Source organism: Notolepis coatsorum (genome assembly GCF_963971535.1).
Source record: "Notolepis coatsorum genome assembly, chromosome: 9".
Lineage (NCBI taxonomy): Eukaryota > Metazoa > Chordata > Actinopteri > Aulopiformes > Paralepididae > Notolepis > Notolepis coatsorum.
This window is the reverse complement of record NC_140173.1, coordinates 117,277,332-117,415,570: the sequence shown is the minus strand read 5'-3', so window position 1 is coordinate 117,415,570 and position 138,239 is coordinate 117,277,332. Positions and strand designations below refer to the sequence as shown.

Here is a 138,239-nt window from a genome sequence, read left to right as displayed (position 1 = left end):
CCACGGAGCTCCTGTGCTGTGCTCTCTGCTCTGTAGTAAAGCCAGCGGCCCGCCTCCCAACACGGACAGTGACTGACAAGGGGCACTGGTTCCGCCTCATTAAAACAAACGCGCAAATAGCAATTAATCGCGCCCGTCAAAATCATTGCATTAATTTTAATTATCGCGGCAATTAATCGATTTATTGCTTATCGCGGCAGGCCTACTCATGTGTGATTGCAGTGGAAACACTATGAAACCAAACTAACAAAGGCAATGGAGGGTTGAGGGGGGGGGTCTACAGTCTGATGTCCAGATGTCAGTCTGTTGCCATGGGAACAGCTTTATGTTGCGGTGAATGAATCTCAAATGTGTTTTCTTCCTTCACACCATCAAGGAGGGTAAAATCAAGGAGGGGGCTGGGTAGTGTAGAGGTCTAAGCACTCACCTACCACCGCAGAGACCCGGGGTTCAATTCCCAGTGTCAGCAGTACCTCTGGCTTGGTCAGTCATCCCTACGAACACAGTTGGCAGTGTTCGCGGGTGGGAAGCCGGTGGGGTATGAGTCCTGGTTGTTGCAACAGTGACTCATACTGGTCGGTCAGGGCACCCGTTCAGCAGGGAGGGGATCTGGGGGAAATAGCGTGAACCTCTGCATGTGTTACATTCTGGTGACAGCTGGTGACTCCACAGGTATCGGAGGAGGCATGTGGTAGTCTACACCCTCCCCGGACTGAGAGTAGAATAGCGCAATGACCAGGAAGGTAATTGGCATAACGACTAAAAAATATATATTTAAATCGAGAATACGTCACTAGTCTGCCATTCTAAGGGGGGGGGGGGGGGGGGGGCAGATTGCGCTGGTAGAATGTTTGGGGAGCAAATTTAATGGAAATGCGGCCAAATTGTCAAAGTTAGCTTTATTATCGCTTCTCATATGTCAAGACGGCATGTGCAATACTGCATTGATATGACACAATATGTTGCTGTGACTCCTCCTCGATTTTGCCCTCCTTGCACGCCATCTCTCCTTCCTTCCTTCTTCCTCGTAAAGTATCCCTTATGGACCCCCAGCCAGTAGCAGTCTTTCTATCTGTACCTGTAGTCTAAACAGTGCCACCCCCCCACCCACACACACACACACACGTCTCTCTGTCTGCCTGTATATCTGCCTTTCTCTTAGATGGTTGCAGTCAGCCCAACCCATACCTATATATCTGTTAAATGGTTCCAATTATCCCCACCCTCACCAATTTGTCTGTTAGATGGTTACAACTGTTCCCCGCTTGCCCTTCCTTCTGCTCTCTGCCTCTCATTTCTCACACTTCTTGCTAGTTCTAACCTACCCGGCTATCTGTACTGTATCTCTCTGGAAGTGTTGTTGTAATAGACCCTATCCTCTCCTCGATCTTTCTGATAGCTGCTGCAACCGACCTTTAACCCTGTCTGTTGTAAACTGGTTTAAATCAACCCCATCATCCCCTAGCTATCCCTTCCCCACCACCTGTTTGATTACAACCTATCCCAGCCTGCCCATGCTATGGGTAACTCTTGTTCCAATGGACTCCTCTCACCCCTAGTAACTTCTCAGCTCGTTTCAACCTTTTCCTTCCTCCTCTCCTGATTGACAGCTATGTTGACAGCTCATCTCCACCATCTTGTTTTTCTGTTCTTGTGGCCAAAACAAAAACAAAACAAAACGAGGAAATGTAATAATCAATGTTTGGTAACTGTTTTTAGTGCTATGTTTTTTGGAGCGTTACGAGTATTTTCTAAGATGTTACAATGAAAGATTGTAGTGTACAAATTCACATTTATAAAGTATATATATAGATATATATATGAGAAATGTATGTTCTAATGCAATAAAGACTGAGAAAATATGAGTGATATCTGTGTTCTCATCTGTAGGTGAGAGAGAGAGAGAGAGATTTATCTCGTAAATATAAAGACTCCACTGTGTGGCTAAAATGGCAGCAGCTGTATATCTTTTATCTTTACTATAATTGTATTGCCTATATTTATGTCTTCTACTATTACCCTGCCCTCCCCTCCCCCATGCTGCTATGATGCCGGAGTTTCCCCAAGGGGATCAATAAAGGAATATCGAATCTTAACAGGCCTGGAGCCTCTATGCCTCCTGCTGCTTATAATCATTATAATAACAGGCTAATAATCATTATTATTGTTATTAGTGTCTTTTATTATTATTATCATCATAATATTATTATTAGAGAACACGATGACTTTTACAATGGAATGCTTATAGACTATTGGAATATAGATGCAATATCCTTTATCAAATCCACTATGCCTGTAAAGAGGCCCTGGTTGGCAGGCAACCATTCAGAGCATGAGACATGGTTTCAGTTATCTGTTCAGGATCACGGTGTACACACACAATACTCGTGTCATAGGAGGTGAGATGGTCGATGGCCTTTCGACCGAGACACTCAGGTGATTATAGGCACCTCCCCCTCATTCACATTCTCTTTCACACAAACACAACACACACTCATATACACACGCACACAATCACACTCACACATACATACTGTATACACACACAATACATACAGTTGTACATATACACAGTTACACACAGATACATATACACACAGGCACACTAACACATGCATATGCACACATAATACAGTCACATGCATATATACACACACACAACACAGTCACATACATTATATACACACAACACAGACACTCATAACAAACAGTCACACACATGAATACACACCTGCTGATTCTTCCTGAGCAACGTGAGAAGATCAGCCTCTTCCTGACAAAAAGAACACAGGCTGAAATCTCATTAGCTTGTGTGTGTGTGTGTGTGTGTGAGAGAGTGCGTTTGTGTGAGTGCACTGTGTGAAGTATCAAGATTGTTATAGTAGGCTACAATGGAATGCTTACTCTACTCACTCAGAATAAAACAATACTAAAGACAATAGTAATAACGGTACAATATATAATATATATATATACAAATAAACGAATGAATAGGCTACTGTGAAAATAAATATAGTATGCAGTTGCAAGTATACAGTATTGTCTACAGTGGCAGTATGGTGTGTACAGTCATCAGTATGGTATATTTGGGATGTGTTGTGCAAGGTACAAATTAATATAAGTTATGAATAAATTATGAGTTAGTGTTCAGTAGAAAAATGGCGTAGGGACCGCACTCGAGGAAAATCGTTGTTTTTATTTGTATGCACAAGTTGTATAACGCACAAAACGATTTCAGCCATCCGGCCTTCATCAGTGTGCCGGATGGCTTTTGTGCGTTATACAACTTGTGCATAAAAATAAAAACCGATTTTCCTCGAGTGCGGTCCCTACTCCATTTTTTTTGTAACTTAATTAATGTTGGACTACGCACCTGTCTGAGCGCAGTGGTTACCCTTTTTCTACTTAGTGTTCAGTAGACTCACAGAAACTGCTTGAAGCTGCTGGGCTTGGATTCGATGCAGTTCATGCCGAACAGTTCAGATTTACTTGGGTCTCAGTAGAGAACAGTTCAGATTTACTTGGGTCTCAGTAGAGAACAGTTCAGGGTGACTGAGGTCTCAGTGGAGAGAACAGTTCAGGGTGACTGAGGTCTCAGTAGAGAACAGTTCAGGGTGACTGAGGTCTCAGTGGAGAACAGTTCAGGGTGACTGAGGTCTCAGTGGAGAACAGTTCAGGGTGACTGAGGTCTCAGTGGAGAGAACAGTTCAGGGTGACTGAGGTCTCAGTGGAGAGAACAGTTCAGGGTGACTGAGGTCTCAGTAGAGAACAGTTCAGGATGACTGAGGTCTCAGTAGAGAACAGTTCAGGGTGACTGAGGTCTCAGTAGAGAACAGTTCAGGATGACTGAGGTCTCAGTAGAGAACAGTTCAGGGTGACTGAGGTCTCAGTGTAGAGAACAGTTCAGGGTGACTGAGGTCTCAGTAGAGAACAGTTCAGGGTGACTGAGGTCTCAGTGTAGAGAACAGTTCAGGGTGACTGAGGTCTCAGTAGAGAACAGTTCAGGGTGACTGAGGTCTCAGTGGAGAGAACAGTTCAGGGTGACTGAGGTCTCAGTAGAGAGAACAGTTCAGGGTGACTGAGGTCTCAGTAGAGAACAGTTCAGGGTGACTGAGGTCTCAGTGGAGAGAACAGTTCAGGGTGACTGAGGTCTCAGTGGAGAGAACAGTTCAGGGTGACTGAGGTCTCAGTGGAGAACAGTTCAGGGTGACTGAGGTCTCAGTGGAGAACAGTTCAGGGTGACTGAGGTCTCAGTGTAGAGAACAGTTCAGGGTGACTGAGGTCTCAGTAGAGAACAGTTCAGGGTGACTGAGGTCTCAGTGGAGAGAACAGTTCAGGGTGACTGAGGTCTCAGTAGAGAGAACAGTTCAGGGTGACTGAGGTCTCAGTGGAGAGAACAGTTCAGGGTGACTGAGGTCTCAGTGGAGAACAGTTCAGGGTGAGTGAGGTCTCAGTGTAGAGAACAGTTCAGGATGACTGAGGTCTCAGTAGAGAACAGTTCAGGGTGACTGAGGTCTCAGTGGAGAACAGTTCAGGGTGACTGAGGTCTCAGTGTAGAGAACAGTTCAGGATGACTGAGGTCTCAGTAGAGAACAGTTCAGGGTGACTGAGGTCTCAGTGGAGAACAGTTCAGGGTGACTGAGGTCTCAGTGGAGAGAACAGTTCAGGGTGACTGAGGTCTCAGTAGAGAACAGTTCAGGATGACTGAGGTCTCAGTAGAGAACAGTTCAGGGTGACTGAGGTCTCAGTAGAGAACAGTTCAGGATGACTGAGGTCTCAGTAGAGAACAGTTCAGGGTGACTGAGGTCTCAGTGTAGAGAACAGTTCAGGGTGACTGAGGTCTCAGTAGAGAACAGTTCAGGATGACTGAGGTCTCAGTAGAGAACAGTTCAGGGTGACTGAGGTCTCAGTGGAGAGAACAGTTCAGGGTGACTGAGGTCTCAGTGGAGAACAGTTCAGGGTGACTGAGGTCTCAGTGGAGAACAGTTCAGGGTGACTGAGGTCTCAGTGTAGAGAACAGTTCAGGGTGACTGAGGTCTCAGTAGAGAACAGTTCAGGGTGACTGAGGTCTCAGTGGAGAGAACAGTTCAGGGTGACTGAGGTCTCAGTAGAGAGAACAGTTCAGGGTGACTGAGGTCTCAGTGGAGAGAACAGTTCAGGGTGACTGAGGTCTCAGTGGAGAACAGTTCAGGGTGAGTGAGGTCTCAGTGTAGAGAACAGTTCAGGATGACTGAGGTCTCAGTAGAGAACAGTTCAGGGTGACTGAGGTCTCAGTGGAGAACAGTTCAGGGTGACTGAGGTCTCAGTGTAGAGAACAGTTCAGGATGACTGAGGTCTCAGTAGAGAACAGTTCAGGGTGACTGAGGTCTCAGTAGAGAACAGTTCAGGGTGACTGAGGTCTCAGTAGAGAACAGTTCAGGGTGACTGAGGTCTCGGTGGAGAGAACAGTTCAGGGTGACTGAGGTCTCAGTGGAGAACAGTTCAGGGTGACTGAGGTCTCAGTGGAGAGAACAGTTCAGGGTGACTGAGGTCTCAGTGGAGAACAGTTCAGGGTGACTGAGGTCTCAGTGAAGAGAACAGTTCAGGGTGACTGAGGTCTCAGTGGAGAGAACAGTTCAGGGTGACTGAGGTCTCAGTGAAGAGAACAGTTCAGGGTGACTGAGGTCTCGGTGGAGAGAACAGTTCAGGGTGACTGAGGTCTCGGTGGAGAGAACAGTTCAGGGTGACTGAGGTCTCAGTAGAGAACAGTTCAAGGTGACTGAGGTCTCGGTGGAGAGAACAGTTCAGGGTGACTGAGGTCTCAGTGGAGAGAACAGTTCAGGGTGACTGAGGTCTCAGTAGAGAGAACAGTTCAGGGTGACTGAGGTCTCAGTGGAGAGAACAGTTCAGGGTGACTGAGGTCTCAGTAGAGAGAACAGTTCAGGGTGACGGGTCTCAGTAGAGAACAGTTCAGGGTGACTGAGGTCTCAGTGGAGAGAACAGTTCAGGGTGACTGAGGTCTCAGTGAAGAGAACAGTTCAGGGTGACTGAGGTCTCAGTGAAGAGAACAGTTCAGGGTGACTGAGGTCTCAGTGAAGAGAACAGTTCAGGGTGACTGAGGTCTCAGTGAAGAGAACAGTTCAGGGTGACTGAGGTCTCAGTAGAGAACAGTTCAGGGTGAGTGAGGTCTCAGTGGAGAACAGTTCAGGGTGACTGAGGTCTCAGTGAAGAGAACAGTTCAGGGTGACTGAGGTCTCAGTGGAGAACAGTTCAGGGTGACTGAGGTCTCAGTAGAGAACAGTTCAGGGTGACTGAGGTCTCAGTAGAGAACAGTTCAGGGTGACTGAGGTCTCAGTGAAGAGAACAGTTCAGGGTGACTGAGGTCTCAGTGGAGAACAGTTCAGGGTGAGTGAGGTCTCAGTGTAGAGAACAGTTCAGGATGACTGAGGTCTCAGTAGAGAACAGTTCAGGGTGACTGAGGTCTCAGTGAAGAGAACAGTTCAGGGTGACTGAGGTCTCAGTGAAGAGAACAGTTCAGGGTGACTGAGGTCTCAGTGGAGAGAACAGTTCAGGGTGACTGAGGTCTCAGTAGAGAACAGTTCAGGGTGAGTGAGGTCTCAGTGGAGAACAGTTCAGGGTGACTGAGGTCTCAGTGAAGAGAACAGTTCAGGGTGACTGAGGTCTCAGTGGAGAACAGTTCAGGGTGACTGAGGTCTCAGTAGAGAACAGTTCAGGGTGACTGAGGTCTCAGTAGAGAACAGTTCAGGGTGACTGAGGTCTCAGTAGAGAACAGTTCAGGGTGACTGAGGTCTCAGTAGAGAGAACAGTTCAGGGTGACTGAGGTCTCAGTGAAGAGAACAGTTCAGGGTGACTGAGGTCTCAGTGAAGAGAACAGTTCAGGGTGACTGAGGTCTCAGTGAAGAGAACAGTTCAGGGTGACTGAGGTCTCAGTAGAGAGAACAGTTCAGGGTGACTGAGGTCTCAGTGAAGAGAACAGTTCAGGGTGACTGAGGTCTCAGTAGAGAACAGTTCAGGGTGACTGAGGTCTCAGTAGAGAACAGTTCAGGGTGACTGAGGTCTCAGTGAAGAGAACAGTTCAGGGTGACTGAGGTCTCAGTAGAGAACAGTTCAGGGTGACTGAGGTCTCAGTAGAGAACAGTTCAGGGTGACTGAGGTCTCAGTAGAGAACAGTTCAGGGTGACTGAGGTCTCAGTAGAGAACAGTTCAGGGTGACTGAGGTCTCAGTGGAGAACAGTTCATGGTGACTGAGGTCTCAGTGGAGAACAGTTCAGGGTGACTGAGGTCTCAGTGAGGAGAACAATTCATGCCAAGGGTGACTTGAATCTGGAATGTTGGATCAGGCCTTGCTCCAGAAGATCTCCTCAGTGGACGGAGGTACACCTCCAATGATCTTTTTTGCTGTCCTCACAACGCTCTGGGTGGCTGTCCTGTCCTGTGCAGTAGTGTTGCACTCATAACCACTCATGGACATGGGAAGCAGGAGGCGGACCGCGACTGGGTTTATCCTTTGAACAATCTTGAATGGACCAATGAAGCGCGGCGGCAGTTTTCGACACTCTACCCGCAAGGGGAGGTCCTGAGTGGAGAGAGCCACACCCTCTGACCAACTCGATATGATGGGGACCTACGCTGATGACGGGCCGCATACACCTTTTGTTGCGCGGATATTGTCTTCTCCAGGGTCTGATTGGTGCGCTCCGTTTGGCCATTGGTCTCAGGGTGAAACCCAGATGACAGACTGGCTGAAGCTCCCTGAGCAGAATGCCTTCCAGAAGCCCAAGAATTTGCGAAGCCCAAAGACCACTGCAACTGTTTGACCCAGGTTGGCTCGGACCACTCCAGTATGGCTGGGACCTTGCAAGGGTCCATCCTCACGCTGCCTCGAGACAGTGGACGGATGAAACACACATTTTTCGGCCATAACATAGAGTTCATACTCTAAACAATCTCTGTAGTACCTGTTTGACATGATGACCCACATGCTCCTGATAGCTCTTAGAAAATATCAGGATGTCATCCAGATATATACGTATACAAACATCTCATGCATATCCCTGAGAATGTCGTTTATGAGTGCCTGGAAGACCACAGGAGTTGGAAAGGCCAAAAGGCATGACAAGATATTCGTAGTGTCCTCTGGGGGTATTGAAGGCTGTCTTCAACTCATCCCCCTCCTGTATACGCACCAGGTTGTAGGCATTTCTAAGATCCAACTTAGTGAAGAAGAACGCCCCCTGCAGGTGTTCAAATACAGTGGACATGAGAGCGAGAGGGTAGCAGTTTTTAACAGTGATCTTATTCAGGCCCCTATAATCAATACAGGGTCTGAGCCCCCCGTCTTTGTTGTTCCCGGGAGGAGGTCAATGGCGCAATCATAGGCCCTATGGGGCAGGACAGAGGCCCTGTGATTGCTGATTGATGGTCAAAAACACTCTTCATCACCGCTATGAAAAGATTTTAATCGGCACAGGCCACCAGAGCCTGCCTATCCCACATGGCTGTAGTCTATGAGAGGCAGGGCCGGATTAACGACCGGGCCGTCCGGGCCGCGGCCCGTGGGCCTCTAGTGACGAGGGGCCTCAAAAAAAAAAAAAAAAATTTTTTTTTTTTTTTTTTAGCTTTAATTTTTTTTGGAGGCTCCTCGTCACTAGAGGCCTTTTGGAGGCCCCTCGTCACAAGAGGCCCCAAATTATTATAATTTTTTTTTTAACTTTTTTTTTTTTTTTTTTTGGAGGCCCCTCGTCACTAGAGGCCCCAAATTATTATTATAATTTTTTTTACTTTTATTTTATTTTTTTTGGAGGCCCCTCATCACTAGAAGTTGCCTTTGAGAACCAATGGTTCTCGAGCCGTAACGGCACATGGGGCAGGAGCCTATCTCCTGTTTCCGTAGCGTGAGGCAGCTTGATGTACAAGTACACCCCTTGGACATGACGCTAGTATGTCACAAGGACTTCCCCCCCCAAACCAACCCTTGATGCTGAGTGTCAAGCAGGGAGGCTATGGGTACCATTTTTAAATAGTCTTTGGTATGACTCGTCACTAGAGGCCCCAAATATTTGTTTATTTTCTTTTAACTTTTATTTAAAAATATTTTGGAGGCCCCTCGTCACTAGAGGCCCCACATTTTATTTAATTTTTTTTCTTATTTTGGAGATCGATGTCATACTGTGACACTGAAATGAAAACATATTTCATCAACTAAAATATTTCATCAACTAAAATATACAGTACGTCACACCCTGCCGTCTGCAAGTGGCTAATCTTGAGTATTTTTCCTCCTCTTCATAAGAGTTTGATGTTTTCCGTTTGAGGTAAAAACAGCAATAAAAAGTCAAAACTTGCATCTCCACATCCCAGCCCCGACGCCTGAATACTTTTACCAACGGATTTCCAGTTCCGCGTTCGCGTTCTGCGCTCTGATTGGCCACTGACGTTTCTGGTAGCGCCAATCGTGTGACGCCTCTTTCTTTCACCGGTTAAGCTTAGGCACTCTTTCGAAGTTGGTTAAGGTTAGAGTTTGTCTTAGAGCAGGGCAATAGAACACCAGCCCTGATTCCATACTCTAACCTTAACCAACTTCGAAAGAGTCGCCTAAGAAACATCAGTGGCCAATCAGATCGCAGAACGCGAACGCGCAACTGGAAATCCGTTGGTAAAAGTATAGACACAGCCCCGACACGAATAAGGCAGATTGGGATCATTATTCATGACAGACAGCAGAGATGCTGATAGCGGATATCATCGAGCTCCCCCTAGTAACTAGGGGGCGTTATTTCTAAACCTAGCCGCATTTCTGGCAGACGCTCTCTGATTGGCCACCGACATGTTTGCCCAATCGCGTGACGAGCTGTGTCTTTGCCCATTTCCGCGTCGAACAGCCTGCAAACTACCTGGCGTTCTATCGCCATGCTCTAAGACAAACTAACCTTAACCAACTTCGAAAGAGTGCCTAAGCTTAACCGTCGAAAGAACTTGCCGCCACGCTCTAAGACAAACTCTATCCTTAACCAACTTCGAAAGAGTGCCTAAGCTTAACCAGTGTAGAAACAGGCGTCGGCCAATCAGAGAGCGTCTTGCCAGAAATGCGGCTAGGTTTAGAAATAACGTGACTAGGGGCCTCCACTACACACTAGTAAAAAAAATTAAATAAAACTTAACAGATTGCAGAATGGGTACAGTACTTTCGTCTTGTTTACATCAGGGTCCCCCATTTTCAATTCATCATAACATATATGACATAGTACATGACATACAGATAGACAGTACTGCTACATCTATACATTTATGACATACCAGATTTGCAAATACAGTACTGTTTGTGATACGAAAAGAGTCCAGAAAAGAGAGTATATACATTTGACATAGAAACTGTACATTGGAGGAGGTTGGGTAGGTGGGGGGGACTGTACATTGGAGGTGGTTGGGTAGGAGGGGTGGGTGGGTGGGGGACACTGTACAACTGTATAAGCAAAACTGTACATTGGAATATTGACAACCATACTTGGTAATTTACTGTACATTGGAGGGGGTTGTGTTAGGACATTTACAGGGGCCAGTTTCGAATTGCAGTCTCCCGTAGGTGTTCTTTGAGAGTGTTTTTGAAAGTGGGTAGTGATTCACATTCCTTTGCAGCTTTGGGTAGGGGGCGTTCCACATTGATGTGGCATAATTGCGAAACGTGTTTAGTCCCTTGTTTGAGCCGAATCTGGGTTTAACATGATTTGTGGAGTTCCCTCTGGTGTTGTGATCGTGGTATTCACTGACCTTTGGGAAGTATTTTGACATGTACATGGGTACCTTGGTCGTGTAGTGTATCTTGTAGACCAGGCCCATTGCAAGTTGCTGTACTCTGTCGTCTACTCTAAGCCATCCTAGGTTGTCAAAGTGGGCTGGGGTGATCAAAGTCCTTTTAGCTTGGCCCTCAGAGCCCACCACTTCTAAATATTCTATATATTTTTTTAAGTGACATATAAAAACGCCACTGTGCGTGCGTGCACGTGTGTGTGTGTGTGGGGGGGCCTCCACAAGAATCTGGCCCAGGGGCCTCTGAAGTCTTAATCTGGCCTTGATGAGAGGGCTTCATTAGTGAGAAGATAAATGATATAGGCTACTCTGGCTCTCTCTGTGCTGAACATAGGGTTGTAATTCAAAAACCAGACTGCACTGGGTGATAAACCATCTACATGAAACAAGAGCCGCACGCAGAGCAAGCTGCTGGCCATTATGGACAATACCAACCACCCTCTCCACCACACCCTGGTGGGGCAGAGCAGCAGTCGTAGCGGACGGCTAATCTCCCTGCACTCACGGACTGAGCGGCATAGGAGTTCCTTTGTCCCCACAGCCATCAGACTGTACAACAGCGTAATATAGTGCGGGGGACCTTGACCTCTGACCCACACACCTGTTTTTACACCTGTTTTTACACCTGTTTTTATACACGGTTTTTCATACACCTGTTTTTTACACACTTGTTTTATACACCTGCTTTTATCTCATCACGCTCTTATTGATATTGATAGATATGATTTAATTTAATTTTTATCATGTGCTTATTTTTAATTCATGATGCAGACATAACGTGAAACAACTGAATGAGAACTGTCAATGTCTGTATACTGTGTGAGCTGCGAGATACCCTGAATTTCCCCAAGGGGATTAATAAAGTATCTATCTATCTATCTATCTATCTATCTATCTATCTATCTATCTATCTATCTATCTATCTATCTATCTATCTATCTATCTATCTATCTATCTATCTATCTATCTATCTATCTATCTATCTATCTATCTATCTATCTATCTATCTATCTATCTATCTATCTATCTATCTATCTATAATAATAATAGATCAAATTTATATAGCGCCTTTCATAGAACCCAAGGTCGCTTTACAATCAGGACAAAAAATAGGGCAAGGAAAGTAGGGGGGGAGGGGGAAAAGGGGATGAGGGAAAGTAGGGGATAATGGACCTAATTTAATCTAAAACTAACTGATGGGGAAAGCCTTGGTGAAGAGGTGTGTTTTTAGAGCGGATTTGAAGGTGTCCAGGGTTGGGGCGTTGCGGATTTCGGGGGGGAGAGAGTTCCAGAGGGTAGGGGATGCCACGCTGAAGGCTCTGTCCCCAAAAGTCCATATCTATCCATCTATCCATCTATCCATCTATCCATCTATCTACCTACCTACCTACCTACCTACCTACCTACCTACCTACCTACCTACCTACCTACCTACCTACATCTCCCTGGATGCCCATCATAAAGAATCGGTGTAGGCATCCTCAGCCTGGTAGGACTATGGAGCAGGGCCAAGGCCAAAGGTGCTTGTGGAACCGGAAGATCAGGTATGATTTAGATATGGGTGAGTATTTGTTTCAACATCTCAGCATGTGTGTTCTGTTGTTCTGTGATAGTGATAGTGCGAAGATAATGCTCATGAGAGTATAACATGGTTCCCTGTGCATTAATATGTAACAGGTAGGACCGTAGGACCCTGTGGCTTAGAGCAGACTGCTGTGGGAGGATTATGAGGGAGTGGGATCCCATGAGATTTCCCAAAGTCACACCAGGAACCACATGTGGCCGAATTCTGTGACAGAACTTGAGGCAGCAATAGTGTGCTTGCAGTGGGTTTATGTTTTTTGGCAAACATTCAAGATGTATATACACTCCTCATGTGGCTTTTATGATTTTTACCTAATTTACTGTTAACTATGTATTCTAGACTTAACTGTTGGTGGAGCAGAATCAATCAACAACCCATACGTCATACTTACCTGGTGATACAGCAGAACCTAGTGAGGTAGGAAGTTAAACACACTTTTAAGGTTTATGTATTTGTCTTTCCATGTGTCTTTTTAATAATGTTTGGTTGTTTAGAGTTACCTGGTGGTGATACATCAGGAACCTGATCCCTGATCAGCAGCACAGCCAGTTGAAATAGTTTGTTTTCTGTTATTCTCTGGTGCCTATAGGCAGATACAAGGTTGTGTGCAGACTACATTTTATTTTAGTTTTATTTCTTTCCTTTACCCCACCCCCCCCTCTCTTCCCCAGCCCAGTGTGTATTTAAGTGGGCAGCGTATGGTCCAGTGTGCTGTGTCTAGTTATGTGTGCACTGTGCAGTGCATGATTCAGGGTGAAATGTTCTATCATGTATAACTTGGTGTGCAGTGCCTAACCTAGCGTGTAGTGTGTTAACCAGTGTGGCCTGTAGAATTACCTCTCTTGTCATTGTCAGCCCTTTGTTGTATGTTTTTACAGTGCGTGTTAAATAAATTTTTATATTTTGTGATACAAACGCCTCCGTTCCTCTCCTTCCTTAATGGAAACCCTGTGTGGGGATTTAACCATGAACAGTTAAGCTGTAAAATAAGTCCTGGGCCTCTCCCTAAAGAGAGGGGCCTCTGCATGTGGTATGGTTAATCTGAGCTATTGCCATACAGGTCACAAATAGCACACCCCTGTGCTATTTGGGAATCAAGAGCAAGGGGCGTTTGCTGTGTCCATGGGCGGACTGGCAACAAAAAGCAGCCCCCATTTGTCCGAAAGAATGTATCAAGCTAATCAACGAATCATCAAATAACGAAACACAATCCGCTAATTTACCTTGTGTCAAGTTAATATGCAAAACAATGGGTCTTGTAAAAAAAAAAAAATTTACGTCTGTTTTGATAATGCGTTATTAGATCTAGAACCCGTTGCAATATGGTACCGTTATGCTATAAGGCCGATAGCGGCATTGTTTCACTAACATAGAAAGAAAGTGTTACAAAAGAAAGTGTTACAAAGTGAAGAATAAATTCAACCACATTGTCTATGTTTGGATTAATTAAACTGGAGTCCACATATCATATTGTATGTAACAACAAACGTTACATGACAGTCACATTGTAACTCCTCTCTGTTCGACAATAATGCAGACGCTCAGGTTGAGCTCAAGTGCATTTACTGGGCAACAACCTCTTCAAATCACAGAACAGACTGCCTTACAAAATGCTTTAAACAAATCTATTGTTACCAAAAAAGCATTACAATAACAGCATTGTGATCGTATAATATGAATTAGTTATACAATGATAGCTCTTCACACAAAAACACAGAATATATTTCAGTTCAGTTACAACAGCACAATCAAATACAAGGTAAAGCTTTTGGATTAAAGTTACAAATCACAACCCTTAATTAATCTGCAGAATATGCCCCCCAGTCAAGGCTAGATAAATATCCTTCCTATCCCACCATGCCTATAATCAGCGAAGATCAGCGAAGATGGAAGAAAACATAAAGCTAAAGCACACAGGTGTTAATTATAGATAATGGTTAATAGATAAAAAAATGTAATCTAATTAATCGCATTTTAATCGCATAACCATTTTAGGCCTGATATTTTATATTCTATAATCATATTTCAAATTGCATGTATCCGGATGGCAGAATTCAGTACTGTATACAAAACCTTCTGTTTAATCATCTTCCCTTTATTAATTTGCTTAGATTTTTCAGGTCTGGGCCTAAAAGAAAAGATGGTTTGTTTCCGGTTGCCGACCGACCCTGCCGATTTAGGTGCGACCCAATTTATTTTATGAGTTTTTTTTATTTTTATTTTTTATTTTTTACAATAAAGTTTCATAGAAATCTTAGTCAAACAAACCTTTAGTATTATGGATATTAAACATGCTGGCAGAGTACATGCATCCATGTTGTTGTGAACATTTTAATTAAATAAAGAAATTCCCTATCCATAGTCGCCGTGGGAAAGAATAAAATAAAATATCAAATAAAATAAATTCCCTACCTACCCTACTAACTTTCCATAGTCGCATTTCTGCAGGACGCTCTCTGATTGGCTGACGCCAGTTTCTACACTGGTTAGGCTTAGGCACTCTTTCGAAGTAGGTTAAGGTTAGAGTTTGTCTTAGAGCGTGACGGCAAGTTCTTTCGACGGTTAAGCTTAGGCACTCTTTCGAAGTTGGTTAACTCTTTCAGTGCCACTCACGAGATTTCTCGTGTTTTTTTTATAGGTGGTTGCTAGCCACTCACGAGATTTCTCAGATTTTTTTTTTGTTATTTTTTTTGCGATCTGAAAAATTATTGCCTCACCCGAGCCTACCCGAGTATAGCCGAGGGGCGCCGACGATCACTGTGGAAAAAAGCGCCCCCTGTCGTCTCCCAGATGACATAAGTGATTTTGGAATGGACTCAATGAAAATGAATGGGGAAAAAAATCCGGTACTCCACATTTTCCAGTTCACTGATCCAGCCGGGGTTACCAGAGTTCATTCTGCAGCCTCAGATCCCCGCGGATCATAGAGATCTACTGTGTCGCGTTGGATCCATACACGTATCGATTTTTTCGAATGGTGATCAGGAATTGGAATATACCAGTTGGATACCATCTGATGTCAGGTAAGGACTCTATGTTATCAGTGGTAGGATAATCGGAGTAAGTTTGATGAAGTTATAAGCTGTTTTGTGAAATGTCTTCTTTCGGTTTCACTGTAAAACTCCGTGAGGTAATCAACGGAGCGATTATCAGTGCGCGGCCGTAATGTGCTTGCGTGCACGTATAATATTGATCATCTAGCGTTTATTTGAAAACGATTCATAAAAAGGCCGACGAATATCAACGTTGTGGAATATTCCACTAAAAGACGATTTTCATAGAATGCTCCAGAATGAGCTGTTTTTTATATCAAAACGGGGGCTTTTCTAACTGCTCTGAAATGGAAACGACGCGATAAAAAAACAATGTCTCCACAGCACTGACTGGAAAATAGTCTTTGATAATGCGATGGGCAGATTAGACACATTCTATAATAATTTAAAACATAGATTAGGCGATATTAACGTTAACATTGGCGCCGATGGTGGCATTCAAGCGGTAAAACGGAAAACCAGGCGTGGCACTGAAAGAGTTAAGGTTAGAGTTTGTCTTAGAGCATGGCGCGATGTCACGCGATTGGGCAAACATGTCAGTGGCCAATCAGAGAGCGTCAGTCAGTGGCCAATCAGAGAGCGTCCTGCAGAAATGCGGTTACGGAAAGTATAGACGCACCTACCCATGGCCTTAACTGACAACCAACAGGAAACAAACAATATTTTCTTTTATGCCCTGGTCAATTTTAGCATGGTGTAACACAGTCAAAAGAATTAAAATAAAAAAAAGAATTTAATTGATATTCTCATTTGGTTCATTACAATTTACCATAGCTGTCAACATTGGGATTTGAAAAAACGGGAGAGCTCAGCTGCTCTCTGTGATTATGGGTAAATGCAACGTTAAAGCAGTGCCAATGTAAGACTGACGAATGAGTCTGACAATAATATAGTATAAAGTAGGGTATTATTTGGACTAAAGAATGGTTGTTGTCTCACCCTACTCGCATGTTGAGGGAGAGCACCATACATTATACACTGAGAAACCACGCAGAGCGTGAACTCTCCGGGAAGCCTATATTCGAATACCAACCGTTTTGTGCGTTTTGCGAATCTGATTGGCCACTGACATTTCTGGTCATGTGACATGTGCACCAATCGTGTGACGGCAAGTTCTTTCGACGGTTAAGCTTAGGCACTCTTTCGAAGTTGGTTAAGGTTAGAGTTTGTCTTAGAGCAGGGCGATAGAACGCCAGCCCTGATTCCAAACTCTAACCTTAACCAACTTCGAAAGAGTCGCCTAAGCTTAACCAGTGATAAACTAGGCGTTAGGTAGTTTGCAGGCTGTTCGACGCGGAAATGGGCAAAGACACGGCTCGTCACGCGATTGGGCGCACATGTCACATGACCAGAAACGTCAGTGGCCAATCAGATTAGCAAAACGCACAAAACGGTTGGTATTCGAATAGACGCCTCCGGGAACAACCCCACTTTGCCCGACAGTTTGTCGGCAACCGTCTTCCGGTCTCACTTCCTGTGCTAACGTTCTAATATACACCACCTGTCGTCACGGGGGGGAATTGCAGCCATTTTGTATAAATAAAAAAATACGGAAAAATATTTTAACAGGAGGACGGCGGGAGAGAAGGTTGAAATACGGGAGAATCCCTGGAAAAACGGGAGGGTTGACAGGTATGCAATTTACTCAAGCCTAACAGACGCAGTATATTTCTGACACTGGGAATACATTCCCTGAGATCCATAGATGTCCCTAGAATCAGATACCAAGAACATGCAAATGGACCATTTAAAAATGTTTATTCTACGTTCTTATGGAATGAATGAGATAAAAAAAATAAAAATAAACGATTATAAAAAAGAAATTAAATAATATTTTCTTTTAATAAATTTAGTACATTTTCATAACACGATACTTTGCTGTGTAATTAATTAATCTAATTAACGTGATAAACTGACAGCCCTAATATTTTTTAATCACTCACCCCACGCTACTAAGAAGGAATGACTCCTCTCTTTCAATAGCAAAATAGCTTCCCTCGCTTATCCGATCCAGTTAACGTTAGGGATGGGTACCATTCACATTTGAACTGATACGGTACCGGTACCTGTGAATTGATACTGGTACCCAACGGTACCCTTTTTTTGGTACTTTAGTCTCTAAAAATGTAATCTACCTACCTCAGTCGTGAACAAAAAAAATCAAAACTTCAAATAACTACACTTTCGACCGTTTTCGGCTTGCCATTGCCCTGACTGCTTTGTTGTTGAATCAAGTCAAATCCTAGGTAAGCGTATTGTAGAGGAGCCAAAGCTATATATTTAGGTTATTGTATTATATGAATGTTTATATGTTTATTTTTATAACCTTGCATTGAAAACGTTATTAGGAATATTGATTGGATTTAGATAAAGGCATTGAACCGTATTATTTGTCATAATAGAACCTTCTAGAACATTCGTGCAGTATGATGTCATAGTCAAACATTCTAGAACATTTGTGATGTCACAGTATGATGTCATAATGGACCATTCTAGAGCATTTGTGTATCTATATATATTCAACAATGGCCTAGCTATGGCACACCACTAGCGTAGTATAAGAACTGAGGAGGGCAGTAATACGCCTGCGGGAAATTCAAAAGAAGAAAGAAGAAGAAGAAGAAGAGCTCATCAAAAGAATTGCGGAGGGCAGTAATACGCCACGATGCGTCTACACCGCCGGAAATTCTAAAGAAGAAGAAGAAGAGCTCATTGTGCATCTTGAAACAGTGCTGAGTAGTACTGAACAGATAGACTAAACAACATAGATTGAAGCCTGCATATAGACCAGGGTGCCTTGCCTACCGTTTTGCTGTTTATTTTACGGCTTTCAGGTGTGGAGGAATTTTCATGTGTCAAGTCGGAGGTGATTTTGGAGACTGGGAAAATACAGTTTTCTTTGACGTGAATATTTAGGAAAATAGCTTTAGGATCACTTCTGTAAAGAAAGACTTCGCTGTGGAAGAGAAATAAACCATTTGGATATCTTTGTTTTACACCGGAGCGGCTGTGGACCTTTTTCTTTTTCTGAACATACTACTCACGAGTAAGCAACTTTAACCACTAGAGTGGAACGTCGGCCCTGATACGTATATTGTGCGTGTGAACGTTGACATGAAAAGAAAAAAGGTTAAAAGAAAATTAAAAAAGTGCAAAAAGAAAATGATATTTTTTTTCTTTTACAGTATCTCACGTGAATCGATACTCTGTAGTACCGACGTGTTTCGGTAAGTACCTTTAAAAGTACCGAATTCGGTACCCATCCCTAGTTTTCTTTTTCCCCCTCCTTTTTTTCCGATTTTTCTCCCATCCCACTGTTAGTCGTTATGCCAATTCCCAACCCCCTTCCTGGTCGTTGCGCACTTTCCCCTACTGTTGGTCCGAGAGGCTGGAGACTGTCACATGCTTTCCTCCGACGCATGTGCAGCCAGCCTGGCCGCGTGTAGCTTATTCCCAGCGGAAGAGTGCGTTGCGTGCTTCCGCGTTTCCCATGTGACCGCGGCAGCGCGAGAGAGCGGCAGTGCGGAAATAGGCTGTCTATTGCCATTCTCTAAGACAAACTCTAACCTTAACCAGCTCCTTAACAGCGCCTAAACTTAACCCTTCTAACCTTAACCAACTCCGAAACAATGCCTAACCTTAACCATAACCAACTCCGAAAGAATATTGCCATTCTCTAAGACAAACTCTAACCATAACCAGCTCCTTAACAGTGCCTAAACTTAACCCTTCTAACCTTAACCAACTCCGAAACAATGCCTAACCTTAACCATAACCAACTCCGAAACAATGCTTAAAGTTAACATGCCTAAACTTAACCGGCGATCCACAGCACGGCGGCATACCAGTTGAGCTAAGCGTCGAATGAAAAACATTGGGGATTACGGCTACATACTGCCGCAAGCTCTGCCGCTCCGCTCTGCGGCTGCCGCGCTGCCGCGGGGCGTGTCGCAACCAATCAGGGAAAACGCGGAAGCACTCGGCAGCACTCTTCCGCTGGGAATAAAGAATAGGCAGCCTGCCCGCGCAGATTCTCACTGGGAGAGTGTAGCGTGTGGGAGGCCGCCAGATTCTACCCTCGCTGAGCAGGAGCCCCAACCGAACTGTGGGGGTCGCTGTCCACAACGCCCAGGACCCACCCGCCAGCTTTTGTGATGTCACAGTATGATGTCATAATGGAACATAATGGAACATTCTAGAATATTCTAATACTGCCAATTGTATTAGTGTGAACGGCCAGCCAAGCTGGTGACAACGCCGGGAGCTGGATTCGAACATGCGAACCCAGCGTCTCCAGTGCTGGTGACGAGCGCAATCTCCGCTACGCCACCTGACCGCCCCACCCATCCCTAGTTAACGTTGTCCCTTTACTCCCTCTCGTCTGAACAATACACAATTGCTGTGTCGGCCTTCCATTTTCTTTTTTCAATTGTTGTTTAAATCGTAACTTTGTGAAATTGTTCCTTTATGAAACCATCCATAGTTTAGCTAATTAGAACGAAGGCTATGATGACGTTTAGCTTGGTCTGAAGCCAAATCTCATCTGCTTCCCTTGGCGAGGCAGAGGCATTGGTGGAGGTGTTTCCTGTTTCATAATAAAAGTTCTCGGACGCTATTGTCATAGGAGAAACGTACATATATGTTTTATTTTCCGCGTTTGATTAATAGAACTTTCTGGGCCACATAAACAGTAGTCCACCACACCTAACTCCTCCTGATGAGCAGATTGGCACCTTGCATGGTTGCCTCCACCGTGAAATAGTTGAATAGCAGCTTGCCGTATGTTCCCCTCCTTTCCAGGTGTTCCAGGACGCGTGTAGCTTAATCCCAGCGGAAGAGTGCAAGAGCGCTTCCGCATTCTTCGCCATACGCCAGTACGGTTATGCGCATTTCCTTTTCCTTCGCCCAGGTGCTCGCGCGCACGCATGCGCATGAGATCCCCGCTTGGTTCGACGCTTTGGTTCATATTAATCACATATTAACACGCTTTGGTTCATATTAATCACATATTAACGCTAACGCGCCATATTAGCACACATATATACACGCGATGGACGCAGCAGGCGATCATATTAATCATATATTAACACGCTTTGGTTCATATTAATCACATATTGACGCTAACGCGCCATATTAGCACACATATACACGCGATGGACGCAGCAGGCGATCACTGCTACTGTTATTCAGCCGCGCCGAGGTACATGATTGATTGAGTAGTTCATACAAGACATTATCCTCTAAGCCAAGCTGCACTTTAACATAGGCCTGGGTTGTTTTTATTTATGTTAGCGCTGCCACTCTGCAGTAAACAGACATCACTGATATAGAGTGTCTGGTCAGTAACATGGGTCTAGAACCCACCTCACCCCTGCCCACTTTGACAACCTAGGATGGCGTAGAGTAGACGACAGAGTACATTTTCCTTTTTGAAAATCATCTGACATGAAGGCGTAACACATTTTTGTTGTTAATATGATTTATATTACTGGTAGTTCATACACGACATTATCCTCTAAGCCAAGCTGCACTTTAACATAGGCCTGGGTTGTTTTTATTTCTGTTAGCGCTGCAGATATAACAAAGAGGTCTAGCTGAGTCAATGTTGGCGGTTTTGTTGAACATTTGTACGTCACAGGAGAGAAACCGTGTATTCAAAGAAAGCTATTAAAATAGTCTTTGAATCTAAATATACTTTCTTTGTAAAATTTGTCATAATGTAGCATTTGTGTGTGTAACGTACTGTAAAAAATAAATGTTTTTTCACAGGAAATTCACTATTATTTTACAGATTACTTTTGTTTTTCTACTTTAAGTGTAAATGCCATACAAATATAGTAAATTACCTTTTATCAAAATATTAACCATTAAATAAAGGTTGTAATTAGGGCTGTCAGTTTATCTGTATGTCATATATGTCCTGATGAATTGAAAATGGGGGACCCTGATGTAAACAAGACGAAAGTCTTTCTCTGGTCTGCATCCCCTTAACAATTGTGTGTATTGAGCCGTACTGTATTGTACCCATTCTGCAATCTGTTATTTTCATTCAATCAATTTCATTCAATCAATTTTATGAATGACCGAAAAAACAATGTTACAATCGCGCCGCGATAATATACATGTATTCCATAATATGTAAAGTACAGTTGACAGCTGCGTTGTGTTAACGTTACTTACAATGTACAGGCAAATAACATTATGGCGTTGCGAGTGAATCGCGTAGCGATAATATACATGTATTCCATAATATGTAAAGTACAGTTGACAGCTGCGTTGTGTTAACGTTACAATGTACAGGGAAATAACATGTGGTCCTCGTTTGGATAATATGTAAAGTACAGTTGACAGCGAGTGAATCGCGTCGCGATAATATACATGTATTCCATAATATGTAAAGTACAGTTGACAGCTGCGTTGTGTTAACCTTACAATGTACAGGGAAATAACATTATGTGGTCCTCGTTTGGATAATATGTAAAGTACAGTTGACAGCTGCGTTGTGTTACGTTGCAATGTACGCGGAAATGCTGCGTTGTGTTGCAATGTACTACATGTATTCCATTTCGGCGTCTGAGCGGGGGAAAGAAAATGCGCATTTGGAGGGCGTTACCGCGGCCAATCAGGGCAAAATGCGGAAGCGCTCTTGCACTCTTCCGCTGGGATTAAGCTACACGCTTCCAGGACAGTGTCAGTGCTACGGCATCGTCCACAGACCTGTTCTCCCTGCACGCAAACTGGAGCAGCGATGATTGATTGATCGATTGAAAACTTTATTAACAGATTGCAGAATGGGTACAATACAGTACAGCTCAATACACACAATTGTTAAGGGGATGCAGACCAGAGAAAGACTTTCATCTTGTTTACATCAGGGTCCCCCATTTTCAATTCATCAGGACATATATGACATACATGACATACTGATAGACATTACTGCTACATCTATACATTTATGACATACCAGATTTGCAAATACAGTACTGTTTGTGATACAAAAAGAGTCCAGAGAAGAGTATATACATTTGACGTAAAAACTACATTGGAGGAGGTTGGGTAGGTGGGGTTGGGGGGGGGGGGGGACACTGTACAACTGTACAAGCAAAACTGTACATTGGAATATTGACAAAAAAATGATGCTGTTTATTTGTGTCTTGACCAACTTCTCCAGGCACTTCATGGCTATGGGTGTTCCACTTCCCCTGCAGCCATAGATGTGTTTGCATTAGGCAACACTCCAAAGTTCATGAGAGTTTACCTGCAAGGGCTATTCCCTCTCTCTCTCTCTCTCTCTCTCTCTCTCTCTCTCGCTCTCGCTCTCTCGCTCTCGCTCTCGCTCTCTCTCTCTCGCTCTCGCTCTCTCTCTCTCTCTCTCTCTCTCTCTCTCTCTCTCTCTCTCTCTCTCTCTCTCTCTCTCTCTCTCTCTCTCTCTCTCTCTCTCTCTCTCTCTCTCTCTCTCTCTCTCTCTCTCTCTCTCTCTCTCTCTCTCTCTCTCTGGCAGACCACTCCAATAGTCAACTGACTTTTACTACTACTACTTCTTTAGCAAGACTAGATACAACTATTCATGCTACTATCATTAATGTACTACTGTTGCTACTACATAAAAAACGACTAAATACAACTACTACTGCAAATACTACAAGAGTGCTAAGAAATATACTCTCCATACAGCTGCTGCAGGGACCCTGAGGAGGGAAGGGTAAGTGCACTGCTTATTGTACTCTAAAGTCCTGATACCTGAAACCCATGAGGGGGGCAATACTGTGGTAACACTGGGTCATCATCCTGGTTAAAGTGTTCATATTCATGTCCTGAATGAACAGAATATTAGCGTGGAAACAACTTACAATGTACATCAGAGGAGCCTCTGAAACAAACAAGTGTAGATGCTACATAGATGTTTGGTCATGTTTGTAGACTGTATCCTGATTGAGGGCTAACAAAACAAAGCTTCCAGTAAAATGTCAGAAGAATTTATTTGGAATGGGTGCAATAAAACCAAATCTACAAACTAAGTCCTCAGTTGACCCGCCCACTGGGGCAATGGCTGCATGTGTCTGTGATAAGACTGAACCCACAATGGATAGCCAATCGTGACTCAAGTGTTATTTTGACATGTGCTTTCTCGTTCTCTCTGTCTAGGGAAGCTACAAAGCAGAACTTGAGGAGCTTTAGTCCATCTTTGTATTCAAGCGTGGCTGTGAAGATAGCGAGTGTGTGTGTTTGTGTTCAGTGATGGGTTTAAAGGCGTCCTTCCTGCCCCAGCTGATCTTTGGGTTTGTGTTCGTGGTCAGTGGATTGACTATCAACCTGATCCAGCTGGTCACTTGTCTGCTCTGGCCAATCAACAGACAGCTCTACAGACGCATCAACACCCGGCTGGCGTACTCCATCTGGAGCCGTGAGTACTGCCTCTGTGTGTTTGTGTATTTTGTTAATTTTTCTATGGGATGTGAGCATCTCACTGCAGGGCATGCTGGTATAGCCAGAGACAGTCTATAGGAGAGAGGGAGCACTGCAGGGGTTTTGAATGGAGAAACCAGTGACACAAAAATGGCAGCAACAACTAAACTACTTGCTACAAAACAAACATTCAGATTTTTTTTTGAATTGACTGCATTTTGAGGTAAAATTTGAGTTTGAAAGATGTTTTAAATAGTTAATTTTGTCTGCCAAATGGCTGGGAATCATGCAGTGATTGGGCTTTGTGTCAGAAACCACTGGATGGTGGTCTAAGTGGTAAAAAGGCATTTTTCTACCACCAAATTGCCCCTTTAGCCCTAATTAACCCTTATAAGTTAATGATAATTTACCAGTGACTGCAAATGTGAAAGAAAACGGTTTCTTAGATACGGATGACAACCCCTTCAAAGAGATAAGGGTCAGGTCGTGTTATTTGCTGCTGTCAAAATGACTCGTATGACCCTTATGAAATGGGGTTTCATAACCTATTGTGTATCAATTGGGGGGGGGGGGGGGGGTCCTTGACATGAAGGCGTTTGAGAACCACTTGTCTTGGTCAAACTCCTTTGGAAGAAGTCTCATTTCTTCATTATTACCCATTTGGCCAAATGAATGATACTTTCACCCACTTTCTCAACACGCCCACTAGTGCAATACGAATTCCATCTGATTTCATCATGTTGAATCTACTCCGGCTGTTTCAGTATGTGTGTATGACATTAATGGAGGGAGTGCAGGGCTGTACGCTAAGCTTTTTCACTAGGGGCACTTTTTTTTTAAATAACAATTTTACCATTATAGTGCAAAAAAATATGTTCCTCCTGCCTCATTACTGTGGTCCTTTTATTTAACATTTAAGTGCTTTTGTTTTCAGGTTTGTATCTTTTATAATGAACCAACTGAAGTATTACCACAGTTGCAAACATTTCTTCTTTCATTGATAACAGTGTATTAACAACCGTCTTTCTCAGGTCTGCATCCCCTTAACAATTGTATGTATTGAGCCGTACTGTATTGTACCCATTCTGCAATCTGTTAAATAAAGTTTTCATTCATTCATTCATTCATTCATTCATTCATTCATTCATTCATTCATTCATTCATTCATTCATTCATTCATTCATTCATTCATTCATTCATTCAGTGTTCATTAGGGATGGGTTAGGATCGTTAGGATTTTATCGATACTACTACTCTTATCGATTCGATACTGCTTAATGGTTTGGTACTTTATCGATACTCTTATCGGTTGTTTTTGATTATTTTGCAAGCATTTACATTTTTTTTATTAAGAACATAATCAACATTGCTTTATTATTATTTTCTATAACTATATTACTGCACATGGCACTTTTTGATCAATTAATACAAGCAGTCAGATAAATTTACTATTTTGGGACTTTCTATTTTATTTAGAAAGTTCTTAAATCAGAATGTCCCACCCAATACCCAGCTGTTAAAAACGGTTCAATACTCCATTTTATTAGTAGAGATACTTTTAGAACGATAGCCTGATGATATATTTTCCATGAGTTGAGTGGATGCATGACCGGGGGGGGGGGGGGGGGGCACTCTTTCCCCGCGGAACACAAGTTACTTAACGTTACACGGGTCGCGCTATGCATGCTTAGCTTGCTAACGATAGCAGTGTAACTTAATGTTACACACGTCGCGCTATGCATGCTTAGCTTGCTAACGTTAAGATAGGAGATAGCAGTGTAACTTAATGTTACACAGGTCGCGCTATGCATGCTTTTTTCGAACGTTTCGTTCTCTCCGCTATGATGAGCTCTGCTCTGCTTCAGCACGGACAGCACCTCTCAAGTACCCGCATGTGTGAGTGTCAGTCGCGCGAGTGTGTAAGTAACAGCCCCGCTCCTCGGGCAGACGGAGAGAGACCGAGGGAGGAGAGATATAGAAAACGGCCAACAAGATTAGTTCGCAATGTTTAAATTCCTCGAAAAAAAGGAGTGAAATACGAATGAAAGGGTTGAAATCAGTACTAGCAAGGGTGCCCCCCGTAGCACTGTAGGCTACAGCCCTGGAGTGTATGTATATGTGTATGTGTGTATGTAATGTATGTGTGTATCAGTTGAATACCTCTGCCAGGCTGTAGCTAATCATGTGTGCATCTTTGTGGTATATCTTGACATGTAATGGCTGGATTTCCACGTAGTTCATCCCCCCAAAAGGGGAAACCATGTTGATTTTCGTGATTCTAATCTAGACCATAGAATTATACAGTACATCCTCTAGCAAAAGTGTGTGCAAAGTCTGCCTGGCCGGTACACTGTCATTGTCCACCCTTTGAGTATAGGAAGAGGGCAATCAGTGGGAAAAATGAATAGGAGGTGACATCCACGTCATTCAGGTCATTGACAAATGTCATATGTGCGTACGTACCTACAATTGCCTGTGCAATAGCAATCAACTTCTTAAATATCAGGAATGTCAATTTCAATATTGTAAATAATATATGTTCTCATTTTGACGTCAAAACTAGCCAAACCGCTAGCCTAGCTTACCCTCATTTGTCTGTACATTGTCAAAAAGGTGAAATCATTCATGCATCCAAAATACAACAAATATCACTTTGATCCACTGAATGACATTACAAGTTTAAAATGTCATTATGTTTCTAAGACCTTAAATATTGCAATCAAATAAGCCTCCTGTACCTTTTACTAGTGAGACAATATTATAACTGACAATACCAATAAGTACTAATTACATGATTATACATAGTACTAATTAGTAATTACATTATACCCTTTTCTAAACTTCTGTTAACATCGTAAAAACCTGTACCCACACTCGTAAAGCCAGAGGCCCGTCTAAGCCTCTCACTTAAGTTTCAGTTCCCATTGTCTCAATTCTCCACCAAGTTCTCATTTCTGACAGCACAGGAACGGCATCTGCTAGGCTCAAAACATACTGGAAATGCAAGTTTACTCCCAGCAAACTGCCAAGACAATTTACCAATAGCAAGACTCAATTACTCAATTTCAAACTATTGAACCTGTCGCATGCCGTCATTTTCAGCAAGCTCTATTCACAGTCTGTAACCTGTAGGCTACTCTGCTTATTCCCTTTTATAAATAACCCAGAAAGAATATCTTCTCTTTTCTTCATTCAGTTTCTTATTAAATCCAATATCTGACACTGGTATAAGCAAATTATGACACCCTATTCTATTTTAGAGCTCTCATTTCTGTAGTTCACTGGCCAGTGCTGTAGGCCTACTAGGGAATTGGCTAACAAGCTATGACAAGAGTCACATAGGATTAAAGTGTGTTGTTACAAGTTAGATATCCTAAACCACTGTGTGCTTACTGATCACTATAGGCTAAAGGTTTTTAATAACTTAAACCAGATTCTGTGAATAACGTCACCCAGCATGGATTTCAAATGGCTAAAATGTGTAGCTGACAATGCAGCTGTGTTGGCTATTCATTTAGCTAAGTTAGGCTAAGCTTCAACAAGCTAATATAGCAGCTAGCGGTAGCTAGATATAGATGGTGTCAACACTATTGGTCATAGTCTGAAACTGCCTTATTGGCCCAATCCTGTTGTAAATATTTTGGAGAGATTTTGCACATGGATGTAGAGTCCAACTACAATATAACTTTCTCTTGGGCATTTCCTGTTTGTTAAACCACCCTATGGATTTATAGCTCCAATGTATGATAAAGTGGGTTGGTCTTCTCTGACAGAGAGGCGAAATAAACATTGGTATCTGTTTATCTTTTATTGCCGGGTATTACCACCTTATATATCATAATTAAGGCTGTCAAAGTTAATGCTTTATTAACGCACAATTCCTTTAACGCCACAATTTTTAAATTTTTGAGATGGAGAGAGAGAGAGAGAGAGAGACCGACCGACCGACCGAAGCCCTTGTCGGTGAATGTAACCTTCCTAACATTTTCTTCCCCTATTATTTCATGCAAACTTTATTCATTGTTTTAAATGATTATTTTCTTTTAAGTTATTTTGTGCATCACTCTGTTTTGAATTTGATGCAAATTTGCAATGCAGGAGGGTCATCCTTTTCTGTTAAATGGCTGCATAAAGAAAGCATTTGTTGACTCATGTTGATAAGAGTATTAAAACTTGAAAAAGATCAGTTTAACACTTTAACCGCCGAAAACCCCGCCATGCTCATTCCGCCGAGGACGCCGTAACTCGTCTTTGATGTCAATATTTAAAAAAATCTGTCATCGAAATCATATTTCCTTTCCGGCGCCCTGAGACAGTGCTGATCTCCTCTCAACTCTCTAGCGGTTCAAGAGCGCCATCTGGTGGCCGATCGGCAGATCGCCAACCGGATATTAACCTTTGAACCGGTAGTACTCATCCAAATGTGGTCCGGCCACTCTCTATAGCTCCCGCGACTCCATCTTGAAACACTGGATAATAGATCGCTCGCCCTAACTCAATAAACAACGTTATTTGGACGTATATACTATTATACAACCTGGAAATGGATCGGATATTTCTACATCCCATAATAGGAATATTTCAGTTCCACGCTCATCGTCCAGCGGCGCGAGGAAGCCACGGTAAGATTCAGCGTTATATTCTAACGTATTCTATACTAACTGATCTGATGAACATATGACCCACTCTGGATGAATCATCTAACGCTGCCCACGGAATTATAAACGATCCCCCGCCCATCCGGTCATCATCAGATGATGCATAGAAACGTCTAGAACGACGTCCAGTTGAAACTTTTTATCTCGCACAGATTCCTACCAAACTGTATTTCATCATCAATATAATGCATTTGGAGCTATAAATCAAGTTCTGGAGAAAGCTGCAGAAAACGATAAAAACATACTTATACTTTAGACCATATTTTAGTATGAATATGTGAATGAAAAAGTTTAACGTTGCTACACCCTGAACAATACATATAGGACATTGAATGGGCCATAATAATGGCAATGTAGCAATAGAATTTAAAAAGTTATAGCCCTGCAAAGAAGGGGAACTTCTCCATAGACAAATAGAGCTGGCGAGGGATGGTAAATTATGAATTTAACCCATGGCGATCAAAGTGTTAAGGTAGATTTAGAACAGATAAAAAATATGCGATTAATTGCGAGTTAACTATGGACAATCATGCGATTAATCAGATTAAATATTTTAACCGATTGACAGCCTTACCGTAATCATAATGTTGCTAGATTAGAACTATGGAAACGTTCTGACATGCTCCAATGTTGAGTTGGACATTGTTTTTGTTTTTTAATTCTGATTCTGCTTTTCAATTCTGGTTCGTAACGGTTCTTGATTCTTTACGGTGAAGGGTCAAAACCGGCCAAAATGTAATTATTTTTAATAAATTTGTATTTAAATCTTTTTTTTTTAAACCTTTACACAAGTCATATTCACAATTGACTTCATACATTTGAACCTGTAAATTATTGCATACAGTTTAATTTGATTAATGTTATTAATTATTCAATAATAAATCCATTCGTTTTAAGTTACTATAACTGCAATAAACGCAACATATAACATTATTGTTGATGTAGGTCAGGATGGTGTTACCTAAATGTTGTTGTTTCAACATCTAAGGGATGCCGCTTTTTCACCACATAAGCTGTGGCACTCCTATTTAGGCTGGCTACTAATGTTACCAGCAATCTATATGAAATAATACACTTGTGGGAATGCAGGAACGAAGAGACTGGTAGACGAGTGTTGAGTCAAATCGCTTTACTTTCCCAAGATAAAACAGGAGTACAGTAACGTAAGTTGCAATGAATGGTTACTGGTTACAGCCAACAGCTAATACAGGCAAAACTAGTTTACCAGAATCCACTGTTTCTCAACTCTGAACCCAGAGTCTTAAAGGAGCCGTAACTTTGCTCATAATGTTTGGTGTCTAGTGTCTACATGTCCCACGTGGGTCACCACACACACACACTACAGACGTTCATCTACAAAATAATACATTACAGTATCTACCCAGTACAATGTTGTATGTGAAAGCTACAGCAAGGTGGGTAGATTGGCCTTGGTGGAGGTCTGCACATTCTTCTAGTTCTGGCATGCATTGGTACAGAGCGGTAACAAGACAAAGGATCGTTTTACTTTCTCTAATCTCTCTGTTTCTCTCTCACTCTCTCTTGATATTATTTATATTGTAAACACTCTGGATCCTACACTGTGAATCGGTACGTGCAATAACGTCAATGTTACTCACTGTGCCTTGTATATATCTTAGACCTTTTTTTTTTTTTTTTAATAAACGTTTTTTTTTTAACTTGTTTTTTTAGCACTCGCTTGTATTTAAATTGTTCTTTTTTTTATGGTGTGATTTTGTGTGAAGGGGCGGACTAGCAAAGTAGGATTTTCATTGTATGGCAAACAATCTTGAATCTGAATCTCTCTCTCTCTCTCTCTCTCTCTCTCTCTCTCTCTCTCTCTCTCTCTCTCTCTCTCTCTCTCTCTCTCTCTCTCTCTCTCAGAGTTGGTGGTACTGTTGAAATGGTGGTCAGAGACGGAGTGTACTCTCTTTATGGACCAGAACTTCACGGCGGAGCAGTTGGGTAAAGAACACGCTATCTTCATCCTCAACCACAACTATGAGATTGACTTCCTATTTGGCTGGGCCATTGCTGAACACTACGGAGTGCTGGGGGTGAGAGAACTTTATACTGTGTGTGTGTGTGTGTGTATATATATATATATATATATATATACATATAGGAGAGGGAGGGAGAGAGAGGCGAAAGGGAGAATCGAGTGTGTGTGTGAATATAAGCAACTCTTCCAGCAACAAATGCAGCAAGCCTTCTCTACACTGCTTTCTCTTCTGTTGATATTAATAGAATCTCATCCTTTGTCTTTCCCCTCCTTTTTCCTTACAGCAAAAAGGAGCTCAAATTCCTTCTAGAAGGTCTAGAATACCAATGTAAATGGAAAAACATGGTCAAAGTTTTACGCTTTTAGTACTTTGGTGTGCTTTCCCATCTCCATTGTGAACTCTTAGCTTCTGGGTGACATCACTCGCCTTCAGATTCAGAGTTTATGCCGCAGATTGACCTGGATGTAACAATAAATTGGTATCGGGTGAAACACAATAACAACCTTTATTTACAGAAAAATCTATTCACACATAAAAACACTGGGGAATTTTTTTTCTTCCCCTGCTGGTGTGGGAGCCGCAGCCTCTCCCACCAGATGGAGGTGTCGAGGGCCCTCTAGCGAACAGGCAGTACAGGAACAAGGGGAAAGGCTACACTGACTAGGGGTGTAAAAAGTACCCAGAAATTATATTTAAGTGAAAGTATGGGTACCGTCTCAATATCTTACTCAAGTAAAAGTCAGAGTATCTGGCTAAAAACACACTTGAGTAAAAGTTAAAAAAAATCTACTTTTAAATGTACTTAAGTACTACAAAGTTAAAGTAAAAACTTTTTTTCTGACAGTCTATTCTTCTGATAGCAGGTGTTTAATCAAATATCCCCGCTTTCTAGTCTTGCACAAGGACCAATCAGCATGGGTATGGGCGGGTTCATTTTCCATTGATGGGGAATTGATTGGCTGTTTTTAAATAAAGGGCGGCAGCAGGATTAATAACATTAACGTTAGTTCGGCCAGAGAAACAAATATACTAATTAAAATAGTTGGACCTGCGAGATTTGTACTTTGTAGGTCTGCATTTGAAATGTAAGGAGTAAAAAGTATGTTTTTTTTCTCTGAAATGTAATTGAGTAAAAGTACAAGAATACAAACCTAATAATACTTGAGTAAAGTACAAATCCCCAAAAACAGTACTTAAGTATTGTATGCAATACTTCATATGCAATGCCTCTTGTCCAATCAAATTACTTGGTTGGAACTAACTGTTAATATCCAATAACACACAGTGAATAAGCCTGCTATACCCTTCCCCAATTAGTTGAAAAAGATAGAAAAAGACACGGTGTGCAATAATGATAATAACAAGCATGAAACACATTTGATATAGAATATTAACATATATATTAAGTTTAAATCTTTATTTTCATATTCAGGGTAGGGTGGATCACCTTTTTTTCTGGTATAAAAACATAAATGGCATTGCAATGTAATGATCAAGAGGTCTAACATTTATTTTATTTGGATCCATGTATTACGTAATTTTGTTTTGGCTAATTTATATTTAAATATTAAACAGCCATAAATTATCATTGAAATTCCATTTTTTTCTTTTTCTTTTTCTTTTTTCTAAATTAGTAAGGGCTCCAAAGCCAATGCTGGTTGAATTATACATATCCTCCCCTCATATTCTCAAATGCTTGCTCCAATTCTTAAGAAGAAATATGATAAAAAATATTACCATTATCACAATTTGTTGCCTTATGTCATTTGCCTATGTCATTTGGTGCTGTGGGATGTTCCTTGTTGCTGTGAGCTGTTCCTTGTTGCTGTGAGATGGTATTTGTTGCTGTGAGATGGTATTTGTTGCCGTGAGATGTTCCTTGTTGCTGTGAGATGTTCTTTGTTGCTGTGAGATGGTATTTGTTGCCGTGAGATGTTTCTTGTTGCTGTCGGATGTTCTTTGTTGCTGTGAGCTGTTCCTTGTTGCTGTGAGATGTTTCTTGTTGCTGTCGGATGTTCTTTGTTGCCGTGTGATGTTTCTGGTTGCTGTCGGATGTTATTTGATGCTGTCAAATGTTCTTTGTTGTCAACACTACCCAGAGTTTCAAGGTCCTGGCCAAGCATGATCTGATGATGGTGCCAGTGATTGGCTGGAGCGGGTACTTCCTGGAGGTGTTGTTCTGTAAGAGGAAGTGGGAGGAAGACAAGAAGGCTGTGTTGGGGGGGCTGAGTCAGCTGAAAGACTATCCTGAGAACATGTGGGTGAGTACTGGGGAAGGGAGTAGGGTTGTGTGTGTAGTGTACATGTGTGTATGTGTGTGTCTTTGTATGATTCATTCAATTGAAATGTTTTGTGTTTATGCATGAATGCACATTTAAAAATAATTGTCCAAAACTACACTCGGTAATGTTAACAAACAAACCAATTATTTATTGTGTGCTTTACTGTTGGCTAGAACATAACTTACTCTGGAGCACATTAAATACCAGCATAAATTACCAGGGCAATATACCCCAGTAAAAGTGAACCACTGTTACAGTTGCCAGGGTTAAACCTGAAGTTACCTCACTAAAACCCTATCATTTATTGTCTACATAGAATATAATAACATTATATTCTGACCAACAGACCCTCATCTGCAAATTAGTTTATACTGTTATAGTTATATATAACAGATATATATCACTGTTATATCATATTTTATTTTCAGTTTCTATTTTATTGCCTATATTTATTGTCTTTCTTCTATTACCCTGCCCATACCTGTACATGCCCTCCCCCTTCCCCGTGCTGCAATGACGGCTGAATTTCCCCAAGGGGATCAATAAAAGAATATCTTATTATCTTTTCTTATCTTAATCCAGCTTCCTACTAAACCTGAAGTTACCTCACTAACCCCATAATCTAGCTTCCTAGTATGTGTTATTAGCTGTGTGTCTGTGTCTAGGTGTTATTAGCTGTGTGTCTGTGTAGCAGTGAAATGTTGTTATGCTAGATTATAAACAGAAACATGTATTTTTCACATAAACTAGTGGAATAGTTGTGCAGAGAACTGCTATTTTGAAGGAGCAAATTGGGCAAGTTCGACTTTCCTATTGTTGGTGGTTGGCAGGTGGAGCACATGTGATGGAGAGAGATTTACTTTGAGGGAGAAGGCTGAGAAGCATACAAATACATGACCTGGTCGTATCCATGTCTTTTCTATACCACTAACACAACACAGAGTGAAACACACGCTACATCTATGTGTCTACATTTACATTTACACTCCCCACTCCTCCAGACCATAGCACCAGACATCCTCCCATTCCTAACTGCAACCATCAACTCCTCCCTCAACTCGGGGGTGGTCCCCACCTCCCTAAAACAAGCCAGAGTCACACCGCTCATAAAAAAATCAACCTTGAACCCCACCGTCATAGGCAACTATCGTCCTGTCTCTCTTCTCTCCTTCCTTTCTAAAACACTTGAACGTGCCTGTCTGTCTGACATCTCCGCCTGGATGACGTCCAACCACCTCAAACTGAACCTAAGCAAAACAGAATTGCTTCACCTGCCGGCCAAATCCTCCCCCCTGACCGACCTCTCCATCACAGTCGAAAATTCAACTGTGACCGCGTCCCCGACCGCCAAGAACCTTGGTATTGTCCTTGACGACCAGTTGAACTTCTCCGCTCACATCGCAGCAACAACCAGAACCTGCAGATTCCTCCTGAGCAACGTCAGAAGGATCCGCCACTTCCTGACAAAAGAAGCCACCCAACTCCTCGTCCAATCAACAGTCATCTCCCGCCTCGACTACGCAGTGGTTCCCAAAGTCGGGGTCGCGACCCAAAGGTGGGCCGCGAGCAGCCACGGGTGGGCCGCGAGATGATTAAAAAAAAAAAAAAAAAAAAAAAAAAAATTTAATTTTTTTATTTTAAATTTTTTTATTTAAATTGTTTTGGTCAGGCCACTGAACTTAGAAGCATGCCAGGACAGTGTTTCTAGTTGTATTCTAAAATTCTATTCTATTGTATTCTAAAATGTGACTATATGGTTTTATATTAACTTAATAAATAAACAAAAACGAAAAATCTACTTATTTCAACGAACATTTCAAACTAAATAACAGATTATGCACATAAAATGCTGAAAACAACCGAAGCAACAATAGTATTTTAATGAGGCTATTATTATTATCATTATTATTTTGCAACAAGTTAGCCCTCTCATAAATAGCACATATAAATGAATAACTAACTTGAACTAACTTAATAGGATTGAAGTGATATTTGGCTTAAAAAATCGGTCGCCTGGCAAAAAAAAAAAAAAAAAAAGCCAGACGATGTGCATTGGGCCGCGGCTCTCTGACGCCTTATTTTCTGGGCCCCGGCCTGAAAAGTTTGGGAACCCCTGGACTACTGCAACGCACTGCTTGCTGGCCTCCCGGCCACTGCCACCAAGCCTCTTCAACTCATTCAGAATGCAGCGGCCTGCCTGATCTCAAACCTACCGAAGTCAGCCCATGTCATCCCACTTCTCAGGGACCTGCACTGGCTCCCCATGGCCGCACGAATCCGCTTCAAGGCCCTCGACCTGGCATACCGTGCGGCAAAGGGAGCGGCTCCCACCTACCTCCGGTCAATGGTCTCTAACTACACACCCTCAAGACCCCTACGCTCTGCATCTTCTGGCCGCCTCAGACCCACTCCTATCCTAAAGAGAAGTCGCCTATTCTCGGTCCTTGCCCCACAATGGTGGAACGAAACCCGTCCAATCTTTCGCCGTCGACTAAAGACGCACTTCTTCAATCATTATTTGTAATGAAATTAATTATTATTATTTTTTTTTTTAATAACTCTAACCCTAACTAACCTTACTGTCATGCACTTGTCCTAATATACTAACCTACACTATGCACTCAACACTTTGATGAACATTGTTACTCAGCTGATAGAGTTGTACCCTTCCTGCTGTCTTGTTGTACAAAACTTGTAAGTCGCTTTGGATGAAAGCGTCAGCTAAATGACAAAATGTAAAGTCTAGGTGTTATTAGCTGTGTGTACAGTGTGTTATTAGCTGTGTACAGTATGTATTATTAACTGTGTATTGCAGTGGTGGCTGCTGACCAAATTTTTTGGTGAAGCACAAATTATTATATTATATGTTAAATTATATTTTTAAAACATCCCCCAATGTGTGTGGCAGTGGTGGCTGTGAGTTAAAAATATTGGGGAGGACGGGAGAGCTAAAAAAAATTTAATAAAGAATTACAGACACACAGTGTGGTTATGAAGACAGTTAAAGATAACAGGCACTAGTAATAAATACCTTGGAGTAACTTGACACACACGCCTCACTTACAAACATCACGAGAGAGGAGGAGGAGAGGGAGAGGAGAGGAGAGGAGGGGAGAGGAGGAGGAGGAGGGGAGGAGAGAGGGAGGGAGGAGAGAGAGGAAGAGGAGGAGGAGAGGAGATGTTGTACAGAACACATCACCAGATCAATCTCAGATGCACATCACTCAGCACTATATAGAACTGAACAACACACACACACACACACACACACACACACACACACACGCACAGAGGCCAGGCCACAGCGGACCAAAATAAATCGCTCGTTACCCACAGAAGGGCAGAAAGCATACCAATGCCGCACGCAGTAAAATACAGCCAATTAATTCATAATCAACACAGACCCGCCGCGCCCCACACAGCTACTAAATATAAAAAAAAAATAGAATTTCACTTACCATTGACGACGTTACAGGAAATAGTGTCCCTCGTAAATAGGCTCCCTCCCTTCTGATCACTTGTAAATTAAATCCATCCTTCGATATTTTCTGATGAAAAAGGTCTCCATTCGTCTTCCCCAGCCAGCCCACTCAGAGCGAGACTAAGTCGGCCCGTCTGACCTAGTAGTCCGATAACCTTGGTCGTGGGGGTCTATCTTGGTAGGTTTCAATGCAACTCCCGGTTCTCCCTGGCCACAGCTAAACACATGTTTCGCGAATCCTCCCCCAAACTCCTTATACTATCTCCGATTACTGGAGATCACTGGTGATGACATCATCACAGTCACGCTGCGGTCCTAATGTTGGCGCAAAGTTTATTTTAGCCTACTGTGTTGTTACAGCTGTACTGTATTGTACCCATTCTGCAATCTGTTAATAAAATGTTCAATCAATAAATCAATCAAACAGCCGGAGAACTTGATGACATCATCACAGTCACGGAGCTCTTCTCTGATTTGAGTGTCAGAACATTGAGGGCTGTCAATCATTCAATCCCCGTTCACGAGTGGCGTGCGCAAAAATGCACGGGCGGGGCTTAGATGACTCAAATAGCCTATTTTGATTGGATAATAATCAACTAAGATCAACCTGTGCACTATAAGTTGCACAATAGTGATTGACAGCTCGCCATTACTGCAGTTATGTGATGAGCAGGCCTGATCGCGTGAATATTTTAGGCAACCAACTTGTGTTTAGCGTTTCTCTGATTGGCCACTACGCCCATGTGACCGCGGCAGCGCGAGAGCTGCAGCGCGGAAATAGGCTGTCTATTGCCTCGCGCTGCAGCGCGGAAATAGGCTGTCTATTGCCATTCTCTAAGACAAACTCTAACCTTAACCAGCTCCTTAACAGCGCCTAAACTTAACCCTTCTAACCTTAACCAACTCCGAAACAATGCCTAACCTTAACCTTAAGAAACAATGCCTAACTTTAACCTTAACCAACTCCGAAAGAATATTGCCATTCTCTAAGACAAACTCTAAGCTTAACCAGCTCCTTAACAGCGCCTAAACGTAACCCTTCTAACCATAACCAACTCCGAAACAATGCCTAACCTTAACCTTAACCAACTCCGAAACAATGCTTAAAGTTAACATGCCTAAACTTAACCGGCGAAAGAATGCATGTTAAAAAAAAAAAAAAAAAAAAATTGGGAATCGAACTCGTCACCAACGGACCACAGGATCCACAGCAAGGCAGCGCTGCCAGTTGAGCTAGTTTTCGATGTTAACAAAGGGGGGATTACTGCTACATAATGCTGCCGCGACAGAGCTCCGCGTCGCCGCGTGGGCGTGGCTAGACGCAAGTTGGGCGTGGCTAGACACAAGTTGGTTGCCTTTAATATTTAGGCGGCCTGATCAGAGAGCTCAGAGCTGTCACTTGGCCATTTTTGAAGAAAGAAAAATTCACTGGCATTTCTTTTTACAGAGGCAAACATTTCTAATAAAGAAATAATAATAATAATAATAATAATAATAATAATAATAATAATAATAATAATAATAATAATAATAATAATAATAATAATAATAATTAAAAAAAATATATATATATGTAAATTAATAATAATTATGAGTGAATTTGTGCTTCACGTGTTGTCATTGAATAACCTCCTATTGGTGTTATTGGCTGTGTGTAGGTATTATTAGCTGTGTGTGGGTGTTATTAGCCATGTGGCTAGGTGTTACTAGCTGTGTGTGTCAGTGTTATTAGCTGTGTGTCTAGATCTTATTATCTGTGTGTATTTGTTATTAGCTGTGTGTCTGTGTGTCCAGGTGTTGCTCTTCTGTGAAGGAACCAGGTTTACACAGAAGAAACATCAGATCTCCATGGAGGTGGCCGACAGGTAGATATTATTGTTGTTGTTGTTACTATCATTACACTTATTATCACTTTTATATAGCTATTTTTATTATTGTTGTTGTTGTATGTAGTAAAGGTCTTCCCAGGCTGAAGTATCATCTGCTGCCCAGAACTAAAGGATTTACCACAACACTGAACTGTCTGAGAGGAACTGGTAGGAACACACACACACACACACACACACACACACACACACACACACACACACACACACACACACACACACACACACACACACACACACACACAGACACAGACACAGACACACACACACACACACACACACACACATTTTAAATGCTTTATTTACACATGGCCAAGAAGGCTAAATATCAGGACCATTACCTACAGTCATTGACACAATTATCAGGACGGTTAGCCTACAACCATAGCAAAGGCCTCAATATATGTCTCTCTCTCTCTCTCTCTCTCTCTCTCTCTCTCTCTCTCTCTCTCTCTCTCTCTCTCTCTCTCTCTCTCTCTCTCTCTCTCTCTCTCTTTTACTCTTTTTCTCTCTCTCTCTGTCTCTTAGTCTCAGCTGTATATGATGTAACATTGAACTTCAGGGACGGAGAGACACCCACTGTGCTTGACCTTGTCAAAGGACGGAAATACAAAGCTGATATGAGCTTCAGGTAATATTCATTATTACTGTACTATACTGTACTATGAATATAAATACAAAGCTGATATGAGCTTCAGGTAATATTCATTATTACTGTACTGTACTATACTATACTATAAATATAAATACAAAGCTGATATGAGCTTCAGGTAATATTCATTATTACTGTACTATACTGTACTATAAATATAAATACAAAGCTGATATGAGCTTCAGGTAACATTCATTATTAACATACTATACTATACTGTACTATAATAACTAAGTAAGTGGACAACATCAAGACACTAATGTGAGACATTGTGTGACAAGTGTATACAGAACAAATTGAGATCACCAGTGCTTCAACACACCGCCACTTTTTGCTGCTCAAGCCTCAAATGGTGTGGTGCAACCAGCTTGATCAGCCTTCTCGCGATACCAGACGTATTCCTAGAATTAATGAGTTGTGATTGTTTATTCACTCACAGAACACAGAATATCTTTTGAAACGATGGAATACAAATATGCAGCCACCTAGACAACCAAGAAACCAAGAATTTGTGATGCAGAAAGTCTGCATGCAAAAATAGAAAGCACACAGTTAAGACGGCAAAGAAGCTCATGGAAAATGTTTTGAAAACACCAAGACGGTACTGTTCACGGCCAGCAGGAACCACAACACATACAGTACATTTAGTAATTTAGCTGACACTTTTATCTGTATGACAAGTCAGCTGGAAGAGTACAACTATTTCAGCTGAGTAACAACCACAATTACGTACATTATCACTTTAATTGTGGAGAGATTATTTAAAATGAGGACTGAGGGGCGTACAGTTGCTCCAAAATGGTGTCCGTTCAGGTGGGCTTTAGCGATAATTTATTATGAATGAAGTTATAGGACGGAATGATGATGATTGCTATGGCTAGAATAACAAAGGTCCCTAAAGCCGGCCCTAAAGTAATTTATAAAAGAGTTTATAAAACATTCTGTGAAAATATGTTTCTTGAAGATATGAACAAGGTGCTATGGAATCTCTCTGGTTGGACTCTGAATTAAGAAGCTATATGAAGGAGACGGATGAGTTGAAGAAGGTGGCAACTAAATCTGGCAGCTTGGTGGGTTGGCAGGCTTACCAAGTTCACTCAGAAATAATGTGACTAAAATAAACAGACAAAAGAAGAAGAATTATTATCAGTTAAAGTTTGAAGAATCAAAGGGTGACAGTAAAAAATTATGGAAAACCCTGAATGAAGTTATAGGATAAAATAAAATGAGTAAGAGTCCTTTTTTTGAACCAAATGGTGAATTAAATTATTTTAATAACAATGTTACTAGTAAAGTAGAAATGATAAGAAGTCAAATGCTGCCAGTGAACGGTGAGCTGTCCAAATCATTAATTCCGAAAAACATAATGTATGATAATTCAGAAGCATAACCTTTTAGGAGACTAAAAAGCTTCTCTTAACTCATTACACCGGTTCCTGACAGGCAGCGACACGAGCGAGCGTGATTGCGAAAATGATTAAAATGTATTCGTTTCAATCAGACTATCCTGACCTACCGCGAGCGACAGCGAACTGAGCGGCGATGTCGCTCCCCCCTCAAATATTCGCTCGCTGTGTCTCTAGTTGAGCGATTACGCGGCCGAGTCCCGCCCCTAAACACTTTTTATTGGTCAAGAATCGCAGGCTGCTTTGCCCCCGTGTGCTTCCAGGTAACACACACACACACAGACACACTCGGACACGCGGCGCCTCATATCAGGACAGTGTCGCGCGCGATTTAGTCTCCAGTTCGCTCGCTCGCTGCCTGTCAGGAACCGGTGTTACACCCCTTCCTGACAGGCAGCGACGCGAGCGAGCGTGATTGCGAAAATTATTAAAATGTATTAGTTTCAAGCAGACTATCCTGACCTGCCGCGAGCGACAGCGAACTGAGCGGCGATGTCGTTCCCCCCTCAAATATTCGCTCGCTGTGTCTCTAGTTGAGCGATTACGCGGCCGAGTCCCGCCCCTAAACACTTTTTATTGGTCAAGAATGCTTCCAGGTAACACACACACACAGACACACTCGGACACGCGGCGCCTCATATCAGGACAGTGTCGCGTGTGATTTCGTCTCCAGTTCGCTCGCTCGCTCGCTGCCTGTCAGGAACCGGTGTTAGGCGCCAAAAACGAGTATACCCGTGTTTCGTCGCCAACGCTTGAGCCCCAAAAGAGTTTTCTCGTTTTTAGATCCTTTGATCTTTTCCCTTTGATCCCCATTCTAAACACTCACGCGGACCTCCCTGTATCTCCCTTGGACCGCTGCCTACGTTAAAATTGCAATGACGATCGAATCCCGCCAGGTGGCAGTATCGCCTAACTTTTGAACTGGGATAGTTTAGTGTGGGGCCACTTTAGTGTGGGGAGTGTCTGCAGGAACTCCTCCCCCCTCAGAGGGAATCAGGACAGAGCAATCGGTAGGAGATTTTATCGCCTCAAACCTATTCTTTCCCAAGAATTCTTTTTTTATGAGAAGTTAATGGTCGGAGCCATTCTGTTCGATTTCAGTGCGGCCTTTGACATAATTAATCATGAACTTGTACTTTCTAAACTATCAGCCTATGGTTTCAAAGAAACAGTGGTTACTTCTATGACCAGTTATCTATGCAACAAGAAACAGAGCGTTCTTTTTAATAATGGAACAATGTTAAAACTTTACAGTGTGGCATTCCACAGGGAAGCTTCCTCGGACCTCTACTGTACTCCATTTGTGAATGATATGCTGCATGTATTAAAAAATTTACATGCAACAATTTATGCGGATGGGATGACACAACAGTCTGGATAAACTGTTGAACAAGATGAGTTGATGCTAATTTCTGAATGGGTATTAGGAAATAAGCTACAATTAAATATAACTCTAAAACAAAAAGTCTGATAATAGGCATATACAACACTCTAAGGACCGATCAGAAGCTGAGCCTGTTGTTGCATGGAGTAGCTATTGAACAGAGGCCAAGTTGCTGGGTGTGACAATAGATCAAATGCTGTCATGGTCAACTCATATTAATAAAATGATTGCCAAAATGAGTAGCAGTATTTTTTGCATAAGAAGAGCAGCTCTCTTTCTCACAAAAACAACAATTAAACAAGCTATACAATCTCTTGTGCTATCCCGGATGGATTACTGCCCAGCAGTTTGGTCCAGCTCTTCTAACAGCTGCACGCCTGGCTCTACACTGCTCAATGAGGAGGTGTGTGGAGGGCATGCATGCTGCTCTGTCCTGGATGATGGTGAAGGAGAGATTGGCCTGCAGCCTGCTTTTATTCTTTAGAAATATTTGTATTTTAAAGAAACAGTCATGTTTATATGCACAACTGTACTTCTAAGGTTTCTCCCCTCCACATTGCCTGTGGTGCTTTTTTCCTATTGCTAGGTTTTTAGTGAGTTTTTCCTTACCTTCGCATTTATTTATTTAACATTTTATTTTAGATTTCATGGTGTTTTTTGTTTTGTTCTTGATTTATTGTGATGTTTCTTCTTGACTTGTTTAAAGAAGACATGTCCGGCCCATGGGGACATTAACGCAAATTACAAATAAATTAGATTTGATTTTGATTTGAACTGTTGTACACAAATGATAGGCACAGTCATGATACCAGGTAGGTGCTGAAATGTCGATTTACACTAACTCTGCCAAAAACAAACTCATTAAAAAGAACAGTCATTTATAGAGCTATAACATACTGGAACAGGCTTCCACAAAATCTCACAACATCAAGTAAATACAGATTTAAGAAGTACATCAAGGAAAATAATAAACTGATTCTATACAGATCTCTTTGTATACTGATTTGAATTTTATAATATGCACTTTGTAATGGTGAATTTTGTAATATTGTATCTTATAATACTGTGGATGTTAAGGATATTGTGATTTTTTTTATACAGTTTTGTAATGCTTTTTAGATATTTGTGTGCTGGATAATGTTTTTAATGTTATATTTGTATGTCTGGACCCCAGGAAGAGTAGTCTTTACCATGGTGAAGACTAATGGGGATCCAAAATAAACAATAAACAAACTGTATACAAACATACCGTGTTCAAGCCAATCAGCAATTCCAACTGAGTCGCGTGACTAAATTGCCCCCTACCTGCGTGAGCTGCTGCGCTAAAAAAGTATGACGGGGCTCTAAGAAACCATGACACTCTTTCAACTTTTACATATCTAGCTTTGGCATGGATAAATTGATTGTTTAGATTGCTAGCATTGCTAACAAATGGAAATATATTGTAGTCTGCGCCGTTGTTCTGACCAGCCCCTTGATGCGTGCGCACACGGAGTCTGACATACAGCATACAGGTCTATTGTTGTAATCAGGGGCGGACCTAGCACATTTGGCGCCCTAGGCGAGATCCACCACTGCGCCGCCCCCCCCCCCCCCCCCCCCCCCCAAAAAAGAAAGATTTTTTTTTCTTTTTTTTTGTAATTTTTTTTTTGTAAATTTTTTTTTTATGTCTTTTGCCTCTTCATAGTTCTCTAGCGTTAGTCTTTCTTTCCTCAACGCTCAATTCTATAAACACTTGACCGATACCCATCAATGCACAGCGCTCTAGCATGTTCTGACTGTGAACACCTGAAGCTGAGGCTCAGACCGACTGACCGTTTTAGATTTTTGGCTCATTTTCCCTTATGTTAGAATTTTTTTTATGTAAAAATAATGGTTGCAGATATAGAGGGGGGCGCCAAAACTGCAAAAAAAAAAACTGCAAAAAACCCTCTGGGTGGCGCTCTAGGCGACCGCCTATATCGCCTGTAGGAAGGTCCGCCCCTGGTTGTAATGTAGACAATGTAGATAGATAGATAGATCTATCCGGATATGAGCATCTGGCACCATCTAGTGGCAGCAGACGACACAAACTACAGTAGATATAATAATAATTCAGAAGTAGAAGAATGAATAATTCATTCATTCATTCATTCTGTTTATGTGTGTGTTTGTGCGTGCGCATGTACAGGAGGTTTCCTGTAGACCAGATTCCTGAGGATGAGAAGGAATGTGCTGCCTGGCTTCATCAGCTCTACAGAGAGAAGGTAGAGAGACATTCATCAAACACTAGTGGTCGACTGATATGGGTTTTTCAATGGCTGATGCCAATACACCACGCCACGCCAGGGTGGACAATGGCTGATATTGATTGATTGATTGAAAACTTTATTAACAGATTGCAGAATGGGTACAATACCGTACGGCTCAATACAAACAACTGCTAAGAGGATGCAGACCAGAAAAAGACTTTCGTCTTGTTTACATCAGGGTCCTCCATTTTCAATTCATCAATACATTTATGACATACAAGAGATACAAATATACGGTACTGTAAGAAAAAGAGATCATAAAAAAATATACATCCGAAGGGGAAGAAACTGTTTGAGAGCGGTTTTGAAGGAGGGTAGGGATTCACATTATTTTACGGCTATGGGTAGGGCGTTCCACATTATTGTGGCATAATTGCAAAAAGTGTTTAGTCCCTTGTTTGAGCCGAATCTGGGTTTAACAGGATTTGTGGAACTACCTCTGGTGTTGTGGTCGTGGAATTCACTGACCTTTGGGAAGTATTTCGACATGTAGTTTCAAGTTTCAAGTTTGTTTATTATATGTCACAACAGAATACTTTATATGAAATGCTTATTTCTGAAAGATTTGCTAATGTACATGGGTATCTTAGCGGTGTAGTGTATCTTGTAGACCAGGCCCATTGCAAGTTGCTGTACTCTGTCGTCTACTCTAAGCCATCCTAGGTTGTCAAGCATAGTCGTAGAACCCTTGAATGAGTGCTCCTGTTAGAGTCTTCACAGGCAAAACAGAGTCCATTCTCTTCGGATCAAATAACAAACTCAGCAAGACCAACAGCTTCTCTGTTACAGTGGGTGACAATATTGTCACAAGGAAAGATGAAATTACATACCTGGGTTCCATCCTAGAGGCAAATCTTTCCTGTGACAAAATTTCAACCAATGTAATAAAAAAAAGTCAACCAACGAACAAGATTCTTGTACCGGATCTCCTCTCTGGTAAACAGAATACCCTGGAGACTCTAACAGGAGCACTCATTCAAGGGTACTACGACTATGCCTGCACCAAAGCACCTCAAAAGCACTAAAAACAAGATTACAAACATCACAAAACAAACTGGTCAGACTACTGCTTAACCTCACTCCTAAAACCCACCTCACCCCTGCCCACTTTGACAAACTAGGATGGCTTAGAGTAGACGACAGAGTACAGCAACTTGCAATGGGCCTGGTTTACAAGATACACTACACCACTAAGGTACCCATGTACATGTCAAAATACTTCCCAAAGGTCAGTGAATACCACGACCACAACACCAGAGGGAACTTCACAAATCATGTTAAACCCAGATTCGCTCAAACAAGGGACTAAACACGTTTCGCAATTATGCCACATTGATTGATTGATTGATTGATTGATTGAACATTTTATTAACAGATTGCAGAATGGGTACAATACAGTACAGCTCAATACACACAATTGTTATCAAGAATCAAGAGGTTTATTTGTCACATACATACCAGGGCATACAGTGAAATGCGGGTGGTCTGGCCCGCATTGATTGTGCAAAATACAATAATAAAATAGAATAAAATAGGCACAGAAAAAATTAAATAGATAAGACACAAGATATGCATGGTAAAAAAAAAGACATGCTAGGTTCCTGAGAAACTGGTTCTTATATACACTACTATGCAATATACAATTTACAATGTTAACTCTTAATGTATCTAAACTATACAGTACCTCCTTCTTTTAAAGTGTTTCTAAAGATTCTATTTTTGGAAGTGACATTTTGTTTAGCGTGATTTTTAGCGGTTGCCGCATGAGTGGTGTGTGTGTGTGCGTGTCTGTCTGTCTGTCTGTCTGTCTGTCTGTCTGTCTGTCTGTCTGTCTGTCTGTCTGTGTGTCTGTCTGTGTGTGTTCATGTGTATTTGTGAGTGGAGAGTTCAGTGTTCTGATGGCCTGGGGGAAGAAGCTGAGCCGGAGCGTCTCTGTTCTCGCAGCGTGTGTACGTACTCGTAGGTGCTTGCCTGACCGCAGCAGCTTAAACAGGCTGTTGTTGGGGTGGTGAGGGTCTCTCATAATTCTGCAGGCTCTGGATTTGCACATCCTGTTATATAAGTCCTGCAGGGGTGGTAGTGCAATACCCGTAGTACGCTCAGCTGAGCGCACCACTCTCTGGAGTGCCTTCCTGTCCTGTGCCGTGCTGTTTCCAAACCAGGCAGTGATGTTTCCGGTCAGAATGCTCTCTACAGCCCCGGAGTAGAAGGAGTGGAGTATCTTCCCTGATACTCTGAACGTCCTTAGCTGTCTCAGGTGATAAGAGGCGCTGTTTCGCCTTTTTCACCACAGAATCTATGTGTGTAGAGTAGACCATGTCAGGTCCTCTGTGATGTGGCCTCCCAGGTACTTGAAACTGCTCACGCTGTCCACGATAGCCCCGTTTATCCACAACGGTGTGTGTGTCCCCTGCTGTATTCTCCTAAAATCCACGATCAGCTCTTTGGTTTTACCAATGTTCAGGAGTAGGCTGTTGTCCCGGCACCAGCGTGCCATTTCATCAACCTCCTCCCGATAGGCCTTCTCGTCATTGTTAGAGATCAGCCCCACCACCACCGTGTCGTCCGCAAACTTCACTATGGAGTTGGAGCTAAACCTGGCCACGCAGTCTTGTGTGTACAGTGAGTACAGCAGGGGGCTCAGAACGCAGCCCTGGGGGGACCCGGGGTGATTTTGCTGGAGGTATGACCCCCCACCCCGACCGCCTGGGGCCTGTCACTTAGAATGTCCAGGATCCAGGCGCTCATGGCGGAGCTCAGACCCAGATCGATCAGCTTGTCAACCAGTCTGGTGGGGACTATGGTGTTGAAAGCTGAACTATAGTCAATGACCAGAAATCTCACATAGCCCCCCTTCTGACTGTCAAGGTGAGATAGTGTGTTGTGCAGTACTTGGGAGACCGCATCGTCAGTGGACCTGTTTGCCCTGTATGCAAACTGCAGTGGGTCCATGTTACTAGGGAGGGAGGCACAGATGTAATCCTTTACCAGCCTCTCAAAGCATTTCATGACCACAGAGGTGAGTGCCACCGGTCTGTAGTCATTAAGGCTTGTTGGAGAGGAGTGTTTTGGCACCGGGATTATGTTGACATTTTGAAGCAGGCAGGGACCACGGACTCAGCCAGGGATATATTGAATATGGATGTAAATACTGGGGCCAGCTGGTTTGCACAGGACTTAAGTATTCGTCCTGTTATCCCATCTGGGCCAGCCGCTTTCCGAGTAAACATTAATCTCACGCTGTGTTCCGTCAATGAGAGAGTGCCCCCCCCCCCCCCCCCGTGGATGAGCCCCCCCTTCCCGTGGCAGCCGGCGCGTCAGTGACGTCATTATCCGGTGAGCTAACGTCGCCACTGCTTGCTCCAAACCTGGCGTAAAAGGAGTTTAGTTCATCTGCGAGAGAGGCATCGGCACTCACTATTGAAGGGAGGCTGACTTTATAATCAGTTATCGTTCGTACTCCCCGCCATAAGCCATCCATCTTGTTCGCATATCGCCGTTTAGCAGCCTGCACCTCCTTGCGTAGCATATAGGCTGCTACCTTATACTCTTCCATATTTCCCGATGCTCGGCCCGAGTTGTAAGCAGCGGTACGAGCATTCAGGGCCACTCGGATGGAATTGTCCACCCACGGTTTCTGGTTTGGGAAAACCCACACCTTCTTTGTGGGGACAATACCGTCAGCTAATGTTGCTATAAAGCTAACAACAACATCAGCATATTCACTGACGTCACTGGAGCTCGACTGTATCATCCTCCAGTCTACGCCCCCCAGTGCGTCCTGTAGCGTGGCCTCTGAGCTCTCGGACCACTGCTTCACCTCTCGCGACACAACAGCCTCTCGGGCTCGTTGTTTGTAGCTTGGTAAAAGAAATATGGTGTTGTGGTCTGATTTACCTAGCGGAGGTGCTGGTACTGCCTTATAGCCCTGTTTGAAAGGGGTGTAGCAGTGATCCAACGTGTCCCCCCCCTAGTTGTGCATTTGATATGTTGGAAAAAGTTTGGCATAACTTTTTTCAAGTTAGCCTTGTTGAAGTCCCCGGCTACGATCATAGCCGCATCCGGATGTTTGTTTTGGTGTTGATTCAAATAGTCCTGTAGGTCGGCCAGAGCTCTGGCGGTGTCGGCTTGCGGTGGAATGTAAACTGCAGTTGTTATGATGGCTGTGAATTCCCGGGGGAGATAGAACGGGCGACAAAAAGGGGGGACATGCATTGCTATTCCTTTCAATATTTGGGCAACTTTACACAATTCCTGTGAGTCTATGGAACACATCTGAAATTTCCCCCCCCAAAAAATGCATTGTTTTATATTTCTAATCAAGTACTCAAAAACAGCATTTTTCTAGTTCAAGATTTCAAGCTGTTCTGGCCTGGCTCCGCCCATAAGTGCTTTGAGTGACAGTCACCCACAGTCAGACAGAGGCAGACAGGCAGACAGAGAGAGATAGAGAGATTGAGGGGGATACTAATTAATTTCGCCGCAGGGGGCATAATCCCACGGGACAATGCATTGGTAACTTGTTTCAAATGACAATATATACCCCTGTGAATATTATTGCACGGATCGGAATACGGGCGTGCGCAAAGATATTTTGACAGTGATATGTGAGTGCTCCCGACTGCAAGAGAGAGAGAGGGAGAGAGAGATAGAGAAAGAGAGAGAGGGACACTGACACGCATTTCTCTCTCTCTCTCCCTCTATCTCTCTCTCTCCCTCTCGCTCGTTCTCTGCTGTCTGTCGGACTCTGCACCCTGTTTGAGGAAGTAATTCCACTCGCTCTGTTGAGCGAATTGTGGGCGGTGACTACAACCACAGAGCCAATCAGATCACAATCAGCTCAATCAGCTCCTTGCTACGTCGCATTGCGAGTCAAATCAGAACGGCTGAGTTGAGTGAGGGAGGATCTCGTGAACTCGAGACTAGACTGATGAGTCAATATGATAATTACAGACACAGACCACATTGATATAATCCCCCATTGCTAGGAAACAATGCTAAACACTGGAAAAGGCCATTTATAATGCATGGGACCTTTAAGGGGATACAGACAGGAGAAAGACTTTCGTCTTGTTTACATCAGGGTCCCCCATTTTCAATTCATCATAACAGATATGACATACATGACATACAGATAGACAGTACTGCTACATCTATACATTTATGACATACCAGATTTACAAATACAGTACTGTTTGTGATACAAAAATAGTCTAAAAAAATAGAGTATATACATTTGACGAAGAAACTGTACATTGGAGGGGGTTGGGTGGGTGGGGTGAGGGGTTGGGTAGGCGGGGTGGGGGGGGGGGGGGTAACTGTACATTGGATTATCGACGAAACCTTACTTGGTCCCAAGAAGATGGTCTCGTGTATTATTGGGTTAGGACATTTACTGTACATTGGAGGGGGTTCGGTTAGGACATTTACAGGGGCCATGCAGTTTCGAATTGCAGTCTCCTGTAGGTGCTCTTTGAGAGTGTTTTTGAAAGTGGGTAGTGATTCACATTCCTTTACAGCTGTGGGTAGGGCGTTCCACATTGATGTGGCATAATTGCGAAACGTGTTTAGTCCCTTGTTTGAGCCGAATCTGGGTTTAACATGATTTGTGGAGCTCCCTCTGGTGTTGTGGTCGTGGTATTCACTGACCTTTGGGAAGTATTTTGACATGTACATGGGTACCTTAGTCGTGTAGTGTATCTTGTAGACCAGGCCCATTGCAAGTTGCTGTACTCTGTCGTCTACTCTAAGCCATCCTAGGTTGTCAAAGTGGGCAGGGGTGAGGTGGGTTCTAGGAGTAAGGTCAAGCAGTAGTCTGACCAGTTTGTTTTGTGATGTTTGTAATTTTGTTTTTAGTGCCTTTGAGGTGCTTTGGTACCATGAGGTGCAAGCATAGTCGTAGTACCCTTGAATGAGTGCTCCTGCCAGAGTCTTCAGGGTATTCTTGTTTACCAGAGAGGAGATCCGGTACAAGAATAGAGTTTGTTGGTTGACTTTTTTTATTACATTGGATGCCATTTTGTCACAGGAAAGATTTTCCTCTAGGATGGAACCTAGGTACAGATACAGCCCTGAAAAATCAAGCCTCTACTGCTCCTCTACCACTAGTCCACCACTCCACTCCAAACTGATTTTGTGACTCCTATTGTTCTGGACCGGGCCAGATTTCACACCTCCACTGCCTCCCACAGGCTGGGGAGATTTTCATCTTAAATTTGTATTTGTCCCAAATGTCCCAGCCCCATCCGATTTCTTAGCTTTTTTCACTCTTTATTTATCATGCATTGCAACACTAATATATGGTCAGTACCCCAAGTCAGACTGCCCATATAAAAATTATCTTGGGGGTCTGAGGGCAGTAGCCCCCGACCCCCTCCCTGGGGAAGCACTTAAGTTAAGTACCATCCCTTTGTTTACGTTTAAACCCAGCCACCAGCGCCCGAAAATTAACACCCGAGTGCTAGTTCTAAAGTGGTAGAAGAGTGGCAGAAGCGCAGCAGTAGGGACCTGAATCTGAAGGGCTTCATCTGTATGAAATTTCATCTTTCCTTGTGACAATATTGTCACCCACTGTAACTGAGAAGCCGTCGGTCTTGCTGAGTTTGTTATTTGAACCGAAGAGAATGGACTCTGTTTTACCCAGGTGTAATGATAGTTTGTTATCAACGAGCCAGGTGCAGATTTTGCCTAGTTCAGAGCTGAGGGTTTTTTCAACCTGTAACTTGTTCTTGTCAGAGACCAGCAGGGCTGAGTCGTCCGCGAACAGGAACAAGTTGCAGTCACAAGCTGACGACATGTAATTTGCATAAATTAGGAACAGTAGCGGCCCTAGTATGCTTCCTTGTGGAACACCACAGCTCACTGGGAAGGGGGGGGTATAGGGTACCATTTACCTCCACCATCTGTTCTCTCCCCTCCAGGTAGGATTGCATCCAGCTCACTGATAGACTATCAAAACCAATTGATTTTAGCTTGTCAATCAAAATGGAGTGATTGACAGTGTCGAAGGCCTTTTGTAGGTCCAGCATGACCATGCCGCAGTATTTGCCCGCGTCCACCTCTTGTTTGATGTGGTCATTCAAATAGAGAAGGCATGTGTCAGTGGAGTGGGATGTTCTGAAGTCAGATTGGAATTCGTAGATTAGATTTTCTTCCGCAAGGTACTTTTCGACCTGTTCGTATACTATTTTTTCCATGACTTTCGATATGGAGGTAAGAATAGAAACAGGGCGGTAGTTGCCTGGGTCTAATTTGCTGCCCTTTTTGTGCAGGGGGGTTACTCTCGCAATTTTTAAGTCTTTGGGTACGTGTCCCTGTTTTATGGAGAGGTTTATTATGTGTGTGATGACTGGGGTGATGGCGGCTGCTGAGTCTCTGAGGAATTTGGAGGGGATATTGTCATGGCCAGTGGCCTTGTTTGGTTGGAGGGCGCTCAGTTTTTTGAGTACCTCAGCTGTTGTTACCATTTCTAGTTTGAAATCGTCTTTGCGGACCCCTAGGTTATTGTAGTAGGCTATGATGTGTTCTACCCCAAAATGCCCTGAGTGGGAGGGTAGTTTATTTACCAGTGTTGTGGCTATGTTTGTGAAGAAAATGTTTAAGTAATTGGCCACATCCAGCTTGTCTGTGATGAGCGTGTTGTCCGTCTTTATGTTTATGTTTGAAAATCTGGTTTTAAGTTTTTTACTGCAGCTCAGTTGATTATTGAGTCATTTTCAAAGTTGAAGTTGTCAATCAATGTGGAACTCCCTACCCACAGCTGTAAAGGAATGTGAATCACTACCCACCTTCAAAACCTCTCTCAAAGAGCACCTACGGGAGGCTGCAATTCTAAACTGGCCCCTGTAAATGTCCAAACCCAACCCCCTCCAATGTACAGTTCCCGCCCTCACCAACTCAACCCCCCCCCCCCCCCCCACCTACCCAACCTCCTCCAATGAACAGTTTCTTCCCCCTCAAATGTATATACTCTCAAATGTATATACTCTCTTTTTAGAAACTCTGTCTTCTTCTCTCTGCCAGGGTCTATATGACAGGCGTTGTACTCTTAAACAGTACTGTATATTTGTAGATCTGGTTTAGTTTAGTTTATTCGGATCCCCATTAGCCACTGCCACAGGCATATAAAACAATACAATACACCTCAATAACACATAAAATATTATATAATAAAATATCTAAGTTCACCAATCACACATACCCATCTACTCAATCATGTTTCAAGGCATATATGTTCACTTAAAGTACAACAATACATCTCAATACAACATACAAATATATTAAAAATCTAAGTTCACCAATCACACATACAGTACCCATCTTCTCAATCACCCACTATGTTTACTTAACTGACAGTACCATTCTTTCTTATATGATTTTTAAGGTGTTTTTTTAAATGTCTGTTTTTCTTCAACCCTAGTTAATGCAGTTGGTAAGGAATTCCATGCAGTCATGGCTCTATACATCACAGTCCTTTTCATTGCATTTGTTCTTGGCATCTTTACAGTACATCTTTCCATTGACACATGCATGGTATGTCATAAATGTCTGGTTGTAACAGTACTGTCTATCTGTATGTCATGTATGTCATATATGTTATGATGAATTGAAAATGGGGGACCCTGATGTAAAAAAGACAAGTCTTTCTCTGGTCTGCATCCCCTTAACAATTGTGTGTATTGTGCCGTACTGTATTGTACCCATTCTGCAATCTGTTAATAACATTTTCAATCAATGGTAGTTTCTGTTGAATCTAATAAAATACAGGGAGGTGGCTTCCCACTCTCCAGGGCCCTCATTCATCAACGTGTCTTACGCACAGATTTGTGCTTAACCTGTGCGTACGACCATTTCTAAGCAAAGAGTGGGATTCATCAATTTCAACTTGAACTTGACTCTGTGCTTATATTTACGCACAGCTCGGAGCACACTTAGCTGACGCCCAGTGGTAGAACATCGTTACTCCGGCATAAGCGCTCCTCAGTTCTGCATTAGTTTCAAGGCGGAAATAAGCTTCCGTGCATTAGTTTCAACACTGGCGTGTTCAACTTCTGTATGACCCGTAATTCATTATAGTTCATTGTAAAATAGCGACAGTAGTGTGTAATTATAGCGGGAACAAGAGGTTGGCTTGCTTGTTTGGCACGGGGGGCAGAAGCAGAACGCACCTCCAAACGCGATTAAATATTGTTTCAAATAAAAAGCGACATACTATTATTTTGTGTCATGTTTCCAAATAAGATTGGCCACAACGGAATGCTTTCTACTTCAATTTGTTGATTAGAATAGATTACCTCGCTCCGTTGAAACTTCACTGAGCTCAGCACACAGACATGATGGAATTCAAGTTCATGTATTGAAAGGCAGGCTACATCATACATGGCAGTGATATTCATTGTTCTTGTATATGCTCTCGTATTATTGTTTATATAGGCTACCCTTTATAAAGTCTCCCTGCTCACCCACAAATGCATCTACGGAAACGCCCCCCCTATACCTCAAAGAACTCATCACCCCTCACTCCTCCTCTCGACATCTCCGCTCTGGCCAGGCAAACCTCCTCCAGCGCCCAAGGACAAATCTATGCACTATGGGAGATCGGGCTTTTTGCTCCTCCGCTCCCAGTCTGTGGAATGCTCTCCCTGACTACCTGAGAGCACCACAGACTGTGGATGTTTTTAAGAAAGGCCTCAAAACCCACCTTTTTAGTAGAGCCTTCTGTTGACCTTTTATCAAATTATTTTTGCTCCACACATTTTATGTTCTTTTACCAATTTATTTTATCAGTTTTATTATTCTATGTTTCTCTGCTATTTTATGTTTTAGTCTTGCCTATTTTTATATTCTTTCTTTCCTTTATTCTCGCTAGCTTTTAAGTCCCTTAACTGTAGCGCTCTGAGAGTTGCCCCGCAACTGTAAAGCGCATTACAAATGAAATCTATTATTATTACCCAATACTGACATCAAAATAGAGTGTATGCTTCTAGAAATCATATGCAGCAGGTAGAGAATTGACGGAAAATCCGTCGCGATTTGGAATAAAATTGAGGAGAACTTTAATCCCTGGGTATTAATCAAACAAAACGGAAAAAGGCAGTCATATTCCAGCACAGTCTTTATTAGTGTTTGCGCTGCCCAGGCAGCAATGGTTAATAGATATCATATCCGACATCACCGTACGTGTAGACGTCTGTCAAGTTAGTTTACTGTATGCAGGCTTCGCAGGGCTGTGTGTTATATATGCGCAAGTTACTGTTGCATAATGTAGGCTATGGCTGCTATTATATGTAATTCATATAGGCTACCTAATAGTATATGATTTTTAGAGGCATCTATTTTGTTGTCGGTAATACCGACAACAAAATAGATGCCTCTAAAAATCATATTATAGCCAATCGAACACAACTAATAAAGGCATTCATATTACAGCACGGTTATAATGACACACAACCAACGCCAAACAGTGGTCAACGAACGGTCTTTATTAGTGTTTTGAGCTGTCCAGGCAGAATTGCAGCAATGGTCTTAGGGAGCCGTTGATATCTGACATCACCGTGTACAAGTTAGCCTTTTATTTATCCCATAACACGCGTTGTGTCTTCTTGGTTCGACAGCGCCTCAGTGAATAATCTCCCGTGGAGTTTCTCAGAGTTCCGCTCGGGTCAGTCCATTATTTCACATCCCAAGGGGGGTGTTTCATGACCATATATGGATAATCATGCACGAGCATTGACGGTAGAACAAAGTGGTATTTATCAACACGGGGGAGCATAGGACCTGTGTACGCACGGTTGATGAATCCCAATATTTCCGTGCGTACACTCATTCTAAATTCTGTGCTTACGTGTGGAAATAGAACATTTTCTACGTCCACGTTGATGAATGAGGGCCCTGGACATTTACACCAAGAGTTGCAGGGCCAAGGCTGAGAGAATAGCCAAAGACTCTAGTCACCCAAACGACTGCCTCTTTGCACTGCTGTGGTCAGGCAAGCGCTACCGGAGTCTCATGACCAGTACAGAGATTCAGAAGGAGCTTCTATCGCCAGGCCATCAAGATGCTTACTCTATGTAACATCAACCCATCCATCTACACTCATTGCACACACATCCACATGCATGCACTCACTTTAAACAAACACTCACCTTAACACTCACTTTAGACACTTTAACACATCATATTTATCTATTTATTAAAGAGATTTGCACTACATCCATACCTCATTTGCTAAAAGTTTTTTCTACCTCATTGTCTGCATTGTTACTTCATTGTACTTAGGTTGTACTTTAGTTTCCTAAAGTTTCCTCTTTTACTTTTTTTTGACTGTATGAAGCACATTCTCAGGGGCTCATACAGAAGCATTTCACTGTAATGTACATGTACTTTATACGTGACAAATAAAAGTGAACTTGAACAGTTTAATAATAACAAATGAGACACACAATTGCTGAACTTAAATAAACATTTATTTAGCACAATATATTATGCATTAAAAACACTTGAAACACAGAACATTGGAAAGATTTAATCAATTGTAGCAAATAAGGCTTCATCAGGCTTCCTTTGAATATTCCCAGACCTTATTAAGCATTTTTGTAGGCCTGCCTCCTGCCTGTGGGAGAGAGTAGGACTAAGTCATCAGCATACAGGAAAGATAAAATTTGTTTTATTATGAAAAATGGATTTTGCTATGGATTTGGCAGTCTGAAATGTTATTTAGTCACTGGGGGGAAATTACATGGGTATTGCACTTCTTGCCATTTGGCCAGGGTTGGAAGTCATAAGATTTACATGCATAAACAAACGGTTCCGAATTATTGCCCTTCAATTATCTGTGCATTTTGGAGACAGGAATACTGCCTACCCAATGTACTGCCCAATTTGTATGTTTGGATGTGGGCTAGCCAGGCAGGGAAGGGCATTTTTTGTTCAACGTACTCTCTTGAACTGGTTTGTTTCTAGCTTGTCTGAGACCTTGCGGTTAAGTTAACTTTATGGTTAGGGATAGGTTATGGATATGGGTAAGGTTACAGGCAGGATTACAGTTAATATTTGCTCGTAGGAAATCCAACAATTGTAAGAATTGCCTTGTCTGCTACACTTGGAAGGAAATTGATTTGATCGTATACTTTCCTTCCTACATCACCTTTAAGAATTTTGTATAATAAGCCCTCATGCCAAGTGGAGTTTAATTAAGCATTACATCACGCGCAGGAGTGGTTTGTGAACAATAAACCATGCCTAGGGGTGGTCGTTAGACCCCCCTAGGCATGGTTTATTGTTCACAAATCACGACTACAAGTGGTGTAATGCTTTTATACAACTGCCACATTCATCCAACCTTATTGCTATACAATAAACACACATTAATCGAAGATTTATTGAAAAAACCATCCGCCAGAAAAAGTAGTTCCCACAACTACAAAAAAGACAAGTTGCCTCCATGTGGAAGCAGCTTGAAGTGCATCCAACCAACTAACACATCCAACTGTGTGTTATTGGAATGATTGAGAGAAGTTGCCTCCATGTGGAAGCAGCTTGAAGTGCATCCAACCAACTAACACATCCAACTGTGTGTTATTGCATCCAACTGCCTTTCAACTAAGGCATCCAACCAACTAACACATCCAACTGCCTTTCAACTAAGACATCGAACCAACTAACACATCCAACTGCCTTTCAACTAAGACATCCAACCAACTAACACATCCAACTTTTCTTTAGTTTTTAATTATGAAGTTAGTGGTTATTGGAATGATTGATTGATTGATTGAAAATTGTATTACCAGATGCAGAATGGGTACAATACAGTACGGCTCAATACACACAATTGTTAAGGGGATGCAGACCTACTTTCTATAGAACTTCATTCTTAGATGCTTCTATAGAAAGTAGGTAAAACAAATTAAAAAGTTTTCTTTGCCCTATAGGAAAAAAAGGTTTTCTTCGCCCTATTTTTTTATTTATTTTTTTAAACCTACTGTAGAGGGCCTAAACTTAACCAGTTGGAAACCAAGCGTACAGTAATAAAATTAGCAATCAATCAATCAACTCAATAGGCCATGCTCACTTAGAACAGCGTAGCACCCAGCTCTCTCTCAGTCTGACTATCCCCCGCGTTGCAGACAGGTGTGTGTGTGTGTGTGTGTGCGTGTGTGTGCGTGCGTGGTGGGTGGAGACTGAGCCAGCGTCGGACAGTGTGAGAGTGAGGGCTGCAGTCAGAGAGAAGGAAAAAGAAATTGAAAAAAGAATTGCAAATTAATCAATCAATCGATTTTTCTTTTGTTACACAATGATTCAAGACTCATCAATTACATCATCCAACATTGTTTAAAGGACTAAGACATTCGCTGTGACAGAATCGCTTGATATTTAGTCGTTTAGTCGTTATCAACATATCCATTTGTTAAATTATTGTCCGGCATCTTGTGATCCGGCGGAGTGATGTGATGTGATTCAGTTGTGGGCGGGTCCTGGGCCAGCAGCGTGGAATTGTGAAGAATAAACACGTGTAAAATGACTGTTTCAGCCAATCAGAATCGAGAAATTTGCATGCCGTTGTATAATGCATTTTTAAAACATGCAAACATTTCCCCATTACTCTGTTCTCCTCTCTCTCTCTCTCTCTCTCTCTCTCTCTCTCTCTCTCTCTCTCTCTCTCTCTCTCTCTCTCTCTCTCTCTCTCTCTCTCTCTCTCTCTCTCTCTCTCTCTCTCTCTCTCTCTCTCTCTCTCTCTCTCTCTCTCTCTCTCTCTCTCTCTCTCTCTCTCTCTCTCTCTCTCTCTCTCTCTCTCTCTCTCTCTCTCTCTCTGCCTTCAGGATGAATTACAGGAGCAGTATTTTACAACAGGCCGTTTCCCTGGTATCCCTGTGACTCTACCTTCTCGCCTGTGGCCACTCCTCAATTTCCTGTTTTGGGCGGGGCTTCTGCTCTCTTTTCTCATCCGATTGGCTGTTGGAGTGGTAACCGGTGGAAACCCACTACTCATCCTTGGTCTCATCTTCATGTTCGTTCTCGGTATGAAAACACAGACACATTCAGCATTGTGTTATACTTATGAGTATATTTATGAGACGGGGTCAAAACAGTGAGACACAGGGTCAAAACGGTGAGACAAAACAAAAAAGGCGTGACAAATAAAAGTGAAGTACTGCCATGACTCCAGTGGAACGTTCTGTACATTATAACCACATTAGCTCTCTCACATTACCAAAAAGCTGACACGTTTATACAAAGCCAGTTACAATTGTATACAACACCACTTATACAACACCACTTGTACAACACCACTTACTTACATCCCGATCCTGAGCCAACCTCTCCAGCTGGCCCCAGGTGTGTCCCATCTTCTTGGCATCATCAAGGGACAACTGGGTGGTTTTTTTCCGGTGTCGCCTGTTCAGTGGCAGCTGGTGAAAATTATTCTAGTTGGGGCGGAACTATGTGTATAAGGGTTCCGCACTGACAATATTGTTGGTTGCTGTCGGAAAATCAGTCCCGGTTAGCAAGCAGACAGTTTTTTTTTCTTCATTAATATTTGTATTGGAAGAACTTTTTTCAAAACAACAACAACACATCAAATCAAATAAAATACAGAAAAATGAAGAGGGGAGAGGGAAGCAGAGAGGGAGAGGCAGAAGAAGAGAGGGGAGAGAGAGGTGGGGGGGGGGGGGGGGGCTCGATCATTTGGTGATGTGGGACTAGATAGAGTATGTCAGGAGTGGGTCCCATTTTTTCTGGAATGTACCCAGATTACCTCTGGTGGAATATCTGATTCTTTCCAATTTTAAATAGGACATCACTTCTCTCAGCCATTGGGTGCTAGAGGGTGGTTTAGTAGACTTCCATTGGAGAAGGAGATGGCGTCTCACTATCAAGGAGGTTAAAGCCAGAACCCCTAATTGTCTGGAAGTGAACCGTGCATAGTCTTCTGGAATACCAAAGATGGCAGTATGTGGAGAAATATTTACAGAGAATGTGAATATTTTGGACATCGTGTCAAAGTAATTTTTCCAGAGGTTAGTCAAGAGCAGGCATGTGTAAAACATGTGGGTTAAGTTACAGGGTGAGGTATTACATTTGTCACACCTATCCGTCACGGTAGGATATATTTGTGACAGTTTAGTTTTGTAGTAATGGATTCTAAATAGTACTTTGAATTGAATAAGAGTGAGTCATGCACAGGTTGAGCTTGAGTGTAGGCTATAGTGTAAGGCAGCGTCCCACCAGCTTTCGTCGAATGTCAGCCAGAGTTCGGCCTCCCAGGCCTCTTTGATTCTATTGTTGGGGGTGTCATCCATAGATAGAAGACCATCATATATCCTAGATATTTGTTTTTTTTTGGAATGGTGGATGAGCCTCTCCCATGTCTGCGTGGGGGGCAGTTGGGGAAAGCCCGGGAATAGAGATTGGGCACAGTGTCTGACTTTGAATTAACGGAAGAGATGGGAGGCGGGGAGATTAAACCTAGTCGATAGATCGGTAAAGCTACAGAAGATATCATTTTTATATAGATTTTTAAAGGATTTCAGTCCGAGGTTGACGGTTTGAATAGGTGGTTCCTCACTAACGGACTTGATTCTCCTTCTCTCTCTTTCAATGTATCTGTCTTTTCTACTCTCTGTATCTCTGTCTGTCTGTCTGTCTGTCTGTCTCTCTTGCCCTGTGTGTCTCTCTCTCTCTCTAGCCTCTATAGCTGTGAACAGGTTGATCGGTGTGTCAGAGGTGAAGAAGACAGGATCTACATACGGAGTGGAGAGCAAGAAACACACCTAGACACACACACACACACACACACACACACACACACACACACACACACACACACACACACACACACACACACACACACACACACACACACACACACACACACACACACACACACACACACACACACACACACACACACCACACACACATATAATGTCCAAAGTCTTTAGATGTGGATGAGAAACTGCCCATGATGATCTGAAGTTTTTGAGAGTGTGACAAAGCATCATCTGCATCCAGTACCAGTAGTATTGCATGTTAACTTTTCTCGTTTTGGTTTTAGCTTTCAGACTATTTTCAATGAATAAACCGCCATCAGAACGGGTAGTTAATGTTATACTACAGTAGACACACACACATATGTACACACACACACACAGTTTACAATTACAGGCACTTGATAAAGATAAAATTAATTCCTATCTGTTTTAAATTTGAACATAGTGTTAGTTCCCATCTGTTTTAAATGTGAACGTGATCAAAACCATCAGAGGTACAACTACTTTAAAATGTTCAAACCCATTCATTCAAAATCAAACCAACAGAGGGCATAATTTTCAGACATTTAACATGTCATGGCATATACTGTACCAGGCTTAATGGATGTTTGGCTTGTGATTAACATCACCCGTAAAAAACAAACCACAACACAAAGTAGATACAGTAGGGGTTGTTGGTATCATCAGCATGAAGCGCACTGGTCCATCTTACAGAGATCATCCTGGGTGGCAATCCTGATGGATGCTACCTCAGGGGTGTAAAGTACTTGAGTAATTGTACTTAGTTACAATACTTAAGTACTGTTTTGGGGGATTTGTACTTTACTCTAGTATTATTAGGTTTGTATACTTTGTACTTTTACTCCATTACATTTCAGAGAAAAAAAACATACTTTTTACTCCTTACATTTAAAATGCAGACCTACAACGTACAAAGTACAAATCTCACAGGTCCAACCCTTTTAATTATTATATTTTAATTGTTTATCTGGCCGAACTAACGCTAACGGTATTAAACAGCCAATCAAATCCCCATCAATGGAAAATGAACCCGCCCATACCCATGCTGATTGGTCCTTGTGCAACACTAGAAAGCGGGGATATTTGATTAAACACCTGCTATCAGAAGAATAGACAGTCAGATCCGCATTATGCTGTGGTTAATATTGTGATATTATTTAGGGTACTCCAGTATTCTGTGGTTAATATTGTGATATTATTCAGGGTACTCCAGTATTCTGTCTTTAATATTGTGATATTATTCAGGGTACTCCAGTATTCTGTCTTTAATATTGTGATATTATTCAGGGTACTCCAGTATTCTGCCTTTAATATTGTGATATTATTCAGGATAATCCAGTATGTTGTGGTTAATATTGTGATATTATTCAGGATACACTATTCTGTTTTTAATATTGTGATATTATTCACGCTGTGATGTGAATGCCGTCCATGTTAGTTTACCTTCAATGGAGAAGTGCATTAAATAATTTGAATGTAAAAAAGTGTCCACTGTTCTTTCATTTCAGCATTGTCTATCGCAGAACACATTCCATTGTGGGCAGAGTGTATGCTTGGTTTCATTACAGCCTTGCCTAAACACCAGCTGATGATTTCACTAATTGGCTCACCTCTTCAACTACCGTAACTCACCTGGTGCAATGTATAGTTAAAATGAAAACTTGGCCCACGATGGAAGTACATTTAAAAGTAGGACTTTTTTACTTTTACTCAAGTGTGTTTTTAGCCAGATACTTTGACTTTTACTTGAGTCCGATTTTGAGACGGTACCCATACGTTCACTTAAGTATACTTCTGGGTACTTTTTACACCCCAGCTGTATGGACGTTGTTGATGATATCTGTATGGATGTTATTGATGCTATCTGTATGACCTTGTTGATGCTATCTGTATGACCTTGTTGATGCTATCTGACCTTGTTGATGCTATCTGTATGACCTTGTTGATGCTATCTGACCTTGTTGATGCTATCTGTATGGACGTCGTTGACGCTATGTGTATGGACGTCGTTGACGCTATCTGTATGGACGTCGTTGAAAGCACCATCTGCATCAACGTTGTTGACTCTACCTCTATGGACGTTGTTGATGCTACCTGTATGGACGTTGTTGATGCTATCTGTATGGACACCTATATTCTTGTTAACACCTATACACCAGACCGGCAAATCTGGGTACTTTGCACCCACTTTTGGTGGAAAACACAGACACCATTCTTATTGATCACTATTGTATTGACTGTATAAAAACTGTGGCAGTACGCTTACAATGTTTGAAATGGTTCTTCTGTTAGTGCATCATGGAAAGTCAAGCAATTACTTTCCATCATTGAGCATTCACCCTATTGTGAAAAGTTGAGTTTGATATTTTTTCAGGCAAGCTCCTTCTATCTTCCCTTATTGTATTTCCCCATTCAGCTGCAGGTGATTTCTCCAAATTGGTAATGATTATTTCTGGGACATGATAGTCTTCGACCCTCTGCACAAAAAGGGCAGTAAATTAGACCCAGGCAACTACCGCCCTGTTTCTATTCTTACCTCCATCTCGAAAGTCATGGAAAAAATTGTCTACGAACAGGTTGAAAAGCGGAAAAAAATCGAATCTACGAATTCCAATATGGCTTCAGAACATCCCACTCCACTGACACATGCCTTCTCTATTTGAACAACCACATCAAACAAGAGGAGGACGCGGGCAAATACTGCGGCATGGTCATGCTGGACCTACAAAAGGCCTTCGACACTGTCAATCACACCATTCTGATTGACAAGCTAAAAGCAATTGGTTTTGATAGTCTATCAGTGAGCTGGATACAATCCTACCTGGAGGGGAGAGAACAGATGGTGGAGGTAAACGGTACCCTAGCCCCCCCCCCTCCCAGTGAGCTGTGGTGTTCCACAAGGAAGCATACTAGGACCGCTACTGTTCCTAATTTATGCAAATGACATGTCGTCAGCTTGTGACTGCAACTTGTTCCTGTTTGCGGACGACTCAGCCCTGCTGGTCTCTGACAAGAAAAAACCCTCAGCTCGGAACTAGGCAAAATCTGCATATGGCTCGCCGATAACAAACTATCATTACACATGGGCAAAACAGAGTCCATTCTCTTCGGTTCAAATAACAAACTCAGCAAGACCGACGGCTTCTCAGTTACAGTGGGTGACAATATTGTCACAAGGAAAGATGAAATTATCTACCTGGGTTCCATCCTAGAGGCTAATCTTTCCTGTGACAAAATGGCATCCAATGTAATAAAAAAAGTCAACCAACGAACTAGATTCTTGTACCGGATCTCCTCTCTGGTAAACAAGAATACCCTGAAGACTCTGGCAGGAGCACTCATTCAAGGGTACTACGACTATGCTTGCACCTCATGGTACCAAAGCACCTCAAAGGCACTAAAAACCAAATTACAAACATCTCAAAACAAACTAGTCAGACTACTGCTTGACCTGACTCCTAGAATCCACCTCACCCCTGCACACTTTGACAACCTAGGATGGCTTAGAGTAGACGACAGAGTACAACAACTTGCAATGGGCCTGGTCTACAAGATACACTACACGACCAAGGTACCCATGTACATGTCAAAATACTTCCCAAAGGTCAGTGAATACCACGCTCACAACACCAGAGGGAGCTCCACAAATCATGTTAAACCCAGATTCGGCTCAAACAAGGGACTAAACACGTTTCGCAATTATGCCACATCAATGTGGAACGCCCTACCCAAAGCTGTAAAGGAATGTGAATCACTACCCACTTTCAAAAACACTCTCAAAGAACACTTACGGGAGACTGCAATTCGAAACTGGCCCCTACAAATGTCCTAACCCAGTTGTACAGTAAATGACCAAGTATGGCTTTGTCAGTATTCCAATGTACAGTGTCCCCCCTACCCAACCCCCCCCCCCCCCCCCCCCACCTCCAATGTACAGCCCCCCCCACGCAACCCCACCCCACCTACCCAACCTCCTCCAATGTACAGTTTCTACGTCAAATGTATATACACTCTTTTCTGGACACTTTTTGTATCACAAACAGTACTGTATTTGCAAATCTGGTATGTCATAAATGTATAGATGTAGCAGTACTGTCTATCTGTATGCCGTGTGTGTCATATTATGATGAATTGAAAATGGGGGACCCTGATGTAAACAAGACGAAAGTCTTTCTCTGGTCTGCATCCCCTTAACAATTGTATGTATTGAGCTGTACTGTACTGTACCCATTCTGCAATCTGTTAATAAACTTTTCAATCAATCAATCAATCAATGGCAAGGAGGGAGGGTGGCTGTTGCGGCCGGTGCTACGTTTAGTTTTAAGGTCACGGGGGTGGGGGAGTGAAGGGGGGTTATGTATTTGAGCTTCTCCAGGCACTTTATGGATATGGGTGTTGCACTTTGTGCGTGTGTGTTTGCATGAGGCAACGTTCCAAAGTTCACATTCAAGTTTACCTGCAGGAACTACGTGGCAACGAGTTCAAGAGTTCCTCTCTCTCTCTGTCAGGCAGAGAGGCAGACCGCTCCAGTAGTCAGTTAAATTACTTTTATTACTACTACTACTACTACTATTATTACTACTACTTCTTGGGTACGACTAGATACAGCGATTCATATTACTATCATTAATGTACTACTACATAACAACTACTACTGCAAGTACTAGCAGAGATATACTCTCCATACAGCTGCTGCAGGGACCCTGAGGAGGGAAGGGTAAGTGCACTGCTTATTGTACTCTAAAGTCCTGATACCTGAAAGCCCATGAGGGGGGCAATACTGTGGTAACACTGGGTCATCATCCTGGTTAAAGGGTTCATATTCATGTCCTGAATGAACAGAATATTAGCGTGGAAACAACTTATACATCAGAGAAACCTTTGAAACGAGTAGATGCTACATACATGTTTGATCATGTAGACTATTCTGATTGAGGGCAAACAAGTAAATAAGCTTTTTGTATTTTATTATTTTTTAAACAAACACATAAACAAACATGACAACACATGATAAGATATACAAGTATTAGTTGACAGTGCACATCCAATGAAATCACCATTTAGTTAATTGTCTTATACAGGATATACCCTTAATACCTGTTATCTAAAAACCTACACACGTATGCTCTAGCTCGTACCCCCCCCTCCCGGACCCCCCATTGGATAATCCATCCAGTATCCCTCGCTCCTAACCAGACACTACCATTATATGCTAGCTTTTATTTTCTCCACCACTTCTAACTACAATGTCATTTTGGATTCATTGAGACCCGAAATTCTTGCTGTAGATATTTCTTGATAGATCACATCGAGATATGTAATAATCCAGACCTTTCGGCAAATTTTTTCCAGTTGGAACCATCGTGATGCTATCGGCTTTTTAGCCACTGTGATACCCGATAAAACCAATCTCTTTAGCTGTGGATGTACTGCACACTCAAAAACATCATTCAGCAGTAATACAGAGGGGTGTACAGGTATATTCCAGGTTAAGAGATTTGATAATTGCTGGGTCACCTCTTTCCAGAATATCTTAACTGGTGGGCAGTCCCAGTACATGTGCATAAATGTCCCCTCGTCCCCATTTGTACATAAGGAGCATTTAATTATTTACAAGTAAATAAGCTTGCAGTAAAATGTCTGAGAAGAATTTATTTGGAATGAGTGAAATAAAACCAAATCTCCAAACTTTTCCCCAAATGATTTATTTAAGACCAATCCCATTCCCAGTAGGAGGAAGTCCTCTGTTGACCTGCCAACTGGGGCAATGGCTGTGTGTGCAGCCTTGAAATGTAAATAAAGTACTAATCGACCACAGAAAAAAGGTTATAGTTATGGCAATTTTTTTATTATGATGTATTTACAAAAATGTACAATGTGTACGTATTGTAAAATGTAAACTTTTAACGTTTTCAGAAAACATTTGAGCTCCCTTGCTGTGGAACGAACCCAGGGTGCTCGCATGGGAGGCAAGTGCCTTACCTCAAGACTACAGAGACACACTTTTCTGACAGCCTCGCTCCAATACCCTGCTTCGCTTTGATGACCAAGATACTTTAATGCCACACAACGATGGTTGGTGGTAATTGTTTGCGGTACAGATTGTTAGGCACTGGTTACATCAACATGAAACATCAGACATCAAACATCAAAACGCCCACCTCCCAATCCCCACAATAAATACATAGATACATAGATACATACAGGACAGTCACGGTAACAGTGTCAGTCAGTGACAGATGCTTGCCTGTCTGTGCAAAGGGGGGCGGGCCAGGGTGTTCAGTGTTCGGACTGCTGTGGGGAAAAAACTGTTTGTGAAGCGTGTGTGTCTGGTTAGAATGGACCTGTAGCGACCTGAGGGCATGTGCTGGAATAAGTGTGTGCTGGGTGAGAGGGATCGTTGACTATTTTACCAGAGCGGGTGACTGTGCGTGAGGTGTAGACCCTAGTCCGAGTCCGTGTCCAAGTCATCAAGGTTGAGTCCACTCCACAAATGTCTGGTGAGGTTGTCCCGGTCTTCTCTTCAATAGTTTGTTTACATATTGAAAATCTAGCAGTGCTCTTGCTGGAATTTGATGTAAAGTCTGTTCTCTTTAGGCGTACTGACCATGAGGGTATCGACGTGAATCCGCATGTAGGTGGAACACACATGTCTGCCCTTGCACAAAATTAAATAATGTTACGGTATTAATATGGCCATCAATATCTTATGCCAAATGATCAGGGCCTATTACAAAAAAATACAAAATAAATAACTATTTATGAATTACCAAGTCCGAATGCAGTCAATAATCGAGTCCAAGTCATCAGTGGTCAAGTCTAAGTTGAGTCACGAGTCCTGAAAAAAGGAGTTTGGTTGCCTCTTTTGTCAGGAAGGGGTGGATCCTTCTGACGTTGCAGAGGAGAGAGACCACTGTGGCAGACTGGGACCAGTCAGGCAGGTAGAAATCAACCATTAGCACTAAGGGGGTGCCATCTTCTGGGAAGGAGCTTAAAAGCTCATCTGAAAAGTGTTTGAAGGGACATGGAGGCGATAGAGAATAACAATGGTAAGATTGAATGGACTAGAGACAGATACTGCAAGAGAGGTTAGGGTGAGATATATTATATTGAAATTCTTTTATTGGGAAAACCACTTGAGATACAGTATCTCGTTTTCGAGAGGGTCCCACATTTTGTGCAATGTAACTCATGACATACAACAACAACAAAAATTAAATAAATACAGGACATACAAAAACACAACAGAACAAGTACACATTGTAAGAGGATATGTCTCATTATAAGAGGATAAGAGGATATGTCTCAATCTCCATCATAAGAGGCCCACTCCCTCTCAGGTAGTGATACTGTATTAAGCTTGTAGTCCATGAAGGAGGTCAGAATACTGGAGGGTTGTGGTACAGTATGTGAGTGAAGGTGTATGCTGTAGTGTAGATAAAGCTGCAGGCGTCCTCCAGAGTTATCCAGGTCTTGGTAAGAGCAAGAAGCTGGAGGTTTTTATTGTGGGCGTGAGCAGTTATGAAGTCAGCTTTCCTGATTGGCAGTTCCATAAGCCTCCACAAACCGTGACAGGTATTTGTGGCCTTAGGCGGGTAGCAGAAGTTGACAGGGTTGCTTCCAAACTGGTGTGGACGGCCTGAAGGAGGAGAGGGTGAGAAGAAGAAAGGTGAGGTTCTCTGGTGAAGAGAGGAGGAGGAAAGGCAGAGTAGAAAAAAGAGAAGAAAAAGGAAAAGTTCAGGTAAAGAGTAATTAATTTGATCAATAATGGTCTAATTAGTACTCTGTTGATTGATGTCTTTGCTGCCGCTCACCCAGAATGCACTTATCTCGAGCTCTAATTACTAATGTCAGACACCTGTGGATAACATGTGGCCTGGGTCTGCCAGTTAATCACTGAATTAGCAGAACAAACCAGATGGCAGTTTAAAACACGCCCCAGTTACAGCCTAATTTAAAAACAGATTTACTCAAGTTGTACTCGCTGTTTCAGGAGCCAGATGACTATCACTCCAACTGCTTGTTATGTACATTACTGTATGTACCTTTTTTCCCTGTGGTTGATTAGTACTTTATTTACGTTTTCTGATGAGACCTGTTGCAGGTGTGTGATAATAAATCACTAGGACAGCGCTCCAATTCAACTCTTTACATTACTTTACATGAAAATGATTACCCTTAATCATAGAATAACACTGTATACAATTATGACAAGGAAAATTACCACTAGGGATCCGAGACAGAAAGTGAGTAGGCTCTTAGGCAAATCTGACCTAGATAATCACGTAAGTTGGAAGACCTCTTGTAAAAGTGTCTAGGCAGAGTTTGAAATGAACTTGCAATTTGAGGTTCACTTCCCAATGTGTGTCTACTCGCTACTTATTTGACTGACTTGGATATAGGACTATACAGTATGTCACCAATGCAAAACCCTGTGCAGAGGTCTAAAACTAGGTTTGAGTAAATCAGACCTCTGAACTTGCCGTACCTTTATTGAGATGGTTATCCAATAATACACTTTAAGGATCTTTAGCTTGTGACTCAAAACATTGATCAGAATTACAAAAGCCTAATCCTCAGTAGTTGACTATACAGCAGACTTCTTCTTAATGCTGGTGAATGGTAACTGCTGAACTGTAGAAAAGTATTTCTATCAGTTAAGTCTTTATATATTTCAGTATATAAAGAGGTTTCCTCTTTTTTCACCAAAACATCCAAAAAGGAAATGTGTTCCAGATCATAACTCAAGGTGAATTTGATGGATTCCTTTCTTTTACGTCTTCAGCCTTACCACTCCAAATAAAAAAATAAATCATCTATATATCTCCAATAACTTTTAATGAACTTAGATTTGAATAAATCAAACTTGATCACCCTCCCCCCCCCCCCCCCCCCGATGAGCCCGGTGTTGAAGATGGTATTGATCCTGAAACCTAGAATAATTATTTTACTCTTCTACTTAATTGGTTAAAGATAACAAACTCCAGTTATTTCATTCATTAATTTGTCCAAAGCCTCTAGACCATCTTTGTGAGGTATACTGGGGCATCCAATGTACAGTTTCTACGTCAAATGTATATACTCCCTTTTCTTGACTCCTTCTGTATCACAAACAGTACTGTATTTGCAAATCTGGTATGTCATAAATGTATAGATGTAGCAGTACTGACTATCTGTATGTCATGTATGTCATATATGTCCTGATGAATTGAAAATGGGGGACCCTGATGTAAACAAGACTAAAGTCTTTCTCTGGTCTGCATCCCCTTAACAATTGTGTGTATTGAGCTGTACTGTATTGTAACCATTCTGCAATCTGTTAATAAAGTTTTCAATCAATCAATCATCCATTGTACATATGAATGAATAAATGAATGAATGGATGATGGATAGAAGGTCATTAGAGTCCACATGACAATCTGAGAGTCAACATGCTGAGAGAGCGGCTCTGTGAGAGATCCGTTTCCAGACACGATCGGTCGGCCTGGAGGTGTGATGAGATGGAACCCACAATGAAATGGAGCCAATTGTGTCAAAGTGTTATTTGTACATGTGCTTTCTCTCTTTCTCTCTCTAGGGAAGCTACAGTTCATCTTTGTATTCGAGCGTGACTGCTGGGGCCAGCTGTGAAGATAGCGTGTGTTTGTGTCCAGTGATGGGTTTAAAGGCGTCCTTCCTGCCCCAGCTGGTGTTGGGGTATGTGTTTGTGATCAGTGGATTGGCCATCAACCTGATCCAGCTGGTCACATGTCTGCTATGGCCAATCAACAAGCAGCTCTACAGACGCATCAACACCCGACTGGCTTACTCCCTCTGGAGCCGTGAGTACTGACTGTGTGTGTGTGTATATTGGAGGTAGGGGGTGGGTGTCTATTACCCGCTTTCAATTAATTTACCATGGGATGTGAGCATTTCACTGGAGGGGAGTTTTGAATGGAGAAACCAGTCATATTGAATATGTGTGTGTGTAAATGGTAAATGGCTGCATGTATATATCGCTTTTATCCTAATCGCTTTACAATTTGTTCCTCACATTTCACACGTTCACACACCGACGGCGGAGGCAACCATGCAAGGTGCTAACCTGCTCATCGGGAGCAATTAGGGGTTAAGTGTCTTGCTCAAGGACACATCAGCACGCTGCCCAGGAGGAGCGGGAATCAAACCGGGAACCTCCGGATTACCAGACTGCTCTACCTTCCGAGCCACTGTCGTGTGTGAATCTTTGCTCAGACAGGAGCTGCCTCACTGTGTGTGTGTGTGTGTGTGTGTGGGTGGGTGGGTGGGTGGGTGGGTGAGTGGGTGGGTGGGTCGGTCGGTCGAATACCAGGCTGTAATCATGTCTGCGTCTTTCTTTGCATGTTTGCAACATGTAATGGCTGGATTTCCATGACATTTTCAGGGCACAATTCATCAATTGAGTGCAAAGTCCGCCTTGCTGGTACACTATGTCATTTCCCCCCCTTGAGTATAGGAAGATAGCAATCAGTAGGAAAAATGAATAGGAGGTGACGTCAACGTCATTCAGGTCATTGACAAATGTCATATGTGCGCACTTCCAATTGCCTGTGCAATCAACCGCTTAAATATCAGGAATGTAAGTTTCAATATTGTAAATAAAATATAATATACATAACTTGTGTTGTTACAAGTTGGATAACTTAAACCACTGTGTTCTTACTGATTACTATAGGCTAAAGGTGTTTACTAATTTAAACACCCCCTAGTGTGGATTTCAAGATGGCTAAAATGTATAGCTGACAATGCCGCTGTGTTGATTATTCATTTAGCTAAGTTAGGCTAAGCTTCAACAAGCTAATATAGCAGCTATATCGTTAGCTGGGTTTAGATGGTGTCAACCATAGATATATATAAAGACTAGATGGCGCAAGGCGGAGTCTCCTGCGTAGTTCACCGGTGGCCATCTTGCTACAGTTAACGTTAGGTTATAACTATAACCAAGTTCTGTTAGTAATGGTGACGCTCGGCGTCACTCACGCACTGTACCTCGCTTGTGCACGCGCACTGAATAAAATTCCACAATGTACCTTTATCCCAATATTCGTCTGACCACACCCCTCATCAGCTTACCTTCATAAGCAGGTGTGTGGCCACCTACTCGCCTCCTTCCCAAGCTTTCACCACAAGGTGAGATCAAGGGCTGCAGCGGCGTCGGACGCCGAGCGTCACCATTACTAACAGAACTTGGTTATAGTTATAACCTAACGTTCTTTATCGTAACGGCTCTCGCTCGGCGTCACTCATGCACAAGGGAGGCCGAGCGAGAGCCATCGGCCGACAAATATACCCCGCTGAGGCCCCCCACAACCATCAGATCAGGGAGGACCGAGCCCCCCCGACCCCCCCTAATGGAGGGCACCCCCCCCTATTGGGGGATCACGGGAGGGCGACGGACCCGACCGTGCGAAGAGGCACTCAAGCAACTCAACGCACAGGGTGAGCAGACCGTGGCCTGACCCCACGACTACCCACACGCACAACCCGCATGCCACCCGGGAACGAACGGAAGGAACGACCTCGTTACTGCCCCCAGAAATCACGGGGTCAAGAGCAAACCCAACCCCGTGGCAAGGCCGTAGCAGCGGAGCGCGAAGGAAGACCCAGACCCACCAAAGGGACTGGACCCCCTGGAAAACGGGGGCCCGGAGAAGTCCATGATGCCAGCATCAAGACTCCACCAGGTGGTCACCTAGTGACCCCGCCCCCCACATCGCCAGCGTATTCGGACAAAGGCCCCTCACAAGAGCGGGCCCTGTCCCCCCAATAGCACACCGCCTGGCACACTGACCCTGCAGGACAGGCAGTCAGCATGGCCGTAAGAACCAAAGGCTTACCACGGAAGCAGGCAGCGCACCGGGGAAACCAGGCAACAGGCTGTAACCCGAGCCTGGAGTACTGTGGACGAGACAGGCGCCAGAGGGGTCAGCTGAAACAGCCGCCCCGGCGGAAGGGGCGTATGCTGGCGTTGTTGACCACCATGACAAAGCCTCCCTCAATGAGGCAGCGAAGGCTGACACGATTGGCAGACGTCATGAACGTGCAGGGGCACACTCAACCGGGCAACCCAGGAGTTGACACTGCACCAACACACCAGAGAACCAACCACCCAGTCATTACCCTATGCGGTGGTTGGTCCCATAACCCCTCAAGAAAAAACTCAAACGTACCTGCGGGCACTACCGCAGTACAAGTGTTTTAGTTTCCAACAGGGTTATCCCAGGCCTACGGGTCGACGAAACATTACTTCGGACCGGGCCCGGCGATACGGGGAGCACAGGGTCCCCCGAGGAGGTCAAAGACCACCCCAACAGGCCCCTCTTCGCCATGCGTAAGAGAAGAGCGAAAATAATGGAGAACCAGCCCCAAGCACCCCGTACTTGGTATTCCCAGGAGGTCTCCCAACCAAGTACTAACCAAGACCAACCTGCGTAGCGGCCGAGATCTGACGAGATCGGGCGTGTACAGGTTGGCACGGCCGTAAGCCATTACGACAGTGCAGAGTACAACGTACCCAACAAGGGTCTCCATAGCGCCTAACCCTGTGACACCCGGACCGACCTGGCATTTCTCCCCCTGGAAAAAGCCCAAGTCCCTCAGGGTACCAGAACAGCAGATCTGCATCCCCAGCGGACAACGGGTTCAACTGATCCGGACCAGCGTGACCAGAACCAGTCTCGTGCCCTAACCACGCCGACATGCCAACTCCAGGAGAAGGGGCAGATATGCGTGTTGACCTTAAACATGAAAAGAAGGCGCCACCCAGCCGTTCGGTGCAAACCGCGCCCGGTGGCCCACCCCAGGGCGTGAGACCCTTCTACATATGTTCAGATCCATTCCGTCATCATCCCCCTGATATGAACGAGAATCCGTCGACAACCAACATAGGTCGTCGGAAGAGCAAAAAAAAACCCATCCCAGTTGCTTTATAAAAACGCTGTTTTAACCCCAAGCAACCAAGGCGCGCCTGATCTTCAACAGAACACCCCGAGCTAGCACTATGCGTGCGTCGGGACACAACCACATCAATGAACAGGCTATTTAGACCTGTCATTGAATCCCCAAGGCGCTCAGGGGAACGACAAGAGGGGTGTGATGCCTCCTAACTCCAACTCTTTTTAATAAAAAAGAAGGAAGCACCAACAGCATGAATCCCAGTCTACACAGCCGGGGGTAATTTTTTTTACATTTTTACATCCCACCACCCTCCCATAGGGAGGAGACGGAAATCCCCAGAGAGACTTCCCACGCGAGCTGTACAGATTGAAAAGAACATATTGCAACCTTGAGCCATGTAAAATTTTGGTTTTAGGGCTCTCCGGGGAGGAGGCACTGAACCCATACACACTCAATCGAATTGAATCGAATACACACACAATAGAGTAGGACTCCTTTTTTTTTTTTTTTAGCGTTTATCGCTTTTCTGGTCAAGCATGACCGACAAACAGGTTGAAATGGGATGTAGAGCAGGGGAAGACATTCTGAGAAATGACGGCGGGTCCGGGAATCGAACTTGTGTCCCCCAGATCCGTGACGAGCACGGTTTTCCCCGACGCAGAAATAGCGCCGAGATATGCGGTGAGCTACGGGAGCTCCCCGAGTAGGACTCCTTTTTGAGGTTCCACTCACCTTGACAATCTGAGGAGGAGGCTCTGCACTCTGAGGAGGCTCCCTCACATGGAAGGAGAGTCCTAACTCACAGAAGGCCCGAATAGGAGCTTCGTGAGGAGGAGCCCTGACCACCCCCCGAAACAGATCCATCATATGGACCCGAACAGCTCACGGAAGTCCTACCAACAGAGACGCGCACAGTGACGTACTCTATGGCGGGGGAATTTCTGCGGTGCACACGCCCAATATTCCAGGGTGTGGGACCAGGAAACTCCCCCCCCCCCCCCCCCCCCTAACCCTAACCCTAACCCTAACCCTAACCCTAACCCCCCCCCCCCTCTTACCCTGTAACGTGCCGAACAGCAACGTGACAGGAACCTTGAAGGACAGGAGGTTTTAACCCCTGCCCATCAAAGAAGGGGAGAAAAGGATTACCAGTTCACCCCTTTACAACCCCACACCCATGATACGATGTAATGACAAAAAAGAGTATGACGCAGTCATAGTCAGCTCCATCAAGCGTCTAACAGCTTCACACAGCGCATGTGCTAACCTGCTATCTGATTTTTACTAAGGAAAAAACACAGAATAGAGAGGGCCCTCTCAAGAGCCCCGGTACCAGACTTACACATGTGCTTCTGTGGCCAATCCAACCCAGTTGTAAGTCACACGACACACAACCCATTATCACCTACAAAAAATGGCAAAAACACTCTACAGAGGAACGCCGTTTTTCATAATGAGAGAATACATAATTCTCGATTAGTATCGGCCACAGGCCTTGCCAAGCACACACGAAAAGTGACCAAACAATCTTTTCTTTTAGGAAAATACAGTTCCTCAAGCAGTTTTAGCACAACCCCAGCAATCAAGCTAAGGGTTACATCGTATCCCACCACACAGTGACACAATATATTGTAACAACATGTCTGAGAGGAGGGTGAGGAAGTCCCCAGGGAACCGGGGGGAAAACACCCCTCCTACTTTACCCTTAATACGGCCAGTTGAACAGGTAAACCTGTTTAATATGTGAACACACTGTTCATTGTCATTACAGGCTGAGAAAAGAATTCATTCTTCACTCATATGTCACTAAGCATAGCTTTATAGGTTAGTTTAACCCCCTTAGTTGTGAGTACACGGTACATAAACACACATGATGTTTCTCAACACAACAAACCAGATCATTTTCACATCTGTAACAAACAACCCGATTTGCATGGAGAAGCTAAATACCAGTGACAAGACAATTCACACATAACTCGCATCGTATCCTAAATGTAGTGCACATCGTTATTTACAAAACATTTAGAAGGGAAAGAAGGAAGAAGTGTTCAAGGTCTGGTCAAGACCCTTCCTACCGTGAGCGCAGATCAAGCGAAACTGCAGTCTCTAACAAGGCACCCATAGTAACACAGCATCCCTGTGTTGTCGACATGGGCAGCGTCGCCGCTCCATCCTGCCGCTACGGTTCCCCTTGTTGACGCAGTCCTCGCCGGCCGGCCTCAGGGTAGGTTCGACTAACATCCTCTGTCAAAGATGACGTCGTAGTCAGAGTGTTTAAAGCATGTTATAGTCTCAGAACGTTCAACAGTGTAGCATTAAGCTAACGGCCACTCTCGGCCGATAGCAGCAACCTAGCCTAGTGACACAACAGGCTAGCGCCTGCAGCTAACAGCTGACTGGCTAACAGGTAGGCCACAACTAGCACGCAAGCTAAGCAGCTATCACCAGCTATCACGATATAACGAGCCACACTCAGACAGGCCGCCGTTCTGAAACCCTCCTCACCTTTTAAGAGAGAAAAGAGAAACGAGATGTTAACACAGTTTTACAACAGTGATTTTACCATCCGGTGGAGCCAGCACAAGTCCCATCTGGGCTTTAGCCGACTTGAACATGGATTTTCCGATAACGATCATCCATGCCCACATTTCCTCGTTTAGGGTATACTCTCATTTGCATATGAAAGACGGGGCCTATAGGGTGACAGAGAAGTACCCACGCGTCCAGAGATCCTGGGATCACCAGTTCTACTGGTCGTGGCCCACTAGTTGCTATAATGGGCTTCAAACCAAGATCCTCCGCCGTCGCCTAAAAGGCTGAACAACAGAGTAGGCAAAGCCAGAGCAGCCTTCATCATTCTGAAGAACATCTGGTCCTCCAAGGACATCGCCATGACAACCAAAGTACAGCTCTTCAATTCAAATGTAAATCCGTCCTTCTCTAGTCTCTACGGTTCAGAGATTTGGAGAATGACGAAAATAACATTGCAGAAGATACAGACCTTTATAAACAGCTCTCTGAAACGCATCTTTGGGATCAGGTGGCCAAACTAAATCAAGAAGGAGGAACTATGGCTGAGAGGAAGACGGGGAACAGTAGAGAAGCAGATCCTGAGACGAAAGTGGAGATGGATAGGCCACACTTTGAGGAAACCGGCAACCAGTACTACAGCCAGGCCCTGACATGGAATCCCCAGGGGAAGCGGAAGAGAGGGCGGCCTAAGAACACCTGGAGGCGGGAGACTGAGGCTCAAGAGACCTCTCATAGACCTCATGGGTGACATATTTCCGTCTGCTTCCGTCTCCAAGATCTGCTGCAGCTATATGAATATGAATGGACTATCAATAGATTGCTCCTAGCTTTGTCTGTGGCCTTATAATATACATTTATCTCTCTGATAAATAACTATTTAAATCACATTGTAAAAACATGCCATCAAGGTGACAAAAAAGGGTTTGTAATATTTAAAGTGAGTTGAATTTTGGAAGAATAAAATCAGTAGCCTACTGCTCCTTCTAGTGGAATATGAATGATTGTCACGGAAGCGATTGAAGTAATTTGATAGATATTTCGGCCCGGTATTTTGAACTATCTTGTGTGTAAGACCTAATTTGATGTGAATTATCCTTTTATTGACCGGATGCCAGTTTAGTTGCCTAAAGAAAGTTGGCCCTAGGTGAGTGCATGGAGGTAGCTTAACACATTCAGTGCCAGCTATTAGCCGGGACCTGCTGTAGCAATGCCATCGCGTTAACCTGTTAAGCTGTAGCCCTATTTTCAGAAATTTCGCCTATTTTCAGAGATTTCGCCTAAAGGTACATGCCTAAGTAAATGGAAGATTGCTCCACTTCTACAAGGTCAATTTGCATGTTCTTGGTATCTAGGAACATCTAGGAAACCTGGCGGTATGTATTCCCAGTGTCAGAAATATTGTGTCTGTTACTAGGCTTGAGTAAATTTTAATGAAAAAAAGGAGAATATAAATGATATTCTTTTGCATCTGTGCCGGTGAATAACACTGTTACAATTGTGAGCAAACCGAGCTTGCTCACTGAGCTCATTCACCGCCTTATTGAGATCAAGTGTACAAAAAATCTAAGCAAATGAATAAAGGGAAGATGATTAAACAGAAGGATTTGTAGATACAGTAATAAATGATAATCGTTTTTAATTATAAATTCATATTTGACCTTGAACTTGATCTTGACCTTATTATGGCCAAATCATACATCTATGGATAGGGAAAAGGAAGGCTCTTCTTTCCAATAGCAGGGTTAAATCTGGATTTAGTCATTTCCTCACGGTTTTACGATAAAAGAGATATATAATTAGAATTTTTCCGATAAATTCTTATTTTCTTTTTTTGTGATAAAATCTTTTTTTATTTTTACTTTTTTACATGGAACGGGACACATCACAATACAACAATAACAATAATACACAAAAAGACATCACAAAACGGCAACCTATTACACACAAAAAAAGGAAGACAATAATGGAGACATACTGTACAGTCACTATCCCCATCCCTCGAGGACCCCTCGGAGAAACATCATTCAATAAAAATACAGAAGGCAGAACAGGTATGGTCAGAGAGAAAATATCTGATAGCTGGGAGGTAACATTTTCCCAAAAGAGCTCAACAGGAGGACATTCCCAGTACATATGCATAAATGTTCCTGTGGCACCGTTTGGACATAAGGTACATCGAGAGTCAGGTCCGAGACCCATTAGATTCAATCGTCTAGGGGTCAAATAAGTCCTATGAACAAAATGTTGATGAATCTGTTGGTGATCTGGGTTGCGTGAGGACAGCGGGACATTTTCCCAGACTGCATCCCAATCAAAATTTACATCCAACTCCAGGACATCCTTTCTCCAAATCGTATCCAGGGGGAGGTCCTTATACAAGGACGTAAGTAAATGGCGATAAAAGTCAGAAACGAAGCCTCTCGATGTCTCTTTGTCATAAAATAATTTGTGAAAACGGTGACGCTCTAGTGGAACATCCCATGGAACGCCATGAGCCCTCAGAGCTGCTCTTATTTGTAAATAAAATAAAAAGGAGGTTCCGGGGAGATCATATCCGTTGGATAGATCTTGTAAAGAATGGAGACCAGAGTTATCGAAGATATCCCCCAACGTGTGGATGCCTTTCTTTTCCCATCTAGGGTACCTATAGGTTGTTGTCCAATAAGGAGTCAATTGTTATTAAATGGAGGGGAATTCATGTGTCATTTATGGCGGTTAGTATACGCTTTCTGGGTGTCACGCCAGGTCTGGATCACATGTGTGATAAGAGGGCCAAATCGTAATTTGCATTGCTTAATTGCAATGTTGGTATACACAATATCCTGAAGTCTATGTGGGGACACCATCTTCTCGTCCAATGGTCGCCAAGACACGGCTGCTTGAGCGTCAAACCAAGTGATCAGAGGTCTCCGAGAGAAAGCTTGAAAATAATATTTAAAGTCTGGAAATGCTAAGCCTCCATCGAGTTTACTTCTTTGGGCAGTTGATCTGTTCAAGCGCACGCATTTATTGTTCCAAACGAATTTATACGAGGCAGAGTGCAATTAAATTTTTTTTCTTTTTAGATCCTCTCTTTCTCAGATTTTTCTCAGTTTTTCTCCCCGTCCCAATTTAGTCGCTGTGCCAATTCCCCCCCTCCCCTACCTGGTTGTTGTGCGCATGTTCTCCTACCGGTCGGTACAAGGGAACCCTGAAGTCATCCGCACGCTTCCTCCGACACGTGCGGCGACAGCCAGTGACTCTTTTTTCACCTGGCAGCGAGGACTCTCATTGGTGAAGTGTAACGCGTGGGAGGTCACGCTGCCTTCATCAAGTCCTGCCTCTGCTGAGCAGGCGCCCAGACCGCGTGAATATTTTAGGCAACCAACTTGTGTTTAGCGTTTCTCTGATTGGCCAATACGCCCATGTGACCACGGCAGCGCGAGAGAGCGGCAGCGCGGAAATAGGCTGTCTATTGCCTCGCGCTGCAGCGCGGAAATAGGCTGTCTATTGCCATTCTCTAAGACAAACTCTAACCTTAACCAGCTCCTTAACGGCGCCTAAACTTAACCCTTCTAACCTTAAGCAACTCCGAAACAATGCCTAACCTTAACCAACTCCGAAACAATGCCTAAACTTAACCGGCGAAATGAATGCACGTTAAAAAATATTGCCATTCTCTAAGACAAACTCTAACCTTAACCAGCTCCTTAACAGCGCCTAAACTTAACCCTTCTAACCTTAAGCAACTCCGAAACAATGCCTAACCTTAACCAACTCCGAAACAATGCCTAAACGTAACCGGCGAAATGAATGCACGTTAAAAAAAAAAAAAAAAAAAATTGAAGGGAATCGAACTAGCCAGCAACGAGCCGTAGGATCCACAGCCATGCAGCGTTGCCAATTGAGCTAGTTCTGGATAGTGAATAAGGGGCGGTTACTGGCATATAATGCTGCCGCGACGGAGTTCGTCGCCGCGGGGGCGTGGCTAGACGCAAGTTGGCCGTGGTTAGACACAAGTTGGTTGCCTTTAATATTTAGGCGCCCAGACCTGACCTGTAGACAATGCCAGTTTCCCACCCACGACTTGCCCTCCCCCTAACCCAGCCAAACGAGTTAGTATGACTATCAGCCCAAGCCTCAAGCAATGCTGACTCCGGGAATCGAGACCGCAGTCTCTTGCATTGGTGACGAGCGCAATCTCTGCTACGCCACCTGACCGCCCCTAGCAGAGTGCAATTTCTGCCAGTAACCAACAGGAGGAGGCAACGGGAGCATTGAGCTGATAACATTTATTCTGGGTAAAATATTCATTTTAATTATTGACGCACAGGCCTGTAATGGATTTTTTTATTTGGACCATCTGTTGAAGTCATTCGTAATCCTGTCACTCAAGCTGGAGTAATTATACCTTACCGTCTGGCTAATAGTGGGGAATATTTCAATCCCGAGACATTTAAAGTGCTCCACCATAAGTATGTTTGCAGGTAGGATGGTAGCCTTCGCAGGCTCATTAAGTGGAAGAAAAGCAGATTTTGGCCAGTTGATCTTAAAGCCGTCCGGCTACCAAACTCATCTATCACGTTGAGAAGATGAGGCAGAGAGACGGAGGGATTCTGCATAAACAGGAGTACATCATCTGCGTATAAGCTGATATGGTGATGTGTGCCCTGAATTGAAACAGGAGATATCATTTGGGATTGTCTTATGTATTGAGCTAGACTCAGAGGTTCGAGGGATAAGGCAAAAAGACCGGGACTAAGAGGGCAACCCTGTCTAGAAGAGCGCGAGACAGAAAGAGTGGCGAGCAGATCTTTCCCGTTAAGATAAGATAAGATATTCCTTTATTGATCCCCTTGGGGAAATTCAGGCATCATAGCAGCATGGGGGAAGGGGGGGGGGGGGGGGGGGTACAGGCAGTAAAAAACAACACAGGCAGTGTAAACAATTAGGTCAGTTTGGTCAATATAATTTACTATCTAACTAGCTGAAGAAAATATTCACATTATTCACAGTGTCACATAAGGTGCAGTATGCATAAGGTAGTGTTATAATTTACTATCTACTGAGTATACATTATTCACAGTATCACAGTATCCACTGAAATATACATTATTCACAGTATCACAGTATCCACATAAGGTGCAGTAAGCCTAAGGTAGTGTAGGTTGTCCTCCTTGGGTTCCTATAAGTCCCAGGTCAATGTCTGGTAGCAGTCGCTGCCCCCTGTTGTGGAGCCTGGAGGCTGCTAGTCGCTGCCCACTGTTGTGGAGCCTGATGGCAGCTGGTATGAAGGACTGTCCGAGGCGGTTAGTTGAGTGTCGGGGGGGAATGAGTCTGTGGCTGAACGAGCTTCTCATCTTGACTAGCTCGTCGTAGAGGGTGGTAGGTGTTCTCCATGATGGCAGCCAGCTTCCTTATCATCCCCCTCTCTGCCATCACCTCAAGTCTAGGTAGCTCGACTCCCACCACGGAGCTAGCCTTCCTCACCAGCTTGTTGAGCTTGTTGGTGTCCCTTGAGTTGATGTAACCTCCCCAGCATGCCACAGCATAGAAGAGGATGCTGGCCACTACAGACTGGTAAAAAGACTGCAACAGTCTGTTGCACACATTGAAGGACCTGAGTCTCCTCAGGAAGAACAGCCTGCTCTGTCCCTTCCTGTAGAGGGCCTCTGTGTTATCCGACCAGTCCAGTTTATTGTTCAGGTGTACCCCAAGGAACTTATGAGTCCACCATCTCCACATCCACCCCTCGGATGGAGATGGGAATCGGGGGGGGCCTCTTCTTGCCCCTCCGGAAGTCCACCACCAGCTCCTTGGTCTTACTGGTGTTGAGTTGGAGGTGGTTGCTGTCGCTCCACCCCACGAAGCTCTCCACCAAGGCTCTGTACTCCTCCTCATCATCGTCAGTGATGTAGCTTACGATGGAGGAGTCGTCTGAGAACTTCTGCAGGTGGCACCCGCTTGAGTTGCGGCAGAAGTCTGAGGTGTAGAGGGTGAAGAGGAAGGGTGACAGCACAGTTCCTTGGGGGGCGCCGGTGTTGCTCACCAGTACGTCAGACTGACTGTCCTTTAGTCTGACGTACTGCGGCCTCTCAGTGAGGTAGTCCTTGATCCAGGCCACCAAGCCGTGCTCCAGCTGCATCGCGGAGAGCTTCTCCGCTAGCAGTGACGGCTGGATGGTGTTGAAGGCGCTGGAGAAATCAAAGAACATAATCCTCACTGAGCTACGCGGCTTCATCATGGCCGAAGGCCCTGTGTAGAGAACTTTGATCATATGAATGAAACCCTCACCCAACCCCATCCTTCTAAGAACTTCCCACAAGTAAGACCACTCCAATCTGTCAAATGCCTTCATTGCGTCCAAGGACATGACCGCTGTAGGAACTGCAACATCCTTGCTGGCATCAATCACGTGCAGTAACCGTCTGATGTTATCAGATGTCATATGTTTTTGGAGTTGGGTGGCTAGAACCTTGGCATATAGCTTAAAATCGGCTCTGAGGATACTTAGGGGCCTGTAGCTGCCACATTCGGTGGGGTCCTTATCCTGCTTGAGAAAAACAGATATAAGCGCCATATTGACGTCTCTGGAGAAATTGCCCTCTTTGATTAAGTGTAAAATCATCGAGAGTAATAAGGGACCAAGTACATCCCAGAATGCAAGATAGAGTTCCGGTGGAATGCCGTCCCATCCGGGAGCCTTGCCCCGTTGCATATCCGCAATCGCTTCTCTAAGTTCAACCAGCGTGATAGGTGCAGCTAACAGCTTAGCACTATCTTCCGAGATCTGTGGTAGGTTGATTTGATCAAGAAAATCCTCCAGCTTGGTATGATCAAAGACCACCTCTGACTTGTACAGGTTGGAATAAAAAGAGCGAAATGTACAGTACCATTAATCTTTTTGGGGTTGGTGGTTACCTCCCCCTGTTGGTTCTTAATGGAAGGGATATCCGCAAATTGCTCACTGGCACGTATCTTCATAGCTAGTAGGTGACTAGGCCTGGAGCCGTGAAAGTAGTAGTGCTGTCTTGTTCTGTGCATCTGAAATTCAGATTGTTGTCTTAAAACAACTTCACTCAACTGAGAGAAAAAATCTATGCAGAGTTCAATGCGAAGTTCAAAGTGCAGACGATAACAACAACAGGTGCATTAAAACATAGCTCGTCTGAGTTGAACTTGAGAAAAGGCAACATGCGTACCCATCATTGAGAAAACACAGAGGATACAAACCTTGAGCGTAATCATTCAGCCGGAGCAAAAAAGTCATGGTAGACATGTGGCATTGGTAATGTTAGCTAGGAAAGCTGGACAACCAGCATGCCTTGAGCTTAGCTTAATCAGGCTCAAGGCCTGTTATCCTGATTCACGTAGATAGCTCTGCCAAGAGAGGGCCACCCCCCTCGACTGGCAGATACGTTAGCACAGTGCTTCTCAAACTTTTTCTGTCAGGCCCCCCTTTGGCGGACCAAAATATTTTGGGCCCCCCCCCCTCCCCTCGCCCCAACTAAATAGTCATGAAATGGGCCATGTTTAAATGTATTGAAATAACACCAATATCGTGACCTTTCAAATTGGCCCTATATTTTGTTTTCAGAGCTGTCATGGATGAAAAGCCAGCTTCACATAGATACTGTATGTGGTGCTGAATGGTATCAACACCTTAACTGCTGCATCATGAGATACTTGGTGGGCCATGAGATGAGATACTTGGTACTCAGCACCACACTCTGAAACTAGCTCTCTAGGTGGTATCAGATGAGATTTCAAAGAGTTCTTCCAAGAGTTTGGATGGAGATGTGTCAGGAAGCTTTGTCTCAATGTTGTCTGTAAAGTTTTTTTTTATCCAGAGTAACTTGGTGATCCTTTTCTGTGTTTTATTAAATAATGATTTTCAGATTTTGAGAAATGGTATTTTCATGGAGAACAGTGCAGCTGCAACAGATAGCACTTTAGTGATAATTTTCTGTAATCCAAAAAAAAAAAAAAAAAAAAAAGTAATACATCTCAAGGCCCCCCCTGTCATGCCTCTGCGCCCCCCCTGGGGGGCGCGCCCCCCACTTTGAGAAACACTGCGTTAGCACATAGCTTGTTTGAGTGAAACCTGTAAAGCACAGTTCGTCCAAGTGCAAACTTGAAAAAAGACAATATGCATAACTGTTACAAAGGGTCAGATTAAACCAAATATATATATTTATTGCTTGATATCCCTTGTATAATATTTGTATATCGTTTGATATCCCTTGTATATTATTTGTATATATACACGGAATATCCCTTTACCTGGGTACAAACCAGAGTAATATTCGCTCTCCTATTGGACAGCGACCCCTAGGCGCCAACAGCCAAGCCCCCAACGGCAAGTTCAAAGGCAACTCCGGGCATGTCTCAACATGTCCAGAGTCTGCGCAGTAATACGAGACAGAACTGAGGTTGGCACTAGATAATTCACCTTACGTATAAATACGGCGCAGGTGTACACAGCAGCACTTGTTCAGTTCAAACCTTGATGCCTTCACCACGAGACAACGTGCAGTGAAGTGAGCCACTTTGCCTCTAAATAGAGCCTTGAGAACCGCGTGCGAATAGATTGCTAAAGTGTCCGAGTTTAACGCAGTAACGTTGAGTTCGACTTAATCTAATGTGAAGTAATAGTCGATCATTTATAGTGTATCGTGCGGCTACAGTTCTTCAGTGACCAGCATTACCACCGGTTCGTCGTGTATATAGCTAGTGCACTTATCCAGGCTGGGCGGCCTAAACTCATGCCCCCACCCGAGGAGTCCTAGACGAGAACCGTTGGATATGTACACCGGAGAACCTACACCGGCGACTGCAGAACCATTTCTGGTTGGATTATATTGCTTTGGGACCGTGACCGCTGGAGCAGAGAACCGTCGATCCCACTGTCGTTTGGGATCTACCCCCCGTGAGGATCATCACTCGAGCCCGCCTCTAGGAAGAGGCTGGCTAGCTGTCTTCCATGCTGTCGAGCATACTGGATTATAGCTGTTGCTTTGTCTGCTGATCAAGGGAGTACATGCACTGGCTCCTGTATCTGGAGCCTCGTTATTCCTCGTTGACCCAGACTTTGTACCCGAACATTCCTCTACCCCTGCCGGCCTTACACCCGGAGGGAACCCCCCAGTGTCTCCAGCTGGTACCAGTGTGCCCTATGTAATTGCTATACCACAGGTGGCGTCAGTTTAGACCCATCCTAGTATTCATACTATTCTCATTGACTTACGCTCTTGACTGACTTTACGCATGTTCTTCGCCATACAAGCGCGAGCCTAATTCTCAATCTGTAACCTAACGTTGCTTAATAATAATAAATACCCTCCAAATAGAACTTTATGTGTCAATGCCGTATTCTTGTGTGGGTGTTCACCATATATATTCATGTACTGTATGGCCAGTAATTAAAGTACATAACTAGTAGTGGTTTAATATATCATACTCTTTAATACAGTCAGGGAATTGTACCCCTCAGTTACAATAACAGTCAATGCGAAGTCCAGTGCGAAGTTCAATGCTCAGACAATAAAAAGATCAATGCGTTAAAAAGCACAAGTCGTCTGAATTATACTTGAAAATAGTCAATGTGCATACCCATTTCTGGAAATATACAGCGTAGATAAACCATGAGTGTTACCGTTCTGATGGGTCGAAAGGCCGTGGTAGGCGAGTGGAACGTTAGTTAGCTGAGAGAGTCTGAAAGTTAGCATAGCTCGCGCTTAGCATAGCTCGCGCTTAGCATAGCTCGCGCTTAGCATACCAAGGCTCCGAGGTCTGTCACTCCCCGATGCCCGTAGCCTGCTCCGCCAGGGCCGGCTCACCATCCTCGGATGGGGGGGACGTCGTGTCGCGTCGAAGGAACCTCTCCGCCTCGGACAGCGACGTGAATAGATGGTTGCAGGAGACGGCTCCGCGGCCGATCTTGATCTTCAGAGTCGCAGGGTATATTACGTAGACTTCTATGCCCTTCTCCCGAGCAATTCCCATAGCCTTAGAGAAGGCCCTGCGACGTCTGGCGGTATGGTCACTGAAATCCGCGGCGAATCTGAGGGTATAATTACCCACTTTTGGAGGGTGTTTCCTGGCCTCTTGTAGAATAGCCTGACGTGTAGGGAACCGCAGGCAGCAAAAAATTAAAGCGTGTGAACGTTCGCCCTTCTCCAGGGGGCCGTTCCTGAATATTCTATGCGCCCGGCCCGCTCAATCTCCGGTTTAGGGACGGCCGGAAACCATTGTGGAATCATCTTTTCGAGATAATGAATCGGCGCATCGTCTTCAATGTCCTCGGGCAAGCCGTAAATTCTAACATTGCACCTTCTATTCCGGTCCTCTAGGTCAGTGGTTCCCAAAGTCGGGAGGGCTGCGAGATGATTTCCAAAAATATATATTTTTTTTTTGTCAGGCCACTGAACTTAGAAGCAGGCCAGGACAGTGTTTCTAGTTGTATTCTAAAATTCTATTCTATTGTATTCTAAAATGTGACTATATGGTTTTATATTAACTTTTTTTTTTATCCACTTTTTCTCCCATTTTCTATATTTTCTCCCATCCCAATTTCGTATCATCCAAATCAACCCTCCCCTGTTACGAACGCTGTTTCTTGCCTCCCACAAGCCGGCTGCAATGTGGACTAAGTCATACATAGCACAAGTCCCCTCCGGTACTTGAGGTAACAGCAGTCGCATCTTTTCACCTGCGCAGCTCGATCTCTCAGTGTGCGAGGAGTAACGCGTGGGAGGCTCACGCTGCCCCCGACACTTCCTGATTCTACTGCGCAGGCGCACCAACCGACCTGTAGGAGTCGCTGTCCACAACGCCCGATCCCCACCCATCAGTTTCCCACCCCCTAATACGGCCAATGTGTATTAGTACGGACGACCAGCTAAACTGAAAGCAAATGTGGAGCGCTGGGCTCGAACAGGCGAGCCCAGCGTCTCCATATTTCATGGCGAGCGCCTTGCCCACTACGCCACGTAAAAAATCGGTCACATAAAAAAAAAAAAAAAAAAAAAAAAAAAAAGCCTGACGATGTGCATTGGGCCGCGGCTCTCTGACACCTTATTTTCTGGGTCCCGGCTCTAGGTCAGGGGTTCCCAAACTTTTCAGGCCGGGACCCAGAAAATAAGGCGTCAGAGAGCCGCGGCCCAATGCACATCGTCAGGCTTTTTTTTTTTTTTTTTTTTTTGCCAGGCGACCGATTTTTTAAGCCAAATATCACTTCAATCCTATTAAGTTAGTTCAAGTTAGTTATTCATTTATATGTGCTATTTATGAGAGGGCTAACTTGTTGCAAAATAATAATGATAATAATAATAGCCTCATTAAAATACTATTGTTGCTTCGGTTGTTTTCAGCGTTTTATTTGCATAATCTGTTATTTAGTTTGAAATGTTCGTTGAAATAAGTTGATTTTTCGTTTTTGTTTATTTATTAAGTTAATATAATAAATAGTCACATTTTAGAATACAATAGAATAGAATTTTAGAATACAACTAGAAACACTGTCCTGGCCTGCTTCTAAGTTCAGTGGCCTGACAATTATTATTATTTTTTTTTAAATCATCTCGCGGTACTCCCGAGGCTGCTCGCGCCCCACCTTTGGGTCGCGACCCCGACTTTGGGAACCACTGCTCTAGGTCAGCGATCTTACTTTTGTAAAAAAGGAATTTATCTTCAATCGCAGAGATCTCTGTGGAGTTGGTTTCAGCTACGACCGCAACCTCTGCCATCCCTTCTTCCACCTTAGAGAGCCGCATGGTCGCGCTAGCTACCTCCTCCTGGAGCGAGTCCAATCTGTTGGTTAGCTGGAGCATCGAGCTCAGCACGGAACAAAGACCTGATACATTCAACGTCCACCTCATTTAATGTCCCCTTCTTGTTCGATATTTGTTTCGCCATCTCTGCGATGTATCATGTGAAAGTATGTCGTACAATTAACGTCATAATCAATATAAAAGTGAAGTGGTCACAGAGCTCGGAAAAGCTACACCGCCATCCGATCTGAGTGTAAACCGGAAACCTCCATAAATTCAAATTTTCTGTAAATCTTACAAAACATCGGTAAAAATGAAAATATACACTTTGACTGCTGTTTTGATAGGATTATTGTCTTTACTCTTGGCAAAAAATAAATAAATAAATAAATCTTAACATCCTCATGAGGACGATTCGTGACGCGCCACTTTGCTGACCTCTAGCGGCTCGGGTGTGCATTTCTTTTAATACAATATATAAATAGAATTATAGCCCTATTTGTTGCCTGTCAATTGCCCTTTCAGGTGACAAAATCCGTTCAGCAGTTCTCGAGTTACATGCCGATATGTGAGGCGTGCGCCAAAGTCATTTGGCGATCTCGAAAAATGTTGGACAGGGTTATAGCCAATGAGTGTGGCTTTCCAATGATACCCCATGATATGATAATTGGGGATCTAATACGGTCTCTATTGATCGATTTATGATAAAGAAAAACAGGGTCCCCCAATTGGGGGACCTACAGGCTTAACTTAAAAGATAGGAGAGCGTCACCTTGTTTGTAGAGCTAAATCTATATTCTATATTATGGCCATGGATACAATACATTTGACAGTGACTTTCTTCCGGTCAAGATGCAAAAAAGAGATAATTTGTCCATGCATACATTCGCGCGTTATCCCGTGGTGAATATAAGTATAATTTCAGAGTGGTTTCATTTAATTCGTATTGAACACTAAAATCGCTTATCAGCCCGATCGGTATAAAAGCATTGCATGATCAAGCAAAAATTTACGTCAGATAGTCCTTACCTGTGATCGGGAGTATTCCAAAAATAATATTCCAATTGTTTGATCGCCATCTGGTACATCCGATGTCCATTTGGTCCACGGCATAACCCACCACCACATATGGATCGGGGATATTTGACGCGCTTCAATGGAACCGGGAGAACCGCTCGACTGGCCCGACCCAGAAAACTGTGCCCGGTGACATTTGACCATTGCACAGGCCAAGATATAAGGTTTCAAAGGGTGCTTGATACCGCAGTCTAGCTGGATGCGGCCGGTATTGCACTTTGGCGATCTCAGACTCATTCCCTATGGTAAGACCAAGGTTCCTGGATGAATAATGAATAGAAATATCGAAAAAAAGGAAAAACGATCCAAAAACGACTTTTTACGTTTTTTGGCACTCAACCGTTGGCGCCCAATAACGACTTGTTAAGGACTACTCCTCTCATTAATACATTTTGAGCTGTCTGAAGTTTGTTTTTCAGGACCTGTGGAGTGCCACTAAACCAAGAGGTGGCAGCATAGTCCAAATGACTTTGAACTAATGCGCCCGCTAGCATTTCAAGTGAGTTAGGAAGTCTAGTATCCAGTTGTAGACGGAGGGTTTGATGTCGAAGTCCTTGGTTTCCACAAGGTCACCAAGTTTGGAGATGAGTTTGGAGGGGATGGTGGTGTTGAATACTGAGCTGAATTGAATTGCTCCAGGTGGTAGAGGGCGGAATGTAGTGCTGAGGAGATCAGCGTCCTCTGTGCTCCTGTTTCTCACTCTCTCTCTCTCTCTCTTTCTCCCAGAGTTGGTGATGGTATTGGAGTGGTGGTCGGAGACAGAGTGTACTCTCTTTGTGGACCAGAGCCTCACGGCGGAGCAATTGGGTAAAGAACATGCTATCGTCATCCTCAACCACAGCTATGAGATCGACTTCCTGTGTGGCTGGACCATGGCTGAACGCTATGGAGTGCTGGGGGTGAGAGATATATTTACCATTTATATATATTGGAAAGAGAGAGGGAGACATAGATAAAGGGAGAGAGATGTGTGCGTGTGTGAGAGAGCAACTCTTCCAGCAACAAACGCAGCAAGCCTTCTCTACACTGCTTCCTCTTCTGTTGATCTAACTCAGTGGTTCCCAAACTTTTTTGGCCCTGCACCCCCTGTCACCTCCCGACCTAGCTGACGCACCCCCCAATGGGTTTCTGTTAGAAAAAATTGTTGCTGGTCTCCGAGCACAGATTTTTTTTTTATCTCTTCCCACGGTGACTATGGATAGGGAATTTCTTTATTTAATTAAAATGTTCACGACAACATGGATGCATGTACTTTGCCAGCATGTTTAATATCCATAATACTAAAGGTTTGACTAAGATTTTTATGAAATTGTATTGTGTAGAAAAAAAGAAAAAAAAGAGGGCGCTCGTGCACCACGAGGGGTGCGCGCACCACAGTTTGGGAACCACTGATCTAACTGAATCTCATCCTCCGTCTTTCCCCTGCTCCTTCCTTACAGCAAAGGTGCTAAAAATCCTCCTAGAAGGCCTAGAATCCCAATGTAGATGGAAAAACATGGTAGAAGTCTTCGCTTTTAGTACTTTGGTTGTGAACTCTTAGCTTCTGGTTGCCTTCAGATTCAAATCCAGAGTTTATTGACCTGGGCATAACAATAACTTGGGTATCAAGTGAAACACAATAACAAACTTTATTTACAGAAAGTTCAATTCACACATGAAAACACAAGAACTGGGGAAATGTCCTTTTTCCTGCTGGTGGGAGCCGCAGCCTCTCCTACCAGGTTGGAGGTGTCGAGGGCCCTCTAGCGAACGGGCAGTACAGGAACAAGGAGAAAGGCTAACCCTACCAGCTACACTGACTACTACATTAATGCCTAGATGGCGGGGCTTAGTATTCACTGTTAATAAAAAATAACAGTGCCCTTCGCACGAGGTGGAAACATACATAAACACTGTCTACTTAACATGCCAAAAAAGGCCAGTCTGGTAGGCTACATGGTAAACAAAGGCTCACAAGAGCTAAGCTAATGCTACATCGGCAAGTCGGGTCTCGGCAGTCAGAAATTTTACTATTAACTCATTTGATTTCTATCTTCAGACAGATGGATGTATCTAAAAGATAGATTTATATCTTCAATACTTCAGTTTGCTTGCAGAAAGGTTATTTATTTTCACATTCAGGGTATAGGTTGGACAACAATCAGCAACTTTCTTTTTCATAATTTTCATCATAAATGACAATGATAATTTTTTTAGCTGTGAGATGTTATTTGTTGTTGTTATATTTTTTAGTTGTTGCTGTGAAATGGTATTTGTTACTGTGAGATGTTGCTGTGAGATGTTACCATATTTGTTGCTATTTGTTGCTGTGAGATGGTATTTGTTGCTGTAAGATGGTATTTGTTGCTGTGAGATGGTATTTGTTGCTGTGAGATGGTATTTGTTGCTGTGAGATGGTATTTGTTGCTGTGAGATGGTATTTGTTGCTGTGAGATGTTCCTTGTTCCTGTGAGATGTTCTATGTTGCCATGAGATGTTCCATGTTCCTTGTTGCTGAGATGTTATCTGTTGCTGTGAGATGTTCCTTGTTGCTGTGAAATGTTAGTTGTTGCTGTGAGGCGTTATTTATTTCTGCAGTCCCTGTGGTCTCTGTTGCAGTTTCTCTGTCTAACTTTCCATTTCGCCTTTTTGTCCAACACTACCCAGAGTTCCAAGGTCCTGGCCAAGCATGAGCTGCTGAAGGTGCCTCTGATTGGCTGGACCTGGTACTTCCTGGAGATCGTGTTCTGTAAGAGGAAGTGGGAGGAAGACAAGAAGGCTGTGACAGGGGGGCTGAGTCAGCTGAAAGACTATCCTGAGAACATGTGGGTGAGTACTGGGGAAGGAAGTAGGGTATTCAATTGAATAGATTTTTCTTTATGCATGGCTGCAAATTTAAAATCATTGTCCAAATCTACTCATAGTAATGTTAACAAACCAATAATTTATTGTGTGCACATTTATTTTTGTGTTTACATCTCTTTTTTTAAATACATTTATTTATTCGTCATCAAGGTACAATGAAATACAATACACATTGAATGGCAAATTTTGTATTTTCGCTAAATATGTAAGCTATTCCATCTCTCCAGGTCTAATTTAAGCTTGGCCATTATCTCATTCAGAGCCACGCCCATATGACCAAATTAGGTCTAGTGTGCACACACTGAAGTCAATGGGAGGACAGGGATATTTGCGAATGCTTAAACTATATCTTAAATTAGGGCGGCTAGGTGGTGTAGTGGGCAAGGCACTCGCCACCAATGTGGAGACGCTGGGTTCGCGTGTTCGAATCCAGCTCTCCACATTGTTTTCAGTTTAGCTGGTCGTCCGCAGTAATACACATTGGCCGTATTACGGGGAGGGAAACTGAAGGGTGGGGATCGGGCGTTGTGGACAGCGACTCCTACAGGTCGGTCGGCGCAGTAGAATCAGGAAGTGTCGGGGGCAGCGTGAGCCTCCCACGCGTTACTCCTCGCCACTGAGAGATCGAGCTGCACAGGTGAAAAGATGCGACTGCTGTTACCTCAAGTACCGGAGGGGACTTGTGCTATGTATGACTTAGTCCACATTGCAGCCGGCTTGTGGGAGGCAAGAAACAGCGTTTGTGACAGGGGAGGGTTGAATTGGATGATACGAAATTGGGATGGGAGAAAAATATAGAAAAAATTGGAGAAAAAGTGGATAAAAAAAAACTATATCTTAAATTATGGCTATGGGTTTAATCCAGAGAAAGACACTATAATAGCCCTTTAGTGGAATACACAAAACACATTGTAATTTTTTGGCTGATTTATGAATTGTTTTCAAATAAACGCTAGATTATCGATAGTATATGTGTGCTCATGTACGAAGAGAAGCGGGTCTGAAAAATCGCTTCTCCCTACTTTGGTCGGCGTGAACCACACACACACACACACACACACACACACACACACACACACACACACACACACACACTCCGATGGCGGAGAAAGGAACATCTGATTAACCCAAGACTGGTAAAATAGAGTCCTTATCTCACATAAGTTGTTCTGCAAAAAGATTAATCCAATTCCTGATCGCCATTCCAAATATTGATCGCGTTTATTGATCCAACGTTATAGTCCAAAACACATAATCGACGCTGCTCCCAGCCTCCCCAGTGAATGTGGTAACACGATTAAAACCAGACTATACTCGTGATTGGGACGGAACGCATGGCGAGTTAACCCGACTATACTCGTGGTTGGCACGGAATGGGTTAACACTAGAACAGCCGACAAGGGGTCAAATGACCCCTAGGCATTTTCAATAAATGTATCCTCATCACTCGGTCGAGCTCCAGTTCTGTCACTCAATGACTTTTCCTAAAAGTACCCGTATCTGGCACAGTTTCTGAAATTTCAAAATTACTTCAGGAAAATGTAATTAGAACGTTATTTTGCGTTATTTTTAAACGTAGCCGCATTTTGCGGAGACGCTCTCTGATTGGCTAGCCGCGTACAGCGAAGCCCCTCTCTGATTGGTTGAGCGAAGCCCCCTCTATTTCTGTTGAGCGGCCATCTTTATTGTGATTTTCTGGCTTCAATTCCTCTTTCTACCAGCAGATGTCGCCTAGGTGCAGTTGTCCTCTCCCTGTCACTCTCTCTCCCCCTCTCCCTCTCCCTCCCTTCCTTTTTTTAGTCACATTAGCAGCTGATTCCATTAGCAGCTGATGATGGTGATACAATAGCAAGCAAAGTAGTAGTAGTAGTTTATTCAGTCATCATCTCACAATACAATATACACCATCATTTAACAATATTTGATTTTACAGTGACTGAATGAATGAATGAATGAAAAGTTTATTTTTGAACATGTAATTCTCCATTTCCTCCAAAAAAATCATGGTATCTTGTTCCGTCAAACCAAACAATCATAACAACAAATTAAAAAAATACATAAAAAAAAGGAATTATAAACAAAAGGTCAAGAGCAATGTGTTTGGTTAGCAGACATGTCCAAAAAAGGAGTAGGCCTACAGTGGATTTTACAGTGACTGAAAAGGTACAGACTGAAGCATAATGCTTATATATGCCTGTCCTATATTCTTAACAAAAATTAAGACTCAAACGGTATTCTAAAAGAAAATAGCAAAAAACTGTATTATTCACCCTTGTAGTTTTCAAAAATAGCTTTACAAACCATTTTCTTAAAAACCAAAAGTGAATTACTCATTCTTAACTGTACTGTGTTATTAGCTGTGTCTAGGTGTTATTAGCTGTGTGTAGGTGTTATTAGCTGTGTGTAGGTGTTATTAGCTGTGTGTCTAGGTGTTATTACCTGTGTGTAGGTGTTATTAGCTGTGTGTAGAGGTGTTATTAGCTGTGTGTAGGTGTTATTAACTGTGTGTCCTCCAGGTGTTATTAGCTGTGTGTAGAGGTGTTATTAGCTGTGTGTAGGTGTTATTATCTGTGTGTAGGTGTGCTGTGTATCTAGGTGTTATTAGCTGTGTCTAGGTGTTATTAGCTGTGGGTCTAGGTGTTATTAGCTGTGGGTCTAGGTGTTATTAGCTGTGTGTCTAGGTGTTATTAGCTGTGTGTCTAGGTGTTATTAGCTGTGTGTAGGTGTTATTATCTGTGTGTCCAGGTGTTATTAGCTGTGTGTCTAGGTGTTATTAGCTGTGTCTTGGTGTTTTTATCTGTGTGTCCAGGTGTTATTAGCTGTGTGTCTAGGTGTTATTAGCTGTGTGTCTAGGTGTTATTAGCTGTGTGTCTAGGTGTTATTAGCTGTGTGTCCAGGTGTTATTAGCTGTGTGTCCAGGTGTTATTAGCTGTGTGTCTAGGTGTTATTAGCTGTGTGTCTAGGCGTTATTAGCTGTGTGTCCAGGTGTTATTAGCTGTGTGTCTAGGTGTTATTAGCTGTGTGTCTAGGTGTTATTAGCTGTGTGTCCAGGTGTTATTAGCTGTGTCTAGGTGTTATTAGCTGTGTCTAGGTGTTATTAGCTGTGTGTCTAGGTGTTATTAGCTGTGTGTCTAGGACGGTGTTATTAGCTGTGTGTCCAGGTGTTATTAGCTGTGTGTCTAGGTGTTATTAGCTGTGTGTCTAGGTGTTATTAGCTGTGTGTAGGTGTTATTAGCTGTGTGTAGGTGTTATTAGCTGTGTCTAGGTGTTATTAGCTGTGTGTCTAGGTGTTATTAGCTGTGTGTCTAGGTGTTATTAGCTGTGTCTAGGTGTTATTAGCTGTGTGTCCAGGTGTTATTAGCTGTGTGTCTAGGTGTTATTAGCTGTGTGTCCAGGTGTTATTAGCTGTGTGTCTAGGTGTTATTAGCTGTGTCTAGGTGTTATTAGCTGTGTGTCCAGGTGTTATTAGCTGTGTGTCTAGGTGTTATTAGCTGTGTGTCTAGGTGTTATTAGCTGTGTGTACGTGTTATTAGCTGTGTGTAGGTGTTATTAGCTGTGTGTCTAGGTGTTATTAGCTGTGTGTACGTGTTATTAGCTGTGTGTAGGTGTTATTAGCTGTGGGTCTAGGTGTTATTAGCTGTGTGTACGTGTTATTAGCTGTGTGTCTAGGTGTTATTAGCTGTGTGTACGTGTTATTAGCTGTGTGTCTAGGTGTTATTAGCTGTGTCCAGGTGTTATTAGCTGTGTGTCCAGGTGTAATTAGCTGTGTGTTGGTGTTATTAGCTGTGTGTCCAGGTGTTATTAGCTGTGTGTACGTGTTATTAGCTGTGTGTACGTGTTATTAGCTGTGTGTAGGTGTTATTAGCTGTGGGTCTAGGTGTTATTAGCTGTGTGTACGTGTTATTAGCTGTGTGTCTAGGTGTTATTAGCTGTGTGTCTAGGTGTTATTAGCTGTGTGTCCAGGTGTTATTAGCTGTGTGTACGTGTTATTAGCTGTGTGTCTAGGTGTTATTAGCTGTGTGTCTAGGTGTTATTAGCTGTGTGTACGTGTTATTAGCTGTGTGTACGTGTTATTAGCTGTGTGTAGGTGTTATTAGCTGTGTGTACGTGTTATTAGCTGTGTGTAGGTGTTATTAGCTCTGTGTTTGTGTGTCCAGGTGTTGCTATACTGTGAAGGAACCAGGTTTACAGAGAAGAAACATGAGATTTCAATGGAGGTGGCTGACAGGTAGATATTATTATTGATATTGTTATTATTATTGTTGTTGTTGTTACTATCATTATTATAACTATTAGTTTGTTTGTTTTTTATTATTGTTGTTATATGTAGTAAAGGTCTTCCCAGGCTGAAGTATCACCTGCTGCCCAGAACTAAAGGATTTACCACCACACTGAACTGTCTGAGAGGAACTGGTAGGAACACACACACACACACACACGCACACTTTCTCTCTCTCTCTCTCTCTCTCTCTCTACATTACATTTACATTTACATTTAGTCATTTAGCTGACGCTTTTATCCAAAGCGACTTACAAGTTCTGTACGACAAGTCATCAGGAAGGGTACAACTCTATCAGCTGAGTAACAATGTTCATCAAAGTTTTGCGTGCTACAGTGTAAGTTAGTTTATTAGGACAAGTGCATGACAGTAAGGTTAGAGTTCTTTTTTATTTATTTTTTTATTTTTATTTTTATATTATTATTTCAGATAATGGTTGAAGAAGTGCGTCTAGTCGACGGCAGAAGATTGGACGAGTTTCGGCTGTCCTAACTGGGGTGGGTAGTTCATTCCACCATTGTGGGGCAAGGACTGAGAATAGGCGGCTTCTCTTTGATGACCCTCCCGGGGCTTGGATAGGAGTAGGTCTGCGGCGGCCAGAAGATGCAGAGCGTAGGGGTCTTGAGGGTGTGTAGTTAGAGACCATTGACCGGAGGTAGGCGGGAGCGGTTCCCTTTGCCGCACGGTATGCTAGGTCGAGGGCCTTGAAGCGGATACGTGCAGCAATGGGGAGCCAGTGCAGGTCCCTAAGAAGTGGGGTGACATGGGCCGACTTCGGTAGGTTTGAGATCAGGCGGGCCGCTGCGTTCTGAATGAGTTGAAGAGGCTTGGTGGCAGTGGCCGGGAGGCCAGCGAGCAGTGCGTTGCAGTAGTCGAGGCGGGAGATGACTATTGATTGGACGAGGAGTTGGGTGGCTTCTTTTGTCAGGAAGGGGCGGATCCTTCTGACATTGCTCAGGAGGAATCTGCAGGTTCTGGTTGTCGCTGCGATGTGAGCAGAGAAGTTCAACTGATCGTCGAGGACAACACCAAGGTTCTTGGCGGTCGGGGACGCGGCCACAGCTGCATTCTCAACTGTGATGGAAAGGTCGGTCAGGGGGGAGGATTTGGCCGGCAGGTGGAGCAATTCTGTTTAGCTTAGGTTCAGTTTGAGGTGGTTTGTCGTCATCCAGGCGGAGATGTCGGACAGGCAGGCCGAGATCCGCTCAGAGACGTGGATATCTGAGGGAGGGAAGGAGAGGAAGAGTTGAGTATCATCGGCATAACAATGATGCGAGAAGCCATGGGACGTGATAATGTTACCCAGTGATTTAGTGTAGAGGGAGAAGAGAAGGGGTCCTAGGACCAAGCCCTGGGGGACACCCGTCCGCAGGGGGGGGGGGGGTGGCCGACAGGGTCCCTCTCCATGACACTTGGTAGGAGCGGTCATTGAGGTATGATGTCAGCCATGTCAGCGCAGAGCCAGCCACTCCCATTCCTGCGAGGGCCGTGAGGAGGATCTGATGGTTGACTGTGTCGAAGGCTGCAGATAGATCTAGGAGAATCAGGACAGAGGAGAGGCCTTTCGCTTTTGCTAAGTGAAGTGCCTCTGTGACCGCAATGAGGGCCGTTTCTGTGGAGTGGCCAGTCCGGAAGCCAGACTGATTAGGGTCTAGGAGGTCATTCTGTAAGAGATGAGCAGTAAGTTGGTTGGATACAGCACGTTCAAGTGTTTTAGAAAGGAAGGAGAGAAGAGAGACAAGATGATAGTTGCCTATGACGGAGGGGTTCAGGGTTGGTTTTTTTATGAGGGGCGTGACTCTGGCTTGTTTTAGGGAGGTGGGGACCACCCCCGAGTTGAGTGAGGAGTTGATGGTTGCAGTTAGGAATGGGAGGATGTCCGGTGCTATGGTCTGGAGGAGTGGGGAGGGTAGCTGGTCCAGCTGGCATGTAGTCGGACGGTTCGACGTTACCAGTGTCAGGGTCTCTGCTTCTGTAATGGGAGAGAAAGATGACAGTGTGAAGGATGAGGTTCTCGATTCAGTATTTGGAATGGGTGGGGGTTGGGAGAAGGCGCTGCGGATGTTCTCCACTTTTTCCTCAAAGAAGATTGCGAAGTCTTCACTCTCTCTCCCCTCTCGCTCTCACTCTCACTCTCGCTCTCGTTCTCACTCTCACTCTCGCTCGCTCTCTCTCTCTCTCTTTTTTTTTAATGCTTTATTTACACATGGCCATGAATGAGGATATATATCAGGATCATTACCGACAGCCATTGACAGAACTATCAGGATGGTTAGCCTGAGCTAAAAAATAAAGTTATTTTTAAATTTATTTTTATTTTTTATAAATATTCTATAACTAAATCCTCAATTTGAATAAAGTGATTAATCTGATTAAATTAGTCTTTTCTTTTTGAATTAAATCAACTTTCTATATAACATAACTACCGTATATATAACGGAGTATAATAATCAGTTTTAATACTATAATATTAGTGTAGCCTAATATTTATCTCCAACTGTGAAGAAAAACTCCATTGGTTTAAACAGAATGAATAGACACATAAAAAGAATATATATATAAAAAATTATAATAAATAAATAAATACATTTATTTATTCGAATGTGATTTAGAATTCGAATGCCAACGTAACGAACGAAGGTCCGAACGTTTGGGCTCAGCCCTAAGCCAAGGCCTCAATATATTTTTCTCTCTCTTTTTCCCTCTCGCTCTCCTTCTCTCTCTGTCTCTTAGTCTCAGCTGTATATGATGTAACATTGAACTTCAGGGACGGAGAGACACCCACTCTGTTGGACCTTCTCAAAGGACGGAAATACAAAGCTGATATGAGCTTGAGGTAATATTCATTATTACTGTACTATAGTATATAGCAGTGTTTCCCAAACTCTGGGTTTGGGTCGCGGACCCGTTTTTATTGGGTCGCCAATTAAAAGTGCCATAAATTAAATATTATACCCCTTCTAGCATGTCAGGTCAGTCGAATTTTTAAATAAGTCAGTACAGGGAGGGAGGTAGTGTGACCTTCCACAAGTTACACTCTCCAAGTGAGAGTCTGCGCTGCCAGGCTGGCTGCCGGCTGGCTGCACATGTGTCGGAGGAAAGCATGTGATAGTCTCCGGCCTCCCGGACCAACAGTAGGGGGGGGGGGGGGGGTGCACAAGAACCAGGAAGGGGGTTGGGAATTGGCATAACGACTAACAGTGGGATGGGAGAAAAAATCGGAAAAAAGGAGGGGGGTAAGTCGGTACAAATTAATCAGAATGTTGCTCAATGTTGGCGTTTAAGGTTGAGGGACGGAGGGAGGGGGCAAGAAATGGAGAGTTGAAAAAGGGGTGAGAAATAGAAAGGAGAGTAGAACATGTTTGTTTTTAAAAGTGTTACAAAATTGTATGTACATATGTTATGAGGTGGTGAGCAACTTAACATTACACTCTGATTATTGCTGTGATGTACTTTTATAATTAAATAAATACATTTCATATACATTTGAAATTCATGGTTTGTTGTGTTCTTTATCAGTAGTTTATAAATGTATGTTTAAAAAAAATATATATATATTATCTTTTCCCCCCTTCTTTTTCCGTTTTTTCTCCCATCCCAATGTTAGTTGTCAACTTGTCATGCCAATTCCCAATCCCCTTCCTGGTCGTTGCGCACTCTACCCCCTACCGTCGATCCGGGAGGGCGGAGACTATCACATGCTTCCTCCGACACATGTGTACCCAGCCCACTGCTTCTTTTCACCTGGCAGCGCAGACTCTCACTGGGAGAGTGTAACGTGTGGAAGGTCACACTACCTCTCCTAGATCCTTCCCTTGCTGTGCAGGCGCCCTGACCGAACTGTAGGAGTCGCTGTTTACAACGACCAGGACCCACCCTCGCCGGGTTTCCCACTCGCTAACACTGCCAATTGTGTTAGTATGGACGGTCGGCCAACCCGGAAGCACCACAGCTGGATTCGATCCCACTGTCTCTGTGGTGGTAGACAGACGCTTAGTCCGCTGCCCTACCCGGCCGCCCTATAAATGTATGTTATGGCAATTCATGATGTATTTTTGTAAGTTTGGGTCCCGGGGAAACACCACATTTCTCTTTTGGGTCTCGAGCTGAAAAGGTTTGGGAACCCCTGGTATATAGTATACTATATTGATTTCAGAGCCTGTGAGGCTGATCTGGTGAGCATCTGGCACCATCTAGTGGCAGCAGACAACACAAACTACAGTACCGTATAATACTGGCGTATGTATGTGTGTGTCTGTGTGTGCACGTGTACAGGAGGTTTCCTGCAGACCAGATTCCTGGGGATGAGAAGGAATGTGCTGCCTGGCTTCATCAGCTCTACAGAGAGAAGGTAGAGAGACATTCACTATACACTAGTGGTCGACTGATATGGGTTAGAGGCCGACATCCTCTGCTACCATGTTAAGCTGCAAATAAGACAACCGTTATCTTTCATTCATGTTTATTTCACGCTCCATAGCGTAGTGGCCACAGCCTTCCTCCAGTCCAAAACCAGTGACGCGCAACAACAGCGCCCATTCCCTTTATCCAGATTACCGTAATGGCCGCAGTAGAAGTGAACTTAACAGGTATGGCTGTAAGCTCGAAGCACTCAAGAGGCTACACCCACAGCGGGAGCAGGCAGCGCACCGGGGAGACGACCCCCAAAAGAGATCGATCCCTCAATCCAGGCAACAGGCCACTCGACCTGAGCCTGGAGCACTGCGGACTAGACAGGCGCCAAAGGGGTCTGCTGAAACAGCACCCCGGCGGAAGGGGCGTATGCTGGCATTGTTGTGCACCATGTCACAGCCTCCACAAAAATCCCTCGACTCTCTAGAGGGGCCGAGGCAGAGAAGGCTGACATGATTGGCAGACGTCATGAAAAGTGCGGGGGCACACTCACAGGTAGACTGGGCCAAACCCGGCCTACCCCGAGAGTTGACTCCGCTACCAACACACCAGGGAACCAACCACCCCCTTGGTTCTAACATGAGGTGGTTGTTCCTATAACCCCTCAAGAAAAAAACTCAAACACAACTGCGGGTATACACTGGCTATACCGCAGTACAAGTGTTTCAGTTTTCAAAAAGGGGTTAACCCAGGCCAACGGGTCGACGAAAATAATGTTGGACGGACCGGGACGTACACAGGGATGGCAGAGGAGTTCTATAAGAATCACCTCAACAGCCTCCTCCCAGCCCTGCCTAAGCAGGAGAAGAGAGGGGCGAAAAATAATGGAGAAGCGCAGCGCAGTGGCGGCTGGTGAATTCTTCTCCAGGGGGGGCGCTATACCAAACATTTTGCAAACATGTACCGAGGCACGCATTGGCGAAACCACATACTGAGTAGCCTACTGTGCACATCAGAGCTTCGGCGAAACCACAAGGTACGAATATTTAAGTAGGTAGAGTACAACTATCACCATTGCCATCAGTGTTGGGCAAGTTACTTTAAAAAAGTAACTAGTTACAGTTACTAGTTACTTCTTCCAAAAAGTAACTAAATTACTTACTCAGTTACAAATTATAAAAGTAACTAGTTACTTCAGAAAGTAACTATTGCGTTACTTTCAAGATTTTTTTTTACATAAACAACATACACAAATCTAAACTATTTTAATGTTGCTGTGGGACAAAGTGAGACTAGCCTCCAATCAAATGCCATGTAGGCTATGTAGATATTATAATTACTATGTTTATATAGTGGATCATACAAATACAAACAGAATAGATGTTTTGGAACTTTTGATATGTATTGCCCCTCAACAGGCCACAACTGGGCAACATTAAATTATGCTTGTTAAGCACGTTCAAGTTCTTTAATAGTTGTCATACAGAAGTACAGAATACTTTCATACAAAATGCTTCTTACTGTTACGCTCCAGAGACTGTGCTAGACAAGATAGTATCAAATAACATAATAACATAATATAGCATGAATTTAGAAGAAGAAAATGAGGTCACAGTGTTCGGTATAGACATATGTACAATGTTCTGAGTTACCATATAATATACAATACACAATACTATGCAGTGTACTAATGTACAGTACTATCTAGTGCAAAGCAGAAATGGGATGAGGTACAATTTTAGGTACAGTTTACAGTAAGGTGTACGAGTTGTAGTGCAATCCTTCATCCATAAATATAAAGTGTGGGGAGTGGGTGCTACAGTGTGTTTGTTTAAAGTGGGTGTGTGCTATAAAGTGTGTGGAGTGGGTGCTACAGTGTGTTTGTTTAAAGTGAGTGTGTGCGTGTGGATGTGTGTGCTATGTGCGTTTGGTGGTTGTTGTTGTGTAGTGTTCATTCATTGTTCGTTTAGCAGCCTGATGGCCTGGGGATAGAAGCTACTTCTGAGTCTTTCTGTGCTCGCCTTGAGACTCCTGTATCGCTTGCCTGACCGCAGCAGTTCGAAGAGGCAGTTGTTCGGGTGACTGGAGTCTTTAATGATTCTCTTAGCCTTGCCCTTGCAACGCTTGTAGTAAATGTTCTGGAGGGTGGGGAGCCCCCCTCCAATTGTGCGTTCGGCTGAACGTGTCACTCTTTGTAGTCTGCTTTGGTCTTTTGCAGTGCTATTCCCAAACCAGGAGGTGATGTTGCCGGTCAAGATGCTCTCTATTGTACATGAGTAGAAGTTCTTAAGGATCTTCTGGCTGACTTGGAACTTCCTTAGGCGCCTGAGGAAGTAGAGGCGTTGTCGTGCCTTCTTCACCACACTGTTAATGTGTGTGGTCCATGTCAAGTCCTCGGATATGTAGGCTCCGAGGTACTTGAAGCTGTTGACTCTCTCAACCGGTGCCCCGTCGATGCTGAGGGGGCTGTAGTCCTTGACCCCCGACCTCCTGAAGTCCACAATCATCTCCTTTGTTTTGCTGACGTTCAGGGAGAGGCTGTTTTCCTGGCACCATCCCGCCAGGACCTTGACCTCTTCCAGGTAGGCCCTCTCGTCGTTGGCAGAGATCAGGCCCACCACCACTGTGTCGTCAGCAAATTTGACGATTGTATTGCTACTCCGCTGAGCCACACTATACCACTATACCAAAAATAAATAACAAATATATACTGATTGATTGAACATTTTAATTAACAGATTTCAGAATGGGTACAATACAGTACGGCTCAATACACACAATTGTTAACTCTTTCAGTGCCACTCACGAGATTTCTCTGGTTTTTTTATAGGTGGTTGCATGCCACTCACGAGATTTCTCGGAATTATTATTATTATTATTTTTTTGCGATCTGAAAATTATTGCATCACCCGAGCCTACCCGAGTATAGCCGAGCTGCGCCGGCGATCACTGTGGAAAAAAGCGCCCCCCGGTCGTCTCCCAGATGACATAAGTGATTTTGGAATGGACTCAATGAAAATGAATGGGGAAAAAAATCCGGTACTCCACATTTTCCAGTTCACTAATCCAGCCGGGGTTACCACAGTTCATTCTGGAGCCTCAGATCCCCGCGGATCATGGAGATCTACAGTGTCGCGTTGGATCCATACACGTATCGATTTTTTCGAATGGTGATCAGGAATTGGAATATACCAGTTGGATACCATCTGATGTCAGGTAAGGACTCTATGTTATCAGTGGTAGGATAATCGGAGTAAGTTTGATGAAGTTATAAGCTGTTTTGTGAAATGTCTTCTTTCGGTTTCACTGTAAAAGTCTGTGAGGAAATCAACGGAGCGATTATCAGTGCGCGGCCATAATGTGCTTGCGTGCACGTATAATATTGATCATCTAGCGTTTATTTGAAAACGATTCATAAAAAGGCAGACGAATATCAACGTTGTGGAATATTCCACTAAAAGACGATTTTCATAGAATGCTCCAGAATGAGCTGTTTTTTATATCAAAACGGGGGCTTTTCTAACTGCTCTGAAACGGAAACGACGCGATAAAAAAACAATCTGCCTTCACAGCACTGACTGGAAAATAGTCTTTGATAATGCGATGGGCAGATTAGACACATAGCCATAATTTAAAACATAGATTAGGCGATATTAACGTTAACATTGGCGCCGATGGTGGCATTCAAGCGGTAAAACGGAAAACCAGGCGTGGCACTGAAAGAGTTAAGGGAAAGCAGACCAGAGAAAGAGTTTCGTCTTGTTTACATCAGGGTCCCCCATTTTCAATTCATGACATTTATGACGAAAGTCTTTCTCTGGTCTGCATCCCCTTAACAATTGTATGTATTGAGCTGTACTGTACTGTACCCATTCTGCAATCTGTTAATAAACTTTTCAATCAATCAATCAATGACATACACAACATACAGATATAAGAATTGTAGTAACTTCCTAGCTTAATCTTCGTACTCTGCGCTGTGTTTTAACCTTATAAAGCTCTTTGAAGTACTACTTAGCTACAAATGCAGATAACCATGTATGTGATGGTTTTCTGCTCGTACACCTTCAGAGAACACGGCGCGGCGGTTGAAGAAATCGAGTTCTGAGCAGTTTGAAAAGGAATCCGTGTTTAATAAAAAGGATTTCAATCAATACAAATCAAAGATTTGAAAGAACAATTGCAATAAAACCTGATGGAAGACCTCACTATGCCGAGGTTCACCAGACTTTAGGCTAAATATTCAATATCTATGTCTCGTCTCGGCTTCTTCAGATGGTAGATTTTCGCGGCCGTCTCTCTGCTGCTGAGTCTGTTGTGGAGAAAAAGGGTGTGTGTTCTTTGTCGCTTCCTGGGTCTCTGTTCGGGTCGGTTGTTGTGCCTCTACTAGCACGGAGTCTGCTAATATCAAATTTAGGCTCCGCCTCTAATGTTACGGCAAGCGGGCGTTTTCCAACCTCTCCTCGAGTGTTCCTATTGGAGGACACTTACTCTCAACTATCATTGGCTAACTCCTTATCGTGACGTTTTACATCGAATTGCGTCACGATGTGGTTTCAACTGGTCTTTTCTTTTGATCTTATGATGGTTATCTGCTCTTTTGTTTTCAGCAGAGACAAACTGGCATCGCCCATGACAGTTCCATTGTTGGACCAGATGGCCTAGGGCCCTGGGTTGTAAAATCACCCATGTTATTGACTTTCCCAGGAAGGATCAAACGAGACACTATCTCTCACTCAATAAGCGTCTGCTTGCTTCAACCCCCCTCCACAGAGATTTGAGGAAGCCCGAAGCAACAGCTGCATTACTAAGTCAGAGGTGTCTCGTTTCTTGTACTTTAGGAGGGGGGGGGAGAAAAGTGTATGTATTGTACCTCTGTGTTTTCGCCATTCTGTGCTTCATGATATACAGTACAATAACCACCAGTTTGGCTGGAATTCTACTACAGAATCTAATCGAATCATCTAAACTAATCTAATCATTACATTTAAGACATGCATGACATACAGAGATATATATATATCTGAGCACCTGAAGCCTGTGCTATTAAACCAGGAAGTACAGCACTGTTGATAAGGCTGTCAGCACTGCAGTAGAGCCACTCAGTGCCCTGCGCTGCAAAGAGTGAACACAAAACGCTCATGGACCCGCGGTCTCATGTTGACATTGTGTTGTTCGTTGGATTCGTTTTTGAGCTCAAAACGTACACTACACGGACCGCGGTCTCATGCTGACTGATCAGTGATCGCTTGTCTTGTCGCGCTGTGTGTCAGACTCTGGATGCTTTAGACACCCGCCCACCTCCACCTCTGATTGGCTTACCATGACATTGTATTCAACCTCAACCAATCGTCAGCATGTATGCTTGGCTCGCGCACTGTCCACTAAACAAGGAAGAACATATTATTGCCTCTCGGCGCAGAGATATGTCTGATGAAAGAAACAGGTTCATTCATAGTAACGCGCCGCATTTTTTTGTAGTAACGGTAACGACGTTATTAAGATTGGAAGAGTAATCCTCGTTACTGAAAAAACGAACGCCGTTAGTAACGAAGTTACTTATAGTGCCGTTATTCCCATCGCTGATTGCCATCAATCAATTTGATTGATTGATTGATTGAAAAGTTTATTAACAGATTGCAGAATGGGTACAGTACAGTACAGCTCAATACATACAATTGTTAAGGGGATGCAGACCAGAGAAAGACTTTCGACTTGTTTACATCAGGGTCCCCCATTTTCAATTCATCATAACATATATGACATACATGACATACAGATAGACAGTACTGCTACATCTATACATTTATGACATATCAGATTTGCAAATACAGTACTGTTTGTACTGTATTTGTACAAACAATATATGATCACAGTCAATGCAGCCACGTCTCTCTCTTTCTCTCTCTCTCTCTCTCTCTCTCTCTCTCTCGCCCGTATTCAGATCCGTCTAATAATAATCACAGATGTATATCTTGTCATTTTAAACAAGTTACCATTATATTGTCCCGGGTGATTATGCCCCCCCGCGGTGAAATAAATTAGTATCCCCCTCTTTCTCTCTCTCTCTCACACACACACACACACACACACAGCATGACGTGGAATCCCAGCTATCGTTACAAGACTTACTTACCATCACAAGAGTTGAATGGGGTGAGATATTCAGCTGTCCAGTCCACAACAAGCCATAATCCACTTTTTTTTAAATCCACTCAAAAAGAAACTCCAGTAAACAGTCCATACCGTTAGCTGGTAGCTGGTAGCTGCATCCAGCTAGCCATATAGCTTCTTGTTAGCCACCACAAGTACCAGCAGCTAGAAAACGACAGAGTATATCCTCCTTCTGTCTGTTGATTGTTTCTGAACTGAGGAGATATCAGGCTGATGAGGTAGAAACTCTTTCACTCCAGTGTTCATCTCTCAAAAGTAGGGATGTCCGATATTATCGGCCGACCGATATTATCGGCCGATATCGGCAGTAAAATGTGATATCGGAAAATATCGGTATCGGTTTAAAAACAAAAAAAAACAATAACAATATTTGTTATATATATATCCAGTGAAATTATTAGTTACCTGAAATTATTCAGTTTTTTGGATGGGGAAACCCTGCATATATCGGTATCGGTTGATATTGGTATCGGAAATTAAGAGTTGGACAATATCGGAATATCGGTATCGGTAAAAAAGTCAATATCGAGCATCCCTACTCAAAAGGTATTGTTTTGAGGGATTTACCTGCATTCGAGGTTGTAATGTCGTGCCTTCATGCTCCATGGTAGCTACTAGTAAGCAAACTCTCCGGACTGGGGGAGTGACAACACAGCAGGAAGGACCCTGCTTGCTTGGAGGAGCGCTAGAAAACGCGCTCCGATTCCATCATATTACATCATATTTGAACGCACTGATAGGCGAAATGTATTTGCTAGACCTATTTAATTGGCTGCGATGATACAGCGATGATACCAGTGCACGCCCACTGTGTGCACGATACGTCTCGCCCAGCTTCAGAGGTAGTCTACTCTCATATCAGACAGTGACGTCATGTGAATCACAAAACAATGATTTATATTTGATATATTAACGTTATTGTGCATTTGAAACACAAACATACTTAAAATAAGTAAATATTTTTTTTTGATCCACTTTTTCTCCCATTTTCTATATTTTTCTCCCATCCCAATTTTCGTATCATCCAATTCTTCCCTCCCCTGTCACGAACGCTGTTTCTTGCCTCCCACAAGCCGGCTGCAATGTGGACTAAGTCATACATAGCACAAGTCCCCTCCGGTACTTGAGGTAACAGAAGTTGCATCTTTTCACCTGCGCAGCTCGATCTCTCAGTGGCGAGGAGTAACGCGTGGGAGGCTCATGCTGCCCCCGACACTTCCTGATTCTACTGCGCAGGCGCACCAACCGACCTGTAGGAGTCGCTGTCCACAACGCCCGATCCCCACCCATCAGTTTCCCACCCCCTAATACGGCCAATGTGTATTAGTATGAACGACCAGCTAAACTGAAAGCAATGTGGAGCGCTGGGCTCGAACAGTCGAGCCCAGCGTCTCTGCATTCGTGGCGAGCGCCTTGCCCACTACGCCACGTAGCCGCCCTAAAATAAGTAAATATTATTCATTTTAAACATGTTTCTTTTATTTTTAGGGGTCTAAAATAAAAATAAAACATTTTCTCCTTCTCCTGCTCTGTTTACCAGGGGGGGCGGCAGCCCTAGCGCCCCCTATGGGCGGCCGCCACTGGCGCAGCGCAAGGTACAACACAACATGGACCAAGCAACAGTGAGGGGTAACACGTAGTAACACAATCACGAATATCTCCATAACGTCAAACCCTGCAACGCCCGGGCCGACCCGGCATTTTTCCCCCCGAAAAAAGCACAAGTCCCTCAGGGTCCCAGAACAGCAGATCTGCGCCCCGGCGGACAACGGGTTAACTGACCTGGACCGGCGTGACCAGAATCAGTCCCGTGCCCTAATCACGTCGCCATCCCCAATCCCAGGAGGGGGGTAGGTACGCGTGTTGATCCAAAACATTATAGAGGGCGTACTGCGCCCGGTGGCCCACCCCAAGGGCGTGAGACCCCTCTACCAATGCTTTGATCTATTCCGTTAACATCCCGCAGATATGAACGAGAATTCATCGAGACAAGCCTAGTACACTGGCGCTCGGAAGAGACAAACTCCATCCCAGTTGCCCCATAAAAACGCTGTTTTATTGATGAGCAACCAAGGCTTAATATGTCATGATGTGCTCTGTCCTTGTGTCCATGACTGTATTGTGACCTGTATCCCTACTATGTCTATGTGCTTTTGTTGTGTTTTTATTCGAATGTATTTATCTTGATTTTATTCAGTTTTTTATTGCTAACCCTTTTTTACACAGGATTTTAGCCTGTACCTTCTGGCAGGGGGACTGCCAATGGAAATTAGCCTTTTGGCTAAAATTGGGTGCATTTACATTTGTAAAATGTTTTATTAATGTACACTGTCCCCCTTGAACAAATAAAGTAAACCTAACCTAACCTAAGGCGCGCAAGCCCATGCGTGGTTCCTATCGGAAGCACCCAGGGCCAGCACTATGTACGCGTCGAGACCCAAAACATATCAATGGATAGTCTAACAAGAAACCAGATACCGTTCCTCCAAGCCGCCTGGGAGAACGACAAGAAGCCGGTTTATTATTATTTTTTTACAGAAAAAAATACGGACATGGGTCCCATGCGACTCGGCTGAGGGAAAACAACCCCCCGTCAACCATGCTCCATAAAGAGGGGACGGGGAGCGATGTACCCTATGACGGGGGGAAACCCATGACTCAACAGACCATTAAGGCGAGGAGTCAGGGAATCCCTAAACAATACCGCGTCAACCTACTCCATAAAGGAGGGGACGGGAAACCCCAGAGAGACTTCCCACGTGATTTTTTGAAATTTGAAAAGTTTATGTAACATTGAGCCATGTGACCAAAAGGCTCAAGCTACATATATACAGAGCGTAGCAGAACTCTTAAGTTCCTACACACGCAACACCAACTTGACAATAACAGAGAACCACACATGGGGCCTGTAAAGAACTCACGGAAGTCGGCGACCAATAGAAACGTGCCCAGTGACGTATTCTATGGCGGGGGGAATCTCATGACTCAACCGACCATGATAGGCGAGGAGTCATGGAATTCCCTACCCCCCCCCCCTCACTACCCCGTGCTGCACTGACCAATCAGCGCAGTAGGACCGAATGATAGAGGGCCAAACCCCCCGACCAATCAGAAAAGAGGGAAGGAGGGTTTTATTCGGTTACCCCCTCATGATCCCATACCCCATATACGATAATAAACAAGCCATGATGATACCTTATGTAGCCAGCATGCTAATGAAACAGCGTATATCCTAACAGGATAAGCTAACCCAACGCACGCTACAGACAACAACACGTCTGCGAACAGGGTTTATAACAAGGCCAAGGTTTATGTGTGAACACGACACCTGTGTTTTATGTTTCAAGAAAAAAACACAGAAGATCGAGAGAGAGGTCTATAAGACCGTGGTACAACTACACACACGAGTACTTCTGCAGGCCAAGACTACAGTGTTGTGGCTCAATGCCACTGTTTCAAACGTAACAGAACACACAACTAAATCTTTACCACTATAGGAAGAAACATATTTCTTCAGGATGAGGAAAGAAAAAAGCCCTTCGACCGAGTGTTAGCTACAGGCCTTGCTAAGCACACATATATATGTAGCGACCAGCTAAAGACTAAAAGTTCAGCTCTCCTATCAACCCCACAACTAGGCAAAGGTTCTACACATCGTATCCCCAACATATGTAGTGAATAAACACACAGTTTGTAACAAAAAATACAGTCCCTCCTAGGAGGGACTTTTTATTAACGTACAAAATCATATTTGGGGCGGGGAAGGGAACAGGGGTAAACAGGGGGGGAAAGTCACTTTAGCTGCGCCTGCCATGAACAGCTTGTTGCTTGCCCCCATGGAGAGCCTTAGGCCCGGAGCGGTACTGGGGTGCCTGGTCACGACGATCCCTACCGTCACCTCCGGGCATGGGTTGGCTGGCTGTGGCGGTCAAGGCACCCTCTCTCCTCCTGGCCTTCTTGGCCGAAGGTCCGGCGGTGGTGGTGGCGACGGTCGCGGGTCCCCGACGACGTGGCCTCCGTCGAACCCCACCGGCGACATCGGGTGGGGGGAAATCACGCTCCTCCTCCATATCCCTGCAGAATGCCGTCATCAGCTGCATCGCCGACCCGAAGAGCCCAGCATCGAAGAGGGGGGCCGTGAGCAAAGGAAGTCTTTTCCGCTCCGGCACCCGCGCTTGCTCCAGCCCAAGGTAAGGTGGTGCTGGGACAGAGTGGCCAGGGCGCGTATCTTCCCGGCGGCAATTGCCTGCAGCTGTATCAGATGCAGGATGGCTCCAGCCGCCAGGGCGTGCAGGAACTGTTGTTGTTAGTCCGGCACCGTACCGCCCCGCCATCATCCCTGACATAAAGCGCGCTAGCTGCGCAATGTTGGACGTCGCAGCTAGGCTCTGAGTCGAGGCGATAAATGACTGGTCACTCCAGTTGGCCAACTGCCTAGCCGATTTCCCATGGGGAACCGGCTTCTGCAACGGCTCCCACACCACCTCAGGACAAAGGAGAGACGCCATCGGGCTATCAAGCCGAGGCACCCCTTCCTTCATTCCCTCGACCAAACCCGCCACCCGCGTGACTTGCACGTAGGCGAGGGTAATGCCAGTGATGTGGGAGATCACCTGTCCCTGACGCACGTAGGCCTCCATTGAGGGGAAGAATGGGCAGACAACGCCTGTCTCCCTCACAGGACGACGTTGCCATAGATGCCCGATCAAGTCATCGGGGACAGGGGCAGGCAGTGGCTGCGGCAGCGGCACGCCATTAGCGACGGTGGCTGCCGCCATGAGCTCCGGGAACAAGGCACGTAATTCCCCATGCGCACCGTCCTCCACGCAGCTCGCGTCCCTCACGTACGGGAGGCTACCACTCACTGTAGTGCCACCATCCGATGTGGCCGATAGCAGGGCATCCCGTCGCCGAGTCGGAGGTTCTAACCCAACACCGGCGTACGAGGGACCCCAAGGAGACATACCACCCCCTGCCACACCCTGAGGGGGAGAGTGATGCGTCCCCACTGGGGCGTCAAATAAGAGCGGCTCCGCTCCCACCATGAAATCCTCCGTTTCCATCGGCCACGGAGAAGCAGAAGCACCCTCATCTGGCTCCAGCAGCTCACCAAAACCAGGCCGTTCGCCCCTGCAAGCCACCCTCCTACGACGGGAACGAGCAGAGGCGAAGAGCTTGCGTCTCAGATCCTCCGCTACCAGAGGAGCCGTCAGCCCATCGGCCGACCACCCCCCCGGCGGTGGGGGAACCAGAGCAGGAACTAGGCCATCTCACAGGAGGCAAACTATCCACCGGACGTCGATCGGGTACGACTGACTGCCACGACCGCGGAGTCAGCGCAGCCCCACAACGCACGGCGGAGGCGGCAATGGTGAACCTCTGGTGAAGGGTGATGTTGCTAGCGCTCAAACCCCCCAAAGAAGACATTATAACTTAGCCCTTTTCTCTTAAATTGTGAGAGAGAAAAAAACAAGAGATAATGTCAACGCAGCTCCGACTTCTTCAAAAAATCCAGCAATCTTCAAAGTGTGGTTCAAGTTTCAAGTTTCTTTAATAGTTGTCATACAGAAGTACAGAATACTTTTATATACTTTGCAGGCACTTGACGTGGTGAAAACTGAAGAAGGAGCTGATGGTATGGCCACACCCCTGCTTATGTAGGGAGCGGATGGGGGTGTGGCCAGACAGATGATGGTATGTAAAGGTGCATGTGAGAATTTATTCAGTGCTAGTACTGAAGTGAAGAGTATTGTCCTAGACGCAGAGCGGAGCCTATACGATGTATAACCTTTATTTAAACTCGAAAAGCAACTGAGGTTTCCCTAATTTTCAGCCATGTCGAGTGTACATACAGAGTTAAGCAAAATAAAAAGACAAGTTTCAAGTTTCTTTATTAGTTGTCATACAGAAGTACAGAATACTTTTATACAAAATGCATCTTTCTGTTACGCTCCAGAGACTGTGCTAGACAAAAATAGATAAGTATAAAATAAGTATAGCAAGTATAAAATAGAAGTCAGGTACGTAGACAAAAGTGTTCAGTATATACATATATACAATGTTCAATGCAGAGTAGAAGTAACTGAGTTACAATATACTATATACTATACAGTGCAAAGCAGAGATGGGATGAGGTACAATTTAGGTACAATTTACAGTAAGGTGTAATGAGGTATGGGTTGTAGTGCAAATTCTTTACCAATAAATATAAAGTGTGTTTAGGTGTTCTAAAGTGGGTAAAATGGGTGCTGCAGTGAGTTGTTTGCTTAAAGTGAGTGTGTACGTGTGGATGTGTGTGCTGTGAGTGCATTTGATGGTTGTTATATAGTGTTATTGTTCGTTGAGCATCCTGATGGCCTGGGGATAGAAGCTTCTTCTGAGTCTCTCTGTGCTTGCCATGAGACTCCGGTATCGCTTGCCTGACCGCAGCAGTTCAAAGAGGCAGTTGTTTGGGTGACTGGAGTCTTTGATAATTCTCTTAGCCTTACCCATGCACCGCTTGTTGTAAATGTCCTGGGCCCTCATTCATCAACGTGACGTAGAAAATGTTCTATTTCCACATGTAAGCACAGAATTTAGAATGTGTGTACGCACAGAAATATTGGGATTTATCAACCGTGCGTACACAGGTCCTATGCTCCTCCGTGTTGATAAATACCTCTTTGTTCTACCGTCAATGCTCGTGCATGATTATCCATATATGGTAATGAAACACCCCCCTTGGGATGTGAAATAATGGACTGACCCGAGCGGAACTCTGAGAAACTCCACGGGAGATTGTTCACTGAGGCGCTGCCGAACCAAGAAGACACAACGCGTGTTATGGGATAAATAAAAGGCGGACTTGTACACGGTGATGTCAGATATCAACGGCTCCCTAAGACCATTGCTGCAATTCTGCCTGGACAGCTCAAAACACTAATAAAGACCGTGCTGGAATATGACTGCCTTTTCCCGTTTTGTTTGATTAATACCCAGGGATTAAAGTTCTCCTCAATTTTATTCCAAATCGCGACGGATTTTCCGTCAATTTTCTACCTGCTGCATATGATTTCTAGAGGCATACAATCTATTTCGATGTCAGTATTGGGTAGCCTATATAAACAATAATACGAGAGCATATACAAGAACAATGAATCTCACTGCCATGTATGATGTAGCCTATACGCCATGTGTAGCCTGCCTATATGTGATCAATACGAACTTGAATTCCATCATGTCTGTGTGCGGGTCACTGCGGGAACTCACAAGGCTGTTGTCACAATGTAAATAAGAACGTGCACTGAAAGGTTACAGTATGTAGTTGGTTGATTATTTGTATGACAGTCAGTAAACCCTTGCAAAAAGTATCCGTTTTATTTAATGAATTGAAAACATGCAGCATGCCTTTCCTCCCGGCATGCAGCAACAACATGTATCAGGCAAATGCGCATCGCAACATTGACTGAGTGGAATCCCTTTCTATTCACATAACTGCATTTGTGATGGAGCTTTGACAGCTACAGTAACAGTCTATTGCTCGATCCATCTCCAATATCACGATGGACCGTGCCGGTGGCAAAGACCCGAGGGTGGAGAGGACTTGAATGAATTCCATCATCATATTTATATGTTGTGTCTGTCCACTATGTTTGTTACTTTGTTATTCCCCCCCCCCCCCCTATCTATGTAAAGCGACCTTGGGTCTCTTGAAAGGCGCTATATAAAATGAAGCTATTATTATTATTATTATTATTATTATTATTATTATTATTATTATTATTATTATTATTATTATTATTATTATTATTATTGTTATTGTTATTATTATCACATCTGTGCAGGAGCTCACAAATAGACTGTTAGTCTCAGTGAAGTTTCAACGGAGGTCATCTATTCTAATCAACAAATTGAAGTAGAAAGCATTTCGTGACCAATCTTATTTGGAAACATGACACACAAAATAATTCGCTTTTTATTTGAAACAATATTTAATCGCGTTTGGAGGTTGGTGTTCTGCGTCTGCCCCCCCGTGCCAAACAAGCAGGCCAACCTCTTGTTCGCGTGTGAGCCCGTTATAATTACACTACTGTCACTATTTTACAATGAACTATAATGAATTACGGGTCATACAGAAGTTGAACACGCCAGTGTTGAAACTAATGCACGGAAGCTTATTTCCACGTTGAAACTAATGCATGAACTGAGCAGCGCATATGCCGTAGTAACGATATTCTACCACTGGGCGTCAGCTAAGCATGCTCAGAGCTGTGCGTACACATAAGCACGAAGTCAAGTTCAAGTTGAAATTGATTAATCCCACACTTTGCTTAGAAATGGTCGTACGCACAGGTTAAGCACATATCTGTGCGTAAGTCACGTTGATGAATGAGGGCCCTGGAGAGTGGGAAGCCCCCCTCCAATTGTGCGTTCGGCTGAACGGGCCACTCTCTGTAGTCTGCTACGGTCTTGTGTGGTGCTATTCCCAAACCAGGAGGTGATATTGCCAGTCAGGATGCTCTCTATTGTGCATGAGTAGAAATTCTTAAGGATCTTCTGACCAGAGAAAGACTTTCGTCTTGTTTACATCAGGGTCCCCCATTTTCAATTCATCAGGACATATATGACATATATGACATACAGATAGACAGTACTGCTACATCTATACATTTATGACATACCAGATTTGCAAATACAGTACTGTTTGTGATACAAAAAGAGTCCAGAAAAGGGAGTATATACATTTGATGCAAAAACTGTACATTGGAGGAGGTTGGGTGGGGTTTGGTAGGGAGGGGTTGGGGGGGGAAACACTGTACAACTGTACAAGCAAAACTGTACATTGGGATATTGACAACCATACTAGGTAATTTACATTGGATGGGGGGGGGGGGGGGGGAAACACTGTACAAACAAGCAAAACTGTACATTGGAATATTGATGAAACCATACTATGTAAATTACTGTACATTGGAGGGGGTTGGGTTAGGACATTTACAGGGGCCAGTTTCGAATTGCAGTCTCCCGTAGGTGTTCCTTGAGAGTGGTTTTGAAAGTGGGTAGTGATTCACATTCCTTTACAGCTTTGGGTAGGGCGTTCCACATTGATGTGGCATAATTGCGAAACGTGTTTAGTCCCTTGTTTGAGCCGAATCTGGGTTTAACATGATTTGTGGAACTCCCTCTGGTGTTGTGATCGTGGTATTCACTGACCTTTGGGAAGTATTTTGACATGTACATGGGTACCTTGGTCGTGTAGTGTATCTTGTAGACCAGGCCCATTGCAAGTTGCTGTACTCTGTCGTCTACTCTAAGCCATCCTAGGTTGTCAAAGTGGGCAGGGGTGAGGTGGGTTCTAGGAGTAAGGTCAAGCAGTAGTCTGACCAGTTTGTTTTGAGATGTTTGTAATTTTGTTTTTAGCGCCTTTGAGGTGCTTTGGTACCATGAGGTGCAAGCATAGTCGTAGTACCCTTGAATGAGTGCTCCTGCCAGAGTCTTCAGGGTATTCTTGTTTACCAGTGAGGAGATCCGGTACAAGAATCGAGTTCGTTGGTTGACTTTTTTTATTACATTGGATGCCATTTTGTCACAGGAAAGATTTGCCTCTAGGATGGAGCCCAGGTAGGTAATTTCTTCTTTCCTTGTGACAATATTGTCACCCACTGTAACTGAGAATCCGTCGGTCTTGCTGAGTTTGTTATTTGAACCGAAGAGAATGGACTCTGTTTTGCCCATGTGTAATGATAGTTTGTTAATAATAATAATAATTAATTTAATTTATATAGCGCTTCTCAATAACCCGAAGTCGCTGACAGTAGTCGGGAGCAGGGGTACAAACAAAGAAACGAAAGCAAAGAAACAAAAACAAAACAACAAAGAAACAAAAACAAAAGGAACATGAGACCATGGGGGGAACGGGGGAGACAGCCTGATGGCACAAAAAAAAGACTGGAGACATATCAATCAGGTTGGAGGGGAGGGGGGGGGTTTAGGGGTGGGGGGGGTTGAAGGCAAGGGAGAACAGGTGGGTTTTGAGGCGAGCTTTGAAGGTGGAGAGTGTAGGGGAGTCTCTGATGGACTGGGGGAGGGAGTTCCAGAGTCGGGGTGCAGTGCGAGAGAAGGCCCGATCTCCGAAGTTTTTAAGCTTGGATGTCGGGACAGTGAGGGAGGCAGTGGAGGAGGACCGGAGGGAACGGGTGGGGCGGTAGGGGAGAAGGAGATCAGTCAGGTAGGGGGGGGCCAGGCTGTGGAGGGCTTTGAAGGTGAGGAGTAGTGTTTAATGCGGTGTTTGATCGGGAGCCAGTGGAGGGAGTGGAGGACAGGAGTGATGTGTTCGCGGGACCGGGTGTTAGTGAGGAGGCGGGCGGCTGAATTTTGGACCATTTGCAGTTTATGGAGGGAGCGGGAGGTGATACCAGTGAGGAGGGAGTTGCAGTAGTCCAGGCGGGAGGAGATGAAGGCGTGAATGAGGGATTCAGCAGCGGGGGGGGAGAGGCAGTGACGGATTTTTGCGATGTTGCGGAGGTGAAAGTAGGATGTTTTCACGATGGAGCGGACGTGGGGGTCAAATGAGAGGGTGGGGTCAAGGAGGACACCAAGGTTGCGGACTAGGGAGGAGGGGGTGATGGTGGAGTCGCTGAGTTGTTATCAGCGAGCCATATGCAGATTTTGCCTAGTTCCGAGCTGAGGGTTTTTTCAACCTGTAACTTGTTCTTGTCAGAGACCAGCAGGGCTGAGTCGTCCGCAAACAGGAACAAGTTGCAGTCACAAGCTGACGACATGTCATTTGCATAAATTAGGAACAGTTAATATCGCCTAATCTATGTTTTAAATTATGGCTATGTGTCTAATCTGCCCATCGCATTATCAAAGACTATTTTCCAGTCAGTGCTGTGAAGGCAGATTGTTTTTTTATCGCGTCGTTTCCGTTTCAGAGCAGTTAGAAAAGCCCCCGTTTTGATATAAAAAACAGCTCATTCTGGAGCATTCTATGAAAATCGTCTTTTAGTGGAATATTCCACAACGTTGATATTCGTCGGCCTTTTTATGAATCGTTTTCAAATAAACGCTAGATGATCAATATTATACGTGCACGCAAGCACATTACGGCCGCGCACTGATAATCGCTCCGTTGATTTCCTCACAGACTTTTACAGTGAAACCGAAAGAAGACATTTCACAAAACAGCTTATAACTTCATCAAACTTACTCTGATTATCCTACCACTGATAACATAGAGTCCTTACCTGACATCAGATGGTATCCAACTGGTATATTCCAATTCCTGATCACCATTCGAAAATATCGATACGTGTATGGATCCAACGCGATACAGTAGAACTCCATGATCCGCGGGGCTCTGAGGCTCCAGAATGAACTCTGGTAACCCCGGCTGGATCAGTGAACTGGAAAATGTGGAGTACCGGATTTTTTTCCCCATTCATTTTCATTGAGTCCATTCCAAAATCACTTATGTCATCTGGGAGACGACAGGGGGCGCTTTTTTCCACAGTGATCGCCGGCGCCCCTCGGCTATACTCGGGTAGGCTCGGGTGATGCAATAATTTTTCAGATCGCAAAAAAAAAAAAAATCCGAGAAATCTCGTGAGTGGCATTCTACGTCACTATTAAAAACCCGAGAAATCTCGTGAGTGGCACTCAAAGTGTTAAAGGTCCTCCTCACCTCATGTTCTGTTACCCTGAACATAGAATATATATAATATCATAATAATTATACAATTAAGGATAACAAGCAATTAAAACATGTACAACTTGATTGACAAAGGTTGGATCAAGGTTTTAAACTCTGCAACAGAGGGTAGAATCTCAAGCTAAGGACTGTTGTAGTTCATTCCATGAGCTAGGCCTGCTAGGGGCATCATAGCAAAATGCAGATTTACCCTGTTCCGAGCAAACTCAAGGGACCTTAAGGACCAGCCAGTCACTAGAACGGGTTCCATAGGTACCAAAATTCCATTCCAATAATGATGTAGTATAAGGAGGTAGCTTACCAATAAGGGCCTTAAAATGAGCAGATACCAGTGTTTGTTGTGCCTCTCCATCAGAGAGGGCCAACCAACCTTCTCATAAAGGTCACAGTGATGAGTGTTGTATTTATCATTAATGATTAATCTGAGGGAATAGTGATAGACAGAGTCCAATGATTTAAGGGTTGAGGCTGCAGCATGCCCATGGGCCTGACAACCATTCAGTATTAAAGGAGCTCCCGTCTATATGGAGCTACTGAGCAGTTTTGATCCCGTAGCTAGACTGGCTGACGCGCCGTTCTACTTCCTGGTCTCATACCAAAACAGTCCTTTGTCCCAATGATACGTGCAGGCAGCTTTACTGGGAAAATGGTGTTTATTTTCCCTCACCGTCAAACAGAATGTCTTCATAAACTAATAAAATAATAATGAACACAATAACTAATTAGATACAAACATTTCGACCTGTGACCTGCGTCGTGCGTGCGGTCAAAAACCATTGCCCTTTCCGGGTCAAAACTCCTCCTCATACAGGTGTACCTGACGCTTAAATAAAAGAAGCGCCACCCCCTGGTCGCGTGAATATTAAAGGCAACCAACTTGTGTTCAGCCTTTCGTTCAGCGTTTCTCTGATTGGCCACACGGCCACGTGACCGCGCTGCCGCGTGGCAGAGAGTTGCGCCGCCCGTCTTCCATTGTAGAATAGTTTACATCAGGGTGAACGCTATTGTATTCGCAAATATGAGAGCCAGCAAGCGTGTAGCTTTATGCCAAGCAAGCAGTGCAAAAACTTACCGTAGTGGCATGCAGTAATGCGCCTTTCATTTTCCGCCGCCCAGCGCCCAGGTCGCGCGGAAATAGGCTGTCTATTGCCATTCTCTTTGACAAACTCTAACCTTAACCAGCTCCTTAACAACGCCTAAACTTAACCGTTCTAACCTTAACCAACTCCGAAACCATGCCTAACCTTAACCATAGAAATTATATTGCCATTCTCTTTGACAAACTCTAACCTTAACCAGCTCCTTAACAGCGCCTAAACTTAACCGTTCTAACCATAACCAACTCCGAAACAATGCCTAACCTTAATCGGCGAAAGAATACACGTTAAAAAAAAATCACGTTAAAAAATATTTTCGATGGGATTCGAACTCGCCAGCAAACAAGCCATAGGATCCACAGCCATGTGTCCTTGCCAATTGAGCTATTGCTAGATAGCTAGATAGGGGCGGTGACTTATATATATTGAGCTCCGCTCGTGTCGCATGCGCGGGCACCTCGCGCGAGCACGCCGGCGCACGCACGCACCTGAGCGAGCACGCCGCCGCCGGTGCACGCACGGTAGCATTTAAGAAGGGCGCTTTACCGCACTAGCGTGCGGTGACGAATGCGGAAGCATTTTTGCACTGCTTGCTTGGCATTAACGTACAGGCAGCCAGCAATACGCAGCTCCAGTTAACCTAATTTATACCGTAATGAATCATTAAAAAAATATACCGTTAACTGGAATATGTTGTTTCTTTACACATATGTTGGGATTATGTAATTGGTTTGTCATGACAAAACAATAAAAATCGCTACTTTACATCAGGGTGAACGCTGTTAGTAACGCTGCCACCACCCACTTCAATGACAGAGCTCTCATATTTGCGAATGCATAAACTATATCTTAAATTATGGCTATGTGTCTAATATGGCTGTTGCGAAGTCATTGATAAGCGACAGCCATATTAGACACATAGCCATAATTTAAGATATAGTTTATGCATTCGCAAAATATGAGAGCTCTGTCATTGAAGGGCTTCTACAACGGAGCACGGCCGCTGCTGCTGCTGGACCGAGTCAAGCCGGCGGCGGCGCACGGAAGCCGGGGACAAACCACCGCTTCAGCAGCCTCCACGGATGTACAGTGACGAGTGAATCTGGTAGTTGGTTTATGACGTTAAAAACGCGAAATAATAACGTTACAGCGTACAGTTCCACACTGATGTACAGTGACACCCAGAGTTTCTAGTTACAGTAGTGACGCATGAATCGAGATAGTCCTAACAGTGTTTATTATTAAGAGTCAGTTAGTCCCTACACCACCTTCAATAATTTTGTATAATAAGCCCTCATGTCAAGTGGAGTTGAATGCATTTTACATCAATCAAACATGCCAACATTTCTCTCTCTCTCTTTCTCTCTCTCTCTCTCTCTCTCTCTCTCTCTCTCTCTCTCTCTCTCTCTCTCCCTCTCTCCCTCTCTCCCTCCCTCCCTTCAGGATGAATTACAGGAGCAGTATTTTACAACAGGCCGTTTCCCTGGTATCCCTGTGACTCCACCTCGTCGCCTTTGGTCACTCCTCAATTTTCTGTTTTGGGCGGGGCTTCTAATCTCTCCTCTCATCCGATTGGCTGTTGGAGTGGTAACCGGCGGAAACCCACTACTCATCCTTGGTCTCATCTTCATGCTTGTTGTCGGTATGAAAACACACAAACACTCACAGGCACACACATTCAACCTTGTGTTACACTAATGAGTCTACTAAAGTCAAAACAGTGAGACACAGGGTCTAAACGGTCAAAAAAGGCCTAGTGAAGTACTGCCATGACTCCAGTGGAAGCTTCTGTTGTTGAACATTATAGCCACATTAGCTCTCATCACATTACCAAAAAAGCTGACAATTTTATACAAAGCCACTTACAATTGTGTACAACAAAGCTAGCAAAGAGATACACTTCCAGTCAACAATAAGTGGTATTCTTTGTCCTTTATATATTTTTTTTAAACTTTATTTTTTAGCGTTTATCGCTTTTTCTGGTCAAGCATGACCGACAGAAACAGGTTGAATGGGATATAGATCAGGGGAAGACACTCTGAGAAAATACGGCGAGTCCGGGAGTCGAACTCGTGTACCCCTGATCCGTGACGCGCACGGTTGTCCCCGACGCCGAAATAGCGCCGAGATACGCGGTGAGCTACTGGAGCTCCCCTGTCCTTTATATTTTGAGAGTTCAGTACAAACGTACGGTACGGTACGGTACGTACTTCGGTTTTGAAGTCGAGGTTCGGTATGGGTTTTTGGTACAGTGGGGGAAAGTTTGGCTTTCCATGTTCCACTCAGGGGTGATGTAGTGTGCAGTAACTAATTGTACTCGTAGGGCTGTCAACGAATATTCTATATTGAAATGAATAATCGACTTGTAATTTCTTTTTAAATAATAATAATTCTATTCGATTGCGGAAAAAAACAGCCCCCGGTGGGCGGTCGTTAGTGGTTAACATACCGTTGTATTCGTTCGGTACACAGCCATTCGGTACGGTAAGGTACACACTGAAACGGTTCGGTACGGATATGTGTACCTTTACACCCCTATAACTGTACATTTTTTGTCTTTGTTCCATATACACAAAATTATGGAAGTTAACGACCACACAAACTCCTAATCTAGTATAACAGACCATATTTGGTGAATAATGTCGAGCTGCTTTACACAGTCAATTATTTAGATGACATTAACACAAAACTAGAAGGGGATAACGGAAAAACATAAATGAATGTAATAAAAAAATACGAATAATTAGACTGCAATTGGGAAATAACTCCACTCCAGTCATATCTCTGGGTGGCTAAAGCAAACAGGCTAACATTGCTACACCTCTCTTAATGGCTATTAACTTTACAAAGTAATTAATTCTGACCAATTTAGTGCTCCTCTCTCCCCATCAACCTGGACCCCCTGCAATTTGCATACCGCCCCAACAGGTCCACGGAGGACGCCATAGCCCATGTGCTGCACACAGCAGCATCACACCTGGACAAGAGGAAGGGGAACTATGTGAGAATGCTATTCATCGACTACAGCTCGGCATTCAATACCATAGTCCCCTCCATAGTCCCCTCCCTCAGGGACCTGGGCTTGAACTATGACCTCTGCCAGTGGGTCTTGGACTTCCTGACGGGCTGACCCCAGGTGGTGAGAGCAGGCAACTGCACCTCCTCATCCATCACCCTCAACATAGGGGCCCCCCAGGGCTGTGTTCTGAGTCCCCTCCTCTACTCCCTGTACACACACGACTGTGTGGCTCAGCGGAGTAACAACACAATCATCAAATTTGCTGACGACACAGTAGTGGTGGGCCTGATCTCTGCAAACGACGAGAGGGCCTACCTGGAAGAGGTCAAGGTCCTGGTGGGATGGTGCCAGGAGAACAGCCTCTCCCTGAACGTCAGCAAAACAAAGGAGATGATTGTGGACTTCAGGAGGTCGGGGGTCAAGGACTACAGCCCCCTCAGCATCGACGGGGCACCGGTTGAGAGAGTGAACAGCTTTAAGTACCTCGGAGCCCACATATCCGAGGATCTGACATGGACCACACACATTGACAGTGTTGTGAAGAAGGCACGACAGCGCCTCTACTTCCTCAGGCGCCTAAGGAAGTTCCAAGTCAGTCAGAAGATCCTTAAGAACTTCTACTCATGTACAATAGAGAGCATCCTGACTGGCAACATCACCTCCTGGTTTGGGAATAGCACTGCACAAGACCGAAGCAGACTACAAAGAGTGACACGTTCAGCCGAACACACAATTGGAGGGGGGCTCCCCACCCTCCAGAACATTTACAACAAGCGGTGCAGGGGTAAGGCTAAGAGAATCATCAAGGACTCTAGCCACCCGAACAACTGCCTCTTTGAACTGCTGCAGAGTCTCAAGGCGAGCACAGAAAGACTCAGAAGAAGCTTCTATCCCCAGGCCATCAGGCTGCTCAACGAACAATAAACACTATACAACAACCATCAAATGCACACAGCACACACATCCACACGCACACACTCACTTTAAACAAACAACACACTGCAGCACCCACTCTCCACACTTTAGATCACCTAAACACACTTTATATTGATTGATAAAGGATTTGCACTACAACTCGTACACCTTACTGTAAATTGTACCTAAATTGTACCTCATCCCATTTCTGCTTTGCACTATATAGTATTGTATATTAGTACACTGCATAGTATATTGTATATTATATGGTAACTCAGTTACGTCTATTCTGCATCGAACATTGTACATATGTCTATACTGAACACTGTGACCTCATTTTTTACTTCTAATTTACATGCTATACTATGTTATTTCGTACTTATCTTGTCTAGCACAGTCTCTGGAGCGTAACAGTAAGAAGCATTTTGTATAAAAGTATTCTGTACTTCTGTATGACAACTATTAAAGAAACTTTAAACTTGAAACTAGTTGACAGCTAACAGGCTAACATTGCTAGGTATCTCTTAAAGGATAAGGCTGGTGTACTTTTATATTTTTACAACATAGATACAACATAGCCTACAAAAAGAACAATGAACACAAGCATCATAGAACTGCATTGTTGATGACGGCGATGGCCCCCGAGTCTGCCTGGACCGAGACTACTTCCTGGGCAAACGACTCATAAAGTAGTTCAGGGAAAGACGATGCTCATGTTCATTGCTATGGTGAATTACACTGACCAAAACAAACACTAAGCTCTGTGACTTGTTGTAGCGGTTTTTGGACAACAATGACTTCTGGATATTAGCTATAAACTATCTGTGTCTGTCTCTTGCCCTTTGTGTCTCTGTCTGTCTGTCTGTCTGTCTGTCTGTCTGTCTGTCTGTCTGTCTGTCTGTCTGTCTGTCTGTCTGTCTGTCTGTCTGTCTGTCTGTCTGTCTGTCTGTCTGTCTGTCTGTCTGTCTGTCTCTCTCTCTCTAGCCTCTATATCTGTGAACAGGTTGATCAGTGTGTCAGAAGTGAAGAAGACAGGATCTGCATACGGAGTGGAGAGCAAGAAGCACACCTAGACGCACGCACACACGCACACACGCACACACACAGTGTACAGTCAGGTACTTGAACATAATGTTAGTTCCTATCTATTTTAAATGTGAACATAATGTTAGTTCCAACATTGCACTGGCATGTTGAGCATGTCCAAGAATTGTGATCTTTGTGGCTACAGTCAACATAGGCATATTTTTATATAGGAATGCTAAAGATAACACAACCATACACTCAAATTGGTGACAAAATATGTTCTGCCGGCGCATTTCGTGCGCACGCATATTAAGTGTCCCTACCAACGCTCAACTCAAACCTACGTCCCGACAGTCAACAGTTGATTTTCCCAGACTCAATGTTTTAGTCTAGCCATGGTTTTAGTTGCTTTAGATAAGCTTACATCTATCTCCGCATCTAGAGAGATCTTGTTGGTTACTGTTGAACCAGGGTAGGTAAAAACGTTCTACCTCTTCTAATTCCTGGGCACCAATTTGGTGGAACATCTTGACCATAGTGTAAAGTCCTGGTTTTCTGTATGCTTAAAGTAAGTCCATAGTCTTTGTCACTGTCCATGATGATCTGAAGTTTTTCACTTGAGTGAGTGATAAAGCATAATTTGCATCCCGTAAGTTATTGATGTTAACTTTTCTCGTTTTAACTTTCAGACGATTTTGATGGAATAAACCACCATCAGAACGGATATTTAATGTTATACTACAGTAGACACACACACACACACACAGAGTAGGATCATGTTAGATCATCTGTTTTCAATTTGAACATGATCAAAACCATCGGAGGTATGACTGCTTTAAAATGTTCATATCCATCAATTCCAAATCAAACCAACAAAGGGCGTCATTTTCAGACATTTCACATGCCATGGCATATACCAGGCTTACTGGAAGTTTGGCTTGTGATTAACATGGCAACATCACCCGTAAAACACAAACCACAACACAAAGTAGATACAGTAGGGGTTGTTGGTATCATCAGCACGAAGCGCACTGGTCCATCTCACAGAGATCATCCTGGGTGCCAATCCTGATGGACGCTACCTGTATGGACGCCGTTGACGCTACCTGTATGGACGTTGTTGACGCTACCTGTATGGACGGTGTTGATGCCCTGTTACCTCTGCTTACCTGTTATACCTGTCTATGATTTTACTTTATCAATTATTGACCAGTTATTTTACCAATCATCAGTTTCCCACCTTAACACCTATACACCAGACCGGCAAATCTGGGTACTTTATCTTTTTTTTTAATTTACTCTGCAAAATTTACTGTGTATACACAGTTTGGGGTTAGCCCATATACCTCACCCACTTTTGGTGTAAAACACAGACACCATTCCTATTGATCACTATTGTATTTAGACTGTATAAAAACTGTGGCAGAACGCTTACAATGTTTGAAATGTTTCTTCTGTTAGTATGTCAAGCAATTACTTTCCAACACTGGTCGCCATTGATTGTTCACCCTATTGGGAAAAGTTCAGTTTGATCCGTTTTCAGGCAAGCTGCTTCTTACATTATGGTACTTCCCCATTCAGCTGCAGGGGATTTCCCCATTTCCCTACCATTTAATATTATACTTGTGAATTCTCTGGGTGACCTAAAACTAATGACTACCAGTATTTCTGTGACGTTATCTTCAACATGATTTATATGTTTGTTTTGTCCTAAAGTTGTAGTTTGTGAGCAAACACTGCCTAATTCCCAATGTCGTCTCTCCCTAAAAGACGCGTGGCGATCTCATTCAGAGAAACTGATGGCGGATGACATATTGCCAGTCTGATGTATTGCATGTCTGATCAACCTTGTTGGAGAGATCTCTCATTGAATTGCCCTTCTGAGGTTTTCAGATGCGAAGCGCATATGACTGGAGATGACACTAACTTACAGTAACCCAGTAACTCACTCACAGTTAGCCATTTTGCCCCTAGTGGCGGTTCACAGGAAATGTGGTTTGCATCTATGACACTGTGGGCTAGATCCACAAAGAATGGATTGCACGGTGCTAGTTGCACCCTTACTTACAATTCATTATGAATTGAAAATGGGGGACCCTGATGTAAACAAGACGAAAGTCTTTCTCTGGTCTGCATCCCCTTAACAATTGTGTGTATTGAGCCGTACTGTATTGTACCCATTCTGCAATCTGTTAATAAAATGTTCATTCAATCAATCACGGCACAGATTAATCATAATGAATTGTAAGTAAGGGTGCAACTTGCACCGTGCAATCCATTCTTTGTGTGTCCTTGTTCCTATTAAGGTTTTTGTGGGAGTTTTTCCTTAACTTCCTTCAGCAGGTGTTGCTCCACTGTAGGCTTGTGAATCCCAGCTTTACAAATACATTTGACTTGACTCCATGCTGCCACTCAGGTCCCACCTAACATGTTGAAATGTTATTGATAAATGTTTAATTTTCTCATCAACCGCATGCTGTTGTTGATGTCATATTTAAAGGTTTATTGAAAAAAGTTGTTTTGGAATGTCACACACGCGCACACACACACACACACACACAATTGAATAGTGATGACTTCCAAACAGCCTTTTCACATCTCTAGATACAGTAAGAAGTCAAGACGCCCCAAAACTAACCAGCTAAAAGTAAACATGGGTGAGGACAGGAGTGTGTGTGTTTGTACACACACATTTTTTTATTGTATTTACAAATGATTATGCATTTTTCAATTATTAACAAAGATATTAGATCTGTATAAATAATATACCATTGAACTGGTGCATCCTTAATGTCATTGCATTGCAATCTATGTATTTTAAGAACTCATAACTTGCATATGAGCTAAGCTTTAATATCAGTTCCCCTAGCACAGGTTCTGGATATAGAGAAGCTGGTAGGTTATATCAGTACCCCAGCACAGGTTCTGGATATAGAGAAGCTGGTAGGTTATATCAGTACCCCATCACAGGTTCTGGATATAGAGAAGCTGGTAGGTCATATCAGTACCCCAGCACAGTCTGTATATAGAGAAGCTGGTAGGTCATATCGGTACCCCAGCACAGGGTCTAGATGGTTAAAACAAAGTAGAATAAGCATTCATTAGGTGGTGGCAGTTTCTCTGTTTGGACATTAGAGCTTAAATAGTTAGCCTAGAGACTATAGTCGGTCTGATACACTGTATATAAAAAAATATCATATTCTCAAAATAATCTGATGGGCCAGGTATTATTGCTGGCAGGCCAATTTCGTCCCACGGGCCGCCTATTGCCGACCACTGGTCTATGGGCTGTGGAAGGTTAGTTGGTTAGTTAGTTAGTTAGTTAGACAGTGGGTCAGGAGGATGGTAAAATATCACAATGTTAAAGGGATTGAGATAGATAGATTTTTGGAACCCTAGCCCCATTTCTTACTTACCGATGATGATTGGTAGAGTCCTTTCTCAGCACAATCCATGCTGTTCCTTATACTAGCTCTGGATAGTTAGCCGCAAACCAATGCAAAGTCAATTTAGTCAAGCTCCTGTGTGTACAAGCTGACTAAGGCTCACTGATTTTACTCCATAGTGCACAAAATGTACATTTCAGTGAGCCTCAGTTAGCTTGTACAGACAGGAACCTGACCCCATTGACTTTGCATTGGTTTGTGACTAACAATCCGAAACTCATGAGGCACAGCATGGATTGTGCTGAGAAAGGACAATACTATTTAACATTATATATATACACAGGACGATGATGATTGTGTGTGTGTTTCAGATTGGTTTCTTCAAGCGCAAGAGAATGGAGATAAGGGAAGACTCATCCTACAGCCCACACACAGGCTGAACTGCCATGTCACGATCTATAACTTTCATTAGTCTAATCTGCAATTGGTCCAGCAGCCAGCCCAGTTTGGGGCACAGGGTGCAAAACCAATGCTGCAGGATCATCTGCCTTTTTTTCTTTCTTTTATGACTTATACTTTATTGATGTTTTTCATTTTTCACACACAGGACATCAGAACAACACAAAGTAATGACATAACATGTGAATCAACATACTGTAGGTCGGTCCTGAAAGACAACATACACACCTAGACCACTAACATCAAGACTACAATGACAACACCCCACATGGGAGGGAAACAAACAAAAACAAAAACTCGACTACATTAAACAGAAAATAAAGCTACATTAATACAAAGAACACATCATGTCGACATATACGTACATACATTTGTCAGGTATTCTTTCACCTAAGTTTCCTTATTCCTGAACCTGAACCGTACCCTCCACTCTCACAGGTCCAGTGTGATCCAAAGTAACTGTACCTTCGCCACTTTTACGCCTCCAAAGCTTTTTTGCTAACAGTTGTACCAGAGATAATCATATGCACCGCCGCTGTCTTAGGCAAGTGGGCCCACCAACCCAGTTATAATGAGTGAAATTCCAGATATTTCCCCCATTTGCTAATGTATTTTTCTCCTTTCTCTACTAAACTAAAAGATAGCTTCTCATAGGCAGCTACCCTACCCAGTTCGCCACTCCACTCTCGAAATGATGGACCTTCTGGTGCCTTCCAACCTCTCATTATTATCTGTCTGCCTATCATAATGCTAGTATCCAATCAGCTAGGGGCTTTGCGATATGGCTAAGAATGCAGGGATCCCCAAGGATATATAAACCAGAGCAGAACTCATACTCATTCCCTGTGACCTCTGTGATGTAGTCGTGGATGTTACTCCAAAAATCTCAGATTTTCGGACATAACCAAAGTGCATGGACTAGATCCCCCCACGCGGTGGAAGATCTTGAATTGTATTAACCTTGTTCTAATATCCCTGGACACCTCTTTGGAGATCCCTGAGATTATATCCCAGTCCTCCTCCTCAAATGTGACCCCCAAGTCCTTTTCCCAGACTATTTTGAGAGCAGAGGAGATCCCACTGCCCTCCCTGTCGATAAACATGGAGTAATAAACAGAGGCCTCATGTCCAAACCCAGAAATAGCCAAAATCTTCTTAAGCAGATCTGTACCCTGGGGGAGGAGGGTCTGTGGAGAGCCAAATATGCTTATGAGAAGATGCCTCAATTGTAAATATCTCCAGAATTGATTGTTGGCCAGATGATATTGTTGGACCAGTTTTTCAAATTATTTTAATGCACCGTCTTCATAGAGGTCCCCCAGGGTGAGGATGCCTTTGTCTATCCATTCCTTCCACATAAAGGGGGATCTGCCTACACAGTAAATTTCGCAGAGTAAATTTTACTCAAACTGACTCAGTTTGAGTAAAATGTACTCAGTTTGAGTAAAATTTACTCTGCGAAATGTACTGTGTATACACAGTTTGGGGTTAGCCCATATACCTGCTGAAATTTGGATTAATATGGAAGATGCGGGATACCTTCTTCCATACGGCCTGGCCTGTAAGTGAGAGATAATAGGGTGAGTTCGAGCAGTTGGTGGTAATTTAGCTGTGATATACCGACTGCTCCATTATGTACCATGGAGGTGCTCTCTCAGGGGGCAGGGCCCACTGTGCCATATGCCTGAAACTGTAAGCGTAATGATAGAGGAATAATTTGGGGAAACCCAGACCACCTCTGTCCACAGGCTGTTGTAGTTTACCAATACGCATCCTGGGTCTTTTACCGTTCCACAGGAATGTGTTGCATATTCTGTCAAATTGTTTGAAATACTTGCTAGGTATTGCTATCGGCAGTGACTGGAGGAGGTAGTTTACTCTGGGAATGCAGTTCATCTTAAGAACATTGACCTTGCCCCATAGTGACAAGAAAAGGGGAGCCCATCTCTCCACATCCGCTGAAATTTTGCCTAATAGTCGGTCAAAGTCGACCCTAACAATGTCATTTATTTGCCTGGGGACAAGGATCCCTAGATACCGAATACCCTTTTCAGGCCACTTTAAATAATGATTTGGGGCAGTAGGACGTTAGGGGAAGAGCCTCCGACTTCGACCAATTAACCTTATAACCAGAATATCTTGAGACCGTATCTATTGTCTTGAGTAGTGCGGGTACAGCATTGCCTGGGTCTGTAACAAAAAGCTAAATATCATCCGCATAAAGCATACGTTTTTGGGCTGCGCCCCCCACTGTGACTCCAGGGAAACTTGGGTCCTTATGTATAGCTGCTGCCAAGGGTTCAAGCGCTAGACAGAAAAGCAAAGGAGAAAGGGGCGAACCTTGGCGTGTCCCGTGGCCTAGCTTGAAATATTAGGAGATTATCCCATTTGTTTGCACCGCTGCCTCCGGTTGCTTATACAACAGCTTCACTCATTTTATAAATGTCCGACCGAATCCATAAACCCAACTTGGTCAGGATGCACCAGGGAGGATATTACTCCATCCAAACGGTTTGCAAGTATTTTGGAAAGCACTTTTACATCCTGGGAAATCAGGGAAATTGGACGATAGCTCTTGCACTCGGAGGGTCCTTATCTGTTTTCAATATTAGAGATATTAAGGCCTGTGATAGGGTGGGGGGTAAATGGCCTCTATCCAAAGCTTCAGTATACATACTCTGCAGTAGAGGTGTCAACTCTGTTGAGAAGCATTTAAAGAACTCCGCTGTAAAACCATCAGGCCCAGGCGCTTTACCGGATGGCATTTTCCTAATGACCTCTGCTATTTCATCATCTGTTATTGGGGCGTCGAGAAACTCACGTTGACCCGCATCTAATGTGGGAGATCCAACCCGTTAAAAAATAAAGGAATTTCCTGCTGTGTTGCCGTGGAAGAGGAAGTGTAAAGACCTGTGTAGAATTCTTTAAAAGCATTGTTAATATCATTGGCCTTAGTCACGAGGGCTCCCCCCTGTACCTGGATAGCCAAAATAGTGGATGATGACTCCTTGTGTTTAATATACCTGGCCAGCAACTTACCGGCTTTGTCCACCGATTCAAAGTAATTCTGCCTGGCCCTAAACAATCCAAACTCAACCTTTTGCGAAAGAATACAATTATACACATACTTTAATTGAGTTACAAGCCTCAAGTTATTTGGTGATATTTTTTTGTTTCAACTGTCCCTCCGCTAACAACAACCTTTTTTCTAAATAATTTTTTTTTTGGCATTCTGCTTTTTCTTATATGATGCATATTGAATTACGTGACCCCTCACAAAAGCCTTCAAGGCTTCCCAAGCAACCCCCGTGGATGGCGCGGAAGGAACATTTGTCTCTATATACATATCAATCAGATTTTTAAGCATGGCTTTAAAGTTGATATCCTGCAGCAGAGACGAGTTAAATCTCCATCTAGAAGACCTCTTTGCACGGTCAATGGGGAGCAGCTCAAGAGTCACCCTTGCATGATCTGACACTATAATGTTGCCAATTGAACAGGCCAATGTAGATGGGAGCAGGTCTTTAGAGATAAAAGAAATAATCAAGCCTTGAGAATACACCGTGAACCGAAGAAAAAAAGGTATAGTCCCTCCCCTTAGGATTTAGCAAACGCCAAACATCCACAAGCCCCAGGGCAGAACACATTCCTCTCACTGTGGAAATTGATATGGGGGGTCTAGCAGTGGTCGGTGTACTCCTATCCAGAACAGCATCCATAGCAATATTCATGTCCCCAGCCCATATGATTAGATAGTCACCCATGTCATTTAATTTACATTCCAGGTCAGTAAAAAACATTGGGACATCCCCATTAGGAGCATATGTATTTGCTAGAATAAATACTTTCCCCTGAATCTCAGCCAAAACAATAACAATCCTCCCTTCCTCATCTTTGAGCTCTCTGACATTTAAATTGCAGCTGTTTGTTCACTAGTGTAATGACTCCCCTACTTTGACTGGTACCGGCACTGCTAAACACGTGACCCACCCATCCCTTACATAATCGCTTTGATTCTTCCAATGACAAATGGCATTCCTGCAAAAAAATTATATCATACCTGGAGAATTTCAATAAAGTATCTTGTTCCTCTTGATGACATTACCCAGACCATTTACTTTCCATGTGGCGAGGCACAGCTTATTATTATTCTGAGCAGACCATGCAGAATAGTAATAATAACCGGTGATATCTGAAGTGTTATCGAGACAATAGTATTATTATGGCGCCGCAACGAACGGCTGCCTCTCTGATCGCTCCGTCGAGACTGTGCTTTCTTTTGTTAATTTTTATAGTATTAAGAGTTTTATTTGCACCTACTGTTGGTGCATTATATGTGTATGACCGTCAGTCAATCATTGACATTGGATTAAGGACAACTTACCGATTGGATTGCTCTCTGGATCGGATTGCAGAACAGCAGCAGTGGCCCGCTGAGATCCTTTGTTGTGGCCGTGGCCAAAGCCAGGAAAGGCCGCGACGACGTGGGAAGAGAGCCGGGGTCCGGAACAGACTGAGGTCCAAACGACACAGAACCACATTGCCCAGCATATTGTTGGCCAATGTGCAATCGATAGGAAATAAACTGGACGACATCAGAGCACGGATCCAATTCCAGAGGGACATTCGGGACTGTAATGTCCTCTGTTTCACAGAAACTTGGCTGTCTCCTGATGTCCCGAATCATGCAATAGAACCGGCAGACCACTTCTTTGTCCTCCGCAAAGACCGGACGGCGGAGTCACTAAGGACGAAGGGAGGCGGCATTGCCTTCATGATAAACAAGGAGTGGTGCGATATAGGCAACGCAAAGGAATTGTCTAACCACTGCTCCCCAGACCTGGAGTTTATCGCGATCAAATGTCGACCCTTCTTTCTTCCGAGAGAGCTGACGTCCATCATACTCATCGGAGTGTATATACCACCACACGCGAGCACTGGGACCGCACTTTCAAAACTTCACGACGAGGTAAACAAACTCCAGACAGCAAACGTTGACGCTGCCATTGTGGTTCTGGGCGATTTCAACAGCGCGCGTCTTAAAAAGGTGTTGCCGAATTTCTATCAGCATGTGACCTGTCCCACCAGAGGCGAGAACATATTAGACCATGTATACTCGCAATTTAAGAATGGGTACAAGTCACAGGCTCTTAGTCCATTCGGTAAGTCCGATCACGCCGCCATTTTCCTTTTGCCAAAGTACAAACAAAGTCTCAAGCGAACGCCGGTGGTCTCGCGAGAGGTTAAGCGTTGGACCGTGATGTCAGAGGAGTCACTCCAAGCTGCACTTGAATGCACAGACTGGAGTGTATTCCGTGATAACACAGTCAATATTAACGAATACACTGAAACGGTGCTTGACTATGTCTGTACTCTGGTAGAAGAAACAATCCCCTCCACCACAATTAAAATCTACCCAAATCAAAAGCCCTGGGTAGACAAATCCGTCCGTGAGGCTCTGAAAGTGCGCACATCAGCATACAACACCGGGCTGGTGACAGGCAACATGGAAGAACACAAGATGGCAAGATACAACGTCAGGAGAGCAGTAATAGAGGCAAAACGGCGTTACAGGGATAAAGTTGAACTTCAGTTTGAACAGGCTGACTCTAGAGGCATGTGGCAGGGCCTCAGAACAATGACAGACTACAAAGGCACCTCCCTCAAACTGAACAGTGACATCTCCTTAGCAAATGATCTCAATTCCTTCTATGCAAGGTTTGAGGCTGTGAATAAAAACACCAGCCTACAAACCACGGCAATGGGGGGGGGGGGGGGGGTCTGCTGATGGAGACTCAGTGTTCAGGGTAACAGAACATGAGGTGAGACGGATCTTTAAAAAAGTGAATATCAGGAAGGCAGCAGGACCGGACGGCATCCCCGGCCGCATCCTAAAAGTCTGTGCCGACCAACTGGCCCCGGTATTCACTGACATCTACAACCTGTCCTTGGAACAGGCTGTCATCCCCACCTGTCTGAAGAAGTCCACCATCATCCCTGTACCCAAAAAATCTACGCCCGCTTGCCTCAACGACTACCGCCCTGTAGCCCTCACCTCCATAGCCATGAAGTGCTTTGAGAAGCTAGTGAAGGGCTACATCTGTTCCTCCCTCCCCATCAACCTGGACCCTCTGCAATTTGCATATCGCCCCAACAGGTCCACGGAGGACGCCATAGCCCATGTGCTGCGCACATCAGCATACAACACCGGGCTGGTGACAGGCAACATGGAAGAACACAAGATGGCAAGATACAACGTCAGGAGAGCAGTAATAGAGGCAAAACGGCGTTACAGGGATAAAGTTGAACTTCAGTTTGAACAGGCTGACTCTAGAGGCATGTGGCAGGGCCTCAGAACAATGACAGACTACAAAGGCACCTCCCTCAAACTGAACAGTGACATCTCCTTAGCAAATGATCTCAATTCCTTCTATGCAAGGTTTGAGGCTGTGAATAAAAACACCAGCCTACAAACCACGGCAATGGGGGGGGGGGGGGGGGGGTCTGCTGATGGAGACTCAGTGTTCAGGGTAACAGAACATGAGGTGAGACGGATCTTTAAAAAAGTGAATATCAGGAAGGCAGCAGGACCGGACGGCATCCCCGGCCGCGTCCTAAAAGTCTGTGCCGACCAACTGGCCCCGGTATTCACTGACATCTACAACCTGTCCTTGGAACAGGCTGTCATCCCCACCTGTCTGAAGAAGTCCACCATCATCCCTGTACCCAAAAAATCTACGCCTGCTTGCCTCAACGACTACCGCCCTGTAGCCCTCACCTCCATAGCCATGAAGTGCTTTGAGAAGCTAGTGAAGGGCTACATCTGTTCCTCCCTCCCCATCAACCTGGACCCTCTGCAATTTGCATATCGCCCCAACAGGTCCACGGAGGACGCCATAGCCCATGTGCTGCACACAGCAGCATCACACCTGGACAAGAGGCAGGGGAACTATGTGAGAATGCTATTCTTCGACTACAGCTCGGCATTCAATACCATAGTCCCCTCCAAAGTCATAGCCAAGCTCAGGGACCTCTGCCAGTGGGTCTTGGACTTCCTGACGGGCAGACCCCAGGTGGTAAGAGCAGGCAACTGCACCTCCTCATCCATCACGCTCAACATAGGGGCCCCCCAGGGCTGTGTTCTGAGCCCCCTCCTCTACTCCCTGTACACACATGACTGCGTAGCACAGCGGAACAACAACACCATCATCAAATTTGCTGATGACACAGTAGTGGTGGGCCTGATCTCTGCCAACGACGAAAGGGCCTACCTGGAAGAGGTAGAGAACCTGTCACAGTGGTGTCAGGAGAACTGCCTCTCCCTGAACGTCAGCAAAACAAAAGAGATGATTGTGGACTTCAGGAGGTCGGGGGTCAAGGACTACAGCCCCCTCAGCATCGACGGGGCACCGGTTGAGAGAGTGAACAGTTTCAAGTACCTCGGAGCCCACATATCCGAGGATTTGACATGGACCACACACATCGACAGTGTTGTGAAGAAGGCACGACAACGCCTCTACTTCCTCAGGCGCCTAAGGAAGTTCCAAGTCAGTCAGAAGATCCTTAGGAACTTCTACTCATGTACAATAGAGAGCATCCTGACCGGCAACATCACCTCCTGGTTTGAGAATAGCACTGCACAAGACCGTAGCAGACTACAATGAGTGACACGTTCAGCCGAACGCACAATTGGAGGGGGGCTTCCCACCCTCCAGAACATTTACAACAAGCGGTGCAAGGGGAAGGCTAAGAGAATTATTAAGGACTCGAGCCACCCGAACAACTGCCTCTTTGAACTGCTGCGGTCAGGCAAGCGATACCGGAGTCTTAAGGCGAGCACAGAAAGACTCAGAAGAAGCTTCTATCCCCAGGCCATCAGGCTGCTAAACGAACAATAAACACTATGCAACAACCATCAAATGCACACAGCACACACACCCACACGCACACACTCACTTAAACAAACAACACACTGCAGCACCCACTCTCCACACTTTAGATCACACAAACACACTTTATATTTATTGATAAAGGATTTGCACTACAACTCGTACACCTACTGTAAATTGTACCTAAATTGCACCTCATCCCATTTCTGCCTTGCACTATATAGTATTGTATATTAGTACACTGCACAGTATTGTATATTATATGGTAACTCAGTTACATCTATTCTGCATCGAACATTGTACATATGTCTAAACTGAACACTGTGACCTCATTTTTTTTTACTTCTAATTTACATGCTATACTATGTTATTTTATTTCATACTTATCTTGTCTTGCACAGTCTCTGGAGCGTAACAGTAAGAAGCATTTTGTATAAAAGTATTCTGTACTTCTGTATGACAACTATTAAAGAAACTTGAAACTTGATGAAGACAATGAGTTGCAGACTGAACTCAAGTTTACTTAGGTTGACATAGACGCTCATACATACTGGTGCACTCTTATATATTGTCCGGGTCGCACCCCGGCATTATATGGTACCTACTGCATATCACTACATCCCCCCTGTTTAGCAGCATCGCCCCATATACTTTCCCAGAATGCCGAACCTCCCTTAGCGGAACCTATATGTAGAACAACACTCTATGTCAATAGTCCACTGAAATCACATCACCAAGTGCAAATCCTCCCCCTTTTTTTGTTTTGTTTTTACATTCACCCTTCAAGACCATAATGATAACAAAGCAACATACTGTAGTCCCCATGATGACTTAGACTTGTGCTCCTGGTGTTGTTCTGGCCCTCTGTAGTGGGCATCTTTTGTGCAATATTGTGTGCTCATGTCATATAGTCTTTGTAATAATCTGGTCTGTTTACAACCCTCCCACATCTTGTGCGTCTTGGTCCTGGGCTATTGGGCACCTGTGTGGTACAGGGTGACATTGTAGGTGTTTCCGGTGGGTCACTCTGCATTGTAGGTGTTTCCGGTGGGTCACTCTGCATTGTAGGTATTTCCGGTGGGCCCTCGTGGGTGTCCTCTTGAAGCTGTGGCTCAGCAAAGTGTGTCTGTTTTGGACTTCTCTGCATCTGTGGGATGTATAGCTCACGCAGGTGGCTCCTGCACCGCCTAACCTGGTTGCCATTTGGTGTTTGTACAACATAGCTTCTTGGCTCATTGCATTTTTGTACAATGATAGCTGGATGCCATGTTCCTCTATCCTTGTTCAGCACAGTCACATGCTGTCCGGGGCAGAGTGGGGGTAATTCTCTGCGGAAGCTGCGGTCGTGATGCTCTTTTAGGTCTGCTGTTCTCTGTTCCATGTGAATCCTATGCTCCTCCCTGCCTGGCTCTGCCCGACTTGGCAGCAGGGTGGTGACAGGTCTCCCAAATATCAATTCTGCTGGTGATGGCAGTTTGCTGTCGATGGGCGTTGCTCTGACTTGTAGTAATGCCATCTGTAGATTGCCTCCTTGTTCCAGGGTTTTGGTCACAATTGATTTGATGTGTCTCACGTACCTGTTGCTCTTTGGGTAATGGGGAGAGCTTGTGATGTGTTTGACTCCCCAGTCTGTTAAACCTTTTGAAGGCCTGCCCTGTGTACTTGAGATCTGTTAGGATCTCGTCTACTCGGCCAAACAGTGACAGGTACATCTGCATTTTTTGTGCGACTGCATGGCTAGACACATTAGGCATTTCATCCACCAGTGGATATTTGGAATACCTGTCTACAGTCAGAAGGAACTGGCGACCTTTGACCTCGAATAGGTCAGAAGCGATAGACTGCCATGGTTTGGATGGTATGTGGTGTGGGTGGAGAGGTTCTTTTGGGTTTGCATCTTGATGTTCCACACACACTCTGTCGATGTCATCATTCATTTTGATCAAATAGACACTTTCTCTGGCAAGGCGACGCGTTTTCTCAATCCCTTGGTGGCCCACATGTAACTGTTTCAGGATGTCATCAGTCATGGAGTCTGGGATGAGTACCTGTCTACCTTTTGAGTATGACTCCTGATTCCATTGCGAGCTCATCTCTGAAGGACCAGTAAGCATGCAGGTCCTTCGGCAGGTCTTTGATGTGCTCTGGCCATCCTAGGTGAATGACTTCTTTGAGGGCATTAAGTTTGAGATCCTTCACTGTTTCTGTACGGAGAGCGTCCTGTTTCTCAGGGGAGAAGTTTATTATTGCAATGGTATGTTGCTTCAGATCCTCGATCTCCATATCAACTCCATCAATGCGCTCATCTAGCTCTATGTCCCCATGGTTTTCTGGGTTTGGCAACAGGCTGAGGGTGTCTGCCAGGATCATTTGAGTACCGGGTCGGTACATGACATAATTGTACCCTTGTGTCTTTATCAGCATGCGCTGGAGTCGTGGTGGTGCAGCATGCAGTGGTTTTGCACATTATGGTTACGAGTGGTTTGTGGTCTGTTACCACGAGAAATTATTTCCCATATAGGTACGTGTGGTATCGCTGCATCCCATATACAATGGCTAGCATCTCTCGCTCTATATTGCTGTATCTTGACTGGCAGTCAGTCAGTGTCTTTGAGCCAAAGGCGATGGGTCTGTTGTTCTGCACCAAAGCAATGCCCAATCCTTTCTGTGATGCATCCACTTCAAGGGTTAAAGGTGTGTTTGGGTCATAGTACTTCAGACACGCATGCTCGGTGACTGTTGACTTCAGGTCCTCGAAGCATTTCTGGTGGTCAGTGTCCATGGAGCTTCGTTTTTTAGCAGCCCCCTCAAGGTGTGAGCCTTATCCGCAAACTTTGGTATATAGGGGGACAGGTATGTATTCCCATGAATCTGTGCAGATCTTCTTTGTTTTGGGGTGTTGGCATGTGTTGTATGTCCCTGATCTTATCTGGGCCTGATGCCTTTGCCTGTGTACAGGTTGCCGAAGAAGGAAATGCTGCTTTGTTTTATGGTGCACTTGTCGCTGTTGAAAACAACACCTGCCTCTGCAGCTCGTTGCACCAGGTTGGTCAGGTTCTTGTCATGCTCTTCCTCGTTTTCTCCATATACTGCTATGTCAGCTATGCTCACAACACCTTGGAGCCCCTCTAGGATCTGGTCCATCTTGGC

The 138,239-nt window shown here is 43.9% G+C and overlaps 2 protein-coding genes across 2 annotated transcripts; both read left to right on the top strand.

Moving 5' to 3' along the window:
- Positions 1-23,682: 23,682 nt before the first annotated feature.
- On the top strand, positions 23,683-59,667 carry LOC311234729 (1-acyl-sn-glycerol-3-phosphate acyltransferase gamma-like; the record flags this gene model as incomplete). The annotated part of the gene is made up of 9 exons (XM_084321972.1): positions 23,683-23,848; positions 30,393-30,565; positions 32,611-32,772; positions 38,069-38,139; positions 38,228-38,310; positions 38,689-38,791; positions 43,773-43,848; positions 57,711-57,909; positions 59,579-59,667. The coding sequence occupies 9 exons, from the start codon at positions 23,683-23,685 to the stop codon at positions 59,665-59,667; spliced, it is 1,122 nt and encodes a 373-aa protein (XP_084178098.1).
- A 9,705-nt stretch (positions 59,668-69,372) lies between these two features.
- On the top strand, positions 69,373-127,649 carry LOC311234728 (1-acyl-sn-glycerol-3-phosphate acyltransferase gamma-like; the record flags this gene model as incomplete). Its single annotated transcript, XM_084321971.1, has 9 exons — positions 69,373-69,505; positions 88,685-88,857; positions 90,605-90,766; positions 94,960-95,030; positions 95,133-95,215; positions 97,816-97,918; positions 99,358-99,433; positions 119,839-120,037; positions 127,639-127,649. The coding sequence occupies exons 2-9, from the start codon at positions 88,693-88,695 to the stop codon at positions 127,647-127,649; spliced, it is 870 nt and encodes a 289-aa protein (XP_084178097.1). The 5' UTR covers positions 69,373-69,505; positions 88,685-88,692.
- Between the last annotated feature and the right edge of the window lie 10,590 nt (positions 127,650-138,239).